The sequence below is a fragment of the Anabrus simplex genome, chromosome 4, assembly GCF_040414725.1.
Source record: "Anabrus simplex isolate iqAnaSimp1 chromosome 4, ASM4041472v1, whole genome shotgun sequence".
Lineage (NCBI taxonomy): Eukaryota > Metazoa > Arthropoda > Insecta > Orthoptera > Tettigoniidae > Anabrus > Anabrus simplex.
This window is the reverse complement of record NC_090268.1, coordinates 332,390,208-332,534,386: the sequence shown is the minus strand read 5'-3', so window position 1 is coordinate 332,534,386 and position 144,179 is coordinate 332,390,208. Positions and strand designations below refer to the sequence as shown.

Sequence of the window (144,179 nt, the reverse complement as noted above, 5' to 3'; positions counted from 1 at the left end):
TGCCTGTCGTAAGAGGCGACTAAAAGGGGCCACAGGGGCTCTGAACTTTGGAGCGTGGGTTGGCGACCACGGGGACTTCAACTGAGTCCTGGCACTGCTTCCACTTACTTGTGCCCGACTCCTCACTTTCATTTATCCTATCCGACCTCCCTTGGTCAACTCTTGTTCTTCTCCGACCCCGACGGTATTACGTATGGAGGCCTAGGGAGTCTTTAATTTTCACGCCCTTCGTGGCCCTTGTCTTCCTTTGGCCGATACCTTCACTTTTCGAAGTGTTGGATCCCTTCAATTTTTCTCTCTGATTAGCGTTATATAGAGGATAGTTGCCAAGTTGTACTTCCTCTTAAAACAATAATCACCACCACCAAGTTACACCGTTTCAACACCCACTCCTCCTTCAGCTTCCTTATCCTCACCGAATACTACTACTACACCCAATTCTCCTCACTCCAACTCCAATATGTCCACTGAGTCAAATACAGTAAGCAATTCCCACGATGTGGATATGGATTTTCAGGACTTGATTAGACTTACAAAGTAGTGTTTCTGTGTTGAATAAGCAATTAAAAATGTTTGATGTAAGTTATGTAACATAGAATATCCCAGCAATAAATTCCTTACTTACGTTTATATTTTCTTTCAATGCTTCAATCAGAGCTTGAGACATTCCGGTACGATAACACTAATCGACTGTTTGGATATTTTGAAGGAAAAGATGCTGCAGACTAGTGTATAAATCACCGGTTGCTAGAAACCGTACTGTCACTGCCAGTCTCTCTTGCACCGAGATAGCCTCTCTGAATGTGGTATCTTTCTTAGCAACTTTAGGCCCTATCAAATTGATGAGGTATTCGAAGTCTGTAGGTGACATTCTAGTAAAATTTTTATAATGCCCACTAACTGCCTGAAACTTCATGTCAGCCAGCAAATTTGAACCACCATGTGCAGTTCTACGTGAATATAGCTGAGTTTGCCACCATCGCCTGTTTCCGTTTGGTTGCATAATGCAAATAAATATAGGCTGCTGCAGCTAAGTCCATCTTTCAAAGCTGCACTGTCTCAACTGGCGGAACGCTGGTAGGTTACGCGTTACGACCTGCGGCGCGGGGTAGAAAAATTTACCTCGCAACCGCGGTGCGTAACATTGCCCCGTTTAACCTTGGCGCGCGACGTGGTTACGTTACAGAGTTCGGCGCGCATGTCTGTACCCGCCTTTATATCACACCAATACTGTACATCATAATACTGTGTTCACTGACTAACACTTGTTTTAACGATATATTCACTTGAGCAACACATGCTTGTCGTTCTAAAATGTAAATTCTGGAAAGTCTGAGATATAGCACCCCACAGCTTTCACCAACATGTAATACCAAACCGCCACAAGTGATACAATACTCAGTGCCTAAGCACTCCACAATTGTAGGCCAGTCACGTTCCACAAACACAATAAGACTAGCCTTCACAAACGTTTAAAGTCCAGTCCAGTACCGTATAGTGCAGCAGTGTCACTCCCATTTGTGGTGAAGTTTCACTCCCGTATCGTGTGTCGTCTTCTTGCCGTTTGTTCACATGCAGGCTCCTCACTTTCTTCTATCCTATCTGACCTCCCTTGGTCAACTCTTGTTCTTTTCCGACCCCGACGCTATTAGGTTTGCGAGGGCTAGGGAGTCTTTCATTTTCACGCCCTTCGTGGTCCTTGTCTTTCTTTGGCCGATATCTTCATTTTTCGAAGTGTCGGATCCCTTCCATTTTTCCCTCTGATTAGTGTTATATAGAGGATGGTTGCCTAGTTGTACTTCCTCTTAAAATAATAATCACCACCACCACCACCTGTTCACATGCATGTATAGACCTCCGTTTCCCCCTTCCTCTCACATGATACGTCGAGATTGATCCTGGCCAGCCAATCATGAGTAGATCCTCTTGTCAAGACCACGCCCTGAGCCTCTTATAGATCCCATGACAATAACATCACCAGACTCAGAGGTGTTTCACATAAGTCATCGGAACTTTCCGGCTACAACAAGAAGTCCACCTTGTCAGACTCTGGGCTATACACATGACTCATCCAAATTTTCCAAGTTCTGGATAGCAATGTTTTCCCAACCGTTGTACAAAACAAATTACTCATATCACATATGGATACCTTCCAGCATAAGATATTAAGAATAAATGTACATTTGAAATAATGATAATGATAATAATAATCATAATAATAATAAATTGAATACTGACAATAATATCTCTCACTTCTAAATTCGGTGCGAGGGTGTGATATATGTACTATCACATAACGCCCCTTGGTGAATCGATGATATCACATATTATGATTCACCACAAAACAGAACTTCATCAATAATCCTAGAATGACATAACTGAACATTTAAACTACTGTGATAAAGATGTATACATTGTGTCTACTGCACACACGAAATACAATTTGTCCAAACAATAATAATAATATGACTATGTACAAACAATTCTGATTGTGTCGTACATCCCTAAATACAATCCCTTCTTACTACTGAACACTTACTTCAACAGTGATAATATTTACATCCAAAGTGCAGATCCTATCGCTTATATCTGCGAAGACTATAGATAGAGCCCTGCACGGACGCGGATATCCGCGGTGCGACGTAAAGCAAATAGAAAAAAAAAACTTTGTGTTATACAGGTAGCTATACCATTTCAGAAGTCTGTAAAAATCTTGGGATTATCATAAGTAACACACTAGACTGGAGAGAGCACTTAACAAGCATCTGTAGGAATATTCACTCGTCACTTCACCCTCTCAAAACTCGCCAATCACTTCTTCCACAGGGCATGAAATTTAAACTTATCCAGACCCTCATATTTCCCATAATTAATTATTGTGATGTAATGATTGATGCCACCATGGAGCAAACAATGAAATTAAAGAAGACAGATCCTATCGCGGTGATAAAGATATATACAGTGTGTCTACTGCACACACGAAATACAATTTGTCCAAACAATAATAATAATAATAATAATAATAATAATAATATGACTATGTACAAACAATTCTGATTGTGTCGTACATCCCTAAATACAAATGAACTCATGTATTAGATTCATATTTTCAATTACATTCAACTCATACCTCCCCCTATTATAAAATACTTTTCTGGTTTAAAAAACGACAAACTACGACATCTTGACATTGCAACTCTCATATTTCGTCTGTTGAATGAATCAAAACCCCAGTATCAATCCTCAAAGTTGAATTTAATCTCTTCCTCTCATGAACATAACACACGATCAACTTCTACACTCTCAATACCTGCACATCGTTCATCAACATATAACCGTTCCTTTCAAGTATCTGGTGCAAGGCTAAGGAATTCCCTTCTAGTTAGTGTTAGGAATTGCACCTTTTTAGCTTCTTTTAAGCGGGCTTGCCAAGATTACCTATTAAATACATAACCAGCCTGTGTGAATGTCAGTATGAATGAAAGAGTGAATGTGGTAAGGATTTTTTTATTTACTTATCATGTTTTCCAAAGTTTGTATTCATTATTATGTGGTTAAGTGTAAGAGAGGGCCGTGAGCCCTAACTTTGCCACAAATGAAGGCGGTGAAATAAATAAATAAATAAATAAATAAATAAATAAATAAATAAATAAATAAATAAAAAGAGCCTTGAAGACTACTGTATAGTCCTGACGCTCAACGCATACCCAAGCGGTATCTTCTGATCTCAAAACTTGGCCCACCCTGGTAATAATGAGGGTTGTCAGTCTGCCCGCCCTAGTGATAATGAGGGTTGACAGTCGGCTCCTTTCCTCTGGACACAAGAGGCGCGTGTCGTTTAAAAGGCAAGTGAGCTCTGTCAAAAGCAAGGTTGTCATATTTTGCGTCGATTATTTAAAGATGTTAACATTTAATTTATTCTAAAGTCAAAATATAAAAACTTGATAATGAACCACAGCACAAACCAGTATCGCAGAATAATTTGTTTCGTGCTTAACCCGTGCGGTGGTCGCAGATGTTGAAAGAAAGAAAGAAAGAAAGAAAGAAAGAAAGAAAGAAAGAAAGAAAGAAAGAAACAGGAAGAAGGCATTGGCAAATAAACTCGACAAAGACTAAACTTAAATTGATACCAAAGTAGGCCCATTAAAATATTAATTTTATGCTGCTAATATCAGTGTCTCGCTTTCAGTAAAGAAATGAAAAGTGCAACAATTTTTTACAATTTGTTTTATGTCGCACCGACACAGATAGGTGTTATGGCGACTATGGGCTAGGAAATGTCTAGGAGTGGGAAGGAAGTGCCCGTGGCCTTACTTAAGGTACTTCCTCAGCATTTACCTGGTGAGAAAATGGGAAACCACGGTGAACCATCTTCAGAGCTGCCGACAGTGGAGCTTGAACCCATTATCTCCCCGATGCAAGCTCACAGCTACGCGCCCCTAACCGCACGGCCAACTCGCCTGGCAAAGGAAAAGTAAAATCACGAACTAAGGACTGGAATAATAATAATTGTCCGCCTCTGTGGTGTAGTGGTTAGTGTGATTAGCTGCCACCCCCGGAGGCTCGGGTTCGATTCGCGGCTCTGCCACGAAATTTGAAAAGCGGTACGAGGACTGAAACGGGGTCCAGTGAGCCTCCGGAGGTCAACTGAGTAGAGGTGGGTTCGATTCCCACTTCAGCCATCCTGGAAGTGGTTTTCCGTGTTTTCCCTCTTCTCCTCCAGGCAAATGCCGGGATAGTACCTAACTTAAAGCCACGGCCACTTCCTTGCCTATCCTTTCCAATCTTTCCATCCCCCACCAAGGCCCCTGTTCAGCATGGCAGCGCCTGGGCGAGGTACTGCTCATTCTCCCCGGGAGTATCCCCCGACCAAATGTCTCACGCTCCAGGACACTGCCCTTGAGGCGGTAGAGGTAGGATCCCTCTGAGTCAGAGGGAAAAAACAACCTTGGAGGGTAAGCAGATTAATAATAATAATAATAATAATAATAATAATAATAATAATAATAAATATCGGAGAATGTAGTTCGGACAAAAAATAACCAGCAAACTTAACTACTTTTAAAACAAATGCATTCTATTCGTCGTCCTCGTCATTGTCTGCTAGGTGAATTACAAATCTATCTTGGTTGTTATCCGTGTCGTGTTTCATGTACTTCTCTTCTGTCTTAATGGTGCTTCGAACACAAGCAGCCCACCTCTCAGGACCGATCGTTCCAGCTCCTTCACGAAGAAGTTGACACACACTAGCACTCAAAGTTGGCGTAACATTATTTTTCCTAACATACGTCTTCAGCTGAAACCAGATCATTTCTATGGGGTTTAAAATACAGGGATATGGAGGGAGTCGCAAAACTTCGTGTCCACGAGAGGCTGCGATCTCCTCTACTGCGTACCTTTTACTGATATTGGCTAATTTGATTTCCTGCAACATAACTGCCTTGATGGGTACAGGTTTTGGCACGGGAATGTTATTTATTGTACTCCATAAACTTAATAATGTCCTTAATATTAGTGTCCATGGAAGGAAACCTAATCAGCTGCCGCGAATGGTAACTTGCGTTGTCCATCACGATTACACATTTTCGGTCACGTGGTAGGTTCTCTAGAAGATGAGACCTAAACCAGTTATCGAAAACTTGAGCTGTCATTTCGTCATGGCTATCAGCTTTGCAGTCTCCAATGTTTTCAGCCGATAAATAAAGGCAATTCTCAACCCAGCCCTCACTGCCTCCAGCATGCAATACCATAATACGCTTGTCTCGCGATGTTGGTGCTTTCAGTATGCAATTACAAGTTTCATCATCCCACCCTTTCTTCACAATGTCATGAGTATCGTACCAAGTTTCATCTAGATAGACAACTCTGCATCCCTCGGAACGTAACTTTCGGAGACGGTCTATGAATTTATATCGCCAAACTACTATTCTAGCAGATTCCATTACAATCTGTTTTTTCTTCAGAATACGGAAACAAAACCCAAGTTTTTTCAACAGCTGTCGTAGAGTAGTTTTTTCATAAGGAAAGCCACACACATTTTTCAAATGTTTTAACAGTTCCTGTACGGTTGGTGACTTACCTTTAGTAAAGAATGCATTGTACCTCGCGTCTCACCACGTCACAGCAAAAATCATCAATTTTATTAAAGATAACCCTATTATTTCCACACTTTTTCGGAGTTGTAGGTCCCCTCTTTACTATTTTACTTACAGTTTTCCTGTTAAGTTTCAACATTTTAGCTGTCTCAGAAATATAACCCTTGCGAACGTTGTTCTTCGTAACGTATTCGTATGCGTTACATACCAGCCGTTGACTTTGCTTACTTAAAGCTTTAGTCGCCTTTCTTTTCTCCGCGGAACGACTACTACCCGGCTGAGTATCACTCGCGGACACGGAACCACTGCTGCTCGGCTGATTATCACTCGCGGGCGCGGAACTACTGCTGCTCGGCTGAGTATCACTTCGCGGACACGGAACCAGTACTACTCGGTCGAATATCACTGGTACCGGTGCTCGGTTGAGGATCCTTTGCCTGCACTGGCAGATTTAATTCAGGATTTTTTGATGCGATAATTTCCAGGTGTGATTCCCACGGCCTCCACATTACTGCGTGAAGTGAAGTGAAAAACAACACACTTCACAAATATTAATTAACGAAGCAAAGAAATAATCCAAAACTTTCAAACAGCGAACAAAGCAAGTGTGAATTGTCTGAGCTGAAAAGAGAGACTGACGTCTATTTAACAAGAGGTGCATTGGCAACAGAGCTGTGAGGATTTCTGAAGGGGAATGCGAACTTCCGTTTTAAAGCCCACTGCCATCATAAATCACCCCCTACTAGGCAAACGTTTGCCGAACTCTTTGAATGCCGCTGGGTACGCGTAGCCCGTCTCAGCTATAGTTAGTTTTCCCATGAACATTGTGCATGACACAACTGATGCATGGTCAAGAAGATTTAAGTCCTGTATTAGAGAAAAGTGAGCAAAGGAGTTCCTCAGAGGGCTAAACAGACTCTGTTTAAGACGTATCTCCTGCCCATAATGACGTATAGTCTGGAGAGTTGCATCATACATAAAAGAGAAGTAAGTCAATTGCAAGCTGCTGAAATGAAGTTCCTTAGATCAGCTATACAGAAAACGAGGAAGGACAGAATTAGGAATGATCAGATACGAAGAGACCTGCAGGTCAACCTGACCATGGAAGAAAGGCCGGGTGTTACAAAGCTGAAATGGCTAGGACACGTTAAGCGGATGCAGGTGACTCAAACACCAAGGAAGTATTTTGAAAAGATTGTTCCGGAACGAAGACCAATTGAACACCCTAGAAAAAGGTGGTTAGATCAGAGAAGAGAGGAGAAACATGGGATATCCTAGAGAGAAAAGAAGCATATCAGGGCTGTAATAAATGGAGGCACATCGTTCTTAAACATCCTACCTGGCTCGCTAGAAGGAATTCATGATTATGATGATAAGAAACAGGTGGATATTTTGAATAGTAGACCTAAAATTCTTAGTATAAATAAATATTTCTTCATACCTAAAAGCTGTATTTCTCTTTTCCATTGTGTACATACTCCATACGCTGCTATTATAATAAGTAATAATAATTATAATTATTATTATTATTATTATTATAATAAGTAACAGCACTTATGGCATTTATACAGCAATTACCAAGTTATGCCATTACAGAATACATTTTAAAATAATCTGATGTCCACTCTGCTAGGTGTTATACCATAGCAATGTCGCAGAGGGAGGTGGTTGCTGTCCTCTAACTAAACAAAGGTTGGGATAAAATTGAGATTCTGCTACTTGTATTTCAAAACAGTAATGAATGGTTGTTGACCTACATAACTGTGAACACCGTCTTGTAAGCTTCAACTTAACATTTAAGAAGTCAATCAGGAAAACAAATATATTTAATACAGTACTTCTTTATTTATAACATACCATATTAGTTTGCCTGATGAAAGTTTTTATGCTATAATTTTCAATTTGAAAAGAGTATCTACTTCCTGAATCTTTAGTAAGCTTATGAAACATTACACGATTCACACTATTATTGTCAGTGATGAGTCTGACATGCAATGTCTTCAAACGTAAACCATTTCTTGTAAGATGTTTTCATATGTTGCTGCTAAATCTGACCCTGTAAGATATTTAACTAGAATAAGTCTTATTACTTCTTTGAAACAACCAAAGGCAGAAGGAACTAAAAATGCAATCATCGATTTTTATAACTTACATTTCTTTTTACATGAATTTCATCACCTTGTAGATTCACAACTTTTTTGCTCTCAGAAATGTGAATAACAAACTCAATGTTTATTCCCATTTTCTGAAGAAAGAAATATTTCAAAATAAGCAGATGATTTTCTCAAATATCTGGAGCACAGAAATGACAATATATTACTTAATCTTAAGACATCATAGCACTTCGCACTCTGCGTATAAATTCAATATGAACTTTTAACTGTTGGCAAACCACACTTTGTTTTTTCATAAATATAGAACCAAACTGATTACATGCAATCCCTGTCATCACAATTCTCTGTGTTTTCAACAACAATTTCAACTTTTGTTAAGAAGCATCAATTTGGGATACAATACTGATATCATCCGGTAAAACAAACTATCACAAAAATCTGTGAGAAACAAAAGCTGCAACTTCTGCACCCTTCTGCAACTAAAGAATTTCTACAGATTATAAAGTAGAAGATTTGTCAAGTAAAAACTTTATTCAGTAGCCAGCCACAGTTCACATGCACTTACATGCTAAAATCACCGTTATTTTAATTCATACAAAACAGGGAGATTGCGTTTATGGAAAAATGTCTTTCCATCATTATTGATATATTTTTCAATAAACTTCAAATCACTGTCCTGGAAATGTTTCATACACATCACTGATCTGTTCGCTGAAATCAGTCTGTGGGTGGGACCGAATGCATCCATTTACTACGAATATCAGGATCCTTAAGCAATCAAAAACAACTTTTATTCTTATAATTTTACTGACATATCAAGAGTTGCTTACACATCCCAGCTATCTGGAATGATTATACAATTTTCACATTACCACAGACACCATAATAATGAAAATATTGGTACAAATACACCAGTGGGAAGAGTGCCTTAAATACAGTCAAACACCACTCTTGTGAACTGAACTGACTAGTTGCAGCATTGCCGCCTTTACCACAGCCCAACCATGACTAGAGACAGCCGTGGTTATATGGATAGTGCACAATCTTTATGTACAGAGGCCTTTTAGTTAATTTGTAGGCAACAACCAGGAACAAACTAGAAAGATTTCATTCCATTTTTTATTGTGAAAAGCAGCCATTTTATTAAATAAATCTGATCAAAGTCACAAATGGACCAATACTTTCACAACAAACTTCAAAGGAACATGTTAACAGCTAAGCACACAATTTCTCATAATTGATAGAAATGAGAGGGCACTGGAGTTGTACATACTTATAAGCAGTAAAATACATAGAAATATACAGAAAAAATGCAACAAATATTTATATTATAAAGAAACAAATAAAACAAAACTTGATATTTTGCTTTATGGAAAACCTTCAACTTAGCACCAGATACAGAAGGACCCCTTGAAACTTTCGTCTATGAACAAAGGCCTTTTAGTTAACTTGCAGGCAACAACCAGACACAGACTTCAAAAAAAAAAGAAAAAAGAAAAAGAAAAAAAACCCCACCAAAACATTCCATTTTATATTGTAAGAAACAGCCATTTCATTAAAGAAATTGATCAAAATCACAAATGTACCACTGAAAATTCTGCTTGGTGGCACACACAATTTTTCTTTGATTAGCATCTCATACATTTGTGTTTCTTCACAATAAAATTTCTAGGGATGTTTTGCAATTATAATTTTCATCTAATATCTATGTTGATGAAGTTCAACTTTTTACCACACCATGACCTTTTGAAGACAAAGATTATAAAAATAATTTCCACTTCAGAGTGAGTACTGTACTATGCACAGGTATCTTCCTTGTAAATATACTGACTCTCATTTTTTATTTTGTTAAGAAGGAAACCATACCTTTCAGTGTCAACTCAGTTAGTGTAACTTTAAATCTTTTCACTCTGTCAAACACTAATTATAACACCTATAACACTAAATATACCTGGAAAAAACTATTACGGTACTATTAAACAAAGAATTTGACACGTTTTGTTCTTGGAAGTTATTTTTACTGATATCTTATAGTGTCATAGGTGTTATAAATAGTGCCTGACACAGTGAAAAACTTTAAAGTTACATACTCTTTTCTTTTACCTATACTTGGGTGATTACATATGAATAAGAAAAGTAACATACTTATAAAAACATGCAAGAAAACTATCTTTCCCCAGAAAAATGCATTTATATGAATGATAAAATACACATAAAATTATTAGGGTTTGACTTATAAAGAACATCACTTTCAAATACATATAAGGTAGGCCTACCTACAGAAAGGAACTCATATTTTACACACAAATCCAGGCTTTAATGATGATGATGATTTTTGTTTCAAGGGGCCTTGCATTGAGATCATCCGTCCAGGCAATACTGATGGCATATTCAGTAGTATATACAGTGTTCCCAGCATGGGGAAGTAATCAGGAGATGTGTGTAAGTACACCCCAAAACAACACATTTTGCTGGCGAGATGTAGTGTTTACAGTGCACTATGTCTTCTGGTATGGGCTATATCAAATTTGTTACTTTCATTGACCTGTCACAGTCTCATCCTTGGCTTTGACGATATGAAAGTGACTGAGGTATGAGTGATGCTAGTAATACCATTCCTTATGCAGCCAGTCCCTGTTATGAATGGTGTGAAAATATCGCTCATAGGGTCAGTTGGTGCATACATTTCAGTGGGCTTGGAAGACTGATATGTAAGAGCAACTGCTGGCTCGGTGAGGAAAGCAACGGGAAACTACCTCACTCCTCGTTTCCCTAGTACGCCTCTTCAGTGACGCCTAGGCTGTTTATGACAGCTGTTGGCGAAGCTGCAGAGGATCAAACCAGCCTTCGGGCTGATTACCCAACATACATACAAGTCGCTATGAACATATGCCCTACGGTTGAACATTCATGAACTACATCTGTTTTAGTTATTAGCTGGAATGAGGAGTAGGATTTAGTTTGGAGTCAGTCATGCCGTTATGCACATTACAATACTTCGCCAGCTTGTAGAATAAGGTAACCATCGAATACATGGGATGCTTGGAGTATTCGAATGTGTCCAACAATCAATGAGGAGGCGTGTTCAGGCATACATTCAGGCACACAGTGGACATTTCTAGGGAACTTATATTAGAATGCAGTGTACCTACTGGTACACCACCATGGCGACAGCTACTTGATATGGGATGTGCCAGAAAAGTCTGTTATGAATACTTCCCTTACAAAATTGGAAAGTCTAACTCGTAAATGACTGACTGAACGGCAGATCTTCATAGGGACCTTTTGTGTTTTTGGGAGATGTACTATCCAATCCTCAATTACTTTCCATGTTTGGGAACAGCCTTTACGTTCATTCACACATTCACTCAGCCTCACAGAAGCATAATTTGATATTAATCTACATCTGTAATACTGCTAAACATTCTCTCTTAAAAACTGCACATAACTTTTACATGTAATTTAATTTCAACAGTAGGGTCTTCCTGTAAATAATAACATTCACTCACCAGTACACAAACAAGAACAAATATAAGAACTATGAACTTTTTACAGGATATTACCATAACAAGATAAAGGGTTTTTATTTTTCTATGGGCATAATGAATAAATATACAAATATGAAAGTACTTTGTGCATTACAATCACAAGCTGAAAAGGAAATATGAAGAGAAAGGCTGACATACTAAAGCAAGAATGAGATCACCACTGTCAAGTAATAAATCACAGACAACAATAATACTATATACGCATGAATAATCCTCACATATTTTTTCAAAATTTGGTAGTGAAAAGTTGGGATGCGGGTATTATTTGCAACAAGGTTGGTACAGAGTTCTTACCATAAAGAAATCTGGAAGTTCATATTTTTCTGCTCATTTTGTTGGCAAATCTGTTCCCGCCACAAGGGGGAAATATGACATATAGGCCTAAATGGTGACAAGAAAGCAGTCACAATGAAGGAGTCTGAAGACAGATGTCAGCCAATGGAGAAAAGTGTTGCAGATGTCATCAAAGTATGAACCAATAGCCAAAGGTACATGTTGATCCTATCTTCAAACCAATTACTCTTTTTCTATAAGGTAGAATTAAATGAAATCTGCCTAGGCCCTATTGCTTACCACCACTGCACAAGCATCAATGGGTTGTCGTAGATGAGATGGAAGTTGGTGTGCCTAGTGTGGCTGAGTGGGCAGTAAGCAAATATGACAGTTATTCTGAACCTACTGAAACAAGATCAACAAGCTGAAATTGAATTACTTTTTTTTTAATTATATGATTTGCTTTATTTCGTACCAACAGAGATAAGTCTTATGGCAGCGATGGGACAAGAAAGGGCTAGGAGCAGGAAGGAAGTGACAGCAGCCTTAAATAAAGTACAGCCCCAGCATTTGCCTGGTGTGAATATGGGAAACCACGGAAAACCATCTTCAGGCCTGCCAACAGTGGGATTTGAACCCACTATCTGCCGAATGCAAGCTGACATCTATGTGATCCAAATCATGCAGCCACTATCTTGGTCTAAAATGTAATTTTTGACATCAGAAGGCTGTTAGCTGAGTGAAATTCATTGTTGCACGAGTGCCATGTATGGTGAGAAATGTGACAACAGTAAAGGGTAAGACACACTACTTCGAGCAGGATATCAATAAAGCGGTCTCCTTCCATGCCCTAGGCAGGCATGATGGTAATGACGGAATTCTTTTACCACATAAGGTCGCTATTACTGGAGTTTAAAGGGCATTGCACAACAGTTAATTCATAGCGCTATACTCAGATACTGGACAACATGCATCAAGCCATCAAGAGTAAGTGTCCCGACATGTTTGTCTAGTGTCATTATTCTTCATGACAATATAACATCCACATGTTACAAGGATCGTGCAAAAGGTATTAGCTAAGAAATAGTGGGAAGATCTTGACTACCCACCCTATAGCCCTAACCTGTGACTTTGTGACTTTCATTTGTTCAAGCCTCTCACAAAGTTTTTGAAAGGCAAACACACTTCCTCAATAATGATGAACTCGAGGCTGCGGTGCAAGAATGCTTCAAGTAGTAACCATGATCCTTACGGCTTGGATGGTACATAATGCTTTGTGAAGCAGGGGGACGCACGCTTTAATGCACAGAGTGACTTTTCTTGTAAGTACGTACAACATTTTTATTCCTTAAGCATTCCTGTTACAGTCTGTGTTTACTTAGTAATTACATTAATAAGCTAAATTAATAAATGGGCCTAGGCACATTTAATCTGATCATGCTTCATACCTTTCTGTCTGTCTCTACCACCTTCTTAATCCAATGAAACAGTCCTTTTGAACTGTCTTATTCATCAATGACCGTGAGGATTTGTCATGCTGACCACACGACATCTTGTAACCTGCAGGCCTTCGGGCTGAGCAGCGGTCGCTTAGTAGGCCAAGGCTCTTCGGGCCTGTTGTGCCATGGTTTTTTTGTTTTTCTTATTCATCACTCAATTCTTTGCAATTGGCAATTGCAATAATGAAGACAATTTTGATTTTTCCTACTCTACAATATATACAGTATGTCTAGTATTTCCTTAGCTCAGTCTGTTTTCCTTTCTAATTTCCTTTTCCAGCTTGACAATGTTACTTGTATTCTGCCTTTCTTTGATAATATAAAATATTTACATTCTTCTTTTTCACTTTTACAACCACCAAACATACGTTGCATTTATTCTATAAACTCTATTAGAAGGAATGTTACCATGTCGTGAAATGCTCTAAGAGAAATAGGCCTATAATTGACTTATGTTTAAATGACATGTAATCGCTTTATAGCCTATACACAAATTGTGTGCTATTAAATTATATATCATATATGAACAAAGTTCATTTCTGATGTTACAAGGACAATTTTTTATGCACTGCAGCTTCTTTAATTTTTCACTTGTAAATTCAGTACATTATGGCCTGATACAACACAACTAGCATTGAAAATTGAGGGGATTGATCTGGCTAGCAATCATAGTAAACATGATCATATAAACAAATTACTGTAATACAGTAACTGAAACAGTACATTAACACAAGTGAAGAAATTAGATTAAGAAAAAACAACTGTTAAGAGTGATCTACGAGGAGTGATTAGAAAGGGAAGTGCATGATGCATTTAAGTAATGGAACAGAACCAACCAGTGATGTCATGGCTGAATTGTATGTTGCAATTATTATGTATCAAACATAGCACGGTACAGGTCTTATCTCTGATATACATTCATACACTTTTCAAGTACAACACATACTGATATAAGTATGATATGAATAGATAATATGGAGACATAAAATATACAGTAAAGAACATAAACTTACATTCAATCAACATTAAATCGAGAGGTAAAAGCAGTGTACGAAGACACAAGGACTTATGCCAATAGTATATAAATAGCTGAATGAAATAAAAAGTGGTCTTAGGAGGTACCTTCATATCAAATAATGAACATAATTTCAATTTATTTTGATGCAGTGATACTGACAAGGAGGTACTACACTCAGATCTTAACGAAAGTCAGTAGAGGGACAGTGGAAAGGATGTACTTTCCTAAAGTGAAAACTAAATCAGCCCAAAGTAATTTCCTGTGCCACTATTATAATATGAATTGTACGGAAAGTAGGTGCTTGCCAACGCAAGTGCAGTGAAGGAAGCAGAGCAGGATGCAACATTTGGTACCGTACAGTGTCTCGTATGGTACACTTATTAAAAAAGAAATATATCTGTTATCAAGTGATACATGGTCCATGTGGAACATACTTTATAATTCTGTAAATTAATATATTTTATGTATATACACTCATGTTTCTATAAGCACAAGAAATGAAGAGTAGCAGTTATACTATTGCATCCACCGAGTTTGTATTATGTCATGAACCGTTTGAACAGCAGAGTAGACCAAACCTAGTCAACAGTTTGCATTCGCTTCCAGCTCCGATTCTTTCATCATGCCCGCCTTGGCACGTGCCTGTGTTTCACACAATTCATATTAACTTTATATTTTATTTTTAAGGCTTAAGAAGGCCCACAGTGGCCAAAACATGTACCAATTGTGTGACTTTTCTACAAGTTCTTTTTAAAATACATTTGTGTATTGACTAAGGTGGACTAATTGTATATTTTTCATATTATAATACAGGCACTGGAAATTAATTTGGGCTAATACAGTTTTCACTTTAGCAGTGTACATCCTCTCTGCTGCCCCTCTACCGAGTTACATTAAGATCTGAGTATAATACCTCGATTACTTCCCTTGTGAGTATTAGTTCCGTTTGTTCTTAATTACTTCTAATGGGTAATAAACAGACAGTGGGTTTTTCATAAAAATCATTATTGGTACAGTAAAATATTGCTTCAGAGATTTTCATTTACAAGTTTTAGCAATATTTAAATTTAGAAACCATACTTTATAAGATTAAAACATAATTAATTTGAAACAGACTATTTTTTTGCTTATCTGTACTTTTTTTCCTCATGTAAATATAATTTCCTGTGCAAAAGTCTAGTGTTGTGGTGAAACAATGTTTGGAAAGGAGCATTTATATTAAAATATTAGACATACCATAAGAATAGAATAATACAGGGAGCTCACTCGGACTATTCACATGTTCCACCACCGCAGAGTGCTACTTTCATCAGTAGGCGATTGCTGAATATAAACATATTACTTTCATATGACATAAGGCCATTTAAATTATTGACTGAAATTTAGTGAGTACTTCTTCTGTTGTGCTCCAGTGTTTACTAGCTTATGTATGAATATCTGATAGAGTTTCACTTATGAAGTATTCACAATGAAAATATAAACTATTTTTGTGATTATGACTGACACCACAGATATTTGCCAATGAATTTTTTACAATGAGTTGTTATTTTATTTGGTGATATTGCTTTCTCTGTCTTTTCATTTATAAAGTAACTTATTTTTGATTGTTCTGAGTCACATACTTCATAATTATTATAATATTTGAAGATATCTCTTTTCAATTTTGACTCAGGTACCAGTAATTTATAACTGTTAGGTTGTTCAGTCTGCCAAAACATATTTTGAATAAATACATTTATTCAAAATTAGTGGAAATTGTGTGAAAATAGCTGCGACAAAAGTACGTTATTGTTATCACCTTAACCTAAAAGTGAGGTGGTTTATTAGGCATGTGTCCAAATACTGACTAGGCATTTTACAGCAAGGAGATATCACTAATAAGTTAAAAGAGAGTAAAAATGGTTCAACATTTCAATACTATTAAAATAAGAAATGTAAGTTTACATTCCTATTTAATTAAAATTGGTACCGGTTTCGACCAGTATTTTTGGTCATCATCAGCCGATCACAAATAAGTTTAAAACAATGCACAGATAAATAAATTGCGAAGTATAAAGAATTCTGTAGGTTGCTGTTAGTGAAGCACTAAAATCTTTAGGGAGTACTGTGTGCTGAAATATAGTCAATCATAAATAAGATGCACACGTAAAAATATGAAGTTTAGATGATACTGTTAGATGCAGTGTTTTGAAGCACTATAACACAATGTTATGAAAAAAGTCTAAAATCAAATACGTATTTATCACTTGCAGTTTATAAGGCACTGTATAATTTTAAGGATCAGCACTGCACTTCGATCGTGAAGAAGTCATGGATCAGGAATGTTAGTAAGACATAAGCGTTAGAGAGCAGTGTATGGGAAGAAGTCCAGAATCAAATAAGTATCCAAATGTAGTACGGAGCAAATTCTTGAAGAGTTCAATTGTAGTTTGTGAGGCACTGTATAATTTTAGGGACTAGTACTGACTATCAATAGATCCAAAAATTATGAAAAAGTCTCTGATCAAATAAGCGTATGTACTACGGAGCAAATTCCTGAAGAGCAGATCGGCACTGTACTTCTAAAAGTCTCTTAAGTTAGATGTGTTAGAGAGCACTGTGTGTGAAGAGGTCCAGAATCAAATATGTATCTAAATGTAGCACAGAGTAAATTCTTGAAGAGTACAGCTGCAGTCCATGAGGCACTGGATAATTTTAGGAATTAGCACTGCTTGTTGATAGATACAAAAAGTTATGAACAAAGTCGCAGATCAAATATATAAATGTATTACGGAGCAAGTTCTTGAAGAGTAGATTGGCACTGAGCTTCCAAAACTTTTCAAATCAAATCAAATCAAATCAAAATCTCTTTATTTGCAAATGAGGTGTCTACCTCGGTGACAAATGGTACACTAAAATACATTATTGTCAAGCACTAAATTTTAAATTAACAAGAGAAGAAATTTTTTTTTTCTAGAATACAATAATATACCTTTTGGAGGGTACTCGAAGAGACAATGGACCGGATCCCAAAACACCACATAACTATTTTAATGGGAGACTTTAACGCCCAGATTAGCAAAGAGAGAAAATTCAAGAACATAGTTGGAGATTACCCAGCCCACAAGAGGACCAACAGGAATGGAGAAAGGCTGATTGACCTGCGCAGAAATTACAACTTAGTCCTCAAATCTACAGCTTTCAAACGCCTTCCTAGGAAAGCCATGACTTGGAGATGTCCTAACCCAATGCTTGGGGAATTCCAGCTGGACCACGTAGCCATCAGTAGAAGCAACAGCAAAGAAGTGCTGAATGTCAAAGTATTGAGAAGTGTAAACATTGATTCAGACCACTATCTTTCTTTGATCAAAACAAATTTCATCCCTCTTAAAAGAAGCACTGCACCAAGTCGCGAATTCCAAGGTTCAATCCAGCCAGGCTGAAAGATAACAATAACTTCACCGAGACCCTGGCTAAAAACAAAGATAAAAAAGATTGGCCCCAACTACAGAAGGCACTAATAGATGCAGCGACAACCACCATCCCGGCAGTCAGAAAGAACAAACATCCATGGTGGACAACTACTTGTGACAAAGCAATAGAAGAGAGAAAGCAACCATGGCTAAAATGGAACCGTAACAGAAGTCTGGAAAACCATAAAAACTTCTTAGAAGTTAGGAAAACTGCTACTAAAATTATCAGGAACACCAAGAGGCAGTACAATAAAAATATCATTGAACAAGCAGAGAGGGATTTTCAAAGAAACAACACTAGAGACTTCTACCAAACTTTTAAATCTCAAATAACACCCTACTCAGCCCCTACACTTCACCTTCGGGGAGCTGACGGAAATCTGAAAATGAACAATGAAGAGTGCACCACAGTTCTAGCAGAGTATTTCAACAACCTTCTAAATTCACGGGAACCCAAGGAGAAACTGCATTTCGAACCTCAGAATGTTACTAAGTCGGACTCTCTCCCACCAACAAAGGGGGAGATCAAGAAAGCCATTTCAGAATTGAAATGTAACAAAGCAGCGCGCGAGGATGGAATCATAGCAGAGCTCTGGAAATACGCTGATGAGGAGTCAATCCAAAGTATCCATGAAATCATATCAAACATCTGGGTGACAGAAGCGTTACCTAGCGACTGGACCTCAGCTATCATCCACCCGTTACACAAAAAAGGCGACAAATTAGATCTCAACAACTACAGAGGGATTTCCCTTGTATCGGTGACGTATAAGATACTCTCCAAAGTATTACTCACAAGAGTAGAGGCTCAACTAGACTACTGCATCGGACAGTACCAGGCTGGGTTTCGCAAGTCAAGGTCATGCGCCGAACAAATCCTGAACCTCAAAACCATCATCACTTACAAAAATCTAAGCGCCTCACCCTACGTGGCAACATTTGTTGACTTTCAGAAGGCCTACGATTCAGTAGATAGAGAGTCACTCTTCCAGGCACTCGCTGAACTGGGACTAGATAAGAAAACCTTGAATCTAGTGAAAGCAACTCTTACCAACACTACTGCCAGAATCAAATTCAGAGGGGAACTGTCCCAGAGATTTGAGATCAAAACAGGTGTTAGACAAGGGGATGGCCTATCACCAATCCTCTTTAATTGCCTACTTGAAAAAGTCATTCGTGAGTGGACGAAAATGCTACAGGATGACTCTGGACTGAGAATTGGCTACAAGAAAGACAAGTTAACAGTCAACTGTTTAGCCTTCGCAGACAACCTTACACTCCTGGCATCCAGTGTGGAGGAAGCTATCCATCAACTATCCTCTCTCGACCACATAGCAGCTAAAGTAGGGCTGAAGATCGCCATCAACAAAACACAGTTTATCACCAACATGAAAGATGCACCCAAATCAATCCCACTGGGGGACAAAACAGTACAAAGGACTAACTCCTTCAAATACCTAGGAGAATGGATAACCCCCAACATGAATGAAGAACAGGCCATGAACAGCAGATGCATCAAATTGGAAAATGCCTACCACCTATGTAAGAGTATGTACAAATCCAAATCCCTCTCCCTTATCCTCAAAGTCAGGCATTACACTACTGTAGTGAGACCGTCAGTATTACACACCTCAGAATGCCTAAACATGGTAAGAAAAGGGCAACTTAGAAAACTGGAGCTGAAGGAAAGGAAGATCCTGAGAAAAATCATGGGCCCCATTAAAGAAAAAGGCAAGTACAGAATCAGGCACAACAACGAACTGTACCAACAATTGGAGAGCATTACAACATCTATGAGGAAGAGGAGATTGAACTTCTACGGTCATGTCATGAGAATGGACAATCAGAGGCTCACCTCCAGAATCTTCCACACCATCTCTAGAGGGAAAGCGACTAATGCCAAGTGGGCAAGACTCGTCAGAAAAGACCTTCAAGAATTGGACATTGCTCCCAGTGAAATTTATGACAGGAATAGGTACAGAATGTTGATCAGAACATCAAACTCTCTCCAGTCACTAACAGAAAAAACAGTACGTCCGGGAGGAGGTGTGAAATGGACTCAGGAGCGAAAAGACATTCACAGTGCAAGAATGAAGGAGTACTGGTCAAAGAAGAAAGCTGCTAGAGATAAGAACCACGTGGTCCATAGCAGGCCCAAACGGAACTAAAAAAAAATATACAATTTATGCTAACATTTTTTTTCATCAACAAACAGATCATCCTTAATAAATTTATATTGTTTACAAAATTCTACTTATAATATCTCCTATACTTACCAACATAGTCAACTCATATACAGTATGTGGAATTACTTCAAATAATACTATGCAACTGGTATAAGATTAAAATTTACATTGCATTTATTTAGTTTTTATTTTTTTCACCCATTTTGGAACCTAAGTAGCATAACGACCTGCTGCGTCTTAACCAGAGCCCCCTTTTGTCACCACTTTTCAGAGTTCCTGAAGGGCCTTCACAGCTACCGTAGCGGTCCCAGGGCCTTCGAAGTCCCCACTGTACTTCACCCCTACAGGCAGTCCCCTACTTTGGCTCTCCAAACTCCATGGACCAGGGGATGGAATTAATTTTTTTTTTAACACACATTTTTTATTTACAATAGCCTGCACTGGTTGAATGCCCTCTAACATTTCATTTATTTTCCCTGTTGCTGTTTATTCTCTTCTTGAATACCTGTACAGATTTTGGAAAAGGATCAAACACTACCCCTGGTAAACTGTTCCACTCCTTCACGCCCTTCCCAATGAATGAAAATTTACCCCAGTCGCTTCTGCTAAAATTCCTTCTAATTTTATACTTGTGGTCAGTTCTGCCAATATAATTATTTTCCAACTGAAGCCTCTCACGGATTTCTCCCCATGCTTCTTCTCCTGTATAGGCTCTATATAATCCTATAAGTTTAGTTTTCTCCCTTCTCTTACTTAAAGTTTCCCACCCAAATTCCTCTAACATTTCTGATACACTACTGTTTCTCCTGAAATCCCCTGTTACAAATCTTGCTGCTTTCCTCTGCACACTATCTATTTCTTTTATTAGGTATTCTTGGTGAGGATCCCAAACACTGTTTGCATATTCCAATAATGGACGAACCATACTTAAGTAACTTTTTTCTTTTAATTCTTTGTTGCATCCTTTAAGTAGCCTCATTATGACATGTAACGATCTGTATGCTTTCCCAACAACGTCATCAACATAGCCATTCCAGTGCAAATTACTTTCAAATCTCACACCTAAGTATTTGCACTTGCCATCTTTAGGGATAACTACCTCATCCAAAGTATATTCAAATTCAGTTTTAAAGCTCCTGTTTGTAAATGTTGTAACAGTTGATTTGCCTCCATTAACCTTCATATTATTTTCTTCAACCCACTGTTGGATACTTTCAAGGTCCCTTTGTAATTCTGAACAATCCTCAATATTATTTCCCTATAAACAATTATATCATCTGCATACAATCTTTTGTAAGTTAGATCAATGAAGTTATTAAAACACACACATTCCTGGTACACTGAGACTTCTAACTACTGTTTTCCATCTTCCATTTCTGTCTTTGTACTTTTACTACCTCACCATTAACAGTGAAGTGATAAGTTCATTTGCAAACTGTAGGTCACAAATAAAACTTTTCCTGCTTAAAGGAAACCTTGGCATGGGATAGCTTTCAACCAATTCATGAATAAAACCTTGTCTTTTGGTGGCGAGAAGAAATGTCTTTTTTCATTAGAATTACAGTTGTAACCTGACTTGGAACTAGTGGGTAACTTCTTTTTATTTTTGTAAGTTTGGTGTCTCCATATTTTTATTAATGCATAATAATTATGAGTTCGTGGTACATTGATGAGTAAATCAATTGTAAATTGTAATTGAGAGAATTTTCCAACTTTCAATACATTTTATTATTGCTTTCTTATATCTATGCCAACGACCGTAGCCGTGTTGAAACACCGGATCCCGTGAGATCTCCGAAGTTAAGCAACATTGGGCGTGGTCAGGAATTGGATGGGTTGCCACGCGCTGTTGGTGGGGGGTAAGGGAGTGGAGGAGCGGAAAGGAACTGGCCACCCTACCGTACGTAAACTCCGGCTCAGGAACGCCTCTGCGGAGGTTCGGTCCTGCCTTCGGGCAGAATAACCCTTTCCTACCTACCTTATATCTAGGACAAACACGTAATAGGACTACACTAATTAAGACATGTTTTGTCTCTTGTTTGAGACTTCTTCAACAACAGTATACAAAAAAGGTCAATGGACAAGTTTCAAATAAACCCAGAAATAACTTCAAAAGTTTTTTTAAAAATGTGTGTCACTGTTTTTATCTGATATTAGCATCTTTGTCTTCTTAAAATTAGATGCTATCTTCTTGTTATATTATGATGGCATTTTCGTCTTAATTTAGTTCAAATCTTCTTTGAATTATTTACTGATGCTTGATGTTAATAGTAAAAGGGACTCTCAGCTGGGGAAACTTCTCTCGACCACAACCGGGGTATGATATGGATGTTTTGCCTGTAAGCCAATGTGATATTAATTTTAGCCACCAGCAACACAAGTGATAAGATCTCAAAGGACCAACAGGGAGACTCCTAAATACAAAATTAACATCACATTGGCCAACAGACAATACCTCCACATCATACCTAAGTTGTCCGCCTCCATAGTGTAACAGCATTATTAACTGCCGTACTCGGAGGCCTGGGTTCGATTCCCGGTACCGCCATAAATTTAAGAATGGCAGGAGGGCTGGTACGTGGTTAAAATGGTACATGCAGCCCACCTCCATTGGGGATGTGCCTGAAAAAAGCTGCACCACCTCAAGATGAGGACATGAGTTTACTATATCAGAGACTGTATCGAGTTTAATATCAGAGAGGGGAAAAAAAGCCAATTTAACTGATTTAATGAATGTTTAATGATAATATTATTTTCACGACAGCATTGTATTTGAAATAAACTTTCAACTTTGTGTTGTCTCACTGCTTAATTTATTTTTGAACAGTATATTATGGAAGAATAATTCACGTGTTCATACGGTGTCATTTTAGACACTGGACATATAACATTTTAGAAACCAGAGTCTGTCTATTTACAACTTAACAGAACTCAACAGCTGAAGATACAATAAAGACAAAACACACAGTATCGTTACAATTACCAAAGCTACCAGAGTGCAGAGCAAGATTTGCTCATAAAAAACATCTTTTAAAAGATGAAATTCTCATGAGGACCAATCAACATTAGCATTACATACACTACAAGCACCAATCGCAATGAAAATATCCTGTAGCTCACATGTATTCAACTTCTCCCTACACTGGATCTCAAGAGTTAAACAGCACAAGACTCTCACAAGTTCTCATTCACACTTACTATAATTGCTACATTTCTTCTTTCACAATGTGACATTTCACACTGGCATACAAAGTACATAAGATAAATGCTAGCTGGTATCCAAAATATAAAATATGTAGCAACTTCTTCTTTACGCAGACGGATTCTTCCTCATCAACTCTAAGTCAGACTCCATCATGTCAATTACAAGTTCCTGAAGAAAAATCATAAAAATTTCCTGTAAGTGCAAATCATCACACGAGAACCTCTAGCAGCTAGAGAATCATTAAAGTAAAAAAGTTAAAATTCATTCACTGAACATTACATAGAGATAATACATTACCTTGTCAGCAGAGGGGATGCAAATGTAATATGTGACCCAGCCTACGTTAAGGGACGCCAATTCGGAATTCTTACTTTTGTAGCAGAACGAAAAAAACGCGATCCAAATATCAAATATCAAAATATCTTTGCTCCATCTGTTAGATCAAATTTGACATTACAAGATTATAAGAGGCCATCTCTGTGGAAACTGTTGGCGAAACAACAAAAATGTTTTTATAGAAATTGCATGGTTCAGAAAAGGACAACCAATTCACGATAGAGATTTTACATTGCTGAATTTCCACAGGAATTTTTGGAATTACGAGCAACTCTGCTCCCAAAGAGCATAACTGTCTCATTCCAGAGACTCTCGTCATGAAGGAAAAAAGAAAGAGCAAATGCATCACAACTCACTTATATCTTCATGATGACAACTGTGTTGGCATTTTATCAAATCTGCATGTCTCTCCTGGTGATATTCTAGTTGGTGTTGATGTGTTTCTGTTCACTAGGATTCCAATCATGGACACCTTGTCTCTGCTGGATAAAATCTTTCCTGGTGACACTGTTAATCTGTATCACCTTGTCCTCACCACCTGGTATTTCGGTTTTCATGGTACAATATATATGAACAAATGAATGGTGTTGCCATGGGATCGCTATTGGCACCAGTCATCGCTAATTTCTATATGCAAGATTTTGAAGAACGCTGTCTTCAATCTTGCACACTCAAGCTTTCCATCCGGTTGAGATATGTCAATGACACATTTCTTATCTGGCCGTATAGAGAACACGAATTATCCATATTTTTGGATCACTTGAACAGCATACATAGAAACATTAAATTTACCATGAAGACTAAACATGGAGGATGTTTGCTGTTCTTGGATGTTTTGGTTTCTAGGAAATCAGATGGAACTTTACATCATTCGGTTTACTGTAAATCTACCCATACTAATAGCTTTCTTCATGGGTACTCTCACCATCGTCCTTGCCAAAAGCATGCTGTGTTTAACACTCTTATCAGCTGAGCAAGGGAGGTTTGTGAGGAGGATAAGTTAAAGACTGAACTTTAGTTCTTAACCAGAACATTCCTGAACAATGGCTACTCAAGGAAACAGACTGACGAAGTGCTACATCCCAAGCCAAAAGAGTGATTGTCACGTCATTCCCATCCTTTGAGTCTGGCCTTTCTGCCACATGTACAATTTGTCATGGACAGGATGGGCAATATTCTCACAAGGCACAATATCAAGACCATCTTTAAGCCTAATATCATCATAGGCAATTGCTTGAGATTTGTTAAAGATCCTGCTGGTTTAAACTGTGCTGGAATATACAGTATATGATACCTTGCTCCTGTGGATCGGTTTATGTTGGCCAAACATGTAAGAAGGTAGCAACAAGGGTTAAAGAACATTTCAGACACTTATGTCTTTGCCAGCACAGAAGTATGCTGTGGCAGAACATGCCATACATACTGACCATCAAATCATTTTTGAAGTAACTTCTGTACCTGAAGGTTCGAAACATATCAGCGAATATTCAATATTACATGACCTAACATCCCTAAAATGATATATTATAATCTTAGCAGGATGAACTTTACATCACTGTAGGAAATGGCCAGAAAAAGAAGGGAAAGAAGAAAGTGGGTCACTGAAGAACCAGAATCAACCAGTCAACCCAGACATTCCAGGGCCAAGTTGTAGAACAGGAAAAAACAGAAGAAAATAAAGAAAACATATATTTGTACAGGAAGGAGAAAGTACCAGTTCATTGTGGTGAAGAGATTATTATTATTATTATTAATTATTATTATTATTATTGTTGTTGTTGTTGTTGTTGTTATTAGGATGGGACATGCTACCTACAGACTCTAAAGGACGAAGTATAACGGAGATGGCTGCTAGAACAGGTTTGATGGTCATCAACATCGGAAACGTGCCAACCTTCCGGCAACCAGGCTGTAGGGGAACAATACCTGATGTTACATTTTCATCAGAAGACACTTCATTGAGGATCACTGAATGGCGAGTGACAGAGGACTATACGGGAAGTGATCACCAATATATCATTTTTTTGTGTGCTCCAAGAAGATCCACAGCTAAGGACCATGTCACGCAATTTATCACAGCAACAATGGAATACAGCCAGTACAGATAAAGAGAAATTTCTTGATACGCTACATAGAGAAATGGAGGACATATCAAGAAAATGCTCTGGTTATACAGGAAATGAAGTGGCTAACATATGTGTCGAACTCACCATGCGGCTCCTTCAACAAGCTTGTGATACATCTGTGACTAGAAGGGAACCACACAACTGTAAATGTCCAGCATACTGGTGGACTGAAGAAATTCCGGAGTTGAGGAAATGTTGTCTACAACTGAGGCGTAGAGCATAGAGAGCTAGAGATAGCCAGGAAGATGTCTCACTTACAGCAGAATATAAATCAGCAAGGAAAGAACTCTGAAATACATTCAAGAGAAGTAAAACTGACAGATGGTGGGCAATGGCTAAGGAAGTAGATGACGACCCATGGGAACTGGGCTATAAGGTCGTCTTGAAGAAACTTGGGGCGCTCTATCAAATCCAACCATGGATCCACAAACCATGAAAGAAATAGTGGATAATTTCTTCCCTGATCATCCAGAGGATTGCTAATGAAGATGTAAGGCAACCAATCGACATACCACTTTTCGAAAGGAGAACAATAAAAGTTTGATTTCCACCTATTCAATACATTAAAAGCAATTATAAAATTAGGATCTCATCCATATTTTATTGCTTAGTTGTTAAAACATAGGACATATTTTGTTCATATTTTGAACATCTTCAGCTATAAATATTCTTACAAGGTTAAATTGGTAACATTGTTCTAGAACTTACACTTATGGTTTGCCGTTAAGTTCTAGAACAATGTTACCAATTTAACCTTGTAAGAATATTTATAGCTGAAGATGTTCAAAACATGAATGAAACATGTCCTATGTTTTAACAATTAAGCAATAAAATAAGGATGAGATCCTAATTTTATAATTGCTTTTAATGTATTGGATAGGTGGAAATCAAAATTTTATTGTTCTCCTTTTAACAGACTTTCAAGACGGAAAAATGAGGATAGTCTCTTGCAATACCACTTTTTACCACAGAAGAACTGCAAAGAGGCATTAGTTCTCTCAGAAATAAGAAAGCCCCAGGGCCAGACGGTATACCAGCCGAAGTGCTGAAGATAACGGCAGAATTCTGTCCACAGTTGCTGCTGGAAATGTACAATTGCCTCATGGCAGGTATTTTTAGCAATCGATGGAAAAAGATTAGCAAAGGGAAGTCTGGAGGATATAGACCTCTGTGTATGCTTGATAATGCAGGAAAAGGTTTAGAGAAGCTTCTACATCCCAGAATACTCTCAGCAGTTCAGCAAGCGGGGATTTGTCACCTCATCAGCATAGCTTTCGGAGAGGATATTCAACAGTTGATGCAGTATTAGAAGTGGTGAACACTGCCAAAAGAGCACAAACGGGCAATCATCATTCCCATAAAGTAGCGCTTTTTGTGACCTTGGATGTGAAGAATGCTTTTAACTCAGCAAGATGGACGGACATGTTGGAAGCACTTCAAGAAACATTCAAGCTTCCAGAGTATCTCATGAGAATATTAAAAGACTATTTGAAGGATCGCTTACTGCTGTATAATACAGAGGGCGGACAAAAGACTAAATGGATTACAGCTGGTGCAGCACAAGGATCGATCCTTGGCCCAGACCTCTGGAACATTACTTATGATGGCTTACTGCGACTAGAGATGCCAGAAGATACAACACTTATAAGTTATGTTGACGATGTAGCTGTCTTGATAGTGACCCGCGATCTGGAATTGGCGCAACTTAAACTGAATCAAGTGATGCGACGTGTAAAGGGATGGATGATTAACCACAGAGTAACACTTGCTGATCATAAAACGGAAATTGTTATTTTGACAAGAAAAAGGATTGAGACCATTGCGTCGTTTCAAGTTGGAGAAATAGCCATGGAAACAACTAAGAGTGTGAAATATTTAGGCATTATGCTTGATACCAAACTCACATTCTGGCATCAAAAAACGGAAATTGTTCTTTTGACAAGAAAAAGAATTGAGACCATTGCGTCGTTTCAAGTTGGAGAAATAGCCATGGAAATAACTAAGAGTGTGAAATATTTAGGCATTATGCTTGATACCAAACTCACATTCTGGCATCATATCCGGCAGGTGACAGACAAGGCAGCGAAATATATGACCGAACTTAGCCGACTGATGGGCAATATCAAAGGCCCAAGATCCAGCAAACTATGACTTCTGATGTCAACAGTCCAATCAGTACTTCTGTATGGCTCCAAGGTATGGCCTAAATCACTGAAGATAGGAAAGTATAGGAGAATGATAGCTGAGTACAACGAAGAGCAACGTTGCGAATAGCATGTGCATATCGTACGGTATCCGAACCTGCAATCCTTACCGTAGCTGGAGTAGCGCCTATTGACTTACTTGCTTTTGAACGACAGGAAATCCGGCATACTCAATGAAAACTTGGACAGAAACGTGCAAAGGAGCAAGCCCGTAGCTGTCGAATGGAGTTCTGGAAACAGAGACAATAAAGTGATCCTCGAGGGAAATGGACAAAGCGAATAACACCATGTTTAAATGATCGGATTGAACGGACTCATGGTGAGGTAAATTACTACATTACTCAGCTTCTGGGCCCTGGGAACTGACCTAGGGAGAGTCTCTGCGACCACCTTGAGACTCTGGCTAAATGGAGGTGTGATGCGAATATAAGAACTCAACACAAGAGTTCTCTTAGCCTCTCTCACCTCAATTCTCCATTTCCTACCTACACGTGGTGCCCCTGTTAAGCCGAGCAACCCAGTGGAAGGTTGAGTAACAACCCCAGTGGGAAGCTGGGTCGGTGAGCAGAGTGGAATTGGGGGTCAGTGGAAGGCAACGGGAAATCACCACTGTTAATTTTCCCACGACAAACTCATGGCTTTACTCAATCATAAATCAGTGTCCGGAGTAAGTCTCCCAGTCGGATCTCCGGGGGAGAGATGGTTGAGAGGAGCATCTGAACGTGCAAATCAATCCAAACCAACTTTGCGCGTAGTTAGAAAGATTGCAACCTGGAATGTACGAGGTCTCTAACAGACAGGAAAACTGGCTATCGTTGAAAGAGCAATGAGCCTATATGATCTGGATATACTTGGACTCAGCGAGACACATTGGAAAGGTTCTGGCCACTTTGTCACTCACTCGGATAACACCATATATTTTTCTGGAAGTGAGGATCTCAGTCGGAATGGTGTCGCTGTAGTGATTCCTAAAATACTAGCCAGTGCTGTCGTCGGATATGAGCCTGTCTCTGACAGAATCTTAAGATGAATGCTTCTCCGTGTAGGATCAACTTCATTCAGGTTTATGCTCCTACTGCAGTTGCACTGGATGAAGAAATCGATGAATTCTATGAGTTGCTGGAACACACCATCAGAAAGATTCATCAGAAGGAAATATTAGTCATTCAGGGTGATTTTAATGCGAAGATAGGTACGACTATTGAAGACAATCATTTGAGACATGTGGTTGGAAGGCACGGTCTAGGTGTGAGAAATGAGCGTGGTGACCATCTACTGGAGTTCTGTGTTGGCAATAACCTGTCTATCTGCAAAACTCTCTTCCAACATCACCCACAGCGTCGATACACATGGATTTCTCTTGGCGACAGGGTTCGAAATCAGATTGATTTCATTTTGGTGAGGCAACGATGGTGGACTTCTGTACTGGATTGCAAAACCTATCCTGGAGCAGACAGTGGTAGTGACCACATTATGCTATCCATGAAAATGTGGATAAAACTGAAATTGACCAAGAAGAAGAGAGTGACACAGGTTTGCATTACTGACAAAAATGCTCTCCAAGATTTTGGGGAAAGAATAAGGCCAAAACTCCAGCAAGTACAGGAGGAAGGATCAGCCTCCCAAACATGGGATAACCTCAAGTCAATCATTAACTCTTCTCTCCCTGAACCATTTACTAATTTTTGCCAAGCTAAGCACCCGTGGATATCTAACACCACTCTACTGCTGATAATAGAGCGGAGCATACTGAAGAAATGTGGCATTCAAACCAAGCAAGACGAAGAAACATACAGTGAACTTCGCCGTGAAATGCAGCGCAATTGCAGAACTGACAAGACAAGGTATCTCACCAGTATTTGTGATGAAATAGACCAACATCATAGGCTGAATCAAACACGTGATCTTTTAAAAAAAGTCAACAGCATTACCCGTGAGTTCAAACCACGCACATGGGTGACTGAAGATGGAGATGGCAACCTTATTACTGATAAGAACAAAGCAATAGAGAGGTGGAAACAATACTGTGAAATGCTGTATTGCAAAGGAAATAATTCTTCCGAACAGGAAATTTCTATGAGGTATGACAAAGAACCTGATATTTTATTTACTGAAATTGTGAATGCTGTCAATCATCTGAAGAACAACAAAGCCCCAGGTATGGATGGTATTTCGGGAGAAATGCTGACAGTGATGGGGGAGGAGGGCATGCGTGTTTTACATATGGTATGCAATATGGTGTGGAAAACCCGTGAATGGCCCAAGGACTGGACAACATCAATACTAATCCCTCTTCACAAAAAGGGGTCTATAAGGGATTGTTCCAATTATCGTTCTATTGCATTAATATCCCATGAAAGCAAAGTTCTGCTCTACATAATAAATCAACGCCTAAAACCATTCCTGCAACCTTAGATATCCGCAGAACAACAAGCTTTGTTGCAGGTAAAGGAACACGGGAATCTATCCTGAACATGAGACAGATAATTGAGAAATTAGAAAAATAACAGTTTGATTTCCACCTATTCAATACTTTACAAGCAATTACAAAATTAGGATCTCATCCTTATTTTATTGCTAAATTATTAAAAACATAGGACATGTTTCGTTCAATTGTTGAACATCTTCAGCTACATACATTTTTAACAAGGTCAAAATCGGTAATACTATTCTAATAACCTGCAACTATTGTTTATTGCTAACAGATTTAATCATAATAACTATTAAAATACTTTTGAATATAAAACATTATATATTACGTCGTCATTGTTAAAACAATATTACTATTTGTAGTGTTTGATATTTTAAAAATCTTGTTCTAAATTTGAATACAATGTCATAAGTTAGTCAGATATAAATAACTTTACAATCTGTTTGATTTTGTTGATCTTCTTAAAACTATCAGTTGGATACACATTAAAATTTTTTTGCTAACTGGCGCGAGCATTACTACATCTTGTACTTTATGAATACAAAATCTTGGTGCTCTCTCAAAACAGTTGAGTTTGGTTGTGACTAATAATCTTTTCATCCATAAATTAACAAAGTGAAGCACACTGTTGATTATTATTTATTCATTTGTCTTAATTCAAATCTTTAATGTAAAATTGTTCAAATTCACGACTTGCTTTTAAACTTTACCGGTGCGGAGCAATTCTTCAAAACTTTATCATGAACTCTGTCAAATGGTGACAGTCCAGTTATGATGATAAGTAATTAGTAACTTACTCAAATTTTACGAAAGCAAGTTTGTTGACATCTCTGTAACAGGAAAATAATTTTGTTAAATAATGTTAGATGGTATTAAAAGTTGAAGAAGCTAATGTTGAAGGATCAGCACTTACCCTTTCTACTTCTGCCTGTATTTACATTTGTGCACTCAACTGTTTGACGACTACTTGTGCTCCTCGTGTTGTATATGTGTCTCCGTATCTGCGGGGTATTGGGAGGGGAGGTAACAGAGGGCGGCGTTCTAGCGAATGACGTGATTCTTGGAGGGGAATGTTCAGAATTTGTGTGGAGGGGTGTTTGTATATTCATAGATTGACTGTTATTGTTATTCAGGATAAAATTGTTTGTCAGTTTTGTATTATTGAGTTTGAATGTTTGTGTTAACTTCGGAATTTGTTCTATTAATGGGTTTTTGATTTCTATTTCGTCGTTCAGGTTTTTATCTTTATTGAAGTATTTGTCTAGGTAAATATGTATGTTCTCCAGCTCATTCATTAATTTTCCTTTATCGACCTTTCTGATTATTTTTAAATCCTTTTCAAATGTGGTAAAATGGTGTCCTTTTTCTTGCATGTGATTACTCATCGCGGAAAATTTGTTATGATTAGCTGTGTTTACAAGTTCCAAATATCTAGTTATAAAACTTCTGCCAGTTTGGCCAACATAAGAGAAACCACATTCTGAGCAAATTAGTTTATAGATTCCTGAACTCTGGTATTTGCTGTTGCGTGAATTTACACTATTGTGGTTGAAAAATATATTTCTATTTGTATTTTGTGTTCTAAATGCAATATTGATTTGCCGTTTTTTGATCGGATTCATGATTTGGTATACTGCTGGGTTGGTGAATGTAAATGTTGTGAATTTTGGTTTTTCATTTTTGATCGGAATAAGGTTAGTAGCTAGTTTCGATTTCACTCTGTTAATGATTTTGTTGACGACATCTATTTTATAACCGTTGATTGAAGCTAGTCTTTTATAAATTGAATTTCTTTCTTTAGAAAGTGGCATTTTGAAGGCTCTGTATACCAGACTAAAAAAGCGGCTTGTTTCTGTGATTTTGGGTGTAGGGAATCTTTTTTAATAGTTGTTGGGACATAAGATGGCTTTCTATAAATCTGAAAGTTAAATTTGTTTTCTGTTCATGTTACTGTAATATCTAAAAAGTGTAACGAATGATTATTTTCTTCCTCCTTAGTGAATTTTACTCTTTGGTCAAGATTATTTAAAAAGTTTAATATATTATCACTGTCATTAAGTTTTCTATCTATTATAACAAAAGTATCGTCTACGTTTCTCAACCACAAACATAGTCCTTTTATGTTTGATTTTATTTTGCTGTGCTCTAGATGATCCATGTAAATATTTGCTAAAATTCCTGAGGTAGGGTCACCCATCCCCAAGCACATTTGTTTGTAAATTTTATCATTGAATATGAAATAATTGTTGTTTAAAACAAAATTTGATAGATTTATAAACTCTTCTATTTCGTACATGCTTAATTTACCCTGTTTAATTAGGTTAGATTTGATGATTTCAACAGTTTCTTTAATAAGTATACTTGGATACATATTGGTTATAACATAGGAACATATTCTGTGATGCGCTTGAGATACGTAGACGATACTTTTGTTATAATAGATAGAAAACTTAATGACAGTGATAATATATTGAACCATTCTGTTCATGGAGCAATTGTATTAATTTGAGTATTGGATATTGGAATAATACTAGGCCACCCACGAAGCCGATGTCTTACAGTATATGTCATAAAGGGATCCTGAAGAAGCGTTCTTATGTGAAGTGAGCGCGAGCGTCATTATGAGAAATCTCCAGAACTCATTAATAGGAGTTATGTCCCAAGCGAAGCCTCTTGATGAAGCTTGGGGACGCTTTCCAGTTCCCGGCTAAACTTATTCTAGGAGGGAAGAATGAAATAAATTAATATCTTTGGTTACAGAAGAGTTGCATTGGATTTGATACAAGAATTGCAACCTGTATTATATCTGCTTTATTTTGATAGGCATTAGGGCTGCATTAATTAATGCATTCGCTAAGTTGCGCTCATGATAATTAATGCGGGAAAATTTTCCCGGGCACGCTAAGATTGCACGCAGCCAAGTGGCGTGATGACGCTACCCGGAATTATAAATTAAGGCCGCCAGGGCATATCAGAGTCATTCGTAGACCGAGAGGCTGCGGGAACGAATCGTCATACGGCGTGTTGGTACTGAGAACAACGCTTTGTCTTCAAGCTACAACGACTACCTGTACTGCGATTTCTGCAAAGATGTAAGTAATCAACTTGAATATTCAGATGAATTGAAGATTTTACCTGTGAGATTATGCTATGGGGAGATGAGGTACTGCTTTTAAGAGACGAATGAGCTAGTAGCTTCATATTTCTGTGAGGTCAAGGGATTTCGGACGAAATGCTAGAATTAATATTGGCTCAGGTTAAGAATTCTAAAACTATATGTTGTCCATGTGATAGGGTGATAGAACAGTGATGGAGTGTAGTGAAGAAACTCTTGTGTACCAGGTTAAAACTCTGAACGAGACTTGATCAGTGTAACGTGGGAGACACGCTAACAGTGAAGACAGGCATCGAGTTTGGACAATCTGTAATATATGAATTTATTTTCAGTTACCCCAGCATCAAGTCAGAACGAGTGTGTGACAGCATCATTCCAAAGAAGCCACAACCAGGAGCTGAAGCCAACACAACAACGGGCATCGATCCAGGAACGTCGGGAGCACCTGACCAGTACAACATCGAAGAGGACACCTTCCGACTACAGAGGGAGCTGTACGAAGACGCCACACCAGCAAGAATGTCTCCAAATGGTCAGCAGTATCTGATGCAAGCTCTGCAGTCTATCAGAATGTGGTAGATCCAGTGGTCCACAGGGATGGCCGCTCCGCTATGTCCTCTTCAGAATGCTAAATTAAGGTCAGAGCTTTCCAATTCTGTTTCAAGCATGTCATTTAAATTTAGATAGGTATATGGGGGCCGTCAGTCAGCAGAAATTTGTGGGAATAGGAGAATTTCTCTTGTAATTTAGAGCTAGGCCTCAAACTCGAACCCCGTACTTTAAGGTAGATGTTATTGGTAGAGTCCTTGTTAGCGTATTTATAGTTCATTTTGATTGCGTTATTTTAAAGTACGTGTTTTTGTAAGGGTCTGATTGAACTCATTTTGTCATAGGAGGTTAGTCTACAGATAGGTACTTTTATTAGATCACATTCAGGCATTTGTTTCTGCAGACGTAGAAGTGTATAATTATGACCAAGTTGTGACCAAGTTGTGACCAGTAATTCACCCAGATTCATTGATAGAGCGAGCGAGTCCATATATTTAAGAGATTTGAGCCCATAAGAGGCAGAAGTAAAATTTGCAGTCGGCATGAGAGAGCCCAACCATTGAGAGTTTATTGATTATATTTTGGAAATGCCAAGTATGGCCATGTGACGATCGCTTAAGGATTAGTGTTTTGTAGCACTTGGATTTAGCCCATGAGAGGCATAAGTAAGATGAGCGAGATTGCTGAAGGTATCGAGACGAGGGCAGATCGTCCAGGTATATTTAAATGAGGGCTTTAGCAGCTGACTACGTGAAGTGTTCTTTTGAAAGGCAAGATTTTAGCCTGGCTCCCCGGTAGAGCTCATAAATTAGGGGACTGCCGCCAGTGGTGGGGTGAGAATGGAGGTCATTGATCTTGACGTCACAGGCGGGTGTGTTGGTCGTCTGCAGTATTTCAAGTATGCCAGAAGGGGAAGAAACGACCTTCATGGTTTGAGAGCAGAGAGAGATTTGTTTTATGTCCTATTTGTTTTACGTAATCTTTTAACACTGGCCCGTTTTTTTGACTGACACCCTTGTCGGTGTTGATTGGATCCTTTTATATTGTTTGCATAGGTATCTTGGACGCCTTACCTGTCATAGGACTAGGGTTCGTGACCAAGTCAGGTCATTGTAAATTTTGTAGTGATTTTGTTTGCACCGGGGTTCGACGGCGCGAGGCATTGTAAATTTTTTATGGGAATCAGTGTTGTTGTGTCAGTAAGCAGATATCCATCTTTCTAAGCTTCGTTACTTACCCTATGGTTACATGCTTGTTGCAGCTCACGGATTCTCGTGAAGGCAGTGAACTGATAGTCATCGGCTCAGCGTCATTTTTCCATCTCATATTAAAATGATATTTTATTTGTAAATAATTCAATTTTATGTAATAAATCCCTATTTGTTAAAATTTGAATGCAGCGGTGTTTTCTGTTAGATATTTATTTTAATTCTTTTTACTTAGTCGAATTCTTACCTGAGTAGGCACATGTCCTAGTGTTTGAGCTTTATGTTGCCCCATTATACCCATATTATCCCTGAGAAGAGCGCTCTCCCGGCTGATTGAAGAGGACAGTGTTCAGGTAAGACTATGTGCATCAGCTCACGTCTGTGAGAGTTCGTTCACTACTGTACTCTAGGTTCGAGACCGGCCTTCGCCTGGACGGAACTTTATAGTGCAGTAGGGCACAATATTAAACTTTTTAAATAATCTTGACCAAAGAGTAAAATTCACTAAGGAGGAAGAAAATAATCATTCGTTACACTTTTTAGATATTACAGTAACATGAATAGAAAACAAATTTAACTTTCAGATTTATAGAAAGCCATCTTATGTCCCAACAACTATTAAAAAAGATTCCCTACACCCAAAATCACAGAAACAAGCCGCTTTTTTTAGTCTGGTATACAGAGCCTTCAAAATGGCACTTTCTAAAAAAAGAAATTCAATTTATAAAAGACTTAGCTTCAATCAACGGTTATAAAATAGATGTCGTCAACAAAATCATTAACAGAGTGAAATCGAAACTAGCTACTAACCTTATTCCGATCAAAAATGAAAAACCAAAATTCGCAACATTTACATTCACCAACCCAGCAGTATACCAAATCATAAATCCGATCAAAAAACGGCAAATCAATATTGCATTTAGAACACAAAATACAAACAGAAATATATTTTTCAACCACAATAGTGTAAATTCATGCAACAGCAAATACCAAAGTTCAGGAACCTATAAACTAATTTGCTCAGAATGTGGTTTCTCTTATGTTGGCCAAACTGGCAGAAGTTTTATAACTAGATATTTGGAACTTGTAAACACAGCTAATCATAACAAATTTTCCGCGATGAGTAATCACATGCAAGAAAAAGGACACCATTTTACCACATTTGAAAAGGATTTAAAAATAATCAGAAAGGTCGATAAAGGAAAATTAATGAATGAGCTGGAGAACATACATATTTACCTAGACAAATACTTCAATAAAGATAAAAACCTGAACGACGAAATAGAAATCAAAAACCCATTAATAGAACAAATTCCGAAGTTAACACAAACATTCAAACTCAATAATACAAAACTGACAAACAATTTTATCCTGAATAACAATAACAGTCAATCTATGAATATACAAACACCCCTCCACACAAATTCTGAACATTCCCCTCCAAGAATCACGTCATTCGCTAGAACGCCGCCCTCTGTTACCTCCCCTCCCAATACCCCGCAGATACGGAGACACATATACAACACGAGGAGCACAAGTAGTCGTCAAACAGTTGAGTGCACAAATGTAAATACAGGCAGAAGTAGAAAGGGTAAGTGCTGATCCTTCAACATTAGCTTCTTCAACTTTTAATACCATCTAACATTATTTAACAAAATTATTTTCCTGTTACAGAGATGTCAACAAACTTGCTTTCGTAAAATTTGAGTAAGTTACTAATTACTTATCATCATAACTGGACTGTCACCATTTGACAGAGTTCATGATAAAGTTTTGAAGAATTGCTCCGCACCGGTAAAGTTTAAAAGCAAGTCGCGAATTTGAACAATTTTACATTAAAGATTTGAATTAAGACAAATGAATAAATAATAATCAACAGTGTGCTTCACTTTGTTAATTTATGGATGAAAAGATTATTAGTCACAACCAAACTCAACTGTTTTGAGAGAGCACTAAGATTTTATATTCATAAAGTACAAGATGTAGTAATGCTCGCGCCAGTTAGCAAAAAAATTTTAATGTGTATCCAACTGATAGTTTTAAGAAAATCAACAAAATCAAACAGATTGTAAAGTTATTTATATCTGACTAACTTATGACATTGTATTCAAATTTAGAACAAGATTTTTAAAATATCAAACACTACAAATAGTAATATTGTTTTAACAATGATGACGTAATATATAATGTTTTATATTCAAAAGTATTTTAATAGTTATTATGATTAAATCTGTTAGCAATAAACAATAGTTGCAGGTTATTAGAATAGTATTACCGATTTTGACCTTGTTAAAAATGTATGTAGCTGAAGATGTTCAACAATTGAACGAAACATGTCCTATGTTTTTAATAATTTAGCAATAAAATAAGGATGAGATCCTAATTTTGTAATTGCTTGTAAAGTATTGAATAGGTGGAAATCAAACTTTTATTGTTCTACTTTAACTGAATTTCAATATGGAAAAATGAGGATAATATCATGCAATAATTGAGAAATGTCGCGAGTTTTGTGTCCCTGCCTTTATTTGCTTCCTGGACTACAAAAAGGCCTTTGATTGTGTTATGTGGGATAAGTTGTAGGAGGTGCTAAAGGAATTTGGGGTTCCACTGCATTTAATATCGTTACTGAAAAGTCTGTATAAAAACCATGCAGCAACCATAAAGGTGGATGGTGATCTCTCAGGCATTTTCAATGTGACAAATAGAGTAAGGCAAGGTTGTATATTATCACCTCAACTCTACAACATCTATGCAGAGTGGGTCATCAGAAGAGCTCTCAATGGCTGGAATAGTGGAATCTCGATTGGTGGCAGAAAAATTAATAACCTGCGCTTTGCAGATGACACTTCCCTCATTGCTGGTAGTGAAGAGGAACTTAATGACCTGCTTACAAGGGTGAAGAACACTAGTCTTCAGTATGGTCTAGAGATAAATATCAAAAAGACCAAACTAATGGTAGTTGATCGGCAAGGTCAAATCCAACTTACGGGATGCCTAAAGGACTTGGATATAGTTAAGGAATTTGTATACTTGGGGTCTATCATCAATGACATGGGAAGCTCTGATAAAGAGGTAAAAAGACGTATTGTCTTAGGTCGTGCTGCAACTTACTGAGATCTGGCAGAACCGGGCAATATCAAAAGCCACGAAGATGTGCTTGGTAGAATCACTAGTGGTCTCCGTCTTTTTGTACGGCTGTGAGACCTGGTGATATAGATGTTGATTCCCATAGGGAATCTGAAATATATGTCCTGAATGAGTAAATTTATAATACCAATATAAATGGTCCGTTATTGGACATTATAAATTTTCCAGCTAACTCATTCTTGGTTGCCACCGTTTCGCCCTCGTGTGCTAGGGTGGGCTCATCAGTTGGTACCTAGCACACCTACCAATATGCTGGCTAGTGCATACCGTGGAGGCCACTGCATAGGCTAACTAGAGCCACCGGCAGTGCCAATGCACTAAGAGACTTTGTCTTATTATCAAAAATTGATGCCTGCTTGGCCATCAGATGATATAGATGTTGATTCCCATAGGGAATCTGAAATATTTGTCCTGAATGAGTAAATTTATAATACCAATATAAATGGTCCGTTATTGGACATTATAAATTTTCTAGGTAACTCATTCTTGGTTGCCAGCGTTTCGCCCTCGTGTGCTAGGGTGGGCTCATCAGTTGGTACCTAGCACACCTACCAATACGCTGGCTAGTGCATACCGTGGAGGCCACTGCGTAGGCTAACTAGAGCCACCGGCAGTGCCAATGCACTAAGAGACTTTGTCTCATTATCAAAAATTGATGCCTGCTTGGCCATCAGATGATATAGATGTTGATTCCCATAGGGAATCTGAAATATTTGTCCTGAATGAGTAAATTTATAATACCAATATAAATGGTCCGTTATTGGACATTATAAATTTTCCAGCTAACTCATTCTTGGTTGCCAGCGTTTCGCCCTCGTGTGCTAGGGTGGGCTCATCAGTTGGTACCCAGCACACCTACCAATACGCTGGCACCAGCCAGCGTATTGGTAGGTGTGAGACCTGGACCGTGAATGCTAAAGACAAAAAACGCATTGATGCCTTTGAGATGTGGTGTTGGCGGAGAATGCTACGTGTACCCTGGACAGAAAGAAGAACTAATGTTTCCATTCTGGACGAACTCTGCATCAAGAAACGCCTATCTTCCCGTGTGAGTGAGCGTTACCTCCAGTTCCTCGACCACATTCTAAGACGAGATGGAGAGAACTTAGAAAAGATAATTTTACAAGGCAAAATTGAAGACAGTAGACCATGAGGAAGAACAGCAAGCAGATGGATAGATCAGGCAAAGAAGATCACTGGGCTACCACTTCAGATCATATTAACGAAATGTGAAAACCGCTCGGGATGGAGACATCTTGTCAAGCTTGCAACACGGAAATGATGGAGTTATGAGGTCACGACGCTCAGCAATGAGCACAACGACTAATGATGATGATGACTCAGCTTCTAACAGGGCATGGATACTTCCGTAAATTTTTGCATAAATTGAACATAGCCAGCCGTCCAAAATGCATTTACTGCCGTGATATAGATGACGTCCTACATACTTTCTTTGTGTACGATCATTGGTTGACAGAAAGAAGTATTGTGTAAGCTGAACTCGAAGTACTGACACCAGATAATATTGTGTTTGTGATGCTGAGGAATCAGGAATCTTGGGATAGGGTGACAGAATATGTGGAAAGTATCCTGCGCCAGAAGAAGAGGGATCTGGATGCTTTTGAACATCAATGAAAGATGAATGAAGGAAGAAGAGATCTGAATGACTAAAAGCACGACACTGCCCTGAAGTAATGCGAGAGCAGTTCCGTGGTAGAAACAAACATCGTGAAAAAATGGCTGTGTGGTTTTTAGTGGGTAAGAATCCCACACATTTGTGGAGTGTGGACCCTTCACGAGTGTCTCATGTAAGATTTTCCACAATCCCTCGCAAAAAAAGAAAAATTATTATTATGATGTGAAAGTATTAAATGTTATACAATTTGTAAAACCAACTGAATTGTTTGAAAACTCCAACAAAAATCTCCTAATAATTTGTAAAATATTTAATGATTAATATAGCTTAACTTTACAGGCATTTTCCCTGAAACTATCAGTTTTGTAATATTAACTTTAAATTGGTATAAAATGATCAATTTATTACCTAAAACAACAAACTTTTTCAAATGTTCAAAATTTAATTCTGAATCAAAATCAAACAAAAAGAGAGTACCATATTATTTGAATTAAGGGTCTATTTCCTAGTCGGGGTCACATATACACAGCATACCAATACACGATCTTGTCAGCAGAGGGGAATAAAATAAAAGCTATCACAGAATTCCCATACAAAAGTAATGAGAACAGGGTGACCAGATAGCATTTTCAGAAAGGACGACAGATGACATTAAAATGTAGGATATTCAAGAAAAATGTAGGACCCTTAAGAATATAAACTGAAAACACACATTTATACAAATTTCTTAGGTTTAATTTTAACCTACAACATAATATAATAATATCACATGTTGCATTCAACAATAATATTCTGATGAACATTTAAACCACAGGCTAATTACAGAACATAATTCAACATTAAATATGATATCTGTAGTCTTTCTTTTTCTAACCGAGGCCATGTGTTTACAAAAAGCAAACACCTTTTCCATGAACTTAACTTTATTGGCTACGGTGTTTTCAACCACCTTACCACACTGCCATTGATGTCTTTCTTCCTATTTATTAATTATTTCTCAATAGAGGAAATGCCCTTACAATCCTCTTTTTCATTTCCTCCATAGTAAGTTTGTTCTTGCGGCATTTCCTCATTACTTCCATGTAATCTGCTGGTGAATATAATCTCTGTTGGAACTTAACGGGTGCTTTCAATGTCTCCAAAACATCATGAGATAAATAGCTGTGCACTTCAGGACTCGACTGTTCTGAATAATAATCAGTCGTATGAAATAACGATAAAATACCTGCCTCAAAGGACAACTGAGCTGAAGTATTATTTTCAGTTTAGGAATAAAGTACTGGGAATACAGTACATAACAATTACTGTCACTAACAGTTTGTAGAGGAGTTAGATCAGTCAAAACAGCTTCTTGCATAAAGGTGTCCAAACCTGAATTACTGGAGTGATCCTGCACAATTCTAGTGTCATTAACAAGTATTCCTTGTAAATAAAATAATACTGCGCAACTTTAGCTCACCTATTGCATTTAACATTGCAAATAATTGCTTAATAAATCAATGTTTATATTTGGACATTTTCTGCTAGGAATAGAAAATCTGTACTATTGTAGTCTGCTCAATAGGGTTATCTTAATGACCAAGACATGATGAAAAAGCATCAGTAACAATTCTGGATATTGCATGATAAAAGGCACTGTTGGTTACCGTGTATTACAAATAGAAAGTACCCTTGAAGACTTACACTGTACTCATCCTCAGGATGATTCTTCTTCTTATTCAGAAGCAAAATAATTTTCTGCGCTCTGCTTGCCATGATGCAAATATACTCTCATACTCTCAGAACACTTTCCTGTGAGATTAAAGATAGCAACAGAGAACAAATCTTTTGGAGCATAACACTAGAGTCTGAGAATCTAAGGGACAATGAAGTGATGCTTATCCATTCCATGCAGAACTCATTATGGTGCTTGTAAGCGATGGTGGCGATTATTGTTTTAAGAGGACGTACAACTGGGCAACCATCCTCTATATGGTATTTGTAAGAATAGCTTCACAGTTTCGTCTCATAGCCGATAGATGTAAAACTCTTAACCCAAAATTAAAGGGATGGTGCCTAGATATTTCTAATATTAAGAGTTATGATTGTAATAAAGTATATTAGTGTACAAGAAATCTGCAGTTCCAGACCATACACACTAGATGGTGCTAAAATCTCAATTTCAAAAAAATTGACACTTAGCCATTTAATACATAATACCATCCAATTGTGAAGAAAACACAGGAAAACAGGAACCAAGGAGTGAAAAGAAAGTGGAAGTCAGTTTCTATAGACGTGAATGTTGCAGTACATGAAGGGTTTAAGAGTACACGAGTGATGAAACTGTGTGTGAATGGGCCAATGTTACGAATAAAACGTGCAAAAAATCGTAAATAAGCTGAAAGTTGAGAATTTTGTAGCTAGCAATGTATAGCTAGATTGTTTTAGAAAACCTCATATCACAATGTCACTTTCAAAACAGTCTGTGGAGAAGGTAGTGATGATATCAGTAACTGATGTAGTGGGCTGGAAAGATAGGTTAACAGACACATTAAAGAATATTATGAACTGAAAGACATTTTCAATGTTGATAAGACTGTTCTGTTCTTTAGTGAGAGCCCAAAGAAGTCACTAACTTTTCCAAATGTAAGTTGCAAGGGTGAGAAAAAGTTTAAAGAATCGCTTCATGTTTTGTTGTAACACACATTTGGCGAAAAGGAAATTCCAGTAATAAAAACTGTAAATCCTTGAGACCCAGGTGTTGAATGGCATGTAAATAAAAAGGCATGGATGGCATCAGCAGTATTCAAGAAATGGCTCCTAGGTTTCAATTCCAAGATGAAGGCTAGGAACCCCGTAACATGATTTTGATGCTAGATAATGTTACACGTCATCTAGAAAATTTTCAAATGTACAACTCTTGTTCCTTCTATCCAATACCACTTCTCATCTTTAGGTACTTGATCAAGAAATCATTCAAGCATTCAAATTAGGCTATTGCAAGAGGGTTCTAAAGGTCATTAGTGGCACAGATGGATGAAGACTCAGCTTTTCATTTAATGAAGAAGATCAATGTCGGTGGAATAGTTTCATGGACAAGGCATGATGGAATGAAATCAGCAAAACCACAATCAGGAAATTTCCTGCAAAATGCGGCATCACCGTTTCTATAGCTGAAGAACAAAGGTAGAGGTTCAAAATGAATCCAATGAACTTCAGACTTTAGCTATGGCAGCTGGATTGATGTATGATACTGACACCAAAGGAGAGAATATTCCTTGCTGTGCCAATCTAGAAGGTGACTGGCAGTCTCGACTTCAGGATCAATTCTACGGTAAGCTTTCTGTGTTATCAACTTAACTGTGTGTTGCATGTATTGTAAGGTATGTTTGCCTGCACCTCAGCTTATCATTCATTATTTTCTTGTGTAATATCTAACAGTTTTTCATTCTTTCAACCTAAATCTTTGGCCTTAATTTAATTCATTGCAATTCGTAAATATTTCTAGCTATATGTAGCAGCCTCCAATAGTTGTACAAAAGGAGAATTTTGAATATTTTTAATTTTACAGAGCATAAACCAAGAACGAAAAGAGATGATGATAGTGAGACATAAGATTCATAAGAAGTGTCCTGTCAATGAAGCAGGGACTAAAGATTCTTCAACTGATGAAGAATTTGTGTGTCATGCTGGATCACAAGTACAGGGATAACAAAATGGAACCATTTGACAGACATTATTTCCTCTACCAGAATGACACAGTATAGAAAAAATGTGCTAAATTTACACAGACAAAACTGAATTATTACTTCCCGAAGCTGTAATGTTTGTAAAACCTGTAAAATGACTTCTAATATTTCCCATGTAAATATTTAATTAGAAATGATTTAGAATAATCAAAATAATGATATATGCTTATATATAAGGTTGATGTTCTTTGCCGTTAAAATGCTTGATTAATTTTTACAATCTTGTTTCAGCGGACATATCCTGTAACAGACGTTTTTCTATGGAACTGACGGTGTCCGCAGAAGAGAGGTTTGATTGTATTACAATTCTCCTCCTCTACTATACATTCCAGACAAAGAGTAAGTACATACCTTGAAGGTTACTTTTGGCTTCCATCCAAACTTGGCATAAGCTTTGCTGGGATCCCCCAAGAGAATATCCTAAAAAATTCAAAATATCACAGTTTCCTTCGATTGAGAGAGACATTTTTCCTTCCTGTAAGGACCTAAAAACATTATTAGCAATCTGAGGGTATATTATCTATGTTATGAAAAAATTCCTTGGAAGTATAATTTCAAAAGATAACACAATAAACCAGGAAATACTTAACGTGCTCCTGGGTTTCTGGGCCCAGGGGCTAACTGGGCCAGGGGTTATTCACATCCATATTTGTGGGAATTATAATATTATTCAGTTGGCACACCTTCATCTTCTTCGTTTCTTTCTAGAACAACAGTCATTACTTCATTTGGAGCCATTTTGTGGTTCTAAGAGGTTCAATAATTTTTAATGAGATTTTTTCTGAAACAACGTTGTGTTTTCAAATGTTTTATGGGCTTCCACCATTTCTTGGTAAATATCTGTTTCTTTATTACCAGTTAGGCATAAACATAATGAATAGTTTCATCTATAAATATGATAACCACTCCTGAGCTGCTTGTCTGTCTGGCATGGTGGTCCAGTTACCCCAGAAAATTTTCAAAAAAAGAGGTAACTGGGCCATCCCATTGGGGGTACCCCAATAATGTATAACAAGCAAAATAAACTACCATGTAGCCTAATATGTTTTTGTTTGTTTTTTAATTTTGCTTTGGTAAAATCTTGTTATATCAAGTCCTGTCATGCTGTCAAGACTTCTTGTTGCGTACAAGATATTTCATGAAGTCTAATAAAAAAATTACAATTAAGGAAGCAAGAAAAGAGAAAAGTTCTGAGTAAAAAGGAAAGGAAGGAAAAGGAAAATCGAAATCACAAGAAATTCATTTAGACTCTTCTAGTGAAAATGACTGTGATGCTTATGCTATCCAAGAAAATGAAGAAGACTACCTCGAAAGCTTCTCAGAGTATGTGGAGGAAGATAGAATTACACTTGAACCTGGAGTGTTTTACAACAGCTTCAGATTATATGAAGCAAAGGTTTTAAAGAAAGAGAATGAAGGCTACATGATTCTTTTTTTTATAAAAGACATTTGCGGTCAATGAAATTCAGAGAAACCAATGAAGAATTCTACATTAGAGAGTTTGACATCGTACGGAAACTCCCACAAATGATAACAAGTAGTTCCACTCAATTTAATGATATGATTAGTTTTGCAGCAGACCTCGGTGATCTAACTAGCATCCACTAAGTTTTCCTTAATGTATGAGGACTCAAATAGTAATTGTTTAAACTCAAATTTATTTTAATCAGGCTTAATTACTTTATTAATTTATTTGTTTTATTTTTCCTTTTCTTGTCATATTTGGTAATTTCACGGTAAGAAAGGATTGTAATTTCTTTGAATTTTTTGTGATTTCTTGGTAAGACTTTGAATACAATTATAAATATATATTACTTTTTTATTATTTGGATATTTTTCTTTGCCCTTTTTTTTTAAAATGCCCTTATTAGGGTCCTGATACAATGGCCAGAATGTGTACTTAAAACAAACAAACTGCTGATCAAACAAATGTAGAACAATAGGTCCACCTACCCCAGACATTTGCTGCAGTACTCTTATAGAATATAGCCTGGGGTGGTCCAGTCAGCCTGCATTCACGGGGCAACGGGGCCAATAGAGAATTTTTAAAATATATATGTATAAAACCTCCCCTGCGAACCATATGACCTTGCCGCAGTGGGGAGGCTTGCATGTCCCAATGAAGCAGATAGCCGAGCCGCAACTGCAACCATGTCGGATGGGTATCTGTTGCGAGACCAGACTAAGGAATGGTTCATCAAAAGGGGGGTAGCAGCCTTTCAGTAGTTGCAAGGGCGGCAGTCTGGATGATTGACTGATATGGCCTTGTAATAATACTCAACATAGCTTAGCTGTGTTGATACTGCTACACGGCTGCAAGCAACGGGAAACTACAGCCGTAACTAACTCCTGCGGACATGCAGCTCTCTCTGTATGAATGATGTACTGATAATGGCTTCCCCCTGAGTAAAATATTCCGGAGGTAAACTAGTCCCCCATTCAGATCTCCGGGTGGGGACTACACGAGAGGGGGCGATCATCAGGAAGATGGATACTGTCATTCTGCGAGTTGGAGCGTGGAATGTTAGAAGTTTGTATCGTTGTGGTAGATTAGAGAATCTGAAAAGGGAGATGGACAGACTAAAGTTAGATGTAGTTGGTATAAGTGAAGTACACTGGCAGGAAGAACAGGATTTTTGGTCAGGCGACTACCAAATTATCAACACAAAATCGAACAGAGGAAATGCAGGAGTTGGTTTAACAATAAATAAGAAAATAGGGCAGCGGGTAAGCTACTACAACCAGCATAGTGAAAAACTTATTGTTATCAAGATAGACACCAAACCAATGCCCACCATAATAGTGCAGGTCTATATGCCTACTAGCTCAGCGGATGATGAGGAAATCGAAAGAACATATGAAGAGATAGAAGATTTAATACAATATGTAAAAGGTGATGAGAATCTAATTGTAATGGGAGACTGGAATGCAGTGGTAGGCCAAGGAAGAGAAGGTAATACAGTAGGAGAATTCGGATTGGGACAAAGGAACGAAAGAGGAAGTCGGCTGGTTGAATTCTGCACTGATCATAATTTAGTCCCTGCCAATACTTGGTTCAAACACCACAAACAATGGCTTTATACGTGGACGGGACCTGGAGACCTGGAAAGTATCAAACAGACATCATTATGATTAGGTAGAGATTCAGAAACCAGGTGTTGGATTGCAAAACTTTCCCAGAAGCAGACGTGGACTCTGACCACAACTTGTTGGTCATGAAATGCCATCTGAAGTTGAAGAAATTGAAGAAAGGAGAGAATGCAAAAAGATGGGATCTAGACAAGTTGAAAGAAAAGAGTGTGAGGGATTGTTTCAAGGAACATGTTGCAAAAGGACTAAATGAAAAGGCTGAAGGAAACACAACAGAGGAAGAGTGGATAGTCATGAAAAATAAAGTCAGCAGGGCTGCTGAAGAAATGTTAGGAAGGAAGAAAAGATCAACGAAGAATCAGTGGATAACTCGGGGGATACTAGACCTGATTGATGAACGACGAAAATACAAGACTGCTAGAAATGAAGAGGACAGAAAAGAATACAGGCGATTAAAGAATGAAGTGGATAGAAAGTGCACGGTAGCTAAGGAAGACTGGCTGAAGGAGAAGTGCAAGGATGTCGAAAGTTGTATGGTCCTAGGAAAGATACAGGAAAATCAAGGAAACCTTTGAAGAAAGGAAATTTAGGTGTATGAATATTAAGAGCTCATATGGAAAGCCACTTCTAGGGAAAGAAGACAAAGCAGAAAGATGAAAGGAACATATCCAACAGTTGTATCAAGGTAAAGATGTAGATAATTTGGTTCTGGAACAAGAAGAGGCTGTTGATGCTGATGAAATGGGAGACCCAATTTTGAGGTCAGAGTTTGACAGAGCGACCTAAATAGGAACAAGCACCTGGAATTGATGGCATTCCCTCTGAATTACTGACTGCCTTAGGAGAAACCAGCATGGCAAGGTTATTCCATTTAGTGTGTAAGATGTAGGAAACAAGTCCCATCCGATTTTTGGCAGAATGTTGTTATACCTATTTCCAAAAAAGCCGGTGCTGACAGGAGTGAAAACTATCGCACCATTAGTTTAGTATCCCATGCCTGCAAAATTTTAACATGTATTAATTACAGAAGAATGGAAAAACAAGTTGAAGCTGAGTTGAGAGAAGATCAATTTGACTTCAGAAGAAATGTAGGAACACGTGAAGCAATCCTGACTTTACGTCTGATCTTAGAGGATCGAATCAAGGACAAGCCCACGTATGTGGCATTTGTAGATCTAGAAAAGGCATTCAATAATGTTGATTGGACCAAGCTATTTAAGATTCTGAAGGTGAATGGGATCAGATACCGAGAACAAAGAATTATCTACAATCTGTATAAAAATCAGTCTGCAGAGATAAGAATCGAGGGCTTTGAAAAAGAAGCAGCAATCCAGAATGGAGTAAGGCAAGGCTGCAGCGTGTCCACCCCCCCCCCCCCCCCCCCCCGGTCCGTTTCAATGTTTACATAGAACAGGCAGTAAAGGAAATCAAAGAGGAATTTGGAAAGAGAATCACAATCCAAGGAGAGGAAATAAATCTTGAGATTTGCCGATGATATTGTTATTTTATCTGAGACTGCAGAAGATCTCGAGAAGCTGCTGAATGGTATGGACGAAGTCTTGGGTAAGGAGTACAAGATGAAAATAAATAAGTCCAAAGCAAAAGTAATGGAGTGCAGTCGAACGTAGGCAGATGTTGCACAGGAAATATTAAATTAGGATATGAAGTCTTAAAGGAAATAGATGAATATTGTTACTTGGGTACTAAAATAACTAATGATGGCAGAAGTAAGGAGGACATAGAATGCAGATTAGCACAAGCAAAGAAGAGCTTTCTTAAGAAAAGAAATTTGCTCACTTCAAACATTGATATAGGAATTAGAAAGATGTTTTTGAAGACTTTCGTGTGGAGCGTGGCATTGTATGGAAGTGAAACATGGACAATAACTAGCTCAGAAAGAAATAGAATAGAAGCCTTTGAAATGTGGTGTTACAGACGAATGCTGAAGGTGAAATGGATATATCGAATCACAAATGAAGAGATACTGAATCGAATTGACGAGAGGAGATCGATTTGGCTAAATTTGACGAAAAGAAGAGATAGAATGATAGGACACATCTTAAGACACCCAGGACTTGTTCAGTTGGTTTTTGAAGGAAGTGTAGGTGGTAAGAACAGTATGGGTAGACCAAAGTATGAATATGACAAGCAGATTAGAGCAGATGTCGGATGCAGTAGTTACGTAGAAATGAAAAGGTTAGCACAGGATAGGGTGGCATGGAGAGCTGCATCAAAACAGCCTATGGACTGATGACTCCAACGACAACATATATAAAAAATATATAATGTCAAAGACTTGCATTAAACGGTATGTAATATGTTGGACTGTTTATTGCTAAATAAAGAAATTGCTTGTTTCTTGTCCTAAATTACAGTTTTATGAAGATAACTGGAGGTTATGTTGTAAAATCATGACGCAGTTACCTCGGAGCACCTTAACAGGACTTAAAAAAGTTTCTCAATTTTATTTTCAGTGAGAAATCTACTCTGAGATGATAAAATACCCCAGAAAGAAGAACTGACCATGTTTCATACCTACTTCATTCCATTTCTCACCTATGGACTCAAAACTTGTACCCTACATAACAAGGTTATTGCTACTGGAACATAGAAATTAAATTCATCAGAACAATGAACCAAAAGACCAGGAAAGACAAGATTAGAAATGAAGCAAACAGGAAGGAGGCTGGCATCAAAATACCTGTTACTCAGCTCTTACGAAGATGCAGGCTACAATGGTTTGGACATATTATGAGAATGGATAGAACGAGAACAGCAAGGAATTACTTTGACAGAGGAGTGAAACGGGAGAGGCCTGTAGGGAGACCAAGGAATCGATGGATAGACACAGTAAATTCGGAGTTCAGTAAGAGGAATGTCAAGTGGGAGGACATAGAGGAACAGAAACTATCCTTTGACAAGAAGACGTGGCGAGGGCTTGTACACCACGCCTGGGAAACTTGAGCTGGAAAATGATGATGATGGTGATGATGTAAAGGAAAGAAAGGTAAGCCTGTAATTGAGAGCTATTTTATTTTCACTTCTTGAGTTCATTATAAAAGTGAAACTGATAAATAAAATCTTACATTTCTTCAAGTTAATGCCTAGATGTACCTTGCACTTCCTATAGCTTTTACCTTTTCCATCTTGAAAGGGCTAATGAATATCGTGGGAAAAGGGACAAAATGAGAACTAGAATGTTCTTCTGAATGGACAGATATACTGCTATAACAATATCATCACTAACCAAAGGCTGAACTTCTAGATTAACCTAGTGGATAAAGAAGAGAAGGACCAAAATGCTAATTACATCACACTGCTTTAGAAATTAAAGCATTATCTATAAACTCAAAGACTTCAAATACATAGAAAAAGAAACAAAGAATCAGTAACTTACCACTTCCGTAGGCCGAAAATATTTAGGATTCACTTTAACTCTGACTATTCCAGTATCTTCCTCCTTGCCAACTTCAGCTTCTCCTTTTCCTTCCCATACAATTTTCTTCCCGATATGATTAAATGCAGCCTCCACAAACTCCCTCACACTATGAGTTTCACCCGTAGCAATTACAAAATCTTCTGGTGTTTCCTGTTGTAACATCAACCACATTGCCTGCAAAAACAAAGTGGAAAGATTGGAAACAAGAAACATGACAGGATGAGTGACTAAGAACAATCATAACCTAGGATCATTGTTATTATACTTAATTATACTTAGTGAATTTTAGTTTAAATAAGTGTAATTTAACACTAAATTGATTGATACATGCAACAGGAGAAATATCCCTCCTCAACAGAGAAGAATGGTATGAGTGATTATAATCATTAAGAACTAATTTGAGAGAACAACTGCAGAAGAGCATTCATAATTAAAAAATATTACACAACATCAGTGGTGAGACCTTAAGACACAAACTTGAGTTTTGAAGAGGTTTGTAAGAAACTAATGAGCTAGCTAGCTGTGAAAGTGAGACAATCAGGTATGAACCTAGAAGAAACTTCATTTAGCGTATGGCTTTTAGTGCCAGGAGTGTCAGAGGACATGTTCAGCTCGCCTGGTTCAGGTCTTTCTATTTGATGCCCATAGGCGACCTGCGTGTCTGGGTGTGAGATGATGATGATGATGAGGAGTAGGAGGAGGAGGAGGAGGAGGAGGAGGAGGAGGTAAGGAGAGGGTGAAACCCAGTATTGGATTTTAATAATGTTGTTTTTAAAATAAAGTCAAATGCACTATTTGTATTGAATCTATTCTGGAAGGTAGTAATATGGATTGACTGTGCAGCTGATGAACTAAAAAAAAAAAAAAAATTCCATTCTATTATGATTAGTAAGAAGTCCAGTAGTGGCACAGATTTTATTTACTTATCGCATATCGATACTTTAATACCTAATGGGCTCATCAGTTGGTAATTAGCAGATCCACCAAGACGGACCATTTATATTGGTATTATAAATTTACTCATTCAAAACAAATATTTCAGGTTCCCTATGGGAATCAATATCTATATCTTCTGATGACCAGGCAGGCATCAATTTTTGGAAATGAGACAAAGTCTCTCATAGTGCATTGGCACTGCCGGTGCCAAATTGCCTACGCATTGGCCTCCACGGTATGCACTAGCCATGCGTCTTGGTAGGTGTGCTATTTACTAACTGATGAGCCCAACTTAGCACACTGGGGTGAAACGCTGGCAACCAGGAATGAGTTAGCTGGAAAATTTATGATGTCCAATAACGGACCATTTATATTGGTATTATAAATTTACTTATTCAGGACAAATATTTCAGGTTCCCTATGTGAATCAACATCTATATCAACCCATAGTGAACCGCTCTCTGCTGCTACCAATCACAGACTTATTGTGTACCTAACATAGTGGTACTACTCCCAAGTAAAGGTGACCCATGGTGTTCCCTGCGTGATGGTACTAATAACAAGTAGTTTCATGGTTCTAATTAAATTATCCCTTAGTCGTCCCTTTTAGTTGCCTCTTACGACAGGATGTATTCTTCGTCTGTCCCCCACCCATAGGATGTATAATAATAACGAATAATGGAATTAATAAAGAAACCATTCAAGATATAATAAAATTCAGAATGTTAATTCACGAACACTAATTTTCTATAAAGCCTACCCAACTAAATACAGGATAGACTGTACAATGTATAAAGGAACGCAGCAAGAGGATGAAGAAATACTGGGAAGAGAAGAAGACAAAAAAAGTGCTAATAAGTTCAAATACACTCCTTAGTTGGGCGTAATGAATTAATATAATAATAATAATAATAATAATAATAATAATAATAATAATAATTGTTACCGAGTTTTTGCGGTAGTTAGAGGTGAAAGAAGGTGCGGGTGTGAACGGGTCTCAAGCTACGAAATTAGAGTTCATGTAAAATTAACAAGGTTATATTTTCTTTTCAAAATAAAGAAATAACAAGCATGGCAGGTACAGAGTAGCAAGTCAACAAAATGTAGTTACAATATTTACTGGATTTGGGCTTCGCGCCCTGACTTCACAATGCTTGGGCAATCAGCCCAACCTTACTTCAAAATAAGTTTTAACAGAGGGGCAGAAAACCCCATTCATGCTCAGGAGCACTTGCTCCAAATTACACAGAAAAGCCTCCTCGAGGCATACAACACTCAATTTTCAAGAAAGAGCCGCTCACTCTCAAACTTTAAGCCTCTCAAAGGCCACACCAAACTCCACCTTCAAGTTGTCCTCTCTGGACATAGACACAGGGGTAAAATACCCAACCTACTGAGGTCTATTAAGTGAGAAAAAGATTAATTACATGACCTCTAAAATAACAATTTGAGAGGAGGCGAACTTGCGCTCCTAATACGCTTTGTTTAAATCCTACTTGGCACTAGGCCGTTAATACAAGGGCTAATCCCATACTAAAGAGGTGACTTAAGAAAGAAACAATTTACATTACGTTAAAGAAGAATAGGTTGAGAAAAAATAAGTTCACCTCAAAACAATATGAGTGGGAGCTCGAGAGGGTTAAGCACTCTCTATCCCGATGTGCAGTTTAAAGATAGAATAGATACCAAGGGTCTTTACATTTTAAGGAAGGTTACATTATGGAAAAGCTTCGGACCCGCCCCGAGAGTTAAACTGCTGAGCTAGCAAAGAAAGAAGTTATTAATCGGCCATTACCTTGTTGTTGACCGCTGCCGGAGAAAGAGGCGCTTCCCGCCCCCTGCTATGTACTTTACACACTGAAAGATGGTACAGAAGTGGCGCAGAGACCCAAAAATCAGCAGTTTATATACTCTCGCGGAAAGTTCGAGGCGTTTTAGGGAAGAGAACACCCGCCCACAATCACTTTATTGGCTAGGGTACAGCAACATATTCAAGTTGGGGGAAGATACATCAGATTGGTCAGAAATTAATTAAAGAAATTCGGGATTGGCTAAATACAAAACAAGGGGAAAGAGAGGGGTATACTGCCAACTTAAACAATAACAGAAAGAAATTTAACAAGAAACAAACCTTTGAAATAAAAATTTCTCCAAAAAACAGTTCTTTCACATCGCACTAGGGTGCACCATTGTAGTTTTTCAGTAGTGTCCTCTAGAAGAGAAAGTTCACACTTCTTACTACCGGTAAAACAAAAATACATCAAAAGTGGCACAGTTCAAAAACTCCAAACTTTCCAAGTAGTGACATCTTCTGAGAAACTTGAAAATTAATACCGTCGATAAAGTTCAGACTTCCTCCAGCAGAGGAGTTTCAACTGGCGCACATTTTAAATTAGCGGCGTGGAGGTGTACCGCCCGGTACAGACACACCCCCCCCCCCAAAAGTTCCTCCAAGGGGTAACACAGAAGGACATAAAATTTTGTTTGAAAATAAGGTCCAAGTTTTGATGTTGATATGGAGATTAATTGCAGAAGTATTTATAAGATTTTTTTAATTTGGTTTGATTCAGTTTCAAAATTTTTGTTGTAACTGGTGAAGTAAAGTCTTTATGTTTGTAGAAGTTGAATTCAGAAGTAAAACTTTAGTTTTTAAAGTTGAGGAAAATTTTCTAAGTCCACCAAATATTGCAGTAGAATACCTAAGAAAAGGTAGTAAAGTTGAACTGGAATGTCCATATAGCTGGAAAAACGTTGATGATTTTAACGGCCAGACCAGCCGCCACTGCTTGCGTTCAGAGGAAGCCGCCCGGGCCCCTCAAGTACCCTGAGATACCGCTCGCCCGCACTATGAGGGGAGCAGAGGTGTAGAAGCACGCCGCGCCCGCGGTGAACATATACAGGCTGCGGGCCAGTAGCAGGTCGTGCGCCGCACATCAGCCTTGGCTGGGAGGAGAGCTCCGGCTCACCGTGCACATGTCGTCCTCGCTGGGGTCGAGGGGGCCCTTCCTCTATCCCAGTCGCTGCACGGCGCTGCGCGGCTGCGGGGGCACTGAAACATTAAAGCTAGGCGGCAGAATTTGTTGGACCATCATCCTTTTTTTTTTGAGGGCACAGGCTTGTGGAGAGGTTGAGGGGCCAGCGGCGTGCAGATATCCATGGCATTAAATAAGCCACTGTGTAGAGTGGAGCAGGAGACGGGAGCGTGGTAATGGCCGTGGGAAGGACAGGATGGCAGTTTAACGGTTCGGGGCAGGTTTTACAAAAATGCTTACATATAAAACAAAATATTATAGAAGGGGCAGAAAGCCTTAAAAGTGAAACTCAAAAAAATATAACCTTCATATTCCTTTTAAATTATATGAAGCAAGTTAACACAAAATTTACACTGGTTTCACCTGTGACAGGTGAACCCTAAATATCCTCTCGGTGGCTGGATTACTCAATAACAACGTAACCGGCGTAAGGAAATCGAGAATGACACACGGCCCATGAAATCTGGGGGCAAGCTTGCCCGCGGGAACAAAATTCTTGACCATTACCTGGTCACCTACCTTCAAATGGGTGGGTCTCCGTCCACGATCATACCTTTCCCTAACCTTTAATGAGACACTTTAAGATTGGCTTTAGCCTTCTTCCAAAGATCTTTAATGTTGTCCGGATCTATTGTCTCAGGTAGAATGTCACTCAGAGACCAGAAGTTAGAGAGCGGCGTGTTGGGAACAAACTTGAACATCAAAGAGGCTGGAGTAAATTTATGTGATTCATGAACCGCCGAATTCAAAGCAAAAGCTAACCAATGCAGGGACGTGTCCCACCTGGAATGATCTTCATGATGATTAAGCGCGGACCTGAGATTACGGTTAACCCGTTCAGCCAGAGATGGTTGAGGGTAATAAGCAGAAGTAGTTACATGAGAGATGGACAAGTCAAAACAGAATTTACGAAAAAGATTTGATGTAAACGCCTTAGCATTATCAGACACAATATATTGGCACGAACCAAAAGAAGCAAAAATAGAATTTAGGCAAGTAATGGTGGACTGAGCGGTAGCCAGCTTAGTCGGAAATAACCAGGAAAATCTTGTAAAACCATCTACGCATACAAAGATGAACTTGTTGGCATTTCCCTTTGACTGGGGGAAGGGTCCTACATAATCAATATACAGGCGTTCCATGGGGCGCGACGCTTGATGCGAAGACAAAAGGCCTACCTTGGTGGACATGGTGGGTTTACTGAGCAAACAAGATTTACAAGCTTTTACTAGTTCACGGATTTCACCGTCCATACCCTTCCAGATGAACCTTTCACGAATTTTTTCACGAGTTTTAAAGATTCCAAGATGCACCCCTAATGGGGTCTCATGATAGTACTTGAAGATCATAGGCACAAGAACAGCTGGAACGACAACCTTCATCATCTTATCATGCCTCGAAGGGCAACATAGAACACCATTCCTCAGAACATAAGGGACAACATGTTCCCCAGAAGAAAGGGTTTCCATTATCGGAGCCAGCGTCGGATCTTCACGTTGGTATTTCTCGATATCCCTAAAGAGCATGGGAGCATCTGTTAAGATGGCATTAACACCAGATAGTATGGACTCGGGAGGTGATGAACTGTCGACCGGTTCGTGGGTCTCGACGTCGTTGGAAAACATAAGGCTGAGTCCATCAGCAACAACATTTTCGGTACCTCTGATATGCCGGACATCGAATTGGAAGGCAGAAATTCGGATGGCCCAACGGGCTATACGACCAGTACGACGCGGCCTACCTAAGACCCCGCTTAAGGCTTGATTATCTGTCTCCAGGTCGAATTTGACATGTTCCAAATAGAGACGGAACTTCTCTAAGGCAAATAAGACTGCCAACCCTTCGAGCTCATAGATAGAATACTTGGCTTCTTGAGCCGATAGAGTCCTAGATGCATAGGCGATGGGTCGCCTCCCTAGTTCAGTCTCTTGAAGAAGGACTGCAGCAACTGCTGACGACGACGCGTCAGTTTGGACGATGAATTTCTTCACAAAATCAGGCATAGCAAGTACAGGGGCATTACAGAGAGCTAATTTAAGATCTTCAAAAGCGGCTTGTTGAGAAGGTCCCCACTCGAATGTGATGCCTTTCCTACGAAGAAGGTTCAAGGGCGCCGCTCTATTAGCGAAGTTAGCAATGAACTTCCTGAAGAAATTCACCATACCAATGAACCTGGCGATACCTTTGATGTCCTTGGGAGGTTTAAAATCACGAATGGCCTGTGTTCTAGAATGATCGACTGCAACACCATCAGGTGACACAATATGCCCTAGGAATGACATAGAGGGCTTAGCAAAGGCAACCTTGGACAACTTGACAGTTAACCCAGCCTTACGAAGGCGATTGAGAACTTCTCGCAGATGATCTAGATGTTCTTCAAAGGTCTCCGAAAATACGACGACATCATCCAAGTAGTGATACAAATACTCAAATTTGATGTCGGAGAAGACCCTATCTAGCAGCCTAGTGAGTACAGCTGCTCCCGTGGGGAGCCCGAAAGGCACGCGGTTGTATTCGTATAAATTCCAGTCCGTGGCAAACGCTGTAAGATGTTTAGACTCTTCCGCAAGGGGAATTTGATTGTAGGCTTGATTCAAATCCAAGATGGTGAAGAACTTGGCCTTACGGAACCATGAAAAACAAGAATGAAGGTCGGGAAGGGGCACAGATTGTAACACCACCTTCCGATTGAGAGCCCTATAATCAATGACAGGCCTGAAGCCCCCTTGGGGTTTCGGGACTAGAAAAATAGGTGACGAATACGCCGACTTAGAGGGCCTAATAATACCATCCTTCAACATCTGATCGATGATTTCTTTCAGAGCCTTCATTTTAGGTGGAGATAGCCTATAAGGTGGAAAACGGACAGGAATTGAATCCGTGACCTCAATTTTGTATTCAATAAGGTCACTAACACCAAGAGTATCAGAGAACACCTCTGGAAATGACTGACATAATTTACGAATACTATCAGCCTGCTCCTCAGGTAGATGTCTAAGGTCTAACAACATCTCATCCTGGGTAGGCGAAATAGATGAACATGATACAGAATTACACTTTAACAAGGGAATTTTACAATTGGACGCAAATTTGAATATGCACGACTTACTCTGAAGATCGAGCACCAGACCAGTGTGAGAAATGAAGTCAGCTCCCAATATGATGGGGCAAGACAGGTGCTTAGCCACAACCAATTTGATTTTCCATGTAAATTTAAAAATACGAATTTTGACATTTACAGAACCTAGGATTTCCAATGGAGATGAATTAGCCGAAACATATTGAACAGGAGATGAGACATAGTCAGGTAGTTTACAAACAGATTTCAATTTAGAATACCATTCAGCCGAAATAATCGAACAAACACTGCCTGAATCTAAAAGAGCTGTTACAGGTTCATTATTTAACTCAAGTTTGAGAAAAGGGACCGGTGCGGGGGTATCCGCCGCAATCCTAAGATACTCTTTGGGGCATTCAAAAGATAGATTTGCAGATTGAACATTCCCTGAATTTACGACCTGTTTGCCAGGGGCTGAGCCTCGGGAAGATGGATTAGTCGACTCAGCCGAAGCCACTAGTCACTTTTGATTGTTGTTGGAAGTTGCACCTGAAGTTGAGCAGGAGGGGGTGCTATTCGAATTGGGACAATTCTTGGCGATATGTGAGAAAGCCCCACATTTAAAACAGCCTTGTGATGAACCAGTTCCATTCCTTGTCCCACTAGACTTGAGCAATGGGCACTTGTTCCGAAGATGGTCGGGCGATCCGCAAGCATAGCATTTACGAGGTGTGACCGGTTGGCGAGGAGGAGGAGGCCGAGGATGACCAAAAGAAGGAGGGGGTTCTTTCGCGACACGCAAAGAATCGGCGTATCTAACTCCTTCCGCTGAGATGGCCAATGCTTCAAATTCAGAGAAGGTTTGCGGGCACGCCGCGAAACACAAATATGACCTATAGGATGGTGAAATTCCTTCTACAATAGCCTGTACAATTTGATCTTCAGGAAAATGAAGTGCAAACACCCTAGTATAGAATTTAATATCTTGGATGATGTCTGCTAAGTTTTCATCCAAACGCTGTACACGATAATAGTACTTCTGAATAAGGGAGGACCTGGCCCTAGCCGGGATGAAGTTAGCTAGCAAGTGGGCGTGGAAATCCTCAATAGATGATTGCTCGGCAATGGCTCTTACGATTTTGTCTGAGAGAATACCAATAGCATAGGGATAGATGATTTGCAAAATCTGACATGGGGAAAGAGAAAACACAAGGGCATGATCCTGAAATTCAACTAAAAATCTTAAAAATGAAATTACGTCACTGGTGGTATTAACGGAAAACTTAGAGATACCTCTGAGCAACATTGCCAATGGATGAGGCAAGCTGCTAAACCCGGGTGACATAGTAGGTAGAGGTTTCAGTGGCAAGGAAGTTAATTCCGAACGTATATTATTCAACGATGCACGGCGTTCAGACTCGTTGTCCAATGGGGCAGAGATAGTTTGAGCAGCAACGGTTATCCTATTGGCTTCTCCCTTAGGAGGCTCTTCCTCGCTACCTACATTCATCGTGGTGGGTTGATCAATTTTGGGAGAAACTTCCCCAGTTAACAATTGAGTGACCTTGCTAGATAATTCAGAAATACTTTCAAGCAACGTACTAGCTTCCTTCCTCTGAACGTCATTCAACTTCAGAGACAACAGATCGTTAACCCTATTTGAAAAATGATATAGCCTGGCTTGCACACGCTTAATTTGATTAGGAGAAGGATCATTTTCGTCAAAAAAACTAACTACCGATGCTAGCCCAGTAGTATTCTCGGTGATCGTGGAAAGAGAGTCATCAATTTCTTTCTCTCCCAAGTTGGGGATGGAAATAGGCAAATCAAGGGACTCTCTAAGCTTGTTGGTGTCTATCGCAACCATGCCTCCAGATTGCACATTTCTGATAGTTAACTCATAGATCAACTCCTCCTTGCGCAAATAGTTAAGATGGAGAACATCGCGAGGGCCGGGCATGATGACAGAACAATTTTGAAACAGGAAAGATCAAAAATTCCAGCAACTGAGAAAATTGTTAGAGTTTGAATCAAAGCAATGTTTAGCCGTCAAAAGGGGCTAAATTGAGACCCATTCAACCACGCTCTGCTACCACTTGTTACCGAGTTTTTGCGGTAGTTAGAGGTGAAAGAAGGTGCGGGTGTGAACGGGTCTCAAGCTACGAAATTAGAGTTCATGTAAAATTAACAAGGTTATATTTTCTTTTCAAAATAAAGAAATAACAAGCATGGCAGGTACAGAGTAGCAAGTCAACAAAATGTAGTTACAATATTTACTGGATTTGGGCTTCGCGCCCCGACTTCACAATGCTTGGGCAATCAACCCAACCTTACTTCAAAATAAGTTTTAACAGAGGGGCAGAAAACCCCATTCATGCTCAGGAGCACTTGCTCCAAATTACACAGAAAAGCCTCCTCGAGGCATACAACACTCAATTTTCAAGAAAGAGCCGCTCGCTCTCAAACTTTAAGCCTCTCAAAGGCCACACCAAACTCCACCTTCAAGTTGTCCTCTCTGGACATAGACACAGGGGTAAAATACCCAACCTACTGAGGTCTATTAAGTGAGAAAAAGATTAATTACATGACCTCTAAAATAACAATTTGAGAGGAGGCGAACTTGCGCTCCTAATACGCTTTGTTTAAAACCTACTTGGCACTAGGCCGTTAATACAAGGGCTAATCCCATACTAAAGAGGTGACTTAAGAAAGAAACAATTTACATTACGTTAAAGAAGAATAGGTTGAGAAAAAATAAGTTCACCTCAAAACAATATGAGTGGGAGCTCGAGAGGGTTAAGCACTCTCTATCCCGATATGCAGTTTAAAGATAGAATAGATACCAAGGGTCTTTACATTTTAAGGAAGGTTACATTATGGAAAAGCTTCGGACCCGCCCCGAGAGTTAAACTGCTGAGCTAGCAAAGAAAGAAGTTATTAATCGGCCATTACCTTGTTGTTGACCGCTGCCGGAGAAAGAGGCGCTTCCCGCCCCCTGCTATGTACTTTACACACTGAAAGATGGTACAGAAGTGGCGCAGAGACCCAAAAATCAGCAGTTTATATACTCTCGCGGAAAGTTTGAGGCGTTTTAGGGAAGAGAACACCCGCCCACAATCACTTTATTGGCTAGGGTACAGCAACATATTCAAGTTGGGGGAAGATACATCAGATTGGTCAGAAATTAATTAAAGAAATTCGGGATTGGCTAAATACAAAACAAGGGGAAAGAGAGGGGTATACAGCCAACTTAAACAATAACAGAAAGAAATTTAACAAGAAACAAACTTTTGAAATAAAAATTTCTCCAAAAAACAGTTCTTTCACATCGCACTAGGGTGCACCATTGTAGTTTTTCAGTAGTATCCTCTAGAAGAGAAAGTTCACACTTCTTACTACCGGTAAAACAAAAATACATCAAAAGTGGCACAGTTCAAAAACTCCAAACTTTCCAAGTAGTGACATCTTCTGAGAAACTTGAAAATTAATACCGTCGATAAAGTTCAGACTTCCTCCAGCAGAGGAGTTTCAACTGGCGCACATTTTAAATTAGCGGCGTGGAGGTGTACCGCCCGGTACAATAATAATAATAATAATAATAATAATAATAATAATAATAATAATAATAATAATAATAATAACTCCGCCATTGCTGGTCGCAAGCCCAGGGCCTCATTTTCCAAGTGATGAGGAAGGAGGAGCAGGAGGAGTATCAACCTCGTAAACAAACCAGGTTCCATCTGGCTCCGGATGGTAGCACCCTGTTATAGGGACCCTACCTAGGGTTAATAGGCGAAACTGGTCAACGGTCTCAGTAGTGGAAGAGGAATCTATCTATTTCCCAACGGCACAGAGAGCGGAAGAACCTAAGAGAGCACACCCCGAAAAGAAAAGCAACTTAAAACGCAGGCGCGACTGTTCCCGAATCGGACGGCTTCCTGGTCAGTGTCGGATTCCATGTTAGGGACGGCTGTTCTATATCTCACCAACTCGGTTTTACCTTTGGATGGGGTTCTACCCTATCCCCAAAATCTGAAATCACGCAACTACCATGATGACAAAACATACGGAATCTAGTACCCCAGCCGATTTAATCCGGGGCCAGAGTTCTGGTTCAAGTAGGGCAAAGGATTCTGGGGGCCCTACACCATCATGTTCGGATCAGTTGGAGGATCCATCATCCCGCAAACTCAGAACGAAAGAGATGCATTTCTTTGGCACACTCAATGTGAATACCCTTTTGAAAGTTGGTAAACAAAAGGAACTGATCACAGTACTCGATAAATATAAGATCAAAGTTCTAGCGGTCCAAGAAACAAGATTTATTTCAGATGAAGTGTTGGCTATTGGAAACTACAGAATACTGAAAGGACGGCCAGCTATCAAAGTTAAGAAGTCAGAGAAAACAAGAATCCAGTGTTAATACTCGGGACAGCCTTCTTTATTCACAACTCTATAACGGAATCTATAGTAGACTTTAGATCTCCATCTCCCAGACTGTCTGTACTAACTCTCAAAAGCAGAAACAAATTGTACTCCATCTTCAATGCTCATGCTCCAACTAATGAAGATAACAGAAAGAATCCAGAAAAAGTAGAAGAATTTTGGTCACAACTTGAAGAAGAACTCTTCAGAACCCCAGAAAAACATATCAAGATCTTGAAGGGAGATTTTAATAATATGTTTATTGCAGCCAATGGCCATAGAGAAACTTACATACTGTATATAAGTAGATGATTACACATTACAATTTCATTAAATAATTCTCAGTCTGCACAGTATTAACTCTCTTCCGAGCAGAATTTGTTAAGCGACATACGCCAGTTCTCACAAAATTGCGTGTGGTATCGATCGCATAGCTTGCCACACAAGGAACAACTACAGTCTTCACATGGTTCATGGAATCGATCCATGCAACAGACTTTGAAGTGAAAGCTGTGGATCGCGAATCTTGTCACGAGGTGCCTCAGCTCGTAGTTCGCTTCCTTCCAGTCATTTGTCATCATCGCGTCTGTGCTGTAGAAGTCAATCCAGATGTCTTTCTTTTTCCTCTGGTGTTCGGAGACTATTTCTTCGTAAGCTGGCGTGGATGACAATCCAAGCTGTAGGCGGAGATCTTCCAAAAGCATCGTTTCGCTGCACAACTCATAGATCAATCTGGATGGGAGATTTTAATGCTCAGATTGGAAAAGAGAGAAAATTTCAAAACATCGCTGGAACATACACGGCTCACAAAAGGACAAACAGAAACGGTGAAAGACTGATAGATGTTTGTGAATCATTTGGCATGAAAATAATGTCCATTCAATTCAAGAGAGCTTCCAAGCGGATGATGACATTGCGATCACCTAACTCCATGTTAGGAGAATTCCAAATTGATCATGTAGCAACCACCAGCTCTAAGGAAATAATGAATGTCAGAGTGCAGAAAGGTGATAATTTTGATTCTGACCACTATCTAACCAGGATAAAAGTGAAGCCCACACCTTGTAACCATAGAAAGAAACTCCTCAGAATACAGAAGTACAGAATTGAAGAACTCAAAGTCAGCGAAGAAATAGTAGTAAAGTATCAGAAAGAACCCGACACGTTGGAGTCCTATGAGTGGGACAAAATGACTCGAAAGATTCAGGAAGCAGTGAAACAAACAATTTTTCTTGCTAAGAAGAAACATCCATGGTGGAATGATGAGTGTGAAGATGCTCTATGAAGACGATCAGAAGCTTGGAACAAGTGGAACTCCAACAAACAGAACTTCGAAGAATTAAGGATCCAAAGGAAAAGGACAGCAAAGGTGTTCAAGAATGCCAAAAGAAGGTTCAAAAGAGACCAGCTGAGAGAGATAGAAGAGAATTTCAAGAAAAACAACACCAGGAACATCTATCAGATGTTTAAGACAAAAACTTCAAGGTTACTCATCACCCAATATTTGTTTCAAAAATGATCAAGGTAAGCTGATTATGAGCAACAAACAGAACTGTGAACACTTGGCTAAATATTTCAAAGAACTGCTCAACTGTGATCCACCTCAAGAAAACCTAGGAGAATATCAAATTGATCACGTTGCAATCTCCCATAGAAGTCAAAAAGAAATCGTGAATGTTAAAGTTAAGAAAGAAGCCAACATAGAAACAGATCACTATTTAACAATCATAAAGATAAAGTTTATTCCCAGCAGCAAGAAGAAACGCACAAACAACACAGTACTAAGATTCGACACTCAAAAGCTAAAACAGAACAGCAACAAGTACCAAGAACTGACGAACATTGAAACAACTGAATGGAAGCAAATGCAGCAGACCATGATAGGAGCAGCCAAAGAAACAGCATTACTCAAGAAATCACGAAAACATCCATGGTGGAATGAAAGATGTGAACAGGCAATATCACTCAGACTACAAAGATGGAAGAAGTGGTACTCATCAAAGAAAGAGGAAGATTACAACAGCTTCAAAGAACAAAGAAAATCAACCGCAAAAATGATAAGAGGAGAAAAAAGAAAATTCGAGAAAGAACAACTAGCTGCAATAGAACAAAACTTCCAAAAGAATAACACGAGGGACTTTTACAACACGTTTAAGAGGAGCCTTTCTAAATACCAACCACCGAGCTTGTGTTTCAAGAAAGAGGATGGCACTATCGCAACAAACAATGAAGAAAATTGCCAACTCTTAGCAGAATATTTTAAACAGCTACTTAACTGCCCAGTTCCAGAGGAGAAGCTCGCCACAGAACATTCGCAACAGAACCCAGACTCCCCACCGCCAGATGAAACAGAAATCACAAATCTAATCAAGAAGCTTAAGAACAACAAATGAGCTGCTGAAGACTCAATAACGAGTGAACTATGGAAACATGTGAGCCCCCAAATGATCAAGAACCTATGCCAGTTAATGCAAGAAATCTGGAACACTTGTAAGATTCCTGATGATTGTAAATTAGCCTTAATACATTAATACACCCACTACACAAGAACGGGGACAGAACAGATGTCAGCAATTACAGAGGCATCTCTCTCCTTCAAGAGACATACAAGATACTATCTATGGCATTGCTATCAAGATTAGAACAACAAGTTGAACACAAAATCAGCGAATACCAGGGAGGATTTCGGAAGGGACGATCATGTGTGGAACAAATTTGGAACCTCAAGACAATACTGAAGGATAGAGTTGCCAGGGGCAAGAAGTATGTAGCAGTTTTTGTTGACTTTCGAAAAGCATATGATTCAGTTGATAGGAACACATTGTTGAACATCCTTAGAGAAATGGGTACAGATAACAAGACATTACAGCTAATAAAGGAGACCTTAACAAACACATACTCAAAGGTTAAGTTTATGGGAGAGATATCTGAACCCTTTGAAATCAAGACAGGCGTTAGGCAAGGAGATTGCCTATTCCCACTGCTGTTCAATTGTGTCCTGGATAAAGTCATCAAAGAGTGGGAAAAAGAACTCGCAGAAAAAGGTATTAAAGACCAAATAAGGATAGGATACAAGAAAGAGAACATCACTATGAACTGTTTAGCATTTGCTGACGATCTTGTACTGTTATCAGAAAATATTGAAATCAGTGATAATACAAGTTAACACTTTAAAAGAGATAGCAATGAAAACTGGCCTGCAGATATCATTTGAAAAGACACATTTCATGACCAACATTAAAGAAGCCCCAAGATACATAGTAACAACAAACAATGATAAGATAGATAAAGTTATTAAATTCAAATACCTTGGTGAGATTATACAACCTAATGGGCTTGATAAAGAAGCAAACCACGAGAGAGCCAGAAAAATGGAACTTGCATTCCACCTTAAAGAAACACATACAACAAGAAAGCGATCTCTATTAGGACAAAACTACACCACTATCAGACAGTAATTCAACCAGAGTGCTTGTATGCTTCAGAATGCCTGGGATTAACAACCAGGAAAGACATTGAAGAAATTGAGAAGAAGGAAAGAAAGATTCTAAGAAAATTCCTCGGTCCAAAGAAATGTACGGACACATATCGATTACGCAGTAACAAAGAAATATATAAAACATACAGTAGGATTTCAGATGTCATTCGAAAGCGAAGAGCTAAATTTTTTGGACATATTTCAAGAATGCCTGATGACAGACTTGCCAAGAAAATCTTTAACCACTTCAATAAGCCCAATAGGAAAGGCAGGTCTTATGAAAAATGGTTTGTTAACACGAAGAAGGATTTGCAAGAAATGAACATCACACATCAAGACATCCGCAATAGAACCAACCACCTTCAGAAAAAAGCTACACTCATTTAAGGGTTTCCTAGAGCCAGAAACAGCGACCAAGAAGAAACAACAATGGACGGCTGAAAGAAAAGAAGCAGCAAGCAGGAGGATGAAGGAGTACTGGCACCAAAGAAAGTTTAAATCATGAGGAGTTATTTACGTGGTCCACAGCTGGCCAAAATTGATAAAAGAATAATAATAATTATTATTATTATTATTATAATTATAATAATAATCGACACAACTCAAATTTTCTATACAGATTTGTGATTTTTCATAGTTTTCAGAAAGTAACAACTCCACTAAATATAGAGAATTAGATGTAAAAATATCTGTGTTTACAATAAGTAGCCTACATATTAATATAAAATAAATGTAAAAAGTGAAATGCATGTAAAATTACATCTCTGGTATGTCAATACTTCCTTATTAAGTTACAGTACAAAAATTATGTACCGATTAATAATAATAATAATAATAATAATAATAATAATAATAATAATAATAATAATAATAATAATAATAATAATAATAATTGTACCGGAGGTACACCTTCTCCGTTCTATTGAACTGCACGCCTACTGGAAGGCCATCTGTGATGTAAACCATGAACTGTGTATCTAAAGAAGTTTGGACCTTTAATCTTTAGATGTCTCTATTATCGACTTATGTGCCACCTCTGGTGGGAGGACAGACAATTAATTTATAAGGGAATGTTCTATTGTATAAGATGGTAAACCTTAAGTGTTTGTAGATTTTTTTTAATGTGCTGGGGTTGTCAGTACTACTTCGTCTTCCTTCTTCCTTATGTTATCAACCAATCAGAAATGTTTGAATATATTTTTATAGCCAATTAAAATTGAGGGTGTGTACAGGCACTCTGCCTAGGTCAAGAGAGTTCGAGAACCTTCTCCCCGAGTTGCTATATAAGCTGGACGCTTTTGGGTCATTCTGTCATCTTCGTCGCTCCGGTCTTAGAGTGCATACGGTGTAAGTGGAGGCAGGGGCAGCCTTGCCCGTCGTCAGAAGGCCCACCAGCTCAAGATTATGGCAGACATCTTTTAAGTATGTGATAGCTCCAGAAGGTTAACTTGAGGGGAAGGTATCAAAATTCTTTCTTACTGTAAATTTCTAAAGTTTAAGATCACCTTTTAAATGTAAATTTTTAGGCGAGTCTAAGGACTCTCTTCAAATTCCTGCTAGGAAATATATAACTTAGAGAATAAAGAGTGTTCACCCTCTATTAATTCCCATTCAACTTGGTATGGGGATGACTATGATTTTCTAAAACTCTACATTCTTCAAACCATTTTGGAACTTAATATTTCACCATATAGTCACCCTCTGTTATATAGGCTTAGCCTCTGTAACTTCGGGCCATAAGCCCATATAGGATTTTAAGTGTATTTCAAAAGGAGTGCAAATGTTTCACCTCCTAGCATTTTGTTCATGGCCGATTTCTTAATCCTTTTCTTTTGTACACTTAGGCCATTTAGAATGGGCACTTATTGCCTCGGTTTAAAGTATCATTAATTATGGGCGAGTGTGTAATAGACTGTTGAGCTGAAATGACAGTAAACATAGTTTTGAAGTTTATCTAGCGTAACATTCGGACAAGAGACTTGTGCCTTTGAAAGGCTGGACTGTGTAAATTTTGGAGCTCAGTCTCCTAAAGTGTAACTGAGTGGAGCAAAAATGCTCTTTGAAATGTTGTACCTTTAGAGCTATCATGCTCATTCATTTGTAGACTACTGTATTGAAAATCTTCTTCAGTGTACCTGATATTTGACTTTAAGTCATTATTCCATTTAACTGTAATTTGTTGTTGTCCATTTAAATTATTTATCAAAGTTTAAGGTCAGAAAAGAAAAAAGGAAAGAAATAAAATCTCAAAATTTAGTGTTTTAAATTGTACTCTCATCTTTTCTCTGCCCACCCATTCATGCCCGCACCTCCTTACACCTCTGTAAACCACAACATTTCCGTAATAATACTAATAATAATAATAATAATAATAATAATAATAATAATAATAATAATAATAATTACTATTATTATTACTCAACATCATAACAAAGAGTAAATGCGGTATGGAATGGCTAAAAGAGGTACAGAGGGACCTACAACAGATCAATATAGCGAATCTCGAGGACTGCACCGAGTGCCGAAATAAAATCACAAATGTAAATCTTGAGTGAAGAATATCACGACAACCTGGGAAAAAGTGGACAGAGGAGCGGAAGAGGAAGCATTCAGAGAGGATGACAAGATTTTGGAAAGAAAAGAGGAAAAATGGCTGAAGACGACATTATGTATTCAAGTTCAATCACTCTCCTTAAGGGGAACAATTGTGTAAACAAACAAACAAACAAACAAACAAACAAACAAACAAACAAACAAACAAACACACAAACAAACACACAAACAAACAAACAAACAAACAAACAAACAAACAAACAAACAAACAAATAAATAACTGACATAACTCAAAATTTATACACTAATGGTTTTCCACAGTTCTCTGAAAGTCACAACTCTATTATATATACAGAATTAAATGTAAAAATACCTGTGTTCACAATAAGTAGCCTACATACACTGAAGAAAATGGAAATTGCAACACCCAGAAGGAGTAGTGCTACACTGCTGCAATTGAACTTGCAGGACGAGTGTTCGGTTGTGATTCGATGATTACAGTTTCAGGTCCCTCTGACCGCAAGTTTGGACAACAATCCATACAGGATGTGCCCACCACGAGCTGCAATACATTGATGAATTCGTCGAGGCATGGAGTCAATAAGGCCCTGGATCGCTTCCTGAGGAATTGTGGCCCATGCTTGCTGCACTGCACAGGTCAGTTGTTCCAGAGTTGTGGGTGGCTGAGGACGGTTGGCCAGTTGTCGACCCATCATGTCCCACACGTTCTCAATAGGACTGAGGTCCGGGGATCTGGCGGGCCATTCTAAGGTTGTGATGTCGTGGAGAGCTTCTCTGGAGATGCGTGCAATGTGAACCCGGCTATTGTCCTGCTGAAACATCCCATTAGCAATGTTTGCCATCATAGGGACAACCACTGGATTGAGTACCCATCAACGTACTGTCAAGCAGTCATAGTGCCCTCAACAAGCACTAACTGTGATTTCACATTAAAGCCAATAGCTCCCCAGACCATAATACACAGCCCAATTATCCGAGCCCTCTCAAACAGTGACAGTTGTTCATAGTGTGCTCTTCTCTGTCGTTGAGGCATGTTTGATGGGGAACACTTCACTGCACAGACTGCAAGTCAACTACGCTACACCAGAGTCCGTATACTGGAGTTGATTCCTCCGCGACCAATCACATGGCGAGACCTGTAGCAACAATCCAATGGGCCTGAAACTATGATCGTTTACATACCTATATGGCATCGTTCCATATCTTGAAAATTAACACAAACGGCCAATGACTTCATGGTGTTGCAATTTCCATTTTCTTAAGTGTATTATTAAATATAAATCAAATAAGTTGCTTTACATCGCACCGACAACCATCTTAAAGGCTAAAAAAAAATTTAAAAAAAAAACAGATCAGATGTAAGGCTTTTCAGGCGCTTGCTCTATTAACCAGCGTTTCGTCTTAGGTCTGGCACTAGACTCATCAGAGTGGGATGTGTCAGACCCTACCCACTGATGCTGGGGTGTATGCAGGTGAACTTATCAGAAGCCCTATATAAGAGGCACAGTCTGATAACTGCATACGGGAGATAAAACTGCCGACAGTAGAATTCGAACCCACCATCCCCTGAATGCAAGCTCATAGCTACACCACCCTGATCACATGGCCAACTCTCTCAGTCATCTTTGGAAAAATGTATTTTTCTATCAGCAGAGGATTTTTTAAATCGTCATATTTTGTATAGGCTACCCAAGATGTACCAGTAGCCCTCTGGTTTTCTGATTCAACATATTTTTATTTAAGTTATTGGGTCATTCGGCTCACTTATTCCCTGTCCATGTAGACTAGTGATATCGTGAATCGATTATTGAAGTACTGTGCAATGATGCGACATATGAACTGAGAAAATACTGGTTGGTTCTTCCCAATATAAAACAGACAATTTCGAGTGGTCATGAGCACGACTCATACTCATATAGGGCAGGCTACAGAGTTGAGTTAAATTAATTGTCGAATGTCAACAAAGTTATAATACTGATTATTAAACTAATAAACAGAATAACCGAACAGGTACCTATTTACTAGCTAAGTACTTTGGAATTATGTTTTGACTACTTTTTAACACTGCAAATAAATCTATCTATTATTTAAACCTCGATCCGAGGCTCGTTTGATTGTTGGAAGCAATGTTAATATGCTACAGATCAACCCTCTAAAATAAACTGCAGAGAGAAACAGGCTGAAATGGTTCGGCCACGTCAAAAGAATGGGACAAGAAAGATTACCAAGAAGAGCTCTGGAATGGACAGAATCTGGAAGAAAACCAATTGGAAGACCACGAACAAGATGGAGGGATCAGGTGGAGGACGACGTAAATCGGAGAGGACTACACAGTGGCAGACACTGATAAACAATAGAATTTGGGAAAAAAGAGAAGATCGGAAGAGCCTCTGTGAATGACCTGCATAAGCAGAAACGTATCAGGAGGAAGAAGAAGAAGAAGAAGAAGAAGAAGAAGAAGAAGAATAAGAATAAGAAGAAGAAGATTTAAACCTTGCTGTAAGAATAGGACAGTGAATGCAAGTGGGTATTATTTTCAAACGAGCTAAGAGCGGGAGTCCATTATCGCGTACGATTTTTTTGGTGTGCCATGGCTCTGTGTATCTCATTGCAGCAGAAGTTTAGCTCCCTGCCAATGTCCAGTGTTCTATTAACCAGCGTTTCGTCTTAGGTCTGACACCAGACTCTTCAGAGTGGGATGTGTCAGACCCTACCCACTGACGCTGGGGTGTATGCAAGTGAACTTATCAGAAGCCTATTTAAGAGGAACAGTCTGATAACTGCATACGGGAGATAAAACTTCACAATGGAATTAATGCCCGCCAAGCAATTCCGACTCTGAAGAGTCTCGTGTCAGACCTAAGACGAAACGCTGGTTAATAGAGCAAATGCCTGAAAAGCCATACATCTAATTTTTGATCTGATTTTTGATATGCTCTATTGGTGGAAAAATATCTAATTCCCTCCATGGGAGTGTGTGCTTGCTGCGAGTCAGCTGAATCATGTGCTGTGAGCTTGCCATTCCTGTGAATCAATTCACTTGGATATTTGAATGAATCGATACACTGCTTCGAATTATACACTCAGTAGCCAACACTATATCACAGGGATTATGGGAATAGAGAATGAAGCAGCGGCCATATTCTTCAAAATTCATTGTGTTTAGTCAGGACGTATTACCAGAGTCTTGTACTAATACACTTGTATATTACATTGGATTGGAAGGCGGTACTGAGTAAATATTGAATACAATGGAATGTTGACTATCTGAACTAACTGGGACCAGCTATAGTTCGGAAAACCAAACCTACAAGTTACAGAGCACATAAAATTTAAAGGTTTCTCTAAAATAACTTATCCATTACAATGCAGTACCTTACATACAGAATACAATACATAACATAAATAACACAGCAATTTAATGCATAAAGTAATCAAACATTTTTTTGTTCATTGAACACAGACCTCCATTTCCTAGCAGCGAACACGCTAACAGGAATTTCCAAGAAGGGGCTATCAGAGGTACAGTATGAAAGTGCAATACTGGTATCTCTCTCAACCTACTAAAGAGTTAGAAAGAAATAAGTGTACTACTATTTCACTGTATGATATACACATATATAAAAGGTATGAACTGATAATTTTAATGAATTTGTGGGTTCAGATATTTGATGTTTGCAATGACTAATATTTAGAAAATAAACATTCCACTGTATTACATTACCAAGAACTGTAATATTTTACTAGAACTTAACACCAAGCAAATGAGATACAAGACATAAACACAAAAAGGTTTTAACTCAATGACACACACTGTATATGTGTGAAAGTACTTTCATAGTTTCACTGCAAGAACTTCAACATCTATATTAAGAACATCCATTGCTGTATGAAGACAACTGAGCACTATATGTGCAGTATAGCCAATACGCAAAAGTTCTCCATCAAATTAATTATTCAGCTGACAGTACACTTTTTTTCCACCTATTTCCACTCTCCCAAAGTTTGTGTTGCAGTTATCTGCAGAGAAACCTATAACCTTCTGCTAAGTTCATACTTCTTGATGACAGACACTAATAAGTTGCTTAATATCTCTGATGTTTCCTCTGGAATTGACGAAAGGTCTAAAAGTTTTATTTTCAATTTACTTTACCCTTTTTTTTTTTTAATGCTATTTGTTACGGGGCGTCAACCCATGTGGATCTTTTGCCCCTACTGGCACCATATTGTATGAACCTGCGTGTAATTGGAATGGCGGTAGTGTAGAATATTGTTTGTGAGGAAAGGAAGATAAAGGACGTCACAAACCCCCAGTCCCCAGGCCATGGATATTAATCATTACAATTTAAAAATCCTGACCCGGCCGGGAATCAAACCCGGGGCTGCCAGCTGACAGGCAGACACGTTGCCCCCTTACACCGCGGGGCCGGACTTACTTAACTTTACTTCAGAAGGTAAGAAATACCTCATTACCACTGGTAACACTTTTATCTCTCGCATATTAGAGATATCAGTGGACACTGTTACAAAAGTGGTTTCATTTAAATCTTCCTTGACTTCATCAAATGATAAAGGAGCTAAAACTCCACATATCACTCCTTAACATTTCCTATGTGCAAGACTAAATTTTGCATCAGACAGCTGCAAAATTAGTTTAGAACTACAGTCAGCTGATTTGAAACTGAAATTACAAGAGGCTGTGTGTGGTAGCAAAAGTCGCTTCTTTAGCAGCCACTGCGAGTTCTTTGTTCTGAAGGTCTGTGCTCTTGAAATACAAGATTATATTTGAACTAGATGCTTCTGACACAGCAGATTTGTACTTTGTGCTCCACAAATGGTCTACGACATCAAATCAACCCTCAGCTGCCACAGAAAAAACCACTGCCACAGTGAGAACATGTAACTGTGCTTTGTTGATTGCACTAGATATTCTTTTCAAAGCTCATCTGTAAACTTACAACTCCATTTTGGCATTTTGGAAAGAAAGTAGAAACACTAGCACAAGAGAAAGACAAAATTCACCAAATAACAGAGAAAACCATAGCTAAGTGGTAGGATACTTGGGTCATTACATTGACTACGTTTTCCCGTAGCTAAACGACATATATGGCACACAGAATCACTGCCTTCTTGGTAGTGTACATGGAACAAATCTTATAAATTTTAGCTAGTCAATGTTAAAGGTGTTATGAAGACAGAAGACAGAATGAAACAGAGCAAATTATTTTCAAGCAGCAATTTCCATAAAAACAGGGATAAAACTATGAACCAGGTGGGACACCAGGACAGAGATTCCAAACTGGTACTGTCCCAGCTAAACCAGGATGTCTGGTAATCCTACAGTTACAGGAACATGACAAAAACTTTTCTTTGTAGCATTTACTTACCCAGTCCATGGATCTCAAACCTACTGAGCATCTTTTTGTGATAGAACAGAGAGGATGACAAACTCATATCAGCATGGGACCTTTCTGAATTAGCCACACAAATTCAGACTGTTCTGAATGATAAAGGAGGCCCAACAAGCTACCAGACAGCCATATGCAGAGAAACAGGAACATGAAAAGGAACACATAACAGGATGAAAACCATGACAGGTAAGTTTGGGAAGAGGGAGCAACAAAAAAAGAGGAGACATCAAACATGAAAACCCAGGAGGACAAGTACAATCTCCACATCTTAACACACTGTTGAAATCAAATAGATTGGCTCTCTTCTCATCAACCCCAGTTCTACATCCATTTCTTCTCAGACCCCAAAGAGCTCACTTCTGATTCTCAGCTTGAGGGCGAGCATCAACACTTGTTAAGGGGGCCAACTTGACAGACCCTCAGTCTCAATGCAGGAAGTTTAAGATAAAAAGAAAGCCGGGTAAATACAGGAAAAGTGAAGAAACATAAGATAAGGTGAACACAGGTAGTAAAAGACTAGGAACATATGACAAAATTAAATAACTGGAGGTTCAACCTATTCAATACTCAAAAGAAAGAAACGTAGCAATCACATTTCTATTTAAATGGGACCGGTTTCGACCTTAGTCTAGGTCATCATCAGCCATAAAAAACATGTAAAATGTTTAAGAATGTTGGAGGTCAGTTTTTCACTGTTAGGCACAAAGACACGACATCACATTCTGTTCTGCACAAAGTCACAACATTAACAATCAACTTGCGAAGATCAAAAAGGCTTGAATTCGCAGACAAACAGATCTGTAGATGAAAGCCGCCAGCTCCCGGTGACTACGTGGCACACTCAAGGTCACGCGCTGCGGCCAAACACCAAAGCAGAGTGGAGAACGTTTCGAAGGTCCAGAACCTGTCACGGCTGCGGGAAGCCAAGTACGTATATAAAAATGTACGATGCCAATTAGTATAACCGAATGAGCACCCGTACTCCAGCTAAGATCTTGGTAAACAGTTGATTTGAAAAAACAATTGTAGAGAGAAGAAAAAAATGTAGTAAAAAGCGCAATATCGGAAAACAAATGAAAACTTATATGCACAGTGCGCTATTTAAAAAAATTTTTTTTTATTTTTTTAGGTTATGATTGAAGTAGTCGAAGTTGGCGCAAGACAAAAATTTTTGAAAGAGGAGAATAAATTAAACGAGGAAGAGTGATAGTGAAATAAGAGAAAGAATAAAAGAAATTGAAGTTAGATGGTAATGAGGAAAGATAAGATAGGGAAATGAAGGAGGGGTAGTTTAAGGTGGGTTAGGAGGGTGGGTTATTGGAGGTAGAAAATGTGGGTGGGAACTATGTAAGACATGGAAAATAGAATTGGGGTTTTGGAATTTGGAATTTTTGAGAAGAAGAATTAGGAAGTCAAAAAGGATATTGGGTTTTTCAGAAATGTCGTTTAAATTGAAATTAGGGTTGAAGTACTGGTCAAGGTGGATAAAGCAATTTTCAGTAATGTTTAAGAGGGGGCCTTTGTTAATGATTTTAAGTATGTTTATGTCATTGTCAATACTGGTGAAATTATGTTTGGAGTCTTGTATGTGCTGTCCTATGGCAGAGAATCTGTTGTATTTAATGGCGTTGACATGTTCAGAGTACCTGATATTGAAGTTGCGGCCAGTTTGTCCGACGTAGGAGGAACTGCAGTTGTTACATTTAAATCTGTATACACCAGATTTAGAAAAGGCATTAGACTTATTTAGAGATGTAGAGTTGTGTAAGATATCAAGACTTCTATTGTTAGTTCTAAAAGAAATTTTCATATTATGTTTTTTAAAGATATTAGTTATTTTATAAGCATCCTGAGTAAAAGTGAAGGTGGAAAAAGCAGTTGGTTTTATTGTGTCTTTAGATAAAGTGGTTTTTGGACGGTGTTTGAATTTGTTGATAATGTGGTTAATGAAGGAGTTGTTAAAGCCATTAAATTTAGCAATGTTGCGGATGATGTTTAATTCATTATTTAAATCTTTTTTGGACATAGGGGTGTTGAAGGCACAAAAAATTAAGCTGTTATAAGTAGCACGTTTATGAGCTTGGGGGTGCGAAGAATCTTGTCTTATTGTAGTTGCTGTTTGGGTTGGTTTTCTGAAAATTTTGTAAGATAAAGAAGAAGGATGTCTAGTAATAGTTAGGTCTAGAAAATTAAGAGTTTGGTTGTGTTCTGATTCGAGGGTGAATTTAATGTTAGAGTCTAAGTTGTTGAGATGAAGAAGTGTAGAGGTTGCGTTGGTTGATTCCTCATTTAATATTACCAATGTGTCGTCGACATATCTCGCCCAAAAGAGGATGTTGGAGAAATTATTATTATTATTAATTCTTGTGTTTTCTAAGAAGTCGAGGTAAATTTCAGCAAGAATGCCAGAAGCAGGTGAGCCCATAGCCAAGCCATCTTGTTGATAAATGGTGTTGTCAAAGGTAAAATAATTATTGTTGAGAACTAATTTTAAAATAGACATGAAGTCTTGAATTTCAAGTTTACTTAGGTTACTGAATTTGTTTAGGTTGTTGTTTATAATGGGGAATAATTTTGGAATTGGAATACTAGGGTACATGTTGACAATGTCAAAAGAATGGAGAGAAAAATTTGGTTGGATTTCAAAATTTTTTAATTTGTTGATTAGATCAGAAGTGTTTTTGATAGATTTGTTGGATAAAAATCGATAATTTTTTAGTAAAAATGTTTGGATGAATTTAGAAGTGTTGTATAGGGGACTGGGTCTGTAATTGATAATTGGACGGATAGGAATGTTAGTTTTGTGAATTTTAGGGAGGGCTTTGGCAGTGGGTAGTCCAGGGTTCATGTTTATTAGTTTAGTTTTTTCTTGATCTGTGAGGAGAAAGGAAACGTTTTTTAAAGTATGTTTGAGTAGGCGTTGGATTTTTGTGGTTGGGTCTTTTTTTATTATAGAAAAAGAAGGGTCACTGAAAAAGTTTTTGGTTTTATCTAAGTAGTCAGTTTTATCCATTATGACAGTAGTGTTGCCTTTATCAGATTTGGTGATAATGAGATTATTGTCATTGATTTTCTTTTTAAGATCTGAAATGGTTTTATTATCTTTAATTAAATTATTATTATTATTATTATTATTATAATTAATAAGAGAAGTGTTTTTGTTATTGTTAATGAAGATTTTTTCAAGTTTCCTTTTTACTTCATATCTGATTTCATCTTGTTCATCTGTTGGCATTTTGTTAATGGCTATTTCAGATTCAATAATTAAATTGGTGGCTACATTGAAAGTGTTAAGATTGGGCCAATTGTGTTTGAAGCCCTTCGAAAGGATTGAGTTTTCATCATCACTCAGAGTTGTTTTAGATAGATTTACGATGGGAGGATGGAATTGTTCAATAGTTTTGGAGGGTGTGTTACGGTTCTTAAACTGGAATTTATGTGAAGAAGAGTTGTTCTTGAGAATTTTGAGTTTTTTCTCAAGGGTTTGTTGTTTGATTGACAGTACATGAAATAATTTATCGTCTACTTGAGTTAGGAAGAGGTTCCATTGTGCACTCGGGAGAAGATTAGCAATTTCTAGATGTGTTTCGTATAATCTGTTGTTTAAAAATGATTTTTTCTTGTATAAGAAACGAATTTCGTTTTTTAGCCAAATTTTGTTGGTTATTTTTTGGGTTTTTAACATGTGAGGAGAAGAAATGTTTTTTCTGGTACAACTTTGAAGAAATTTGGGGGTAAGATTGTAGGATATGCATTGTTTCAGGAAGTCGATGTCTTTTCCTAATTTAGCGATCTTGATCTTAAGGCCCATGTAAGAGAAGGCTTTTTGTTTAGCTTGGTTAGCTTGTGCATTTAAAGATAAAAATTTCATTGTTCCGTATTGAAATTATTGATGTTAAAAATTAAATAACTGGAGGTTCAACCTATTCAATACTCAAAAGAAAGAAACGTAGCAATCACATTTCTATTTAAATGGGACCGGTTTCGACCTTAGTCTAGGTCATCATCAGCCATAAAAAACATGTAAAATGTTTAAGAATGTTGGAGGTCAGTTTTTCACTGTTAGGCACAAAGACACGACATCACATTCTGTTCTGCACAAAGTCACAACATTAACAATCAACTTGCGAAGATCAAAAAGGCTTGAATTCGCAGACAAACAGATCTGTAGATGAAAGCCGCCAGCTCCCGGTGACTACGTGGCACACTCAAGGTCACGCGCTGCGGCCAAACACCAAAGCAGAGTGGAGAACGTTTCGAAGGTCCAGAACCTGTCACGGCTGCGGGAAGCCAAGTACGTATATAAAAATGTACGATGCCAATTAGTATAACCGAATGAGCACCCGTACTCCAGCTAAGATCTTGGTAAACAGTTGATTTGAAAAAACAATTGTAGAGAGAAGAAAAAAATGTAGTAAAAAGCGCAATATCGGAAAACAAATGAAAACTTATATGCACAGTGCGCTATTTAAAAAATTTTTTTTTATTTTTTTAGGTTATGATTGAAGTAGTCGAAGTTGGCGCAAGACAAAAATTTTTGAAAGAGGAGAATAAATTAAACGAGGAAGAGTGATAGTGAAATAAGAGAAAGAATAAAAGAAATTGAAGTTAGATGGTAATGAGGAAAGATAAGATAGGGAAATGAAGGAGGGGTAGTTTAAGGTGGGTTAGGAGGGTGGGTTATTGGAGGTAGAAAATGTGGGTGGGAACTATGTAAGACATGGAAAATAGAATTGGGGTTTTGGAATTTGGAATTTTTGAGAAGAAGAATTAGGAAGTCAAAAAGGATATTGGGTTTTTCAGAAATGTCGTTTAAATTGAAATTAGGGTTGAAGTACTGGTCAAGGTGGATAAAGCAATTTTCAGTAATGTTTAAGAGGGGGCCTTTGTTAATGATTTTAAGTATGTTTATGTCATTGTCAATACTGGTGAAATTATGTTTGGAGTTTTGTATGTGCTGTCCTATGGCAGAGAATCTGTTGTATTTAATGGCGTTGACATGTTCAGAGTACCTGATATTGAAGTTGCGGCCAGTTTGTCCGACGTAGGAGGAACTGCAGTTGTTACATTTAAATCTGTATACACCAGATTTAGAAAAGGCATTAGACTTATTTAGAGATGTAGAGTTGTGTAAGATATCAAGACTTCTATTGTTAGTTCTAAAAGAAATTTTCATATTATGTTTTTTAAAGATATTAGTTATTTTATAAGCATCCTGAGTAAAAGTGAAGGTGGAAAAAGCAGTTGGTTTTATTGTGTCTTTAGATAAAGTGGTTTTTGGACGGTGTTTGAATTTGTTGATAATGTGGTTAATGAAGGAGTTGTTAAAGCCATTAAATTTAGCAATGTTGCGGATGATGTTTAATTCATTATTTAAATCTTTTTTGGACATAGGGGTGTTGAAGGCACGAAAAATTAAGCTGTTATAAGTAGCACGTTTATGAGCTTGGGGGTGCGAAGAATCTTGTCTTATTGTAGTTGCTGTTTGGGTTGGTTTTCTGAAAATTTTGTAAGATAAAGAAGAAGGATGTCTAGTAATAGTTAGGTCTAGAAAATTAAGAGTTTGGTTGTGTTCTGATTCGAGGGTGAATTTAATGTTAGAGTCTAAGTTGTTGAGATGAAGAAGTGTAGAGGTTGCGTTGGTTGATTCCTCATTTAATATTACCAATGTGTCGTCGACATATCTCGCCCAAAAGAGGATGTTGGAGAAATTATTATTATTATTAATTCTTGTGTTTTCTAAGAAGTCGAGGTAAATTTCAGCAAGAATGCCAGAAGCAGGTGAGCCCATAGCCAAGCCATCTTGTTGATAAATGGTGTTGTCAAAGGTAAAATAATTATTGTTGAGAACTAATTTTAAAATAGACATGAAGTCTTGAATTTCAAGTTTACTTAGGTTACTGAATTTGTTTAGGTTGTTGTTTATAATGGGGAATAATTTTGGAATTGGAATACTAGGGTACATGTTGACAATGTCAAAAGAATGGAGAGAAAAATTTGGTTGGATTTCAAAATTTTTTAATTTGTTGATTAGATCAGAAGTGTTTTTGATAGATTTGTTGGATAAAAATCGATAATTTTTTAGTAAAAATGTTTGGATGAATTTAGAAGTGTTGTATAGGGGACTGGGTCTGTAATTGATAATTGGACGGATAGGAATGTTAGTTTTGTGAATTTTAGGGAGGGCTTTGGCAGTGGGTAGTCCAGGGTTCATGTTTATTAGTTTAGTTTTTTCTTGATCTGTGAGGAGAAAGGAAACGTTTTTTAAAGTATGTTTGAGTAGGCGTTGGATTTTTGTGGTTGGGTCTTTTTTTATTATAGAAAAAGAAGGGTCACTGAAAAAGTTTTTGGTTTTATCTAAGTAGTCAGTTTTATCCATTATGACAGTAGTGTTGCCTTTATCAGATTTGGTGATAATGAGATTATTGTCATTGATTTTCTTTTTAAGATCTGAAATGGTTTTATTATCTTTAATTAAATTATTATTATTATTATTATTATTATAATTAATAAGAGAAGTGTTTTTGTTATTGTTAATGAAGATTTTTTCAAGTTTCCTTTTTACTTCATATCTGATTTCATCTTGTTCATCTGTTGGCATTTTGTTAATGGCTATTTCAGATTCAATAATTAAATTGGTGGCTACATTGAAAGTGTTAAGATTGGGCCAATTGTGTTTGAAGCCCTTCGAAAGGATTGAGTTTTCATCATCACTCAGAGTTGTTTTAGATAGATTTACGATGGGAGGATGGAATTGTTCAATAGTTTTGGAGGGTGTGTTACGGTTCTTAAACTGGAATTTATGTGAAGAAGAGTTGTTCTTGAGAATTTTGAGTTTTTTCTCAAGGGTTTGTTGTTTGATTGACAGTACATGAAATAATTTATCGTCTACTTGAGTTAGGAAGAGGTTCCATTGTGCACTCGGGAGAAGATTAGCAATTTCTAGATGTGTTTCGTATAATCTGTTGTTTAAAAATGATTTTTTCTTGTATAAGAAACGAATTTCGTTTTTTAGCCAAATTTTGTTGGTTATTTTTTGGGTTTTTAACATGTGAGGAGAAGAAATGTTTTTTCTGGTACAACTTTGAAGAAATTTGGGGGTAAGATTGTAGGATATGCATTGTTTCAGGAAGTCGATGTCTTTTCCTAATTTAGCGATCTTGATCTTAAGGCCCATGTAAGAGAAGGCTTTTTGTTTAGCTTGGTTAGCTTGTGCATTTAAAGATAAAAATTTCATTGTTCCGTATTGAAATTATTGATGTTAAAAATTAAATAACTGGAGGTTCAACCTATTCAATACTCAAAAGAAAGAAACGTAGCAATCACATTTCTATTTAAATGGGACCGGTTTCGACCTTAGTCTAGGTCATCATCAGCCATAAAAAACATGTAAAATGTTTAAGAATGTTGGAGGTCAGTTTTTCACTGTTAGGCACAAAGACACGACATCACATTCTGTTCTGCACAAAGTCACAACATTAACAATCAACTTGCGAAGATCAAAAAGGCTTGAATTCGCAGACAAACAGATCTGTAGATGAAAGCCGCCAGCTCCCGGTGACTACGTGGCACACTCAAGGTCACGCGCTGCGGCCAAACACCAAAGCAGAGTGGAGAACGTTTCGAAGGTCCAGAACCTGTCACGGCTGCGGGAAGCCAAGTACGTATATAAAAATGTACGATGCCAATTAGTATAACCGAATGAGCACCCGTACTCCAGCTAAGATCTTGGTAAACAGTTGATTTGAAAAAACAATTGTAGAGAGAAGAAAAAAATGTAGTAAAAAGCGCAATATCGGAAAACAAATGAAAACTTATATGCACAGTGCGCTATTTAAAAAAAATTTTTTTTATTTTTTTAGGTTATGATTGAAGTAGTCGAAGTTGGCGCAAGACAAAAATTTTTGAAAGAGGAGAATAAATTAAACGAGGAAGAGTGATAGTGAAATAAGAGAAAGAATAAAAGAAATTGAAGTTAGATGGTAATGAGGAAAGATAAGATAGGGAAATGAAGGAGGGGTAGTTTAAGGTGGGTTAGGAGGGTGGGTTATTGGAGGTAGAAAATGTGGGTGGGAACTATGTAAGACATGGAAAATAGAATTGGGGTTTTGGAATTTGGAATTTTTGAGAAGAAGAATTAGGAAGTCAAAAAGGATATTGGGTTTTTCAGAAATGTCGTTTAAATTGAAATTAGGGTTGAAGTACTGGTCAAGGTGGATAAAGCAATTTTCAGTAATGTTTAAGAGGGGGCCTTTGTTAATGATTTTAAGTATGTTTATGTCATTGTCAATACTGGTGAAATTATGTTTGGAGTCTTGTATGTGCTGTCCTATGGCAGAGAATCTGTTGTATTTAATGGCGTTGACATGTTCAGAGTACCTGATATTGAAGTTGCGGCCAGTTTGTCCGACGTAGGAGGAACTGCAGTTGTTACATTTAAATCTGTATACACCAGATTTAGAAAAGGCATTAGACTTATTTAGAGATGTAGAGTTGTGTAAGATATCAAGACTTCTATTGTTAGTTCTAAAAGAAATTTTCATATTATGTTTTTTAAAGATATTAGTTATTTTATAAGCATCCTGAGTAAAAGTGAAGGTGGAAAAAGCAGTTGGTTTTATTGTGTCTTTAGATAAAGTGGTTTTTGGACGGTGTTTGAATTTGTTGATAATGTGGTTAATGAAGGAGTTGTTAAAGCCATTAAATTTAGCAATGTTGCGGATGATGTTTAATTCATTATTTAAATCTTTTTTGGACATAGGGGTGTTGAAGGCACGAAAAATTAAGCTGTTATAAGTAGCACGTTTATGAGCTTGGGGGTGCGAAGAATCTTGTCTTATTGTAGTTGCTGTTTGGGTTGGTTTTCTGAAAATTTTGTAAGATAAAGAAGAAGGATGTCTAGTAATAGTTAGGTCTAGAAAATTAAGAGTTTGGTTGTGTTCTGATTCGAGGGTGAATTTAATGTTAGAGTCTAAGTTGTTGAGATGAAGAAGTGTAGAGGTTGCGTTGGTTGATTCCTCATTTAATATTACCAATGTGTCGTCGACATATCTCGCCCAAAAGAGGATGTTGGAGAAATTATTATTATTATTAATTCTTGTGTTTTCTAAGAAGTCGAGGTAAATTTCAGCAAGAATGCCAGAAGCAGGTGAGCCCATAGCCAAGCCATCTTGTTGATAAATGGTGTTGTCAAAGGTAAAATAATTATTGTTGAGAACTAATTTTAAAATAGACATGAAGTCTTGAATTTCAAGTTTACTTAGGTTACTGAATTTGTTTAGGTTGTTGTTTATAATGGGGAATAATTTTGGAATTGGAATACTAGGGTACATGTTGACAATGTCAAAAGAATGGAGAGAAAAATTTGGTTGGATTTCAAAATTTTTTAATTTGTTGATTAGATCAGAAGTGTTTTTGATAGATTTGTTGGATAAAAATCGATAATTTTTTAGTAAAAATGTTTGGATGAATTTAGAAGTGTTGTATAGGGGACTGGGTCTGTAATTGATAATTGGACGGATAGGAATGTTAGTTTTGTGAATTTTAGGGAGGGCTTTGGCAGTGGGTAGTCCAGGGTTCATGTTTATTAGTTTAGTTTTTTCTTGATCTGTGAGGAGAAAGGAAACGTTTTTTAAAGTATGTTTGAGTAGGCGTTGGATTTTTGTGGTTGGGTCTTTTTTTATTATAGAAAAAGAAGGGTCACTGAAAAAGTTTTTGGTTTTATCTAAGTAGTCAGTTTTATCCATTATGACAGTAGTGTTGCCTTTATCAGATTTGGTGATAATGAGATTATTGTCATTGATTTTCTTTTTAAGATCTGAAATGGTTTTATTATCTTTAATTAAATTATTATTATTATTATTATTATTATAATTAATAAGAGAAGTGTTTTTGTTATTGTTAATGAAGATTTTTTCAAGTTTCCTTTTTACTTCATATCTGATTTCATCTTGTTCATCTGTTGGCATTTTGTTAATGGCTATTTCAGATTCAATAATTAAATTGGTGGCTACATTGAAAGTGTTAAGATTGGGCCAATTGTGTTTGAAGCCCTTCGAAAGGATTGAGTTTTCATCATCACTCAGAGTTGTTTTAGATAGATTTACGATGGGAGGATGGAATTGTTCAATAGTTTTGGAGGGTGTGTTACGGTTCTTAAACTGGAATTTATGTGAAGAAGAGTTGTTCTTGAGAATTTTGAGTTTTTTCTCAAGGGTTTGTTGTTTGATTGACAGTACATGAAATAATTTATCGTCTACTTGAGTTAGGAAGAGGTTCCATTGTGCACTCGGGAGAAGATTAGCAATTTCTAGATGTGTTTCGTATAATCTGTTGTTTAAAAATGATTTTTTCTTGTATAAGAAACGAATTTCGTTTTTTAGCCAAATTTTGTTGGTTATTTTTTGGGTTTTTAACATGTGAGGAGAAGAAATGTTTTTTCTGGTACAACTTTGAAGAAATTTGGGGGTAAGATTGTAGGATATGCATTGTTTCAGGAAGTCGATGTCTTTTCCTAATTTAGCGATCTTGATCTTAAAGCCCATGTAAGAGAAGGCTTTTTGTTTAGCTTGGTTAGCTTGTGCATTTAAAGATAAAAATTTCATTGTTCCGTATTGAAATTATTGATGTTAAAAATTAAATAACTGGAGGTTCAACCTATTCAATACTCAAAAGAAAGAAACGTAGCAATCACATTTCTATTTAAATGGGACCGGTTTCGACCTTAGTCTAGGTCATCATCAGCCATAAAAAACATGTAAAATGTTTAAGAATGTTGGAGGTCAGTTTTTCACTGTTAGGCACAATTCCATCCTCCCATCGTAAATCTATCTAAAACAACTCTGAGTGATGATGAAAACTCAATCCTTTCGAAGGGCTTCAAACACAATTGGCCCAATCTTAACACTTTCAATGTAGCCACCAATTTAATTATTGAATCTGAAATAGCCATTAACAAAATGCCAACAGATGAACAAGATGAAATCAGATATGAAGTAAAAAGGAAACTTGAAAAAATCTTCATTAACAATAACAAAAACACTTCTCTTATTAATTATAATAATAATAATAATAATAATAATTTAATTAAAGATAATAAAACCATTTCAGATCTTAAAAAGAAAATCAATGACAATAATCTCATTATCACCAAATCTGATAAAGGCAACACTACTGTCATAATGGATAAAACTGACTACTTAGATAAAACCAAAAACTTTTTCAGTGACCCTTCTTTTTCTATAATAAAAAAAGACCCAACCACAAAAATCCAACGCCTACTCAAACATACTTTAAAAAACGTTTCCTTTCTCCTCACAGATCAAGAAAAAACTAAACTAATAAACATGAACCCTGGACTACCCACTGCCAAAGCCCTCCCTAAAATTCACAAAACTAACATTCCTATCCGTCCAATTATCAATTACAGACCCAGTCCCCTATACAACACTTCTAAATTCATCCAAACATTTTTACTAAAAAATTATCGATTTTTATCCAACAAATCTATCAAAAACACTTCTGATCTAATCAACAAATTAAAAAATTTTGAAATCCAACCAAATTTTTCTCTCCATTCTTTTGACATTGTCAACATGTACCCTAGTATTCCAATTCCAAAATTATTCCCCATTATAAACAACAACCTAAACAAATTCAGTAACCTAAGTAAACTTGAAATTCAAGACTTCATGTCTATTTTAAAATTAGTTCTCAACAATAATTATTTTACCTTTGACAACACCATTTATCAACAAGATGGCTTGGCTATGGGCTCACCTGCTTCTGGCATTCTTGCTGAAATTTACCTCGACTTCTTAGAAAACACAAGAATTAATAATAATAATAATTTCTCCAACATCCTCTTTTGGGCGAGATATGTCGACGACACATTGGTAATATTAAATGAGGAATCAACCAACGCAACCTCTACACTTCTTCATCTCAACAACTTAGACTCTAACATTAAATTCACCCTCGAATCAGAACACAACCAAACTCTTAATTTTCTAGACCTAACTATTACTAGACATCCTTCTTCTTTATCTTACAAAATTTTCAGAAAACCAACCCAAACAGCAACTACAATAAGACAAGATTCTTCGCACCCCCAAGCTCATAAACGTGCTACTTATAACAGCTTAATTTTTCGTGCCTTCAACACCCCTATGTCCAAAAAAGATTTAAATAATGAATTAAACATCATCCGCAACATTGCTAAATTTAATGGCTTTAACAACTCCTTCATTAACCACATTATCAACAAATTCAAACACCGTCCAAAAACCACTTTATCTAAAGACACAATAAAACCAACTGCTTTTTCCACCTTCACTTTTACTCAGGATGCTTATAAAATAACTAATATCTTTAAAAAACATAATATGAAAATTTCTTTTAGAACTAACAATAGAAGTCTTGATATCTTACACAACTCTACATCTCTAAATAAGTCTAATGCCTTTTCTAAATCTGGTGTATACAGATTTAAATGTAACAACTGCAGTTCCTCCTACGTCGGACAAACTGGCCGCAACTTCAATATCAGGTACTCTGAACATGTCAACGCCATTAAATACAACAGATTCTCTGCCATAGGACAGCACATACAAGACTCCAAACATAATTTCACCAGTATTGACAATGACATAAACATACTTAAAATCATTAACAAAGGCCCCCTCTTAAACATTACTGAAAATTGCTTTATCCACCTTGACCAGTACTTCAACCCTAATTTCAATTTAAACGACATTTCTGAAAAACCCAATATCCTTTTTGACTTCCTAATTCTTCTTCTCAAAAATTCCAAATTCCAAAACCCCAATTCTATTTTCCATGTCTTACATAGTTCCCACCCACATTTTCTACCTCCAATAACCCACCCTCCTAACCCACCTTAAACTACCCCTCCTTCATTTCCCTATCTTATCTTTCCTCATTACCATCTAACTTCAATTTCTTTTATTCTTTCTCTTATTTCACTATCACTCTTCCTCGTTTAATTTATTCTCCTCTTTCAAAAATTTTTGTCTTGCGCCAACTTCGACTACTTCAATCATAACCTAAAAAAATAAAAAAAAAAATTTTTTTTAAATAGCGCACTGTGCATATAAGTTTTCATTTGTTTTCCGATATTGCGCTTTTTACTACATTTTTTTCTTCTCTCTACAATTGTTTTTTCAAATCAACTGTTTACCAAGATCTTAGCTGGAGTACGGGTGCTCATTCGGTTATACTAATTGGCATCGTACATTTTTATATACGTACTTGGCTTCCCGCAGCCGTGACAGGTTCTGGACCTTCGAAACGTTCTCCACTCTGCTTTGGTGTTTGGCCGCAGCGCGTGACCTTGAGTGTGCCACGTAGTCACCGGGAGCTGGCGGCTTTCATCTACAGATCTGTTTGTCTGCGAATTCAAGCCTTTTTGATCTTCGCAAGTTGATTGTTAATGTTGTGACTTTGTGCAGAACAGAATGTGATGTCGTGTCTTTGTGCCTAACAGTGAAAAACTGACCTCCAACATTCTTAAACATTTTACATGTTTTTTATGGCTGATGATGACCTAGACTAAGGTCGAAACCGGTCCCATTTAAATAGAAATGTGATTGCTACGTTTCTTTCTTTTGAGTATTGAATAGGTTGAACCTCCAGTTATTTAATTTTTAACATCAATAATTTCAATACGGAACAATGAAATTTTTATCTTTAAATGCACAAGCTAACCAAGCTAAACAAAAAGCCTTCTCTTACATGGGCCTTAAGATCAAGATCGCTAAATTAGGAAAAGACATCGACTTCCTGAAACAATGCATATCCTACAATCTTACCCCCAAATTTCTTCAAAGTTGTACCAGAAAAAACATTTCTTCTCCTCACATGTTAAAAACCCAAAAAATAACCAACAAAATTTGGCTAAAAAACGAAATTCGTTTCTTATACAAGAAAAAATCATTTTTAAACAACAGATTATACGAAACACATCTAGAAATTGCTAATCTTCTCCCGAGTGCACAATGGAACCTCTTCCTAACTCAAGTAGACGATAAATTATTTCATGTACTGTCAATCAAACAACAAACCCTTGAGAAAAAACTCAAAATTCTCAAGAACAACTCTTCTTCACATAAATTCCAGTTTAAGAACCGTAACACACCCTCCAAAACTATTGAACAATTCCATCCTCCCATCGTAAATCTATCTAAAACAACTCTGAGTGATGATGAAAACTCAATCCTTTCGAAGGGCTTCAAACACAATTGGCCCAATCTTAACACTTTCAATGTAGCCACCAATTTAATTATTGAATCTGAAATAGCCATTAACAAAATGCCAACAGATGAACAAGATGAAATCAGATATGAAGTAAAAAGGAAACTTGAAAAAATCTTCATTAACAATAACAAAAACACTTCTCTTATTAATTATAATAATAATAATAATAATAATAATTTAATTAAAGATAATAAAACCATTTCAGATCTTAAAAAGAAAATCAATGACAATAATCTCATTATCACCAAATCTGATAAAGGCAACACTACTGTCATAATGGATAAAACTGACTACTTAGATAAAACCAAAAACTTTTTCAGTGACCCTTCTTTTTCTATAATAAAAAAAGACCCAACCACAAAAATCCAACGCCTACTCAAACATACTTTAAAAAACGTTTCCTTTCTCCTCACAGATCAAGAAAAAACTAAACTAATAAACATGAACCCTGGACTACCCACTGCCAAAGCCCTCCCTAAAATTCACAAAACTAACATTCCTATCCGTCCAATTATCAATTACAGACCCAGTCCCCTATACAACACTTCTAAATTCATCCAAACATTTTTACTAAAAAATTATCGATTTTTATCCAACAAATCTATCAAAAACACTTCTGATCTAATCAACAAATTAAAAAATTTTGAAATCCAACCAAATTTTTCTCTCCATTCTTTTGACATTGTCAACATGTACCCTAGTATTCCAATTCCAAAATTATTCCCCATTATAAACAACAACCTAAACAAATTCAGTAACCTAAGTAAACTTGAAATTCAAGACTTCATGTCTATTTTAAAATTAGTTCTCAACAATAATTATTTTACCTTTGACAACACCATTTATCAACAAGATGGCTTGGCTATGGGCTCACCTGCTTCTGGCATTCTTGCTGAAATTTACCTCGACTTCTTAGAAAACACAAGAATTAATAATAATAATAATTTCTCCAACATCCTCTTTTGGGCGAGATATGTCGACGACACATTGGTAATATTAAATGAGGAATCAACCAACGCAACCTCTACACTTCTTCATCTCAACAACTTAGACTCTAACATTAAATTCACCCTCGAATCAGAACACAACCAAACTCTTAATTTTCTAGACCTAACTATTACTAGACATCCTTCTTCTTTATCTTACAAAATTTTCAGAAAACCAACCCAAACAGCAACTACAATAAGACAAGATTCTTCGCACCCCCAAGCTCATAAACGTGCTACTTATAACAGCTTAATTTTTCGTGCCTTCAACACCCCTATGTCCAAAAAAGATTTAAATAATGAATTAAACATCATCCGCAACATTGCTAAATTTAATGGCTTTAACAACTCCTTCATTAACCACATTATCAACAAATTCAAACACCGTCCAAAAACCACTTTATCTAAAGACACAATAAAACCAACTGCTTTTTCCACCTTCACTTTTACTCAGGATGCTTATAAAATAACTAATATCTTTAAAAAACATAATATGAAAATTTCTTTTAGAACTAACAATAGAAGTCTTGATATCTTACACAACTCTACATCTCTAAATAAGTCTAATGCCTTTTCTAAATCTGGTGTATACAGATTTAAATGTAACAACTGCAGTTCCTCCTACGTCGGACAAACTGGCCGCAACTTCAATATCAGGTACTCTGAACATGTCAACGCCATTAAATACAACAGATTCTCTGCCATAGGACAGCACATACAAGACTCCAAACATAATTTCACCAGTATTGACAATGACATAAACATACTTAAAATCATTAACAAAGGCCCCCTCTTAAACATTACTGAAAATTGCTTTATCCACCTTGACCAGTACTTCAACCCTAATTTCAATTTAAACGACATTTCTGAAAAACCCAATATCCTTTTTGACTTCCTAATTCTTCTTCTCAAAAATTCCAAATTCCAAAACCCCAATTCTATTTTCCATGTCTTACATAGTTCCCACCCACATTTTCTACCTCCAATAACCCACCCTCCTAACCCACCTTAAACTACCCCTCCTTCATTTCCCTATCTTATCTTTCCTCATTACCATCTAACTTCAATTTCTTTTATTCTTTCTCTTATTTCACTATCACTCTTCCTCGTTTAATTTATTCTCCTCTTTCAAAAATTTTTGTCTTGCGCCAACTTCGACTACTTCAATCATAACCTAAAAAAATAAAAAAAAAATTTTTTAAATAGCGCACTGTGCATATAAGTTTTCATTTGTTTTCCGATATTGCGCTTTTTACTACATTTTTTTCTTCTCTCTACAATTGTTTTTTCAAATCAACTGTTTACCAAGATCTTAGCTGGAGTACGGGTGCTCATTCGGTTATACTAATTGGCATCGTACATTTTTATATACGTACTTGGCTTCCCGCAGCCGTGACAGGTTCTGGACCTTCGAAACGTTCTCCACTCTGCTTTGGTGTTTGGCCGCAGCGCGTGACCTTGAGTGTGCCACGTAGTCACCGGGAGCTGGCGGCTTTCATCTACAGATCTGTTTGTCTGCGAATTCAAGCCTTTTTGATCTTCGCAAGTTGATTGTTAATGTTGTGACTTTGTGCAGAACAGAATGTGATGTCGTGTCTTTGTGCCTAACAGTGAAAAACTGACCTCCAACATTCTTAAACATTTTACATGTTTTTTATGGCTGATGATGACCTAGACTAAGGTCGAAACCGGTCCCATTTAAATAGAAATGTGATTGCTACGTTTCTTTCTTTTGAGTATTGAATAGGTTGAACCTCCAGTTATTTAATTTTTAACATCAATAATTTCAATACGGAACAATGAAATTTTTATCTTTAAAAACATATGACAAACTCAAAAGGAGAAAAGAATCCTAATGGATGTATGCTACTAGACAGATGTACCTAACAAAAGTGGTATGTCAGTTAATAAAAAGTATTAGAATCATACATTTAAACTAGGCTCACCTCAACATAATCTTTGGCATGACCCCAATCACGTTTAGAATCTAGATTACCAAGTTCTAGAATGTCCACTTGCCCCAAGGCAATTTTAGCCACTGTTCGAGTAATTTTCCTAGTTACAAAGTTTTCACCTCTTCTAGGACTTTCATGGTTAAAAAGAATGCCATTGCACGCAAATATGTTATAGGCTTCTCGATAGTTCACAACAATCCAGTAGCCGTACAACTTGGCACAAGCTGAAAACAAAAAAGTTTAAAATTAAAAGAACAATGCAAAAATGATTCAGTAATAAAATATTAAATGATGAAAGGTAGGGAGAGACAGAGAGGGCAAAATCAGAAGTTTTATAGGAAAGATTTTAATTCTTTTCACTGGCAGAGTGGGAATGAGAAACCATAGTATCTAAAAGAGAACTCGTCTGTTTCCTACTTTGAGCAATGCTGTATGGGAAGATGGTGACAATAACAATGATTCTTCCACGAGCGATGATGACTAAAATACAGTTAAGGAAGCATGTATTTACTAACTTAAAAATGTTATTGCACATACAGTATTTATACTAAAGTTTTTAAAAAAATTTTCATTCGCATGTTCTGTTTTTGCAGAATCCCCTTTGAAGCTACGCAACACGTCTAAAGGTTATGGCGCATTATTTTTTTTAAATTGACATTTTTTGTAGGATTCATTTCTTGTATATAAAAGACAAATTAGAGCCAATTTCTGTTTTCCTTTTCAATGTTAAATTTAATTTCCCGTTTGGGGCTCACGTATTCTCTCTCCTGACAATGTTAATTTCCTCTGATTTTAGGTATGCTCAGATTCAAAATACTTAAACCTATAGATTAGAAACTTTGCTAAATTGGAGAATAAACAAGTGGCTATTCATTACTGCATTTGATTTTGAGAGTCTCTGAATTATTAATATTTATGGATTTTGTTTTCTGTCATCAAAAACATGAAATTCTCTTTTTTCTGATGGCATATGCTGTTATAGTGAATCAAACAGGGTAGCAAGTTTAGAAGTATTACAGGTTAGTAAATAAACTTTCTGCTTTTTGTAGTATTTTAAGTGAGCATACCTAAAAGCAAAAGTATTTAAAAGGTGAGAAAATTACATTTTTTAAAATATCAATCTTACCTGAACAAAAGTTTTAAAAAAACCTATTGCATATTATTCATCTCTCTTGCCCTCTGGACTTATTTTGGCTGCTTTGCTTCCCTTTCTTGCATCAGCTTCCACCATAAACATCTCAGACCTCCATAAATTTAAAAAAATCAGTATCACCGCTGTATTTCTATACGATATAACCTTCTCTATCCTGATATGCTTTACTTTGTCCATTGTGGCAACCTATAATTACGGGAAGTCGATTCGTTCAATAAATACATATACACACACGAGAGAGATCCAGCAGTAACTGTGAGAATATTTAGGTCTATATTAATTTCAGGTAGAAAATAAAGTTCACTGCAATTTGCATAATATTTCTGTTCCAATATTTATCTTCACGTTCCTCCAAATATTAATTTATTTTGTACAAGAATTATAGCTGCTACGAGACTCAAACTCACGTCTACGAGGTTCGCAGACAAGCATAGTGACCACTATGCCACCACTCCGTTTGACTGTGATGTAACTCCAAAACACATATGCGTTGCATTGGAATCGGGGATTCATCAATTTTTCAGAAATTATTAGGTTGCCGACCTGACATGTTTAAGTAAAATCTGTTCGCCTTTTAGTGTTCTAACACCTCCACTTTGTCCGAAGCGGATCCTGTGTCATGACATTTGACCTCATTTCTTTCAAAAACGAAAGCGTATTGACCTGAACTCTTATACACGAGTTACTGTTGAGTGTCTCCCCACAGGTACATTGAACCTCGATGATGATGATGCTTGCTGTTTAGAGGGGCCTAACATCTAGGTCATCGGCCCCTAATGGTATGAAATGAGACGAAATGCAATGACAATTTAAAAGTACAATATTCATCCACTGACCAGAATTCAAAACGTGATGATGAAGAATGAATGAATGAATATGAATTTAAAACAATCAGTGGAGCCGACCTGCAATGCCTCACCTGACCAGAAACAACACTACAGACCAAGGGACTGTTTCCAAAGCACAATCCTGAATCAATGATGCGTGTTGTCTAAAGGAGTTCAATATCCATGTCAACTGTCCCTCATAATGGCACTTATCGCTAGTAAAGGAGAACCATGGTACTTTTCAGGTTGCGGTACTAACAAAGGTAGCGTAAACTCATGGTGTTCCAAACATTATGATACTATTCACAAGTATTGTAAGTCGTACAGGTAACGCAGACCTCTGGTGTTTCTCACATACGGGCGAATCTCATAGGCAACGCAAACCCATAGTGTTCCTCACCGATATTCCCGTGGTGTTCCACATATAGTGGGTACTAATCATAGGCAACGAAGACCCACGGTGTCACTCATATTGTGTTACTAACCACAGGCAATGCCCAGACCCGTGGTGTTTCTCACTTAATGGTACTAATCACGGGCAACGTAAGACTGTCGTGTTCCGCATTTAGTGGTACTAATCACAGGTACTGGAAACCCACAGTGAACCTCGCTCTGCTGCTATGAATCACAAAATTATTGAATACCAAAGAGAGAGTGGTACTAATCGCAAGTAAAGGCGACCCATGATGGTACTAATCACAAGTAGTTTCATGGTTCTGATGCAATCATCCCTTGGTCGCCCTTTTTAGTCTCCTCTTACGACAGGCAGAGGATACCTTGGGTGTATTCTTCGTCTGTGTCCCCCACCCATAGGGGGTAACAAAGAGAAAAGTAGGGATCTGTCACTTTGAAAAATGAAGTAACGGATGAAGAAAGGCAAGGGCCACGAAGGGCGTGAAATTGAAAGACTCCCTAGGCCTCGAATGCTCTAATACCATCAGGATCAGAAAAGAACAAGAGTTGACCAAGGGAGGTCAGACAGAATAGGTGAAAGTGAGGAGCCTGGCACAAGTAAGTGGAAGCAATGCCAGGTATCAGCATTGAACCTCATTGAAATCAGTTGACCGCAGGGTCTGGCCTCTCCTTGTTAGATATTATGCTTGAGACACTTTTCATATAATTGTAGGCGACTATGTTCACGAGTGCAAGACAAGAGTGTGTAGAATTCTGCAAAGAATTCCTGCTGCCATTGCAGCATTAAAAAGGCATTACATTATTTTCTCCGCAGTTAAAGAATGCCCGAAAATCATTCAAGACATATCAATTATCACATTTTCCTGGTGATGTAGAAGCCTTAGATTGCACTATACCGGTATTGAATGTTGTGATATAACAATCTGTTCTTTCATTGTTTAAGCACAATCTCATACTTTCAAATTAAAACTATAAGAACATTTGTCTCGCATTCATCATCATAACGCTTTTTTTGCCTCTTACTTGACATATTTACGTCTTAGCGGTCTCTGCTAACCATAACCTATAATACTGTCAACCATGTGTGACAAAATACTATTTCAACACACCACTAGGAGCTCTTTATGTAAAGAAACAAAAGACGTTCACTGCCAAACGCGTTCAGAAATCTCACGGAAATGTCTTAATTTGTCTTTAACAATTGTTTCGTAACAAATATTGGAAATATGTTAGTGAAACAGGGTACTTTTAACAGAAGTGTTAAATTAATAACATTTGTCAAGTAAAATTTAACACAGAGTTGAAGAAACCAGGCCTACATCTTGCTTCTCATATTCACATGTTCATCACCTCAATACCTAGGGATTGCCTGTAGGAGAACTACTGTATCGTAATTTATGAGCTTCATATCCGTATTGATGATTCACACAAATGCAAAGAGGAGAAGAACTCCACCTAATCAATAGTTGTTTATTATTGTTATTAAAAATACAGGACCAGCTGGACATACATATACATATAACACATCGGGCAATTGTAAACATTACCATATCTAAAAAGGAACATCATGTGACGGTAACATGTCAGGTTGTACTCATGAGTAGGACATTCGTCAAATTGGAAGTTAAGTATACGTTATCATGCGTGAATGTGCATCAACGAAAAGTGAATATTTCTAAACTTAAAACTAACTTAGAAGTATTCATAAGATAAAAACAACATATGCGTGAAACACTTTCAAACCATATACAACCTCAAGACCACATTAGCAGTAAGTACAAATATAGATTCTCTCACATGACTTAAGACATTCCTTCACTATATTAGTATCACTCACATCTTACTCTTATCTTTCACAGGTAATTCTTACAATATCACACAACTACAAAAAGGAAGGAGCCACCACTCTGGTTTAATGCAATACAACATTACTTAAAAAGTGGAATTGAGCCCTTTCTTAAATGACCGATCCAATTGTGAAAAATTAAAAAAGGGAATTTTAGAGATGAAAATAAGAATCAAGTTGTGAAAAGAAAGCAAGAGTCACTTTTGCAGAAGTGAACGTTGTGGTATATGAGTAGTTCAAGTATGCTCGACCAACAAAACTGTGAGTGAGAAAGCCATTGTTACAATAGAAAGCATGATAAATAGCAAATAATCTGAAAGTTGAAATTCTTAAACAGATTCTTATATCTCATACTGGAGTGTGATGAGGATAACATAAAGGGACCATTTAACAGACTTTATTCCCTTTTCAAGAATGTTACAATAAAGAAAAATTAATTAAATTTACATAGACAAAACTGAATTATTACTTCGCAAAGCTGTAAAGTTTGTTAAAGTTGTAAAATCACTTCTAATATCTCCCACACAAATATTTAATCAGACCTCTCTTGTAATGGACATTTTCCCATGGAACTGACCATGTCCACAGAAGACAGGTTCAACTGTAATTACATGATGTACACTATCATGTCTAGTACATAACAGTTACTATACGTGCCATACTTTATACCACAATTTGAAAGAAAACCTTTTGTATCAAATTTGATGTGATAAGACTACAAAATGGTGGTGAAATGACATGTCTAATTGGTGGCAACCTATCAAGTCTTCTATGGAACCACAATCGCCCATTTCTCTCAAAAGAAAATGGCCTTTTGGGGATAATCAGATACTCAATTCACATAGGGGTGGATGTACTTTGTACAGTACAGTAATATTTCATAAAAACGATTAGAGCTGTGGACTCCGCTCTACATAAAAGGGTATACTGTTTTTAACCCAATGAGAGTCACAGCACAATAATTTGCATCTCACTGTAAGTGGCTCTGTAGTTGCAACGTAATAAATTGCATGTTAAACTTCAGTGTCATATCTTTGCTTCTCTATGACTTTGAGCAATGATTAAAAAAATACAGTATCTGCCATCTATTGACTACATTACTGAAGCTTGTGATTGTTCGTAACCTTATCGAAAGTGCGCACAAACTTAGTTTATGGATGTGAATGTCTACTCTTTTCGGGAATCAACTGCAAGCTGGCAAATGTGGCCGGTCACAGTCGTGCTGAGGTAGTACTAGATAGTGAGGTACTAGATAGTGAGAAAGTGTTCAAAATTTTGATGAATGACAGAAATGAGAGTTCTGATTCTGACCATACAGATGAAGACGTTGATGACTCGCTTCCTGAAAAATATCTTAATCCAGCATGAGAGAATAAGTGAGCAACACAAAAGAATTACAACCACCATCTGCAAGGAGATAAAAACTTGTATCGTGCACAGTTGGTGGTAAATAATTAGCCAGGAATTCCTTCTTAAGCTCCAGTACAAAAATGGACTGATGTAACTGTGAAAGGAACGCATTTAACTTTAGATTACAGAGTTTTACAGATTCACAAAGAAATATTTTAACTTTTGGAGATAGGAAACATGGAGGAGGTGACGTCAAATAAACCCAAAGATGGTTGTAGTGATTGTTGTTTTAAGAGAAAATACAACTGAAGAAAGATTTTTTTTTGCAAGAAGTGTTGAACTATTTTTATTGTAAATAGTGTATATATTTGTCTTTAGTTATTCTCAACAATTCATAAAGGACATGGGTTCTTCCATTTTCAAATTACTAAACAGCAACAATGAGCATTGTATTCTGTTGATAAAGATGTTGATTCCCATTGGGAACCTGAAATATTTGTTCCGAATGAGTAAATTTATAATAACAATATAGTTGGTCCGTTACTGGACAGTATAAATTTTCCAGCTAACTCATTCCTGGTTGCCAGCATTTCGCCCCAGTGTGCTAAGTTGGGCTCATCAGTTGGTAAATAGCACACTTACCAAGACGCATGGCTAGTGCATACTGCGGAGGCCACTGCGTAGGCTACTTGGAGACGTTATGGCTGGCATGTCATGTTTCAAGAAATGTTTCATATTTTAACACTGAAGACATTCTTTTTTTGCAAGAAGTGAGGACTATTCTGTGTAAATAATGTGTATATATTATCTTTAGTGTATTCTCAAATAGTTGTTATTATTATTATTATTATTATTATTATTATTATTATTATTATTATTATTATTATTATTATTATTATTATTATTATTATTATTATTAAAGCGTCTTTATTGTGGCGAAGTTAGGGCTCCCGGCCCTTTCTTACACTTAACCACTTCATGTATATACAATGTACATTTTACACAAAATTTAAACATATGAAATCTTTACAACCTAAAGTATAACTAAAGCAACTAAAGTATCACTAACTAAACTAAGGTGAGTAGAGTATAACTAAATTATATACAGGAACACATTGCAATAAACAACCATATTCACTCTCATTCATGAATCCCATTCACACTCAAGAAAGACTGGAAGTACTTAAAAGATGACGTTGGCAAAGGATTTTAAATTTTGTCTTAGATTTAGCTTCCCTGATGTCATTGGGGAGTTCATTCCACCAGCTCGTGGCGGTGATAGTGAACGATCTGTTGTAGGTTGCGGTTCGATGCACAGGAATTTCTAGCGTACAGCCTGACCGGGTATTGAACAGGTGCAGGGAACTAAGGTAGCGAAATCTGGTGGATAGGTAAGGAGGAGTGTTTTCAGAAAGCACTTGATACACCAAAGTAGTTGCGTGGAGTCTACGTCTGTCATTCAGTCGTAACCAAGATAATTGTGTATAGAATGGGGATACATGGGCGTATGGTTGTATGTCGAATGCATACCTGATGCATGCATTTTGGGCACGTTGCAGTCTCATGCTTTGCTCATTATTGATATCAATAAAAACTGTATCACAGTATTCGAGAATTGGAAACAAGAGTGATTGAATGAGCTTTATTTTCAAGGACCGAGGAAATATATTTTTAAACCGCTTCAGAGGATGCAGGCTTTGATATACCTTTTGGTACACTTTCATCACATGTTGCGACCAGTTCAATGTTTTGCTTATAGCCACACCAAGATTCATAATTGTTTCACAAAATGGCATAATGGTATTGTTTAGTGCTACAGGAGGAATTTCGTATTGTTTTAAGACGTGTAAGTTTTTTGAAGTACCAATGATTATTGCTTGTGTTTTAAGAGGATTAATTTTGAGATTGTTACTCAATGCAAAATTACTTATGAGACTTAAATCAGCATTAACTTTTTCTACAGCACTCTGAATTTTATCAGTTCTTGAGTGGTAGTAGATCTGCAGATCATCAGCATAAAGATGATACTTGCAATGTGTAATCGATTTGGCAACATAGTGTAAGTAAATTGCAAACAGCAATGGTACAAGTACAGACCCTTGGGGGACACCGAGGGGGTTTGTTAAGCCACTCAGATCTGCTATTATTTACTTTAACACACTGACGGCGATTTTTGAGGTACGAACTGAAAAAGTTTATTGCCGTCTTGCTGAAATTTAATGAACCCAATTTTGAAAGTAGCAGTTGAGGAACAACAGTATCAAAAGCACTAGAAAAATCAAGTAGAACCAGTACAGTCACTTGTCGAGTGTCCATTGCCTGTCGGATATCATCAGTTACTTTCAGTAGGGTTCTTAAAGGACATAGGTTCTTCCATTTTTTTTTTTTTTAATTACTAGACAGCAACAATGAGCTTTGTAATCTAGTACGAGATGTTATGTCTAATGAAATCTCAAATGAGACAAAACATGTTCCAGGATATGTTTGATATGTTTTTATATTAAATAGTTTTCACTTGAAAAGTGAGCTGAATTGATTGGGTGGACCATTGAACCTAACATTGTTTCGTATTTAAACTGGATCAATACGGATCTATATGATGAAGTTTGTAAATTGTACCAACGTGTGGTTTCACAAACCTTGCCATCACATTCTTGAACAGTTCCTCCAAAATTGGCCTTAATACGTCATACTTGACTGAAGAGCTACATTTGGATTCAGAGAGGGAGGGGGGGGGGGGGGAATACTGATGACTGGGTTTTCCTTTTAACTGGGGAATGTGGTGAAATGTTATGACAAACAAGACACATCTGCATTTAGACTGTGCTTGGGAATTTTGAAAGTTTTCAAAGTTCCCATCTGACAATCCTTACTCACAATTTCATTTCTGAATAAAGTAACCTGAAGAAAGTAAAGGGTCCCACAGCAGCAAAATCCTATCTAAACACCTTATTAGTGATAACCATGGAGTAGGCACATGCTTCAGAATTTTCTTGATCTCTGTGTTGTGTAAAGTCCGAAATTTTCTAAATTTTTCTTTCCTCTTTGAACTCCTTTCCAGATAATAAAATACATCAATTATACTTTCATCTACATTTACACGCAAGCATGCTGCACCCTTCTCTACAGCGAGATTAATTAGGTGACAAGAGCAGTCTACGATGATTATTTTCCCGCTTCAAACATCCTGCCACACCATACTTTAATCCTACCATTACTGGAGCATTATTACCACCAAGAGCTAGGCCTTTTTTTAATGGAATGCGGAATTCCTGAAAAGTTGAGAGCAAAAGATTGGCAATGTTAGCTCCAGTAGCATCCCCTTCTAAAATTAGGCTCTGAGAGTAGACAACTCTGAATTTCATTGAGTTCAGGCCTAAAAAATGTTACAACAAAAGGATATATTTTCAAGTTGCTTTTAATGCTACCATCACTAGCAACAGAAAATTCATTCACCCGCAAATGTGATACAATTTTCGCCCTTTCTTCCATGCATATTTCTGTAATGATATCCGCTGTTTTCATTCCTGCAAACCCATATCGTTTAGCAATTTCCGAATTAGGGAACATTTTGTGAAACAAAGGCCCTGCGTAGTCGGCACAATTTACAGGCAGTTTATGTTCTACGATAAATGACGTATATAAAGCCTCGGCACTTGTCACAAGATTTACATCTTGGGTTTTACAAGAAAAAGTTCAGTTTCTGGTTTCTTAGTACACACTGGACACTCTCCTTATGTTTTTTCATTTGCACATGTTTGAGTATATCACATTTCCCGCCATGTGCAACTGAAAAATCACACCTACATAAAGTACAGAATGTGAATGTTGGTACCTTCCTGGATTCACTGAAACACAGAAACTCTTCCCTATAAGGGCTTTTAAACACTGCATCATATTTCATTTTTGACATTTTGGACAAAACAAATATTAAGACATACAATCAAGAAGCACTACTACGTGACATAACATGAGCACTTATGCAGGTCCTGCCCCGGGTTCTGGAGTGCTACTTCTGAGGTTAGGTTACTTGCTTGTGACTTTCACTTTCTATTATTAAGCTATTTGAGTATTTGACTGTATTATAGACCAAAGAGGAGCACACCGCTGGCCACCGTGCCCCATACTGCCATTTGGTTGTGATAATTAGAACTACTATCGACTAGCCATACTCAGCCATATATCGACAGAACAAGGAAATGCGCGGGAGTTTAAAAACTTACAGGATTCCAGCTAGATATAGCAGATATCTTGGATTCAGGAGGTCAAATGGACTGTATCGCGATTGACCTGTCTAAAGCAAGTGATAGGGTGGATCGTAGGAACTACTGGCAAAAATGAGTGCAATTGGACTAGACAAGAAGTGACTGAATGGGTTGCTATATTTCTAGAAAATAGATCTCAGGGAATTAGAGTAGGCAAAGCTTTATCTGACCCTGTAATAATTAAGAGGGAATTCCTCAAGGCAGTATTACCGGACCTTTATGTTTTCTTACATATATAAATGATATGAGTAAAGAAGTGGAATCAGAGATAAGGTTTCTTTTGCAGAATATGTTAATCTGTATAAAGTAATAAATAAGTTACAAGATTGTTAGCAACTGCAAAATGACCTTGACTATGTTGTAAGATGGACAGCAGGCAATGGTATGATGATAAACGGGGTTAAAAGTCATGTTGTGAATTTCACAAAAAGGAAAAGTCCTCTCAGTTTTAATTACTGCATTGATGGGGTGAAAGTTCCTTATGCGGATCACTGTAAGTACCTAGTTGTTAGTATAAGGAAAGATCTTCATTGGGGTAATGACATAAATGGGATTGTAAATAAAGGGTACAGATCTCTGCACAAGTATTAGAGGGTGTTTAGGTGTTGTAGTAAAAATGTAAAAGGGAGGGCATATACATCTGTGGTAAGACACCAAGTAAAGTATGTTTCCAGTGTATGGGACCCTCACCAGGATTACTTGATTCAAGAACTGGAAAAAATCCAAAGAAAAGTAGCTTGATTTGTTCTGGGTGATTTTTGACAAAAGAGTAGTGTTACAAAAATGTTGCAAAGTTTCGGCTAGGAAGACTTGGGAGAAAGAAGAGGAGCTGCTCGTCTAAGTGGTATGTTACATGTGATAAAATTCATTCTTGGGTCCGTATTGAAAGTATTTGTATTAAATAACACTAGAATGTTTATATTGTTCTCCCACCTATTCAATACATGACAATACAATACAATACAATACAATACAATTTACCTCAACCCCCTCCTCCAAGACTTCACAAATACAACACGCGAAGTAAAAGCTCGGCGACTGCCAGTTGCTCTAAAGCCATCAATATAAGTTAACATCTCAGCGGTCAAAGGGGTAAGTGTCAACACTTTCCATTTAACTTCCACTATTCAGCCCTTTATTCCAATTATGATCTTTCATTAAATTCAAAATAACTTTTTAATTACAGAATTTCATCACACACTTGGCTACCCACCGACTGACAACAACGTTCCCTTTTAACTAGTATGCTCACCTCAACTTGTTCGACAATAAAAGCTACACCTATCACTACTTCAAAGAAGATGGCCTAATGAAGTCTACACAAACTTCAATACAGCCTAGGGCACCAGAATTTCAACTAATATTATCATCTTAAAAAGAACCAGACCATATGTAAATTCTTCAAAATTTATAAGCATATAAATAGAAACTTCAACAACCAACGACCACTACCAATGCTCAACTTTCTTCAAGTTTTTAATAACACTCCCTTTGGCAATCAAATGGAATGTGCTTTCTGATTTTTATCTTTATTATAATATCTTTTAATATCAGTGTTGTAATATTCAAATGAATGTCACCCTTTTACACTCAAATATCAACACAATATTGTTAAGTAATAGTATACCACATTTTATTTTGTATTAGTTGTTTAATGATCTCCAATCCATTTTACAAGATATAGTTTTTAACAGTATTTATAAGTCATTCCCAATCAGGTACCTGATCTATTCACAAGATAAAATATGGCTGATGATGCCTACAACTGATAGGCAAAACATGTACCATCTAATGTATTAATTTTATGCTAATATTTTGATAAGGACAATGTCCTAACTTTTAAGATTGTATTGTATTGAATAGGTGGGAGAACAATATAAACATTCTAGTGTTATTTAATATAAGTGGTATGTTCTGAGCTGTCAGTGGAGAGATGGCTTGGAATGACATTAGTAGACGAGTAAGTTTAAGTGGCGTCTTTAAAAGTAGGAAATATCACAGTATGAAGATAAAGTTGGAATTCAAGAGGACAAACTGGGAAGGAAAGTTAGGGATTAGAACAACTTACCAAGGGAGATGTTCAATAAATAACCAATTTCTTTGAAATCATTTAAGAAAAGGATAGGAAAACGACAGATAGGGAATCTGCCACCTGGGTGACTGTCTTAAATGCAGATCAGTATTGACTGATTGATAACCAATCACAGTTTTTGTCCTACTATGATCACCTAGGAATTCTTCCTGAGCCAAGTATTGAAATTATCAGATTATTTCTCTTACAAAAATTAACAGGGTCACCTTCACAATTTCTTTGTCCACACCCAAATGAACCAACATCTTTACTCACCTCATTTCTTGGCCCACCTGTGCATGTAAGTTTCCCATTACTACCATATTACCAGTAATACATTCTTCCAATGTGTTTAGAAAATCCTCCAGTTTCTATTCCTGATTTCCTGTCTATACTAGGCAGTATTGAATTTTTCTCTATGCTTCTAATATTGATTGTTACTTTTATTATTCTCTTCTGATATTGGTTGTTACTTTTATTATTCTATCACTTATATATGCTACATCAATTTTTTTATTTTTTTATTTTTGCTATTTGCTTTACGTTGCACCGACGCAGATAGGTCTTATGGCGATGATGGGATAGGAAAGGCCTAGGAGTTGGAAGGAAGTGGCCATGGCCTTAATTAAGGTACAGCCCCAGCATTTGCCTGGCGTGAAAATGGGAAACCACGGAAAACCATCTTCAGGGCTGCCAACAGTAGGGTTCGAACCCTACTATCTCCCGGAGGCAAGCTCACAGCCGCACGCCTCTAACCGCATGGCCAAATCGCCTGGTGTATGCTACATTTTCAAGCACAATAAGTATAAGTTTTTTATTTATTTACATATTTTACGCCCACATTGAAGCACTTAAATCAATACATTTGAGTTAATCTCTTCTTTTTCTTCTCCCAGAACTTTCTCATCCTCTCCGACCTGGAAGCCCTTTGTGTGTCTGATATAGTATATTGTTTCCATTCAACTGTTTTTAGTTTGAGACTTATGCTTTTGTTCTTCAAAATCCTCTTCCCTTTTCTGTCTTTGATTTGTTGCTGAGTTATACCCAATTCTTCCAAATCATCCTGAACTTCTTTGAACCAATTATCATTGATTTTATTTTTCAAAAAGTAATCAAATAGTTGTTTCAATATCCTGGTGTCTGGTAATCTTGATATGTGACAGAAAAAGGAAATTCTTCTTTTAAGCATTGTAGATATTATTGATTCACATTCACGATAGACAATGTTGTTAGGCAACAATCTCCACTGTCCATCAACTTGGTGTTTTTTATTAATAATTGTTCTAAGAATTCTTCTATCAGTTTTCTGTAATTTGTCTGTTGTAGATTTTACATTTAATTTGAATAAAGTTTCACTAGCATACGTTGCCTCTGGTTTAACTATGAAATTATAGTGCTTCAGCTTAGCGTTTATCGAAAGAGATTTTTTTTAATAGGTTGGCCAGGTAAGTCTTTATGCTTGTTTAAATTTAGTTGTTCTGTGTTCTATTGCTTCTTTTTCATTTCTGTTCCATGTTATTATTTCCCCAAGATATTTGAATTTCTGAACAATTTTAATCTCTTTATTACTGTTCAGTTGAATAACTGGTAAATCAACTTTAAAAGTTGGCATCATTTCTGTTTTTCAAATGAAATTTGTAATCCCATTTATTTATTTTTTTGCTATAATTTCTAGTTGTTCAATTTGAAATTTAGCCTCTTCTATTGCATTTACAAGTAATGCTAAAACATCTGCAAAAGTAAGGCAGTTGAGTTTAATACTTCTACCGATCTTGATAGTTGGTTGGCATTTCTTGTTCCATTCACACATAACCTTCTCCAATGCACCATTAAATAACAATGGTGAAAGTCAGTCTCCTTGTCGAAGTCCAATTCTTATAGTGAATGATTTACTATAAAACTTACCCCATTGTTGCTTCCTTTTCCCCACTCCAGTATAAGTTGAACCCCTTCCTCAGTTTTTCCCCTACATTTCATTTCCATACTGTTTCAATTAAACCAAAGATGTAGTCCATTAATTTATCCAATTTACCATCAAGAGGCAAGAAGTTAACTGAGCCAATCTTCAGAGTTTCCAATTTATACATTTGCTCACATTTCATGGTATTCCCGGGATTCCAAAAACCACACATCGCTTCTGGGTTATGTCCTAGCCTTTATCCTGACCCTTTATGATACTCAATATTTAGGCTGTTATTACCATGAGTTTGCCACATCTCATAGGCATTTTAGAGCTACTGCAAGCAGAATACAGAAGTTGCCCCTAACATGAGAAACAGACGCCTTTTGTAGCTGCCCCTTACATGGAAACCAGACCTACTAACATTGGGGATCCTCCTACAAAAGCTCCTCTGCCTGAAGCTGTTAGCTCTCCCAGGAGGTTATCAGTTATTTTCAACCACCCAACACGTGATATTTTCTAGAATATATTAATCTTGCATTATTTTTGACAGACTGGAAATCTTAAAGGTTATCCGTTCAGAAATTTATTAAACTTTTATTTACAGTTACATGTTCACTCGCATCTGACACAATGTGTCACAATTCCTTCATACACACAGCTCAGTAGCACATCAAACTCCTGTTTTCCAACACAGTTTTAACAGTGGAGTACTGTTCCAGAACATCACTTTACAATTAACAAGCCGCACTGAACTCTGCAAAACCATCTGACTTACTCATTCCAATGAAATGACTCATAATAGATTTGCAACTGTCTTGTAACTCCATGTGTTGACTCACAACCGACTCACTAAAGATTGAATCACTTGAGACTGTTAGTTCTTCTGTCTTGTCGTTCAGGGTCAAGACATTCAAGGTTGCAATCTTTGTCACTGGATACCCACTTTTCACACCTGCCCCAGGACGAGAACCACAGGAACTGAACGTTGCTTTTGGGGGAGCCCTAACCGTTTCCGAGGCCTCGACTCACTCTCAATCCGATGGGATCACCACAGCCAAACGCATTTTATACCTACTTCAAGGATTCTTTCCGGCCACCCCTAACAGGGGGAAACAGAAGCCTTTTGCAGCTGCCCCTACATTGGAGTGCTGATGCTGCCAGATGGACTTTTGTGGTACTGTATTACGTCTACCAAGGAACCATCAGCCCTCATAAAAAGCCTCATCTGCCCAAAGCCATTGGCATCTTTAAATTGTACTCGTATTTATCCCTAAATCCAGGCCTGCCTCTGCCACCATCTCCACCGTACCAAAGTCCACCTTCTCCGTTGTAGATGCTGCTCAGGTCTCACTCGTAACTCTCAGCTGGGACTCTTACCAGATGTTATACACCAGGTCAGTGGGCTCTGGGACTCACATAGGCAGGAGCATTACTCCCTGGGTAGGGCCGGGTGCCTACTTGCTATCTGCCTTTAGTATAAACCAAGAAATACAATTTTTACATACTGCTGACCGAATACTTCTGCCTTCTGTAAATCCTCACATATACATTCCCCTTGTTCATTCGTGATTCCTGGAATGTCCTTCTTGGAACCTGTTTCAACATTCTACGCTGAGAGAAGAAGAGAATACAAACGTCTACTAAAACAGAAAAGAGCTGACCATATGGGGAGAGAAGCAAGGAAACAGGCAGAAGACGCGAGGGCTGACCCTTTCATAGCTCTAAGGAAGAGGAACCCACCCACTACAGGAGAAGTACCAATAGAGGCATGGGAAGACTACTTCAGCAAAATCCTAAACCAGCAACAGAAAGGTCAGGCAAATGATCCAATAATACAACATGTTCACGCATATGATCCAATAACGAAGCTACTCTCCAGTGTCCATCTTTTTGATATGATTTGTTGATGCACGTTCTAATGATTCTTCTCTCTATCTTGAGTATTTTGTCTATTTGTGCATTGTTAGTTGTTTTAAAGATGATTTCACTTGCATAGTTATTTCTGGTTGAGTGACTGTTTTGTAGTGTTTTAATTTTGTTGCTATTGACAGGCCCTTTTTGTTGTAGGTATTCTTGGTGACATATTGTGCTCTGGTCAATTTATTTATTCTGTTATGCCATGCTGGCTTTTCATTGAGGTTATATGATTTCTTCCAGATATTTAAATTTATCTACAATTTTGATTTCTTGGTTTCCTGTGGCAATTTTGTTTATGAGTGGTGGGTCAGTAAACATGATTACTGTTTTTTTCAAAAGATATTCCAAGACCAATTTTCTGTGCTATTTCCTGTAGTGATATAACTTGTTGTCTGGTTTCCTGAATATTGTTGGACAAGAGAGCAAGGTCAACGGCAAATCCTAGGCAATTTAAACTTATGCTGTCTTTGGGTCTTCCAATTCGGATGTTCTTTGGGTTAATCTTGTACCATTCCCTCATTATATATTCCAAGGCAGAGTTGAACAGCAGTGGTGACAAGCAATCTCCTTGCCCAAAGCCTGCTTTTATGATGAATGGCTCAGAGAATTCCCCTCTGAACTTGACTTTTGATTTAGTGTTGGTTACGGTGAGTTCTATCAATTTGATTAATTTTGGATGGAGCCCAAAATTTCTTAAAATTTTCAACATTGAAGGTCTAATGGATACAGTCGTAAGCTTTTTTGAAGTCCACGAAGGTTATTGCAAGAGGTTTGTTTTGCTTCTTTTAATATGCTATGGCTAATTTTAAAGTGATGATTTGTTCTGCACAGCTTCTCCAAGGTCTGAAGCCTCCTTGGTATTCACCTAATTCTTCCTCTAGTTGCTCTTTGATCCTCCTGTATAGCATTCTGGAGAAAATCTTGTATGTGCAGCCTAAGAGCACTGCTGTCTCGATTCTCCTATACTGCCTGCTCTATGCGAGCCTTTTTGCGACTACGCTGCGACGTAATTTCTCTGCTAGATGGCAGACATAGACGCACAATGTTCTAATCCTTTTCTAATGACGACAGCCTACAAAACACTATGCAGTATGGTCATATGTTCACTGAAGCTCGTAAATTACATCAGTAATATTAAATATCAGCAAAATTACCTGTATGAAGTCGCAGTTGGCCTCTTCATGCACAATTTAAAGATTTTCCTTGACAAAGGCTTGGAGTGGTACCATACTTTTTGTGTTCTTGCCAACGCAATATACAAAAATACAGGTCTTACGAACTTGGTTAGAATAATATCACTAACAGTTTGCTGATGTTCTTTGACCTCACACTGTAACAAAACGCACCCTGAAAGGTTTTCTTTTCTTGCTGGTTGTTTTACGTCGCACCGACACAGATAGGTCTTATGGTGGCGATGGGATAGGAAAGGCCTAGGAATGGGAAGGAAGCGGCCATGGCTTTAATTAAAGTACAGCCCCAGAATTGCCTGGTGTGAAAATGGGAAACCACGGAAAACCATCGTCAGGGCTGCCGACAGTGGGATTCGAACCCACTATCTCCCGGACGAAGGCTCACAGGTGCGCGCTCCTAACTGCATGGCCAACTCTCCCGGTATTCTGAAAGCGAAGACGTCGCAAGTCCTCGTATTACACTCGTACGTTTGAAGGACGTCGACAATAGGGCACAGAAGCTTAAGCGAACTCCTGCAGATGCTTCACCAGAGCAACAAAACTAGGTTTTGGGTATCGAACTCCTCCTCTGCCCTGATGCATAATCAGTTCCATTTAGCGGTGTCGAAGGTCTAGGCAGTGAGATGTTGCTGACAAAAATGTCACAATCCATCCTCTCTCCAACAACACGAACCTAGTACCCGCGAATTAGGATTTGATTTCCTGTTTCTAATTTGACTGGAATATTATCGACTGGATATCTGAGGTTGTCCAAAATGTCGAAACATGAAGACGTTTGTTTTGTGATTGTCCGTCACAATTCTTATCACAAGGAATCCAATATCTCCACGGCTTTAATCACCTTCTGAATCCGCAGCCTGTTTCCAGTCATTCGACCGGGTCAGGAATGGAATGAATAAAGCCCCCACCTAGCAGCGAAGACAGGAATTGTGCCGGCTGCCGAAGCCTGTCGCACTCCTCCGGGGCAATGATTAATGAATGACAGATGAAATGAAATGATATTCGAGAGTGGTGCTGGAATGAAATATGACAGGGAAAACCAGAGTATCCGGAGAAAAACCTGCCCCGCTTCCGCTTTGTCCAGCACAAATCTCACATGGAGTGACCGGGATTTGAACCACTGAACCCAGCGGTGAGATGCCGGCGCACTGCCGCCTAAGCCACGGACGCTCCATCACCTTCTGAAATAAGGTGTAAAGGCAAAGATGCGAGAGTAATCTGAGGATATCTAATTACTTCCTTTATTAGGTCCTTGCCTAGACAAAGCCGACAGCCGTTTTTCTCTTAATTCCCTTCTAGAGGGTATTTCATGGAGTCGTATCTTTTCTGGCTGCGAACCACCTTGCCGAGATTGGCAAAATGGTACACAACAGTTGAATATTTTGGGAAAAGAATCTGAAGTTACAGTTCTACGAAAAATATAACTTACACAAATGGGAAAAAAAACAAAACAAGTACCAACACCTTAAAATCACTTTTGAAATATCTATAAGCATAACATGATTAATTCATTTCACAGTTCTATTCAAAGTATCTCTTGTACGAACGAAAGTGACCAGACACGTTTACTCATTGTACGAAATAACTCAGGTTTTCACACACATTCATGCACCAATAACACAGTGCTACACCCACACTGTCAGTAAAGATTGTGCGTCTCCTCCTGCACTCTTACGGTGACGTGGAGAAATGTCGGTAGTCACGCCTTCTTGTATTAAACTAGGGGCATAGAGCAGGCAGTATAGGAGGATCGAGACGGCGATGCCTAAGAGAGATACCTCTGTAATAATCTGGATTACTTTTATCTCCTTTTTTGTGGAGTGGGTGGATTATGGGTGTGGTCCAATGTTTGGGGAACTTTTCTGTTACACATAAAATAAATACAAAATTTTTTTAATCCACCTTCTCAATACTTGACAATCATGCGATGTTTACAAAAACATTACAATGTGCTATTACAAGGTACTAGTTTCGGTCCTATAAGGACCATCATCAGCCTAGCCAAGATACATAAGTGTATACCATAGTTCTAAAACAGAGTTATGCGGTGAGATAAGAGATGAAAGAATGGACTGGGGATGTGGTGGAATGATATACATATAAAATGGTGAAAATATGAACTGTTGTAGATGTAGCAAAGTTATGTTGAACAGTGACAAATAAAATCTTTTGGTATATGTCTGGTAAAATTACAATATTACACAATAATTATCTCAAAATTGAATTATAATAATCTCGAGTTGACGAATAGTCCAAGGTTGCACATTTAAAAATTGGTTTATGTCAGATTTTAAACAATGTCCAATGTTTCTATCAAGTTCTAGAAGATATAAAGTTCAACAATGGCGCAGAGGGAATCATTTTGTCCAATAAATCCACAACAGAAGTTAAATGTTGACAAAACTGTTGGACATATCTTGTGGAAGATTGAAATCTTGTTGTGTTACAAAGGAGCAATCCCAATTCAATAGGAACCAAATGAACCTTGCACAATTTGAAACAAGCTTACTGGTTGAGTGCAACTAACTCAATACGGAACCAACTATGAAATTTATAACCTTGAATGAACTTTTCTGTTATCCAGATTTTTGTTAGGGCCATGTGTAAGGATGTTCGAACTGTATCACTGGCATATTTCCACATTTCTGCAAAAACTTGGTCTTCTCCTCATGCCTTATAATTTTTCAACTCTCTGAGTGCTGTTTCCACCTCTTGGATTGTTGGGGGGTTTATGAGTTCGGGCGGGGTTTTGATGGGCGTGTCTGTATTAATTGCTAAAAGTTCCTGGGGTTCTTCACAATTCAAAAGTTTAATGAATGCTTTTGCCATGATTTCGGCATTTTCCTTGTCATTATGTGTCTTTTTTCCATCCTCACTTTTCAGCACTAGCGTGGGAGGGGCAAATTTTTGAACTTGTCTTCCAAACAATTTGTAAAAGTCTCTGGAATTGGTTTTGTGGTAATTTTCTTCTATTGAGTTGATTAGATCTTTCTGTGATTGTCTCTTGGTTTGCCTGATAATTTGTGTGAACTTTTTCCTGATATTTTTGAGGTTGGTTGCACTTTCTTCTGTTTTGTGTGTTTGAAATTTTAACCATGCCTGATGTCTTTCTTCATGAATTTTGTCACATTCTGAGATCCGCCAGGCATGTCTTTTACGTGTGAACTGTATTATGTAAGAAAGAAATCAGCTTCCGGACAAATTTATCTTTACACCGGTCTGTATTCAGACAGACTTTCCTATATGGGAGTGAAAACTGGGTGGACTCACGATATCTTATAAGTTAGAAGTAACAGACATGAAAGTAGCAAGTTGGTAAAAGCAGGTGGATACAATGGCAGGAGGATACTCAGAATGAGGAGTTAAAGGCTAAGGAATTAACTCAAGCCATATGCATAAACCAGCTTCAGTGGTAGGATCATATGAGGCAAATGGAGAAGGATAGGTTACCAGGAAGAATAATGGACTTGTTCATGGAGAGTAAGAGAAGTACAATAGATAGAGACCACGGCAACAATGGTTACTCGCAGATGCTTACAGAGTGAACGCTGAAAGTCATAACAGTCTATAATGAAGATGTATGTATGTACTATATAATTATTTTATATTAGCACTCTCATTTTAAAACATAATACAAACAATTACCATAAGGTGATCGAGGATAGAATGGTGTAGTTTCTTTCTGAGGAATTTCATGAACTTTTCCGTAAAGTTCTGATGTGGAAGCCTGGTAAAACTTGACATCTCTTTCTAAGCCACACGTTCTAATTGCATCCAGGAGTCTTAAAGTTCCTAGAGCATCAACTTCAGCAGTATATTCACTGAGATCAAAAGACACCTGAAATAAAACAACGACTGTGAAAAAAAGTATAAAATACTATTGATGAAGTTCATCGAAAAAATCTTTCTCAGAAAAGTACTGGAGTGGACTAATCAATTAGCATATAGAATAGAGTTGCTTTCAGTGTTGAATGAGAAGATATCGAAAGCCATACTGCTCATTACATCATTAAACAAGATAACTAAGCTTTAAAATCAATATTTATGTTAAGCTGGAAGAGGTAGCTTATTTCATCTCAAACTTTGAAGGATCATGTTTTCTTTTTCAATCTATTTAACCTAATTGCTATATATTTACTGATTACATAAATGTATAAGATTCAACCTATTTTTCCAGCTAAATGTTTATTCAACTACTAAACTTATATATTCCAGAATCTGATGCTTACTTTTAGTTTACAAAAGTACCTTCTAATGCAATGTTCTTTCATATTTCCTGCTGGCTTTTTAAGACTGATCAATAATTTCATGGGCACCATTTTACACCAAAATATCTTGGATATACATGGGCTTTTTTCTTTTTTACAATTTGTTTTACGTCGCACCGACATAGATAGGCCCTATGGCGACAATGGGATAGGAATGGACTAGGAGTGGGAAGCAAGCAGCCATGGCATTAAGGTAAAGCCCAGCATTTGCTTGGTGTGAAAATGGGAAACCATGGAAAACCATCATCAGGGTTGCCGACAGTGGGGTTCGAACCCACTATCTCCTAGATGCAAGCTCACAGCTGCGCGCCCCTAACCGCATGACCAGCTCGCCCGGTTTTACATGGGGTGAGTCAATCACATATTAGAAACACTGTTTTAATAATAAATAAAAGGTTTTAGCTCAAGACATTACACAGAACTCTCTCTTCCAACATTGGCCAGTTTTTTTGTTTTTTTCTCCCAAATGGTTTAACGTTGCACCAACCCATGGAAGGTTTTCAGTGGGAAAATGGGAAGGTATTGATCCTGGCCTTAATTAAGGTACAGCCCCAGCTGGCCAGTTATTGCCTTTATTCTAATACATGCTGCTATCCTAGTCCCTGTCACTGTACAAATAGGGTGAATAACTAGAACTTTCACCTCAAATGTGTGTTTGTGAGAGAGAGAGAGAGAGAGAGAGAGAGAGAGAGAGAGAGAGAGAGAGAGAGAGAGAGTTAGTTTTGTCTGTACATTGCTCATCATTTTAAATATTTGTATTTCTGTATATCGGACATATCCACAGTAAGAAGGAAATGCAGTTTTTAATTTTTCATCATCTCTGTCTGTACGTATGCGCATCACGAGAAAATGGTTGAACAGAATATAATGGAAATCGGTATGTAAAGTTGGAGAATAAGGCACTACACTTTAGACTATAAATAATTTTATTCACGTTGAGTGTAGAGGAAGGCTTAAAATGTAAGTTTCAAATACCTATGTTATTAGTGGTCCTATCAATAAATAATAAAAGTTAGAATACAATTTCCAATAATTTATGTCTTATACCATTTTACCGTAACGGCTATGACAAAAGAATTCATTAATCCAGAATTATTTTGCTTAGAGCAGTGTTCATCTCTGTCTGTGACTGGATCATTCCAGCTCTAAAATTTGACACTGTTAGAATGCCAGTGTAGTACTGTACATGAAACATGAGAAACTGTGCCCTTGTTCATCTGATGAAGCATTTCATATGATAGCATTGGTTTTAACCACAGCATCGCAGACAGTAAATATTGTATTCTGATAAGAATACTGACATCATTGCAATGGTCATGTCGTGTTCAATTTAATATTTGTCTGTGTAGAAAATGGGCTAGTGAGTTTTAATGAAACTTGGTGTTTCACTTTAGAATAAGGTCAAGTAGGATTTAAGCTATATGTTCTCCAAACAATGTCACTGGGAAGGGATGCTTCAGAAGGGGCCTAAAGCATAAAATATCTCTTCCTCGGTTGGTTTTACATGAAAATAGCATTTTTGCCATGGAGTTGTCATCATTTCCAGTGACGTGCCCATTCACCTGAGCCATGCTTTCCGCATTTTATTTGTAATGTGTCACTTCCATTATTCTTGATGTGGTCTAGCCTTGTAACATCCATGGACCAAAATGACATCTCCATTATATAGAGGCCTGCTCGTGCTTTTCTGACAGTGGCCACTATTCTTTTTTTTTTTTTTCCCCCCTATTTGTTTTACGTTGCACCGACACAGATAGGTCTTATGGCGACGATGGGACAGGAAAGGCCTAGGAATGGGAAGGAAGCGGCTGTGGCCTTAATTTAGGTACAGCCCCAGCATTTGCCTGGTGTGAAAATGGGAAACCACAGAAAACCATTTTCAGGGCTACCGACAGTGGGGTTCGAACCCACTATCTCCCGGATGCGAGCTCACAGCTGCGCGCTCCTAACCACATGGCCAACTCGCCTGGTGCCACTATTCTAAGCTGTACAGGGCTTCTGGGTAAACCATGGACTTGTATACTTTCCTTGTCAGGTTAGGCATTTTCTTATCACAAGTCACTCCAGTGATTTGACACCATTTCAGTCAAGCAGCATTAATCCGTGTTTGGGCATCTGGAAACATCTGTCCATCTGGTGATAAGTGAACTGAGGTATTTAAATCGTATAGTCTTTGTGAAATGATGACCTTCTATGCTAATGGTATCATTGGTTTATGTGCAGCATTGTGAATATTCAGCTTTTATCAGATCAAAAATTAGATGTTGGCTTTTCAGGCGTTTGCTCTATTAACCAGCATTTCGTCTTAGGTCTGACACTAGACTCGATGCTGGTTAATAGAGCAAACGCCTGAAAAGCCAACATCTAATTTTTGATCTGATTTTTGATATGCTCTATTGGTGGAAAAATATCTAATTCCCTCCATGGGAATTTAGAATTACTATTCAGCTTTTGTCGAAGTTTAGTCTTACTGTACACCATTTTCGCACTTGTAGTCTTTCCACCTTAGATTCTGTCTGATCTTCTAAAGACTGACAGATTCAATCAGCAAGAAACACATCATCAGCATACGAGATTGTCCATGGTGAGGTGTCTGAATATCAGCCATCACTGTATCCATGCATAAGACAAAGAGAAGAGTTGAGTGTTGATCCCTGGTCGACTCCAACACTGATAGGAAAAAGTACTATACAGTAATGAACTATGAAACAAATTAAATGACTTACACCACACGACAAGTTATGCCATGCTACACTAAACTACATAAACATGACCAAACAAACAATACAATAAATATATAAATCCATGGAATGCTAAGGGCTTACCGACTAACTAAGCAGTCACAAATTTAGCACACTCCTGTACCTGGAGACTGAGCCAAATGACAGAACACCAAATGTAAACGAGCAGTAGCAGTTCCTGGCATGGCTGACTGGGTGGAGCAAAGGAGTTCAGTGACTCTGAACATGGATAGTTATTGGTTGCCATATCACTAATCAATCAGTTAGGACATTTTCTGCCAGATGTAAGGGATATGATTGTAAAGTGGAAACAGGAAAGCACAACTGCAACAAAACCACAGCTGGGTAGGCAAAGAGTGTTGACCAACAGGGACCATCAAGCATTGAAGAAGATAGTATGGGAAAATTACATGACCGTGTGAAACTATCACCCACGAATTCTGCAGCTACAATGATAGTGCACTGGGAGATACGAGGACTGAGGTTCAAGACTCAGGCATCCACTTATAAACTGCACATTTTGCCAGTGAATGCTACATATCGTGTTCAATGCTCTGTAGACAACTAGAGATGAATGATTTGAAATGATAAATCATGCTACACCATGTCTCAGTCAGATGGAAAGGTTTAGTTAGGTGAATGTCAGGCAAACGATATATGCCAGCCAGTGCCCAAAGTGAAATTTGATACAGGTGGGATGACAGGGTAGGGGGTTATTTTTCATGGAAAGGACTCGGTCCTCTCGTAATGCTACAAAGCACATCGAAGATGATAAGAACATTCTGACCAACTATGTGCAGAAGATTAGTTTGTTAGTTTGGTGACAATCACTGTATGTTTCAACATAATAATGCTCCTTGCTAGAGATGGGCAAAGTTGTTGTTTTTCTGGAACAGTACTGGTTGTTTCTGTTCCGAAAAAATACTATGTCCCGAATAACAGTTCCAAAATAAGTCAAAGGTTTAGGCAGTGGGGATTTAGAAAATATCAACGAACCTCATAAATGCTCATTCGAAAGTTGTTTCCTCACTGGTTTCATACATTAATTTTGTTGTCCCTAGAAAATGTTGAAACATGGTTTTATCACAACAAATTGGGTATTAATGAAATATGAAAAAAGAAAAAAAAAATACCTTACTTAAATTATTTTTTAGGTTTGTTCTGTTCTTAAATATATATTGCTTCAGGTATTTTATAAACTTTATTTAATCATACATTGGTTTCAAGAGACAGAAGAACCAAATAATTATAGATGAACTAAGGTTTTTATCTGGCAAAAGAAGGCAGGTAGGTATTGGAAAATATGAAACATGTAGGCCTAGTTCAATAACATTTGGTATATTGACACTGCCATGTTTTTATATAGATACAGGTATGTATATAGTCTATTTCTAACATTTCTAATGAACAAATTACGGTGGATAGCACAATACCAACAGCCGTAAATCGCGGTAAAAGAATGTTTTGATGAGGCACATTGTTTAACGCAGCGAGAATTCATATGAACAAAGATTTTTAAAATGAGCGTCATGCACACTTATCACATATTCACAATCTGTCAAACTGCTGACTAAGATGCGCGCCTCTTACAGTTTCATATTTCATAGCATCCCTTCCCCTACCCTTGACGCTCACCTGCTGTTCATTGCCACCAATGACTAGAATCAAAGAACAATCAGCCTACCAGCGGAACACGTGCGTTTCTCAAATACCTAGACCAATCAAGACCGTTAGTGTTGCTCTTGGATCAACCCAGTTGAGTGCACGCAATATGGAACACTGTTCTTTCGGAACAGGATATTGCTAGACCTATCTCGGTGGAGTGCTGGCGACATGGAACACTGTTCTTTAGGAATAGGGTGTTGCTAGACCAATCCCGCTGAGTGCGGGCGACACGGAACACTGTTCTTTCGGAACAGGATGTTGCTAGAACAATCTCGCTGGAGTGCAGGTGACACGAAACAGTTCTTTCGGAACAGGATGCTCCGCCGTACTGTTCATTTAAAAATCAGTTCCACTTCCGGAACAGTTCCAAAATAACTGATGTGTTATTTTTTGCCCATCTCTACTCCTTGCCATAAAGCAATAGTTTGTTGTCAATAAGATTCCAGCAATGGACTCAATCCTATCGAACACCTCAGGGATGAGCTAAAATGTTACTACAGTCTAAACTCCAAATGTGACAGATCACTAAATATGCTTGCTAGAGCACTACAGGATGAATGGTCTGCTATTCCCCCAGAGAAGTTCCGAAACCTGGTAGACAGTCAAACCCACAGAGTTTGATCTGTAATTTAGTCCAAGAGTATTAATGCCCACTGTTATTCAGTATACCTGAGAAACACTTAGAGGACAGTTTCAAGTAACTGTCTAGTTACTTCTGATTAGATAGTGTATGTGTTGGCAGCTAGCAAAATCATAATGGTCTGATTGAGGGTTTAAACAGCTGTAAGTAAGGAACTAATGAAGATAAAAACACATTTTTCAGCTATTCAAAACAATGCTGTTTATATTTACCATAGCTCTCCTTTTTGAAATATGATTAATATCTCTGGGCTGGGATGATTTTCATAACTTCTGAACTACTATTACTACTATTAATAGTGTGTGACGTCTGCAGAGACCTGGTGCAGATCTTTCGAGTGGATGCCTTTTAGGCGACCTGCACATCTGTGATGATGATGATGATTGTTGTTTAAAGGGACCTAACATCGAAGTCATCGGCCCCTAATGGTAAGAAATGAGACGAAATGGAATGACAAATTAAAAGTCTAAAATTCTCCACTGACCAGAATTCAAAGCGTAAGAACGAAGAATGAATGGACGGACATGAATTTAAAACAATCAGTGGATGCGACCCACAATGATTTACATTCACAAAAACTGACGTAAAAGAATAGGATTACTGACCAAGGGACTGCTGCTATAGCATAACACTGAAACGATGATGCTTGTAGTCTAAAGGGGGTCCAAAATCCAAGTTATCGGCCCCTCATAATGGTACTAATCGCTAGGAAAGTAGAACCATGGTATTTGTCATGTTGCAGTACTAATCAAAAGTAGCAGAGACTTGCGGTATTCCACACATTAGTGTACTACTCAGAGGTTATGAAATTCGACATATAATACATACCTATGTTTTTCTCACTTTGCGGCGCCTTTTACAGGCAACGCAAACCTATGGTGTTCATCACATAAGAGTACTAACCACAGGGACCTTCCCCTATCCCGTGGTGTTCCTCATATAGTGGGTACTAATCACAGGCAAGGCAGAAACATGGTAGTTATCATCCCATGGTCCTGCTCGTATGGTGGTACTAATCACAGGTACTGCAAAAGCCGACTGCACGGTGCTCCTGTGTGCTACTAATCACAAACCTATTTGGTACCTAATATAGTGGTACTACGCGCAAGTAAAAGCGACCCATGATGCTCTCCGCGTGGTGGTACTAATCACAAGTAGTTTCATGGTTCCAAGACAATCATCCCTTGGTCGCCCCTTTTAGTCACCTCTTACAACAGGCAGGGGATACCGTGGGTGTATTCTTTGTCGGCGTCCCCCACCCACAGGTGGTTGTGTGTTTGATCCGCGAGAGGTATTTTATTTCCCTCAAATCCGCCGGCAAACCGGTTAGGACCCCCCTATCCGCCACCTAGGACACGCCACGTGGGAGTATCACCTCTCCCCCTGCAATACGCCAGCGTAACAGGTTCGTGGGCACATCTGTGAGAATGGGGCCTTACCTATGACGAATTCTAATACTGAATACAACACACACACACCCAGCTCCCGAGCCGTCGGAATTAACTAATGAAGGTTAAAATCTCCAACCCGGCTGGGAATCAAGGCCAGGACTTCTTGAACCAAAGACCAGCATGCTAACCATTTAGACATGGAGCCGGACACTTCTGAACCAGGTAACATACTACAGTAAGAAGAGTTCCTGTCTTATCCAAAAATCAGAACCATCTACTCTCAAAGTTCATAGCCTCACTTTCATTCTCAAAATAAACTGCACCTCATATGATCTCTGATAACAGCTAAATAATCCTACTTGTCTATTATACCTTGACTAACTAGCTGATTCTTCAATGTACTTACTTTGACATGACTTTGTGCAGCAAGATTATAAATTTCTGTTGGACGCACAGAACTTATGATCTTAACAAGGCAACTGCTATCTGTCAGATCACCATAGTGAAGTTTCATCCTCTCCTGTCGATGAGACTTGGTGTCAGCATACAAATGTTGGATGCGACCAGTGTTGAAGGTGCTGGCACGGCGAATAACACCATGAACATGATAGCCCTTACCCAAAAGGAACTCCGCCAAGTATGAACCATCCTAGATTTCAAACAATGAAAAATGTTAGGCTTAATTTGGTTACTACTGTAATCAATATGACTTAGAGATAAGAATTTCATACTGGTCCTACTGAACTGAGATTACAATAAAGTATATATTTTGGTTCCACCTATTCAAAACAAGAATATCATGAATGGGATGTAACTCACGTAAACATGATAGCCAATATGATAACCAATATGAAATTCTTCTCTCTCAGTAATATTGTTATATCACATATTCTTGTACTGAATAGGTGGAACCGAAATATATACTTAATTTATTGTAATTAATATTACTTTCAGCAATTTGTCGCAACTCGAAATGTATACATGCCAAATGCTTTCATTAAGTGACTGTTTCTAAACAAGAATAAGGTTTAAAGGTGGATGCCCTAAGGACTTAGATTCATATCAGTTTTCTTACTGGTAGGCCTACAATCTAATTTCCTCCAAGTGAGAGCAGAAGAGGATGAAAACAGCATTCAGTTTCTTCTATCAAATCCAGAATCTAGACAGAAATGAGGGACTGTATTTTCCAGGCTTGTAGGCTGTGGTCTACGAGCACATGACGGTCCCGACATTTTACCACAGGCAGCATTTGACATCTTCAAGGGCGACCAGGAATGAGTTAGCTGGAAAATTTATAATGTCCAATAATGGACCATTTATACTGGTATTATAAATTTACTCATTCGGGACAAATATTTCAGATTTCCTATGGGAATCAACATCTATATCATCTGATGGCCAAGCAGGCATCAATTTTTGGTAATGAGACAAAGTCTCTCATAGTGCATTGGCACTGCCGGTGGCTCCAAGTAGCCTACGCAGTGGCATCCACAGTATGCAATGGCCATGCATCTTAGTGAATGTGCTATTTACCAACAGAAGGGCCCAACTTAGCACACTGGGGCGAAACGCCGGCAACCAGGAATGAGTTAGCTGGGAAATTTATAATGTCCAATAACGGACCATTATGTTGGTATTATAAATTTACTCATTCAGGAAAAATATTTCAGATTCCCTATGGGAATCAACATCTATATCATCTGATGGCCAAGCAGGCATCAATTTTTGGTAATGAGACAAAGTCTCTCATAGTGCATTGGCACTGCTGGTGGCTCCAAGTAGCCTACGCAGTGGCCTCCACGGTATGCACTGGCCATGCGCCTTGGTAGGTGTGCTAGGTACCAACTGATGAGCCCAACCTAGCACACAGGGGCAAAACGCTGGCAACCAGGAATAAGTTAACTGGAAAATTTATAATGTCCAATAACGGACCATTTATATTGGTATCTTCAAGGGTTCCGAACGACTTTGATGGCTACGAAGCTCTCAGAGAGGGATGTGAACGGGTCAACAAAGCCTGGTTTCCAGTCCTGAAAACCTTAAATCCTGGAGGACACGGATACGGTGGCCATGACAGGCCAGAAAAAGCAACAGGTGATCAGTTGCCTGTCTCCACCAAGAAGGTCAACCAATGCTGGGCACCACACAGCTTTAATCATTGCACAAAGAACAGCCACTTAGTGACAACACGCCCACCATGGCGGACCAAAAGGCGAGCAGTGCACAGTAGCCTGCACTATCACTGGCCACAGAACAGAGACCCCCCACCCACTATGGCAGATCACAGCCTGCACTATATATTGAGGTGGAATTCTGACACCATTCCATTCCACTAAGAGGTTCGTAGCCATCGAAGACATTTGTAACCCTTGAGGATGCCGAACGCAATCTTCGGTAAAATGTCAGGATCATCATATGTTCCTAGACCATGACTTATAAGCCCGGAAAACACAGACATTCTTCAAAACCCCGGCCGTGAAAGCCTCAACTGCTAAGTCCTAAAAAAAGTTCAAAATTTATCCTCTGTCAATTCTGACTTATAACCTGGAGATCTGTATCCTTGTGCTCAGGCGGCTAGGATTATACAATCCCCCTGTGGTCCCTAACCCATTAGAGGAGAGATCCTCAATGGGACTATGTATAAATAGGGTACCATCCTACTGGTCTCAGAACATTTTAAGCAAGCCTTGGGACCAGTGGCGAAGCGTGAACGTAATAAAGGGGTAGACAGATTTATTTTTTTACTTAAACTGTTTTAATCATAAGTTATATATTGAATTTTCATTTCGACGCATACTGATCTGTATTCAATAATATATTAATGACTCTGAAACTATGACAAACCATATAACAACTTATAACCCTACGCGCACCCGTTTTATTTTTAAATATAGACTAAACAGGCAGCGGGGAGTTGTCAAATAACAACATACTTTTAGAATAAAAAGTAAATAGCAATATAATTCATTGTTATATAGATTTAATAAGAGAAATAATAAATAGATTTTCATACGTCGCCTTAAAAAATATTTTGTAAATGAGTTCATTTCCCGTCTTGAAGTCAGCCGTCTTGTTCGAGTTCCCACGTTGGACAGTTACTGGTTGGTCATCGAATTCCTTAAATAGGTTTTGATTCGTTTCAAGGCACTCATAACGCGTTCACTAGAAACTGATGGTTTACGGAATAGACAGCATCAAGTTAAGCGAGGTTGTTTCCGTATGCATACTCTGGAGTTCATTACTAAGAATGTAAGCCAATAGTTGTTGGGGTTATAATACTGTAACTAATATTGGCGGGCAAGAAACTGCATGTACTTGAAGGGTTTTCATGCTATCATTCACATATTAGGTGTAAATTTGCTATACTTCGTAATTGAATATTATTTTATAACTGAGATTCAAATACTAGCCAATGGGAGCAAGAAGAGACGCTGGCAAGTCTGTCTGCTGGGCGGAGACATCTCGCTATAGGAAAGTCATAGTTCAATAGTCAGCACCTACAGATAGCGTTAGTGCTGCTCTATCTGAAAGCCTTGAAAATCAAAGGGAACAAAGACAGAATGGACAGCGTCTACTTTTGCCTACTGCACGTGCTTCTTTTAACTGGCCCGTGCCGTGCGAAAATAAGTAAAGCGGGAAATACAATAATGTCATGTATGTGGAAATAATTAATGTTCTAAAAATAATTTAATTAACTAGACAATATTTCGTTCACAAAATGTTAAGGGTACACGCTGTCTACCCTGTCTCCCCTGACGCTTTGCCCCTGCTTGGGACTATGAGAGTAACAGAGTCCCACATCCATCTGTCAGGCGAGGGACTCCTTGAAAAACAACTTGGAAAACAAAATTTGATGGGGAGGTATAAATATTAAAGGGGCTTATGGAAGAAAGTAAAACTGGCTGAGTCAACAAAGAGGATGAGTCTGAATGTTGTTAGGAGTTAATGATATTCGGCTAATGGAAGATAACGAGAAAGACATAGGAGATCCTCAAGTATTCTTAAGAGGTTTGAAAACGGGGAGGGTAGAGTGTGGGGTAGGACTGTTCATCAGGAATACTACTGCATGCACCATATTTTCTGTTAGGCACATACTGTAAATGAGTGAATGACGTGGGCAGATTTAGCTGTTTGAGGAGTTAAGACAAGAACTGTCTCAGTCTACTCCCCATCTGAAGGTGCAGATGATGAAGTTGACAAGTTTTTTGAAGCACTGAGTGACATCGTAATCAGGATCAACAGCAAGGATAGGATAGTGCTAATGGACAATTTTAATGTGAGAGTTGGAGATAGAACTGAAGGATGTGAGAAAGTAATGGGTAATTGCAGGGAAGATATTGAACCTAATACGAATGTGAAGCATTTACTGGAATTCTGTGCTAGTATAGGATTAGCACTTATGAATAATTTCTTCAAGCGTAAGGCTACTATCCACTACACATGGGACGGTAGGGGCACCAGATCCATAATAGACTATATCACAACCGACTTTGAATTCAAGAAATCTGTTAGGAATGTGAAGGTATTTCAGAGATTACTTGTTGATAACAGACTATTATCTGATCTGTAGTGATGTACCATATCTCTAGGCCTAGGATAGAGAAAGTTAAATCTTATCTGCAGACAAATAAGGGTAGAAGATCTCAAGGAGGAGGAAATCAGACAGAAGTACATGGATATGATAAGTGAAGGGTCCAAAACAATAGATAGATAGCAGGTTCAGGATATAAGAAGAGAATGGGTGACATACAGGGATGCTGTAATAGAAACAGCAAGGGAATGCCTAGGAACAATCGTGTGTAAAGTGGGGAAAAGCATACATCTTAGTGGAACGATGAAGTGAGGGGAGCTTTTAAATGTAAAAGGCTCCAAACAAGGACTGACGTAGACAGGGAATTGTACATAGGTGAATGAAACACACAAAAACAAATAATTGTTGAATCCAAGAAGTAGTGGGAAGATTTTTGGTAATAACCTGGAAATTCATAATATAAAAATTTAGGCTAGATCAGGCGGCAGGAAAACCTTTCTGGACAGTAATAAAGAATCTTAAAAAGAGAGGGAGGGACCCTCCGTGGCTCAGGCGGCAGCACGCCGGCCTCTTAACACTGGATTCCATGGTTCAAATCCTGGTCACTCCGTGTGAGATTTGTGCTGGACAAAGCGGAGGCGGGACAGGTTTTTCTCTGGGTACTCCGGTTCTCCCTGTCATAATTCATTCCAGCAACACTCTCCAATATCATTTCATTTCATCTGTCATTCATTAATCATTGCCCCAGATGAGTGCAACAGGCTTCGGCAGCCGGCACAATTCCTATCCTCGCCACTAGATGGAGGCTTCATTCATTCCATTCCTGACCCGGTCGAATGACTGAAAACAGGCTGTGGATTTTCAGAAAGGGAGGGTAAAAGGAAATGAATACTGTTTTGAGTAAATCATGTGAACTCATAATAGTTCCCACGGAATCACCAGACAGGTGAGAGAAATTTTTTTAAATCTTTTAAACATAAAAGGAAATCTTTCTAGTGATATCACAAACAACCGAGCTCATGCATAGTAATACAATGATGTTTGTGAATTTACTCTGGAGGAAGTGGAAAGAATGGTAATTAAACTCAATTGTCATAAAGCAGCAAGAATAGATGAAATTAGACCTGAAATGGTGAAATACAGAGGGAAAGTAGGGATAAAATGGCTTCATAGAGTAATAAGATTAGCATCTGCAACTATCTATAAGCAAGGGAACACGAAGGATTGCAACAACTATAGAGGTATTCCATTGATCAGTGTACAAGAAAAGGAGTTTACTGACATTTTGGAAGGGAGGGTGTGATCAGTGATTAAGAGTAACTTGGATGAAAACCAGTATGGTTTTCGACCACAGATTTTCAGTATATGCCAGAAAATTGTAAAATGCTACAAGAGAAATGGAGAGTTATGTTTATGTTTCATAGATCTAGAGAAAGCATATGACAGAATACCAAGGCAAAAGATGTTCGCCGTACTGGAGGACTAAATTTTACACTATTGAGATTCTTCCATCGTTTTGATACTTTATTTTGCCTTTTGGCAAATTTTTTATTTATATGTCAACAGTACATGTTTCGTTCCTTATTTAGGAACATCCTCAGCTGTTATAGTGGCTTAGGTGAATGGTTAAGATTTTAAACACATAGATTTACAAATACATTGATTCACTTAAAAACTAAATACGAATTAAGATAGATGATATTAAAAACAATGTGGGGTTAGTGTGTTACTGGTATGAGAGCAGATGATTACATGGTTGATTGACTTAAAACTATGTCTATTCATTAGAATAGTTGTTCAAAAAATTTTCCACTTTGTTACATAAAATTTCTGTATGCAATTAAAATTATTTATAAAATGTTTAACTTCATAACATTGTTCGAATTGTTGAAAGTTTTTCTTCCTTTCCTTCCAGGTAAGTTGTTGTATGTTGTGTGCTTGCTTATAGTGCTTTTGATTGAGTCTAATGTGGAAACTTTGGAGCTGATTGCTGATCTATTAATGTGAAGGGAGCCTCAGCAAGCACACAACATACAACAACTTACCTGGAAGGAAAGGAAGAAAAACTTTCAACAATTCGAACAATGTTATGAAGTTAAACATTTTATAAATAATTTTAATTGCATACAGAAATTTTATGTAACAAAGTGGAAAATTTTTTGAACAACTATTCTAATGAATAGACATAGTTTTAAGTCAATCAACCATGTAATCATCTGCTCTCATACCAGTAACACACTAACCCCACATGGTTTTTAATATCATCTATCTTAATTCGTATTTAGTTTTTAAGTGAATCAATGTATTTGTAAATCTATGTTTAAAATCTTAACCATTCACCTAAGCCACTATAACAGCTGAGGATGTTCCTAAATAAGGAACGAAACATGTACTGTTGACATATAAATAAAAAAATTGCCAAAAGGCAAAATGAAGTATCAAAACGGTGGAAGAATCTCAACAGTGTAAAATTTAGTGATTAGATTTTGATACGGAAAATGAAGCTGATTACTTGCAATTGCAGTACTGGAGGACTGTGGAATTAAGGATAGATTATTGAAATCAATCAAAGGCATTTATGTTGACAAATGGGCTGCAGTCAGAATTGATGGTAGAATGAGTTCTTGGTTCTAGGTATTTACAGAAGTTAAGACGATGCTGTAATCTGTCAACTTTGTTGTTCATAGTTTACAGGGATCATCTACTGAAAGGTATAAAGTGGTAGGGAGGGATTAAGTTAGATGGAAATCCAAGGAGGAGTTAGACATGGTTGTGTTTTGTCTGCATTGTTATTCAACCTTTACTCAGATAAAATTTTCAAAACGGCTTTAGAAAATCAACAATATGGAATAAAAGTAAATGGTGGCATAATTAACAACATAAGATATGTGGATGATACAGTCATCTTGTGTGACAATTTTGAAGGTCTCCAACTCCTGCTCAATAATATTAGTGTAGTAAGTGAGGACCTGGGACTAAAAATAAATGTAAACAAGACTAAGTTCATGATCTTCAGCAGACGTGCCAATGCTGAGGCAATCTTCAACCGACAGATTGAGAGAGTAACCACTTTTAAATATCTGGGTGCCATTGTCACTGAACAACTTGATCCCGAGAAAGAAGTGAAACAGAGGATAGCAATAGCACGAAAAATATTTACAAAAATGAAATCTTTCTTTTGCAATGACTACTTAAATTTAAAACTTAGACAGAGGATGGTCAAGTGCTATATATGGTCAGCCTTGCTATAAGGTGTGGAAACATGGACTCTCAAGAATATATCAGTGAAACGCTTGGAAGCCTTTGAAATGTGGATCCACCGTAGGATGCTCAGGATTTCGTGGGTTGCACAATTAACGAACCAAGAAGTACTCAGAAGGGCAAAAGCAAGTCGGGAACTTGTTCAAACAATAAAACTCCGGAAGATCTCTTACCTTGGCCACATCCTTAGAAATGACCGTTACCTCATCTTACAGCGGATTGTACAAGGCAAAATACAAGGTCGAAGAGGTGTCGGGAGGAGGCGAACATCAAGGCTTGGAAACATCAAAGAATGGACTGGAATTCACAGTGTTGAAAGACTTTTCCACCTAGCAAGAGATCGTACTGCATTCGCCACAGTGATCGCCAATGTCAGGGGGACCTGATACGGTACTATGAAGAAGAAGAAGAAGGAAATGTAGTAAGCAGTTTGGCCTATGTCACTGACTTGGTCTTAATGATAGACTGTGCTGAAAGCCTACAATCTAATAATAATGTTATTGGCTTTATGTCCCACTAACTACTTTTATGGCTTTTGGAGAGGAGGTGCCAGAATTTAGTCCCACAGGAGTTCTTTTACATGCCAGTAAATCTACCGACACACGGCTGGCATATTTGAGCATCTTCAAATACCACCGGACTGAGCCAGGATTGAACCTGCTAAGTTGGGGTCAGAAAGCCAGCACTTCAACCATCTGATCCACTCAGCCTGGCCTGCAATCTAATATCTTGGAACGTGAAGACACATGCAATGAGTATGATATGAAAATCAGCCTTGTCAAGACTAAAGTGATGTCAGAAGGTAAGAAACCTAAAAGAACCGAATGTTAAGTTGGGAATACAAAGCTGGAACAAGTAGATAATTTAGGATGAGTATTCTCCCACAATGGTAGCATAGTACACGAGATTGAATCAAGGTCAAGCAAAACTAATGCAGTGAGTTTGCACTTGCAATCAACAGTATTCTTAAGAAAGAAGTAATCTCCAGACGAAACTATCTTTACACTGGTCCGTTTTCAGACCAACTTTGCTTCATGGGAGTGAAAACTGGGTGGACATGAAAGTAGCGAGAATGATTGTCCGAACAAATAAATGGGAGCAATGGCAGGAGGGCACTCAGAATGAGGAGATAAAGGCTAATTTAGGAATGAACTCAACTGATGAAGCTATGCATATAAACCAGCTTCGGTTGTGGGGCCATGTGAGGCAAATGGAGGAGGATAGGTCACCCTGAGAATAATAGACTCAGTCATGGACGGTAAGAGAAGTCAAGGGAGACCAAGAGAACAATGGTTAGACTCAGTTTCTAATGACTTAAAGATAACAGGTAACAAACTAAATGCAGCCACAGAGCTAGTTACACAGGCAGCATTTAGTCAATCACAGACGCTAGCAGACTGAACATGAAAGGCAAAACAGTCTATAATGAAGACGTATGTATGTCGTATTGAAGCTATGATGATCAAACTTGATGGATAGGTCACGTTGTCCATATGTCAGAATTTCATCCTCCAAAGAGGATCACGCTCCCACGCTGGTATCTTCATCTTGTCGCGACGTGGGAGCTTGTGTGCCTAAGTGATCCTGAGAGCTATGCCGGCGGGAGCATAAGCTCCTGGTAGGGCCACCCAAGCCGGACAGGTCATAGGTGATAGGCCAGACTAAGAGGGATACCCTGGTCCTCCAGGTTGGGGGTTGATCATGGGGCTAACAACCCTATATCGGAAAAACAACTCGTTACGAAACTCACAGACAAGAATAGCCGGACTGATGATAATGGTAAACGACCCATGCGAGGAAATGGAAGATGCAAATTGAAATATGATATGTATGTAGCAACCTGGAATGTACGAACCCTGAATAAACCAGGAGCGCTAAACAATCTGGAACAAGAAATGGAGAAATATAATATTAGAATAGCAGCAATTCAGGAAGTCAGATGGAAAAGAAATGGTGTTTTTAGAAGTGGTAAATATACAGTTCTGCATAGTGGCAGAGCCAGAGGTACAATAGGTGGCACAGGCTTCCTAGTGGATGACAGATATAAGTCAGCAGTTTTGAATTTTAAACCTGTAAATGAAAGAATATGCACTCTAAGGACGAAGGCCCATTTTTTCAATATCACCCTTGTGTGTGTGTATCCACCTACAGAAGAGGCTGAGGATGAAGAGAAAGATATGTTCTATGGACAATTGGAACAAGAAATAGAATGCATCCCAAGACAAGATGTAAAAATCATACTTGGAGATTTCAACGCTAAAGTGGGTAAAGAAGAAGCCTATAGGGAGACAGTTGGGAAGGAAAGTTTGCATGATGAGTCAAATGATAATGGACTGAGGCTAATTGATTTTGCCATGGGAAACTCAATGGTAGTGAAGAGTACATGGTTTCAGAGAAAGAATATATGGAAAGCCACTTGGTGTTCACCAGATGGTGTCACCTTTAATCAAATAGACCATGTAGTAATCGATAGGAGACATGCAACTGACATACTACAAGTTGACAGTTGTAGGGGAGCTGATTGCGATTCGGACCATTACTTGGTAGGGTAAAATACAGGCAACATATTGCAACTTACAGATCTGCTAAGAAAGGGAAAGCTCCAAGGAGATATATGGTCTCAAAACTGAAAGATAAAGAAACTGTGCAACTATAAGAATGCAGGATGGAGAAGAAATTGGAGGCTAAACAACAAAGCTGGGCAGTGGAAAACATTGAAGGAAAGTGGATTTTATTGAGGGATGCATTGCAGGAAACTGCGGATGAAGTACTAGGAGTGGAGGTAAAGACTGAAAGGCAAGGATGGTTTGATGATGATTGCAGAAGAGCAGTTGAGGAGAGAAATGAAGCAAGGAAGAAAATGTTTAGCAGGAAAACAAGAACATATGTAGGAGAATTTAGGAAGAAGAGGAAAGAGGCAGACAGAATTTGTAGGAGAAAGAAGAGAGAGACAGAGAGGAAATGGATTACAGATTTGGAGGAACAATATGATATGCAAGAAGTACGGAAGTTCTATGGGAAAATAAAGGACGTACAGAAAGGTTTTCAACCACATGCTGTATTCTGTAGAGATAAAGAAGGAAACATGATTGGGGGAAGAGACCGGATTCTTGACCGATGGGCGGAATACTTTAGTGAACTGTTGAATGTGGCTGCAGAGATGGTGAGATTGGAAGAACAGGATGGGCAGCCTTGGCAGGATCCTAGCCTAGATTTAAAACCAGTGCCTGTACCATCTGTAGAAGAAGTGAGGACGGCAATTAAGTACTTGAACAATAATAAGGCTCCAGGAAGTGATAACATTTCAGCTGAGATGATTAAATACGGGGGTGAACAGTTGATGCAACTTGTGCACCAACTAATTGTGGAAGTTTGGGAAACAGAACAAATGCCAGAGCATTGGAGCTTAGCAATTATTTGCCCAATTCATAAGAAGAAAGATAAAGCAAATTGTGAAAATTATAGAGGTATATCTTTGCTTAGTGTGGTCTATAAGGCCTTAGCCAAGGTTTTGTCTATGAGCCTCACTCCACTGCTTGAGCAGATACTAGGAGACTACCAAAGTGGCTTTCGACAGGGTAGATCAACAACAGATCACATCTTCACTGTCAGGCAAATAATGGAGAAATGCTATGAATATAATATGGATGTGCATCAGCTGTTTGTGGATTTTCGGCGGGCTTATGATAGTGCGAAATGGAGGAAACTGTATCAAACAAGATGGACATGGAGTTCCCAACTAAATTGATAAGACTGGTACAAATGACCCTAACAGGTACTAAATGCATGGTTAAAATATAAGGAAATCTTACTAAAGAGTTGGAAGTAAACCAAGGTTTGCAGCAAGGGGATGTGTTATCTACCCTGCTCTTCAATGTGGTTTTGGAGCATGTGATGAGAAAGGTGGAGGTCAGTAATCCAGGCGGTACGCTGTTCAATCGTGTAACACAGAATCTGGCTTATGCTGATGATGTTGATATGCTGTCTAGAAGATTGAAAGACCTAGAGGAAGGACTGGATAGATTAGAAAAGGAAGGAGGTGAAATGGGCCTAAGAGTGAATAATGCCAAAACTCATTACCTGTTTGCATCTAGGAGGACCGTAGTAAGGGAAGACAAGTGCATAAAATTAAATGGGATTAACTACGAGAGATGTGAAAAGTTTAACTATTTAGGAGTGCTGGTGACAATAGGGCTTACTTAGCTTTATTGAAAGTGGTTAGATCACACAGCCTTGGTAGAAGATTAAAGTTGACAGTCTATCGAACAGTATTACGACCAGTGGTAACTTATGGCTCTGAAACATGGACAATGACCAAAGTAGATGAAGAACTGTTGAAACAAATGGGAGAGAAAAATACTGAGAAAGATTTTTGGCCCAGTGAAGGAAGGGGAATTGTGGAGAATAAGGAAAAACAAGGAATTGGAAGAACTCTATCGACATCCAAGTATCGTAACCGAAATAAAAAGCAACAGATTAAGGTGGTTGGGACACGTGGAGAGAATGCCAGATAATAGGGTTGTCAAGAAGATCTATAAGGGAAATCCAGGTGGTAGAAGATGGAAAGGAAGACCCCGGAAATTTTTTTTTTTTTTTTTTTTTTTTTTGCTAGGGGCTTTACGTCGCACCGACACAGATAGGTCTTATGGCGACGATGGGATAGGAAGGCCTAGGAGTTGGAAGGAAGCGGCCGTGGCCTTAATTAAGGTACAGCCCCAGCATTTGCCTGGTGTGAAAATGGGAAACCACGGAAAACCATTTTCAGGGCTGCCGATAGTGGGATTCGAACCTACTATCTCCCGGATGCAAGCTCACAGCCGCGCGCCTCTACGCGCACGGCCAACTCGCCCGGTAGACCCCGGAAAAGATGGCTGGATGATGTGGAGGGGGAGTTAAGAAAGATGGGAATTAGAAAATGGAGGAGGCGTGCAGAAGATCGTGAAAAATGGACTACAATCGTCAGAGAGGCCAAGGCCCTACAAGGGCTGTAGCGCCGAGGAGTAAGTAAGTAAAGAGGTTCACGAATCCTCAGTTGTAGGATAGCCGAAGACATCAGTGAGGCCAGAGGATATGCTACAAAGATATTCTGAAGTTCATAATTTTAAAATGCCAAATAAGATCCACCAACTGGAAGGCCACGGGATTCCAACCACCTTACATGGCATTAACTTGTCCGTGAAGGTCCTCAACTTTTAGAAGAGTAAAACAGACTCGAACCTGAGAAACATAAATATAGGAAAGAGTGAGTGCTCCTCAGGAGCAGCAACCCTTAGCAACTGGCTCTTGACCTCGAAAATGTCTGTCACCGATACGGCAGAGTTTGTTCTAAAATAGGACTCTATAGCCACCTCAGAGTACAGTGATGCAACTAATGGTACCCACGGAAGACATCAACCATACTCATCAACAAGTGATAGCCCAAACAGTTAAAAGTTAAATAACCAGGCTGCAGTGAGAGTTTATAGCAGAATGAACAGATAGAGAAGATAGACAACTTTTCATCATTATCATTTATAGTCTGACTATACGGAAGAGATTGTTGACCTACCTTAGGGACAAAACGAAGTTCATATTAATTAAGGGAAAAAGAACAGCGTTCTCACATATAAGAGAACAAAGTTCCCACGTAAAGAAAAACATGTCACTGGCTTCTCACCACGGCAGCTGCAGTTCAAATCCTGGCCAATGAAAAGTCAAGTGCCTGTGATTCAAACTCTACCTAACAATGGATGTCTTGTGGCTAGGATCACATCATCAATAGAGTCATGTAAAACTTAGGCTTGTTCGTTTGCTTCCTTGCTTGAAAAAAACCCTCCCAGTATGTAAGAATTTAAAAAGAAAATGTTTTATTACTTACCTACTCCCAAGATGGTATTCCTGAAGTAATGTTTTAAGGGGAGGAACAACAGAATAACTATCCCCTCTTAACTATAATCTCTACTGTGGGTGGGGGTGGCAGAATAACACCCACGGTACACCCTGCCCGTCGTAAGAGGCGACTAAGAGACCCAGGGACTCGTAACTTGGGAGCGTGGGTTGGCAACCACAGGGCCCTCAGCTGAGTCCTGGCATTGCTTCAACTTACTTGTGCCACCTCCTCACTTTTATCTATCCTATCAAACCTCCTTTGGTCAACTCTTGTTTCTTTTCTGACCCTGACAGTATCAGGTATTGAGACCTAGGGAAACTTTCATTGTTACGCCCTTGTGGTCCTCGTCTTTCTTTAGCCGATACCTTCATTTTTTGAAGTGTAAGATCCGTTCCATTTTTGCCCTCTGGTTAGTGTTAATAGAGGATGGTTGCCTAGTTGTACTTCCATTTAAAACAATAATTACAACACCACCACCACCTTAACTATAATCTCAGGAGAAAGAGGCCCAACCCTTTGAAGAATGAAAGTATCAGCAAAAGAACAGGTAACACCACAGAGGGTGTGAATATTGGACTCCAAAGACTTCATGAACCTAATACTGTTGAGATCACTAAACAACTAAAATCGAGGTTGGCTATGAAATATAAAACTTGAAGCCTGGTGTAAATAAAAGGAAGCAATGCCAAACTCAGCTAGGAGTCTCATAGTCGCCACAGCATGCATTCTATTTGAGGTGGTAGTATGACAACCAAGAAATTGACTCAAATTACAGCAACATTAAGCAAAATGAGAATGTGTAATTTAACACGACTGTTGATATCACGATCACAGCAAAACAGCCTCCAGTTTTAAACGGAATTCAAACTGTGGGGACAGAACTTATCATTTCAAAAATTACACACACATCAAGCCACTGCCACCTTGGTGAAAATCCACTGACTATGTTGTTTGGCAATTATGCCCCTTTGTAGCAAAGCAAATGGAGTAGCAATGTGTAATTTGCTCGATTATCCCCACCATGCATACACCGATATCATAGTATGGACAGAACAGCTGGTTGATCATATACTAATTATAAAAAGCTGTCATGAAAATTACAAGAAACATTACTAGTACAAACGGAAGAAATTAGTATAGTAATGGATGATGACGTCTGTTAGGAATAAGTGGCTTAGAATGAAGAATGTCAATGTCATTAGGTATTCAATGTAAGATTCTTTGAGTCAGAAAGAATAAAATACAAAATTGTGGACGTATACAGTTTCTGCGTACAAACAAGTAAATCTGCAGCAAAGAAAAACTGACAGTCTACTAAGAAAATACGTATGTCGCCAATATTATCACGACACTGTTCAGCATCATGACATTTGCGCCTCTGTCTCATCTTCGGGTAAAGGTAAGACTGTAATTTAGGATTATCGAGTGTCGCTAATTACCTGGCCGGTGATGCCGGTGATCAAAGCTACTTTCCTTTGACAGTTCACAGAGTCACCTCCAGCAGCCATTTCTACCAAAAAAATTAGCCGTGTAAATAAGGTACACAATATTTTCTTTCAGAGCAGCTCAATTACAGCTCCGTTCTGATTAAATGCTATCTTGCCATACCCATCATGCCACGAAGCAAAATTTATCACAGTCGTTCAGGGTAGCCAAGATAATGTTTATTTACAAACTGTTGACGCAAACCCACGTCGCGTATTGCCATCCTACGACAATGAACACCCTGAAACAAGAATAACTGATCTTCAGCATTTCCTTGATTGAGGTTACTAGGCAACATATTAGAATAATCTATTCCAATTTTTTTTTATGTACAGCACAGCACTTGTCATTCTTGCTTTTAATTTACAAACATTAGTACAACAAAAGTACAGGTTATTGGTGTAAAAGAATCCCGAAAGTTGTACGGTTGGATACAATGTAATTATCAGAAAGACATTTTTGTTCAAAGAATTATTATGACCTAGAGCATAAAAGGATTATGGGCCGATTGCAGAAACGGGGTTTAGACAAAGTCTACGGTTAAACAACGCCTAAGTATGGCTGCCGCATGACAGAAACATTATTTATCACTTAGACACTGTCTAAAACCGATATTCAACCGATCACGTTTAAACATTGCCGAGTGCACTGTTTAACCTCAAATGCGAGGAGTGAATCACAATCAGAGGTGTATTATCATATTGAGACGATATCTCGAAGAAAGGTTAGTCCGACGGTCTCACTGTGGGTCTCCCGCTGCTAAATCGCAGCATTTCATTAGACATGATCTTAAAATCAGGTTTCGCTTTTCAAGAGACTTGTTTCTTGAGACTGACAAAGGGACAGTTGAATACAATTCTTGGTAACTGATATATTATATTTTATTATATACCGGTACAGAGGTTAATCTCAATTTACCAAATGTCAATTGGGAAGGTAATGCGAACGACAGGAAGCATGAACAACAAATAGCAAATAAGTTAATATGGGAACGGCAGCTGATTCAGAAAGTGATGGAACCAACTAGAGGAAAAATATTTTGGATGTGGTGCTGATAAAACCAGAAGGGCTCTATAGGCACCGTGCGGGTCGCTCTAGCGGCCGGGCGGAGAACAACACGTGAGGCAGACTACAGACTCGCAGTAGCTGTTCTGTTATGACTGAGCGTGTAGTCACTCAGATGATAATGGCAGAGAAAAGGAGATCAAGTAAACGCAATTGTTGTGTTGTCAGATGATCCAATACTTACGCAAATACGGGAAGTGAAGTACAAATTTATTGTTTTCCAAAACGAGCGATAGATGTGGACCGAAGGAGGCGATGGATAATACAAGGAGTTAACCGAACGAAGTAAGTAGGCCTACACATACGTACTGCACATGTTTGCAATAAGTTCAGTTGATCCGATTTAATTTAATTTTTAGCACTGATGGATCACTTTGGCAACCTACGACTTACTCAAGAATATGTAGTGCAAGTGCACATTTCATCGGAAACAAAAGATCTGGTCAACCACTAAGTCCAGCCTATGTTCCGACAATATTTCCGGATGAATCCAAGAAGAGGAATGTGTCGCGGGGATCCAGCTTACAGCGCTTTCACTGACAACTCAAGCGATTAAAAAAGGAAGAATCAGACGGAAAATTTTCAAGTACAGTTTGCCCAAGTAACATAACCAAGGATGCATCCGTGGGAACAGATGCATCTGAATTTCATTGTTCAGACTTCATGTTTTCTTGTTCAAAAGATGAAACCGACGTAAATACACAAGCATGTATTCCACTTAATTTCGGTCTGGGAGGGGACATTACGAAACATGATAAAATATGTGGAACGGAAGACGATCATGCAGACATCAAGGGTCCAGGTTTCCAAGGCTACAGTTCCATAAGGAACAATACACAAATGCGTGATTTAACAGGTGTGAACTTCAACGTCTTTGCCTTGCGTTATTACCGAACTGTAATGTTTCGAAATTATGTAAAGAAACCAGATTATTCATTTTCCTAATGAAAATGAAAATCGGACTGTCCTATTCTGCTTTGAGACTGTTCACAAGCCAAAAATTTTACGTATTTTTACGACCGTGCTTATGCAACTTGCACTGCTTACGAAACATTTCATATTCTGGCCTGGTAAGGAAAGTGTACAAGAAACATTGTCTCCAGCATTTAAAAGAAATTACGGTAATTGTCAAGTCATTATTGACTGCACGGACTTTAGAGTTGAACAGCCTCCCCAAGTAGATCAAGAGATTGTATTTCTATTCTCAATACAAGGGTTGATTCACTGCAAAAGTTTTAATTGCAATCACGCCTAATGGCATGATCACTTTAAATCTAAATGTTACGGTGGAAGAGCTAGCGACTCATTCATAACAACGGTCAGTGGTTTACTTTCCTTCAACCTGGTGATGATGTCATGGCTGATAAAGGATTTGACATCAGAACTAACTTATCTGGCCGCGGTATCATAACCATGACACCACCGTTCTTACATGACGGGAGATTTACAGCTGAGGAAGTTGAGAGTACTTACAATATTGCGAGTGTTAGAATTCACGTAGAAAGGTGTTTTAAAAGAATCAAAATATAAAATATTACAGAAATTGCCAACATAACTTTTTCCACACGTGGATGACATCGTCTGTGTGTTGCGTGTTAACGAATTTGCAACCTCATCGAATAACACGAACAACAAATGAACTTCCATAGCATTCTATTGCTTCGCTTTCCATTTCACTTCCGTAAGAATGTTCAGAGCAGCTCCCCCAATTGGAGATTCATTTACAAATGCGAGAGCTAAAGTTTCAAAGTGATGTCGCCTAGTTTTGATCCGATTTGCTTTCGTGAGAGTGTCCAGTGAGATTTTAATTATATGATCTGTATCAACCTGCACTTTGCTGGTAAAAAACATTTCGTCACTCACAGTGCGAAAGGTGTATTTGTCTGGCAAGCGCACGTCGTTAGAGACTTGTAAATGTAATAGCTGTGTCACAATTTCCTCACATTCTTCTCTCTCCACATCATTCACTACCCTGTCTATCAATAAGGTGACTACGGCCCTGCACGATTGTTCGATTTCAGTACTTGCTTCTGCTCGATGCTTTTTACGAAGACTGCAAGGGATGTGTTTTAAAATATCCTCAGTTAATTCGAAGAGGGGAAGAGATGTCCTCAAAGTCTTTTTACCGAACAGTTCTTCACGCGTTTGCCTTTTCTATATTTTTCTGTTGACCTTGTTTTCGGGCTCGGTTTTCCCCACTGTTGCGGACGGTCTGTTTTGGAAACAACACGTTCATTATTTATATAATACACTACCGCAGCTATGTGTTTGCAAGTTCTTCTGGCGCCGGCAGGACAGGAACAATCGCTGGTAGAGACATTACGATTCTGGTCAACCTGAACACAAAATAAAAATGCGTACAACTTAGCAAACATGCATCAATTAATCCTTACTGAATAAACTATATAAATTTTTACCTAACTACACCTTGCCTACCTCAAGTTTTACGATATAAGGCGGCAAATTGTCAAACGTTTGTCGGGTGACTTTTCCTGCGATGTATCCGAAACCATTCGAAAGTAACTCTTCAACGCCGTTCACGTGGCCACTGACAACAAGGTTTCTTCCTTTATTGCATGATGATTCACTTAGATCCCCGAATTGAATCGCTTTAAACACGCAACTTGTTCGAATGTTACACACGTTGTACTGAGACTCTCGCACTGCGCCTCACCTCTTGTTTCAGAACGGGCCACTATGTAGCGCTAGTAGTAGCATTTCGATCTACCTGCACGGTGCCTATAGAGCACCGCCGTCTCAATCTCTATATACTGCCTGTTCTATGCTATGCGGTTAACATGCTTCTCAGCGTGAGCTGTTAGTGCCACGAACCTCCGCCAGGGGCGCCAGCTAACGCACCCAACTTATCTCCGTACTCACATTATTGTGTTTCAGTGCGTTTGCATCGAGCTTTTATGTGTGTGTCTCTGGTTGTAAAATGATTAATTGTTGTGTTCCTCTCTGTATATCAAAGCAGGAAATCTAAATTCTTCAGGTGTGAGGATTCCTGTTATACCCCCAAGCAAAGAACTTTAGAAAAATTGGCTTAACGTTATATCAAGGCAGAGATCAACCAAGGGTAATCAATGGATTCCATCCAATTATCCTCGTGTTTGTAGCCTGAATTTTAGAAATGGAGTTAGATGATGAAATGAAAATGAAAACCTACAATCTGTTTTCCAGTCAATGACCAGGTCAGGTATGGGATGAATGAAGCCCCCAACTTGTGGCGAGGATAGGAATTGTGCCGGCTGCCGAGGCCAGTCGCACTCCTCTGGGGCAATGATTAATAATGGCTGAGAGATGCAATGAAATTATAGTGGGGAGTGTTGCTAGAATGAATGATGACACGGAAAACCGGAGTACCCGAAGAAAACCCCGTCCCGCCTCCGCTTTGTCCAGCACAAATCTCACATGGATTGACCGGGATTTGAACGACGGTATCCAGCGGTGAAAGGCCGGCGCGCTGCCGCCTGAGCTACGGAGGCTCTGAAAAATAAAACTAAATGTTTCTAAAGTTCGTTGCTTGGGGGATAACAGGAATCCTCACACCTGAAGAATTTGGATTTCAAATTGTCCCCATTACCTAAAAACCAGAAAAATAGCTCCACGAAAGACCAGACAGCGACAAGATACTTCTTCGGAAGAAATCTGTGATGAAACAAACTCTTCAACCGCAAGAAATACATTGGATGACAAGTACGAAATTTATTTATAATTATAATGGCGTATGGCTCCGGATAGGCCTGGTGCAGGTCTTTTTCTAGTAGACGGCCTATTAGGCGACCTGCATGTCGGTGAAGATGAGGGCCCTACCTAGGATGATTTCTAATGTTGAATACGCCACGCACACCCAGCCCCCAAGCCATTGGAATTAACCAATTAAGGTTAAAATCCCCGACCCAGTCGGGAATCGAACCCGGACCCTCTGAATCGAAGGCCAGTACGCTGGCCATTCAGCCAAGGAGTCAGACACGAAATTCATTTGAACAACGATCTATCAATCCAAGTCAATATTCCAACGAGTAAGAATGACAGCAGTGATCAGTAAATGATACATTACAGGCTCCGATCAAGAATTCTGAGACTGAGAAAACAGCTGATGACAAACCATAACGAAGTTAAAAGACTACAGAGACAATACGAAGACAACCCAGGAATCGATCGTCTGAATAAAGTAAAGGAAGCTACCAAATAAAAATCAAATCAATGATTTTCCCAAGACAAAATCCGGGCAGTCAGAACAAATCAAGCGGTACTACGTGGCGTGGGGAATATTATCCCAAACGGTTACATATATGGCAAGACTCCAGGGGTCTAGTGTCAGCTCCATCACAACGTACTCTGGACAGGTAGCCTAAATGGAAAATGTTGATAGTGTTTGTCGGGATTTCCCAATTAGTGAAGGGAAGACTTAGAGCTCAATGTACAACTCTCATACCTACAGAGAGGAGTGTAATAGTGATCGCCGATTAAATAGCTGATTAGGTACGGCTCCTATACGACCGAACCAGTGACAAGTTCGTTTGCGCGGTCAATGTTGAAGGTGTATGCGGCACAGATAATGTAAAATTTCCTGCTCTCGCGAATAAACTGTTGTGTTTTCTTGTAATCCGACTTTCAAAGAAGTTCTCTAGTCCTGCTGCCTACTTCCTCGTTAAAAGCTTAGAAGTCTCCGAACTATCCCGTTTAGTTCCGAAATGAGTACTGTAATGCCTTTCGGTGAAACAATCCAGATTGTGTACATTTCTATTCACCAGCAGATAAAATAATTACAACGGTTGAATGATGATTTCATCGAGTACCGGTATGTTAACATAATTCGTTTGAAATCAAAACGTGAAAAACTGAAGTGTCTGACTAATGAGACGGCAGATGCTGTCTCGCTGTGAAATCTACAGTGGAATGTGTGTCTTATCTGTAAACAAAACGGGTATTTTATGTTCTCACTAGACGATTTTCTGGAGACGCAATAGAAGCTTTATTAGGTCAGTGAGATTGGGTGGTAAATTTAATGACATGACGAACGCACGCACTGCATTTTGTGCTATAAAACGTATCCTGAAAACTGGTCATGAACAAAGGATCAGCGAAATAGTGATATAAATTTTTTGGCGTCCACTGCTGGTAAATACTCGTGTCGAGAAGATTTAAAATGTGTATGTAGGCCTACCATGCAGCATAGGAAGATCCTAATACACCTACTGTAACTGGTAATATTTTATATATTTTACGTTCGTATATTTTAAGCCAAGCTCAAATGTGAAATGTTAGTTTCTGTATGTGCATTATCTTCTCAATTAGTAACATATTAAGGATTATTTTTCAATTTATATTGGTGTTACGGACCAACTCTCATTTAACCAGCATGTGCTGTGGGTGCGGTAAGTGCTGCCATCTGCAATGTCGCTGTAAACGCAATTCTCGCGGCATGGAACAGGCAGTAGGCCTATATAGAGATTGAAACGGCGGTGCTATAGAGAAACCGAAGTAATAGATGGTATTAGTGATCACGAAGCTGCTTTTTGTTGTAGTTAAAAATAAATGTGAAAGAAAGGAAGGTATTAAAGTTAGGACTATTAGGCAGTACCATATGGCTGAAAAAACACAGGCATGAGGGAGTTTTTAAAAAGTAACTATGATCGCTGGAAAATAGTAAATAAAAATGTAAACAGGCTCTGGGATGGGTTTAAACCAATTGTTGAGGAATGTAAAAATAGGTTTGTACATTTAAAGGTGATAAGGAATGGTAAAGATCCAATATATTATAACAGAGAAGTAAAGAGAATAAGAAGGGGGTGCAGGTTGGAACGAAAAACAGTCAGAAATGGTTATGGGAGTAAGGAGAAATTGAAGGAACTTACTAGGAAATTGAATCTAGCAAAGAAGGCAGCTAAGGATATCATGATGGCAAGCATAATTGGCAGTCATTCAAATTTTAGTGATAAATGGAAGGGTATGTCTAGGTATTTTCAGGCAGAAACAGGTTCCAAGAAGGACATTCCTGGAATCATTAATGAACAAGGGGAGTGTGTATGTGAGGATCTTCAAAAGGCAGAACTATTCAGTCAGCAGTATGTAAAGATTGTTGGTTACAAGGATAATGTCCAGATAGGGGAGGTGATTAATACTAAAGAAGTATTAAAATTTACCTATGTTAACAATGACATTTACAGTAAGTAGAAAAGTTGAAAACTACAAAGGTAGCTGGAATTGATAAGATTTCTGGGGATATACTAAAGGCAGTGGGTTGGGTCATAGTACCAAATCTGAAATATTTATTTGATTATTGTTTGGCTTAAGGAGCTATACCACATGAATGGAGAGTTGCTATAGTAGCCCCTGTGAATAAAGGAAAGGATGATAAACATAAAGCTGAAAATTACAGGCCAGTCAGTTTGACATGCATTGAATGTAAGCTTTGGGAAAGCATTCTTTCTGATTATATTAGACATGTTTGCGAAATTAATAACTGGTTTGACAGAAGGCAGTTTGGGTTTAGGAAAGGTTATTCCGCTGAATCTCAGCTTGTAGGATTTCAGCAAGATATAGCAGATATCCTGGACTCAGGAGGGCAAATGGACTGTATTCCGATTGACCTATCCAAGGCATTTGATAGGGTAGATCATTGAAGACTACTGGCAAAAATGAGACCTATTGGGCTAGGAAAAAGAGTGACTGAATGGGTGGCTATATTTCTAGAAAATAGAACTCAGAGAATTAGAGTAGGCGAAGTTTTATCTGACCCTATAATAATCAAGAGGGGTATTCCTCAAGGCAGCATTATTGGACCTTTATGTTTTCCTATATATATCAATGATATGTGTAAAGAAGTCGAATCAGAGATAAGGCCTTTTGCAGATGATATTATTCTGTACAGAGTAATAAATAGGTTACAAGATTGTGAGCGGCTGCAGGGTGACCTCGATAGTGTTGTGAGATGGACGGTGGGGAATGGTATGATGATAAACGGGGTTAAAAGTCAAGTTGTGAGTTTCAGAAATAGGAAAAGTCCTCTCAGTCTTAATGACTGCGATGATGGGGTGAAAGTCCCTTTTGGGGATCATTGTAAGTACCTAGTTGTTAATATAAGAAAATACCTTCATTGGGGTAATCACATAAATATGATTATTAATAAAGGGTAGAGATCTTTGCACATGGTTATGAGAGTATTTAGGGGCTGTAGTAAGGATGAATAATGCCGGCCCCGTGGTGTAGTGGTAGCGTGCCTGCCTCTTACCCGGAGGCCCCAGGTTCGATTCTCGGACAGGTCAGGGATTTTTACCTGGACCTGAGGGCTGGCTCGAGGTCCACTCAGCCTACGTGATTAGAATTGAGGAGCTATCTGACGGTGAGATAGCGGCCCCGGTCTAGAAAGCCAAGAATAACGGCCGAGAGGATTCGTCGTGCTGACCACACGACACCTCGTAATCTGCAGGCCTTCGAGCTGAGCAGCGGTCACTTGGTAGGCCAAGGGCCTTCAAGGGCTGTAGTGCCATGGGTTTTGGTTTGGGTTTTTTAGGTTTTTAGGATGAAAAGGAGTGGGCATATAAGTCTCTGGTAAGATCCCAACTAGATTATGGTTCCAGTGTATGGGACTCTCACCAGGATTACTAGATCCAAGAACTGGAAAAATCCAAAGAAAAGCAGCTCGATTTGTTCTGGGTGATTTCCGGCAAAAGACTAGCGTTACAAAAATGTTGCAAAGTATGGGCTGGGAAAACTTGGGAAAGAGGTGGTGGTGGTGGTGGTGGTGATTATTGTTTTAAGAGGAAGTACAACTAGGCAACCATCCTCTATACAACACTAATCAGAGGGAAAATATAGAAGGGGTCCGACACTTCGAAAAATGAAGGTATCGGCCAAAGGAAGACAAGGGCCACGAAGGGCGTGAAAATGAAAGACTCCCTAGCCCTCGCAAACCTAATAGCGTCGGGGTCGGAAAAGAACAAGAGTTGACCAAGAGAGGTCGAATAGAATAGATGAAAGTGAGGAGCCTGGCACAAGTAAGTGGAAGCAATGCCAGGACTCAGCTAAGGGCCCCGTGGTCGCCAATCCACACTCCAAGGTTCAGAGCCCCTGGGGCCCCTTTTAGTCGCCTCTTACGACAGGCAGGGGATACCGTGGGTGTTATTATACCGCCCCCACCCACAGGGGGATTGGGAAAGAGGAGACGAGCTGCTCGATTGAGTGGTATGTTCCTAGCTGTCAGTGGAGAGATGGCGTGGGGGGACATCAGTAGACGAATAAGTTAGAGTGGTGTCTTTAAAAAGTAGGAAAGATCACAATATGAAGATAAAGTTGGAATTCAAGAGGACAAATTGGGGCAAATATTCGTTTATAGGATGGGGAGTTAGGGATTGGAATAGCTTACCAAGGGAAATGTTAAATAATTTTCCAATTTCTTTGCGATCATTTAAGAAAAGGCTAGGAAAACAACAGATAGGGAATGTGCCACCTGGGCGACTGCCCTAAATGCAGATCAGTCGTGATTGATTGATTGATTGATTGATTGATTGATTGATTGATTGATTGATTGATTGATTGATTGATTGATTGATTGATTGATTGATTGATTGATTGATTGATTGATTGATTGATTGATTGATTGATTGATTGATTTCCATGTAATTATAGGTCACCTCGACAACATACATATCATAATTACGTGTCCCGATCAAGAGGGCTATCATATACACCAACCGGAAGGGATTCACTTATATTTACTGCCAAGTAAACACGCATAATAGTGAAAACTAAAAATTTGGTTGTATGTGGTTTTTATGTATATAATCGTATAAGTTTTCGGCAACAATCAGATAGGAAAAGGCAAGTGATGGGGATGGTGGTGATCATTGTTTAAAGAGGAGGACGGGGGAAGAAGATTCGTGGCCATAATAACAGCCCTAGTATTTGCTTGGTGTAAATATAGGGAAACTACGAAAAGCAATCTTCAGGGCTGCTGATGATGCGTTTCGAACCTACGATCTCCAGAATGCAAGCTACATCTATATGGCCCGTACAACACATTCGGTTACACATTACTATTGCTTCTTCTCCCCTTCGTCGAAACTACCGTATTTATGAGTAGATTACACTCACTGTAACAACGCTATAATCAAAGCTACACTTCCCCGTACGGTGGCGTATCGATTTAGTATCGATAATATTATGAGATTTAATTTCCACCAAAAGCGATACTCTTATCTGTGGGCGAGTCATGCTCATGCTTAGCCATATTTGCGTAATATGAGACACATGAAATTCTAGGTGTAAGGCTCATTTCTAAAGAAAATAGGCAACTTGATATATTTGGAGTGTACAGATCGGGAAAGGGTAGCACTGACGCGGATAAGGAATTATTTGATAGGTTAGTCAGCTATGTGGGAAACGACATGGAAAGAAATGTGATTGTAGCGAGAGATCTGAATTTGCCAGATGTCAATTGGGAAGGAAATGCGAACGACAGGAAGCATGACCAACAAATGGCAAATAAGTTAATATGGGAAGGACAGCTGATTCAGAAAGTGATGGAACCAACCAGAGGAAAAAATATCCTGGATGTCATGCTGATAAAACCAGATGAGCTCTATAGGTAAACTGAAGTAATAGATGGTATTAGCGATCATGAAGCTGTTTTTGTGGTAGTTAAAAATAAATGTGATAGAAAGGAAGGTCTTAAAAGTAGGACTGTTAGGCAGTACCATATGGCTGATAAAGCAGGCATGAGGCAGTTTCTAAAAAGTAACTATGGTCGGTGGAAAACAGTAAATAAAAATGTAAACACTCTGGGATGGGT

The 144,179-nt window shown here is 38.2% G+C and overlaps 1 protein-coding gene across 1 annotated transcript; it reads right to left on the bottom strand.

The window, feature by feature from the left end:
* Nucleotides 1-22,901: 22,901 nt before the first annotated feature.
* Nucleotides 22,902-133,510, bottom strand: Gmd (GDP-mannose 4,6 dehydratase). The gene is made up of 7 exons (XM_067146523.2): nucleotides 133,270-133,510; nucleotides 118,576-118,818; nucleotides 111,110-111,302; nucleotides 90,520-90,752; nucleotides 50,358-50,573; nucleotides 44,222-44,290; nucleotides 22,902-23,558 (listed from the first exon to the last, which is right to left on the bottom strand). Exons 1-7 carry the CDS (start codon nucleotides 133,336-133,338, stop codon nucleotides 23,496-23,498), a joined length of 1,086 nt encoding a protein of 361 aa, XP_067002624.1. The 5' UTR covers nucleotides 133,339-133,510; the 3' UTR covers nucleotides 22,902-23,495.
* Between the last annotated feature and the right edge of the window lie 10,669 nt (nucleotides 133,511-144,179).

Coding starts and splice junctions, on each gene's coding strand:
- Gmd (XM_067146523.2), bottom strand. CDS start 133,338: ATGGCTGCTGGAGGTGACTCTGTGAACTGTCAAAGGAAAGTAGCTTTG. Junction 50,574..90,519: donor ATGCCAAAGATTATGTTGAG/GTGAGCCTAGTT, acceptor TTGTTTTTGCAG/GCAATGTGGTTGATGTTACA. Junction 23,559..44,221: donor AGCCAAAAGTAACCTTCAAG/GTATGTACTTAC, acceptor ATTTTTCTTCAG/GAACTTGTAATTGACATGAT.